This window comes from Vicia villosa, linkage group LG4, assembly GCF_029867415.1.
Source record: "Vicia villosa cultivar HV-30 ecotype Madison, WI linkage group LG4, Vvil1.0, whole genome shotgun sequence".
NCBI lineage: Eukaryota > Viridiplantae > Streptophyta > Magnoliopsida > Fabales > Fabaceae > Vicia > Vicia villosa.
In genome coordinates this window covers 113,585,366-113,713,409 of record NC_081183.1, presented here as the reverse complement: position 1 = coordinate 113,713,409, position 128,044 = coordinate 113,585,366, and the positions used below count along the sequence as shown (strand labels likewise).

The following is a 128,044-nucleotide window of genomic DNA, read 5'->3' as shown; positions in this document are numbered from 1 at the left end:
TTTGGAATCCTTTCTAAACCAGTGAAAGGTAATTGATTTCGAACAGGCAATCCCATTAGTTCAGAGAATTCTTCCAAAGTGGGTACCAACTGGTAATCAGGAAAGGTAAAGCAATGATGTTCAGGGTCAAAGAACTGGAACAGGACCCGTATCATGTCTTCTTCAAATTTTGAGGTAACCAAATGGAGTAGGTGACCATGCTTTTCAGTGAATTGAACATTCCTGGGGAATTCTGACACTAAGTCTTTTAGCTCAGATGGTACCGTTGAAATGTTGATTCGGATGTAATCTTTGGTGGCGGGAGCCATTACCTGCAAAAACAAAGGTAAACTCTTTGATCCTTGAAGTGTCTGGTGCAAAAAATGATATGCTTATGATGCAAACATGTGGCACACAAAAACAAATCAAACAATAGCCTTAGGTTTAAAGGCTTGCATGGAGCTGATAGGTGATACCCTCCCCACTGAAGTTGAGTTGGTTAAAACCTGTCCTAGAATAGTATTCGGGTTCTATGATCCTTGGAAGTAACATCTCAATACGGCGCTCGAGCGGCCGATCAAAATATTCCTCGAGGATAACTAACTTCGATCAATTTCAAAGCTAGCCACTTAATAGGCCACAAGTCAAGTTCAACTAAAAAGGTTCTAAGACAAATTAGTGTTTAATGACATTTCGGAAGCCTAATATACTCCTTGATCGTTTTCAAGGGACATCAGTATAAACCAAAGTGTCGCACTAACGATGACTACCAGCTCAACCGTATCGGTACATGCCGTACAGTTTCCTTGGTCTAATGTCATATACTTAAGGTATCTCGAGATTCAGGTTAGAATCTTTCACACAAGCAAAATACCCAAGCAAGCCTTTGAAAAATAAAGCAATCAAGTCAAACAATTGAAAACATCGACCTATTCTCTTAAGGTAACCCCTTTTGAAAACATTTTGTTTTTGAAAGTATCCCCAGCAGAGTCGCCAGTTCTGTGGACCTCCGATTTTTTTTTAATACCGGGCCATACCTCTGATCTGTAGAGATACGTGAACTGACTCTTTTTTGTCGCTTAATGCTTTCGCATTCATAAAATTCACAGAGTCGCCACCGACCTTTTATTTTATCCAATTAAGGAAAGGTTTATAAAAGAAACAGAAAAAAGACCTTTAAGAAATTCTGGGTAAGGGGGTAGGTTATACAAAGGGAAGGTGTTAGCACCCTTTGTATCCATGGTTATCCATGGGCTCTTAAGTTTGCTTAGCTCACTTGTTTTTCGATCGCTTTTCAATTGCTCTGAAATTGCTCATATGTGGTTTCAAATACCTTTGTAATTTGAATTTTGTAATGATCCGTGTGTGGATGTATACAAAATGCTTGTTTATCTTTCGAAAGATGTTTTAGAAAGAACGTTAACTTTGTAATAATCCGTGTTTGGATGTATACAAAGTATTGTCTTTTTTGAAAGTTTTGAAAAATCAACAGTGTATGAGAATTTTGTTTGTTTTGATTTGAGCAAGCAAACTAGGAGGTCTACCCTGAGTTGTAAGGTCTTTATCCTGTTTCCTTTAAAAATCTATCCTTTCACCGGATATAAAAGCAAGGTTCGATTTTGTACTCAAAATAGTAGAATTTGACTTTGATTTTGAAAGAATGAAAAGGATTACCTGAAGAGGTGCAAGTGTGATTGTGATTGGATTCAGATATTTATCTTTGAAGTTAGTGATCTAACGGTTCAATTTTATCTTTGACATACACGCAGTTTATATGTATGCTGGAAAGTAAAATGCGGAAATGTAAAGTGCGGAAAGTAAATCTACGCTATTACATCGATTGTGCGGGAAATGTAAACTAGCCTATTTACATGAATTTGACATCCTATACATTTATCTAGGAATTTTAAATTGCAAGAAAATAAAAGGCATGTTTTTTGGATTTTTATGATTGGTTTTAATTATAATTAATGCATGATTAATTAAATTAAAATGAAGAAAAAAGATGAAAATAGATTTAAACCTAGAAATTAAGTTTAAAATATGTACAAAATATTTGTTAATTAATTTTAAAACAAAACTAATTTTTTTGGAATTTTTGGAAATTGATTTGAAATTGATTTAAGTTAATTAAAACATAATTATGCAAATAATTATACAAATAATTAAAACTTAAAAAGAAAATTATTCAAAATATGTACAAAATTAGTTTATAATATATAAACAATATTTAACACAAAGAACAATTTTTTTTATGATTTTTTGATTGGTTAGAATAATTAAAAAGCAAATATATAAATATATACTAATTAATTATATAAAATATTGAAATTTTGAAGAAAATAAAATATTTTTATTTCAGAAAATAATATATTATTTTAGAAGTCTAAAAATATTTTTTGTGTATTTTTTTGGATTTTTAAAACTATTTTTAATTAATTTAACAAAGAAATTAAAATAAAATAGAAAATAAAATAGAAAATAAAAGGATACTGATCCTGTGTGGTTGGACTGAGAGGGAGCATGGTGTGGCTGCATGTTTTTATGCGTTGGATGAGTTGCCAGATTAATCTAGTGGTTCAGATTGCAAGACTCATGGTGCACGTGGATAGAGAGATAACATGTGATCATTCAACTTTTCAAAGTTCAACGTGGGCCCTATCTTTGTTGACCAACGAATGAGAGGCGTGGGATGTGCCACGCGTGCTGGTCAAGATTTCCACCTTACTATTCATTATCTTCTTCCTTGGTACCTGCGGATTTTGCTGCAGATTTACCTGCGGATTTTCCTGCGGATTTTCCTTTCAATTCTTTTACCTTTTGAATGACCTACAAAACAAAAATAAAAAAGAACAAGGGCCACCCAGATCACCTAAATGGACCCTTCTGAACATGATAGCGTCGTTAGTTTTTTCATTTGAAGCCTCTATCATGGAAAACGAAAGCTTCACATGTTTGAAGCTCAAAAATGGTGGAGCTTCACATCCACGTTAAAGCTTGCATGTGATCACTCAAACCTACTCTATATCATGCCATGAGTCCATGCAAATAGTTAAATCTCATTTTAGTTAAGCATGCATACGAAAATGAAAGTTATGAGTGTATGTTCATGTAACACTTTATACACATGTTACGACTCTCATGGGACCAAACAAAGAGCTTATTCTTACTCTATATTGCTTTAGGAGATGATTGGAAGTGATTGTTTGTATTGATATTGATTGGAATATGGAAAACGAAAATTACAAAGTTTGTGGAATTTTGAGAGAATTTATGAAGTTTCTTGCTATGCTTTTGCTTATAATTTTCGTGCTCTCTTGGCTCTCTTTGTTGCTGAAATATTCTTGCCTTTATATAAGCCTTGGAGTGCTTAAAAAATAAGCTAAGAAGCATTCATGAGCTTTGTTGGAATCTTGACTTTTCAAGCTTAAAACTTAAGCTACCATTGCTTGATCTCCACACCTTTGCTCTAGGCTTTCCTTGCAGCTTCCTTGCTGCATAATTAAGTCAATTGTGGAGGCTTTAGCTTAAGATTAAAGCTATGTATTATTCTTCCATTTTTCTTTTTAATTTAATCTTAAAATAAGATAAAATTATGCCAAAAATGGGTAAAAAATGGTATGGGCCTTGTCTTGGTCGTGGGAGGCCCATATCATCATGGAAATGATGTTTGAATGCTGAAAACTTGGCCCCATTTGGAAAAAATGCATTTTTGAACAATGTTGATTTCATGTATTTTCCCAAAATTTAGCCAACTTCAACAAGGTGTAAATCCTTCAACTTTTGTCATATGAAGGAGATCTTGCACTTTTTGGAAACCTCAAAGAGTCCTCTAACCAATGCCTTTGGTCTCATGTCAAAATGATTTTTGAAGCTCCTTGTGTGTCCTTTTGAAAAAAGTGTCTTTTTGTTGACTTTGAAAATGACCTGTAATGTCTTTGATCATATTTTTCAAATGGTGAATCCAATGACCATGGGATCAATGGCATTTGAAAGATAATTGAATTTCCTTCAAAACAAGCTTTGGTTTGAATTTTTTGGATGAAGGATGAGAGAGTTATGATCAGTCAAAGTTGAGTTGACTTTTCAGGCAAAAACCCTAATTTTGAATCTTAGGGTTTTGTTGATTTTTGATCTTTCCTTGATGAATTATGATCATACAATGATCAAATGATGAATCCTTTGACAAAATATGGACTTTGACAAAAAATTTCATTTTTGACTGTCTGTTGACTTTTTGGTCAAACGGGTCGTCTGTTGACTGTTTGAGCTGCTGACGGTGCGTCTGAGTGAATTGAAGTTTGAAAATTTGTATGATGGTACTTTGAGATATATGGATGTGTATGAAATCCATTTGAGCTCTCAAAAACTTGTTGCTCCTGTAAAACAAGAAAAACCCTGATTAGGGACTGTTTGCGTAGGAGACAGTTAAGCGTACCTGATTTTTGTGCAGTGTTGAGTCTCTGCTAATCGCTTGATATTCAGAAGACTTCTAGAACAAAAATCTTGGAATTTTGAATTGTGAAAGATTGATTTGATTGATGGTACAAAACACTGAGAATTGTACTGCCAGCAGTTTGGCTGTCAACTGACTGTTCAGGTATTGATGTAGCAGTTAGAGTGAAAAATCAACAGTCAAAGTTAATTTTCTTTTTTGTTGTTTTTTGTTTTTGTTTTATGTAAAAAATGAAAGTTTATTTACATGACTTGTTAGAAAAACACAGACATAATAAATAACTAATATTTACGGTATGCGGGCAAAATTACCGATAATAACCCTGAAAATCATTTAATGCACAGAAATAGGAATATTTGACTGGCAGAAAACACACAAAATATTATCTTAGCAATTAAGCAATATTATGACAAATAGTACAACATTTAATACTGACAGTACAAATATCACATACTATATTGAACAGTACGACGAATAAACGGTACATTTAAGAAATAAGAAATACGGCAAATTTTAAGAATGACGATTAATGACCCATGCTATGAACAATAACATGTAGATGATTGGGAGTATAACCATTGCAGGTCCACACTCCTCAGGACTGTGCAGGCAGAAGAAAGTCATGATCACCGTAGCAATGGTGATGACTGTAAGAGACAGTGTCTCTATCCATTTTGCCATTCTTGTCAGGGAAGAAGAGAAAATAGATATGAGATAGGAATTTGAAAGATGAGTTGGAATTTGATGTGAGATTTTATGGAAGAAAATGAGAGGTATTTATAGAATCGAAAGAAGGAAAGAGACGTTGGGGAATGATGTGATTCCGTACAAAAGGAAAATTTGAGTGGAAGTAAGATTTGAAAGAAAGTGTATGATAGTGTTGGAAAAAAGAGAGATTTGATTTTTGAAAAAGAGATTTGAAAAGATTTTTGCAAATAATGGAATATAGTACAAAAATTAGTGGGAAACAAAAGATAATAATAATCTACTTGTTACCAGTACAGTCTGAGTTTCCTGATTCTGCGCCTGCAAAAAGATTTAACTCTGTACCAATTGTGTCAGTACTATTTATCTGTAAATAAATAAATAGCATGTGTGAAGTAATAAACAGTATTTGGTGTTTGCGTAAGAATAAATTCAACTGCAAGCCAAATTACTGTATAAGAAAAATTCTAAAAACTAAGTATTTCATATGTCAGGATATTTGTTGAAATAAAAATCCATGATTATATGAGACCCTTAATTTTCAGATTGGAGTTTTCTTGAAAAATATGTGGGCAAATTTTGGGGTATAACAGATGGGATGAACAGTACGATGACAATTTCGCTCTTGAAGAAGCTAGAGAAATACCAAATAACGAGGGTTGCTTTCTGTCAGCATACACTCCTCATCAGGATGCACAAGTCTCTATTCAAAACATCATCCCGACTGCATGGGACGGCCTTATCGAGCATCTCGCTCAGCCAACAGAGATATCTCAGCCTGGGCTCTCGTATCCAGCAGAGTATATCCCTTATCCCGAAGGATCACCGGCTCATTTTCCCACTAATGAAATCAATGCTGTGGAAGATGAAAAAGACAACTGCAACTGGAACAGCTGGGTACCCCCTGCTCACAACAGTGGATTGAACAACTGGAAAGCTGAGGATGTGATCTCCTTTGACTAGGAGTAAAATGCCATTTCCTGTTTTCTTTGTGTATATTGTGCAAAGATAAAAATGGTTCCTGAACAATCGAACCATGAGCTTGAAAAGCCGTGTGCCTTAGCACACTGGTCCTTCTATAAGGGCTTATCATATCATGATCATGTGCATTCAATAAAATCATGGGACGCTTGCATATTTAAATTTTGTGATCCTTTTTCTTTCTTTCTTCGCTTTCAAATAGCTATGTTTTTTTCTTCACACATACTCACATAATTAACATGCAGATTCACATACACTCTGGATCCAGTCAACAACGATTCTGCTATTGCCCGTCATGACTTTGAAAATCCGATCTACCAAACTGAGGACGAAAGTGAGGAAGATTGTGAAGTGCCAAGAGAACTTGCAAGGCTGCTAGAACAAGAAGACAAGGCCATACAGCCTCACGAGGAGCCAATTGAGGTCATCAACTTGGGCAGCAACGAAGAAATGAAAGAAGTCAAAATAGGGGCTGATTTAGAACACAGCGTCAAACAAAGACTGATTCAAATGCTGCGAGACTACGTCGAGATATTCGCCTGGTCCTATGAGGATATGCCAGGCCTTGATACAGACATTGTAGTTCATCGCCTGCCAATCAAAGAAGGTAGCACTCCAGTCAAACAGAAACTACGAAGGAGTAGACCTGATATGTCAAAAAAGATCAAAGACGAGGTTGAAAAATAGTTCAATGCCGGATTCCTAAAAGTTGTAAGTTATCCTCCTTGGATAGCTAACATCGTCCCTGTACCTAAAAAAAAGACGGGAAAGTCAGAATGTGCGTGGACTACCGAGATCTGAACCGGGCAAGCCCCAAAGATGATTTCCCTCTATCACACATCGATGTACTGGTTGACAATACCGCACAATGCAAGGTATTCTCCTTTATGGACGGATTCTCAGGGTACAATCAAATCAAGATGGCACCCGAAGACATGGAAAAAACAACCTTCACAACACCCTGGGGAACCTTTTGTTACAAAGTAATGCCCTTTGGTCTGAAAAACGCAGGAGCAACCTATCAACGTGCAATGGTAGCGCTATTTCATGATATGATTCATCAAGAAATAGAGGTGTATGTCGATGACATGATTGCAAAATCCAACACCGAGGAAGAACATTTGGGTCATTTACACAAGTTGTTTGACAGACTCAAGAAATACAAGTTGCGACTGAACCCAAATAAGTGTACCTTTGGAGTAAGATCCGGCAAACTCTTAGGTTTCATCGTCAGCAGCAAAGGTATTGAGGTTGATCCCGCCAAGGTTAAAGCCATTCAAGAAATGCCTATACCTCGTACTGAGAAACAAGTCAGAGGATTCTTGGGACGTCTAAATTACATCGCCCGATTTATTGCCCACATGACTACTACTTGTGTGCCGATCTTCAAACTGTTGAAGAAAGATCAAGTGGAAAGGTGGAATGACAAATGCCAGTTAGCCTTTGACAAAATCAAAGAGTATCTCCAAAAACCTCCAATCTTGTTGCCACCTGTGGAAGGCAGACCTCTGATAATGTACCTAACTGTGTTAGAAGACTCAATGGGGTGTGTACTAGGACAACATGACGAATCCGGCCGAAAGGAGCACGCAATCTACTATCTTAGCAAAAAGTTTACCGATTGTGAAACAAGATACTCACTACTCGAAAAAACTTGTTGTGCCTTAGCTTGGGCAGCTCGCCGGCTAAGACAGTACATGCTAAATCACACCACTTTCCTAATCTCCAAGATGGATCCCATCAAATACGTGTTCGAAAAACCTGCTCTCTCTGGAAGAATAGCAAGATGGCAAATGATCTTAACAGAATATGACATTCAATACACTTCACAAAAAGCAATCAAAGGAAGTGTGGTAGCTGATCATCTGGCTCATCAAGCAGTAGATGATTATCAAGCATTGAACTTTGACTTCCCAGACGAAGACATTATGCTAGTCAATGACTACAAACAACCAGGACCAGAAGAAGGACCCGAGCCAGGATCCCGGTGGACTATGGTTTTTGACGGAGCTTCTAATGCACTTGGCAATGGCATCGGAGCTGTGATCATTTCCCCCGCAGGAAGTTACACACCGTTCACTGCCAGATTATGCTTCAATTGCACTAACAATATAGCCGAATACGAAGCATGTATTCTGGGTCTCAAAGCTGCAATCGATCTAAGAATCAAATTCCTGGAAGTCCACGGAGACTCGGCCTTGGTAATCTACCTAGTCAAAGGGGAATGGGACACGAAGCACCCGAATCTAATTCCTTACAAAGAATATGTGCTGAGTTTGATTCTTTACTTCGAAGAAATCACTTTCGAACACATCCCACGCGAGGAAAATCAACTAGCTGATGCTTTAGCTACCATGTCATCCATGATCAAAGTCAGGTGGGACAACGAGGCGCCTATGATCACCATTTACAGGCAAGATGAACCATCCTATTGCAATGAGATCAATACCGAAGGAACCGAGGAAAAACCATGGTTCCATGAAGTAAAAAGATATCTCGAAGCTCAGGAGTACCCTGAAGGGGCATCCATTAATGACAGAAAGTTTCTAAGGAGATTTGCTGCCAAATTCTTTCTAAGCAATGGAACCTTATACAAACGCAACCATGACTCGACTTTACTTCGCTGTGTAAACAAGAAGGAAGCAGAACAGATCATGGAAGAAATACACAATGGTGCCTTCAGGTACTCATTCCAGTGGACATACAATGGCTAAAAAGATCCTGAGAGCAAGTTATTACTGGTCTACCATGGAAACAGACTGCCATCATCACTCCCGAACATGTCACAAATGCCAGATATACGCTGACAAAGTACATGTACCTCCAGTTCCATTAAGCGTCCTGACGGCTCCTTGGCCTTTTGCAATGTGGGGTATTGATATGATTGGAGAAATCAAACCTACTGCCTCCAACGGACATCGCTTTATCCTGGTCGCTATTGACTACTTCACAAAGTGGGTAGAAGCAGCTTCATTTGCTTCTGTTACCAAGAATGTGGTGGCCCGGTTCATCAAATACAATCTCATTTGTCGGTACGGCATCCCTGAACGGATTATCACGGACAATGGCACAAATCTAAACAACAGAATGATTACTGAACTTTGCACACAGTTCAAGATCAAGCATCATAATTCCTCTCCATATCGACCAAAGATGAACGGCGCGGTGGAAGCTGCCAACAAGAACATCAAGAAAATCATACAAAAAATGACAGTAACCTACAAAGACTGGCATGAGATGTTGCCTTTTGCTCTTCATGGTTATCGCACATCTGCGCGTACTTCAACAGGGTCAACTCCATTCTCCTTAGTCTATGGTATGGAGGCAGTTCTTCCAATTGAAATTCAGATTCCTTCCCTAAGGATTATGAAAGAAGCCAATCTAGACGAAGACGATTGGATTCAAACACGGTTGGACCAGATAAACTTGATTGATGAGAAAAGGCTCGCAGCTATTTGTCATGGTCAGCTATACCAAAAGCGTATGATCAAAGCCTTCAACAAAAAAGTCAAAAGTCAAGCATACCAAACTGGTGGCTTGGTTGTCAAACGCATCATCTTACCACAAGGTGATCCCAGAGTCAAATGGACTCCCACCTACGAGGGACCATTCATAATCAAGAAAATATTCTCCGGCGGCGCCATGTTGCTTACCACCATGGATGGCGAGGATTTCCCACACCCTGTGAATGCTGACATAGTCAAAAAATACTTCTCTTAAAAAGAAAAAAACAGCTCGCTAAGTTGAAAACCTGAAAGGGCAACTTAGGCAAAAAAATGAGCGTCTCGGTGGATTGAAAACCCGAAAGGGCGGTCCAGGCAAAAATTAGAGACTAAACAAATACTATCCCGGTAGGCTGAAAACCTGAAAGGGCGGCCTAGGCAAAAGTTAGGGAATGAAGCATACAACAGTGTTCCGTTCAGCTGCCTACTCACCATCAAGATTCAACACCTCAAAGACACTGATCAGTCCAATCACTTTCTTCCAACAAGTGAGGGATGAGATGCTCGAAGACAGATTGGCAATAGCAGAGTTGAAACTTGACTGGATCGTTTTCACATAGCTATTTATCTCTATAAATATTTTCCAAAACTTTCTGACAGTTTCCTACTTCTAGGATTGTTGTCTCCCTGTGCTAACCAGCCTATCATGGCTCTTTTTCAAAAATCAATGCAACTTAGGCTCAAAAATCACCATTTTCACTGTTTCTGTTTTAAATACGTAAGCGTCCCAATGATAATTTTGAATGAACATGTGCATTTGAATATGATTGATGTTTACCAGGAAAAACAGGAATAGCATTCAGGAAATGTCCCAATTATCTGGACATCATCCCATCAGAAGAAAATCCCCAAGAGGAGCGCATTTCTCAGCAAATTCTTCAAAAAGATTTTCTCTTCAAAAGAAGTCTTATCCCCCAGCAGGGTTGTTCCAGATTATTATCTTCAGAAGGTGTGATCCCCGCACCCGGACTTGGTCAGATAGTGCATCGGAGGATTATGCATATGCCTCATTCCCACTTGAAAGGGCATCAGAACTTCCAGCTACCTTTCATTCCCAAGTGATAGTCAAAGGTCCTTCAACAGAGTACCAGGGTTCTCAAAGAATTTCCCCAGCCGAGGGTACTCAAACAAGACAAAAGATCATCAACGATCACAATATAGTCATATCCAGATGACTGGCGGAAATTTATTTTCCCAAATAGAAGCTTGACATCACACATTCATATTCACATTCATACATCATGCATCATGCGCATATTCATACGCATATTCATACACAACATCACATACATATTTCTCCGGGAATATCTCACATTTACATGCATCATAAACATTGCATATCACTAACTTGATTTTTCAGGTAGACGGATATCTTCAACAAAGATGTTCTCAATCACATGCAGTGTTCACCTGAATTCCATGAACAGTTCTCTCAGATATAATCAAGCCGAAGATTCATTCTGATCACTTACCAACTCAAAAACAGACATTGCAGATCTAAAGCGATACCTCAGACGGTTCCAGAACGATCTAACATTGCAGATCTAAAGCGATACCTCAGACGGTTCCAGAATGATCTAGCATCACAGATCTAAAGCGATACCTCAGACGGTTCCAGAACGATCTAACATTGCAGATCTAAAGCGATACCTCAGACGGTTCCAGAATGATCTAGCATTACAGATCTAAAGCGATACCTCAGGCGGTTCCAAAACGATCTAACATTGCAGATCTAAAGCGATACCTCAGACGGTTCAAGAATGATCTAACATCAAAGATCTAAAGCTGATACCTCAAACGGTTCCACAATGATCAACTTCCAAAATCTAAATCGAAAAAAACTTTGGACAAGTTCCGTAACGATCATCCTCCAAGACTTAAAGTGGTAACCTTGGACGGTTCCGAAACAGTCAACGCAAAGACTTTCAAATCCTTCATCAAGATATAATCAATGGATTCATTCTGATGAACAGACCATCAACACAATTGCCAGGTGGCATCTGAAAGCCCATCTCAGGTAATGTTTCAATCTTCCAACAACATTTCGCAGACGACATTCAAATGCAACTTCCAACATCTCTTCTGATCAAGGTAAGTGCAAATTTTCAGGGCATCTAAATATTCAATCATCTTCTACCTTCAGATTTCAGACAATCTCTTCAGGTTTAAGAAGATTGAATAGGGGCAACTGTTATACCCCAAAATTTGCCCACATCTTTTTTTCAAGAAAACTCCAATCTGAAAATTAAGAGTCTCATATAATTATGGATTATTTCAACAAATATCCTAACATATGAAACACTTAGTTTTTAGAATTTTTCTTATACAGTAATTTGGCCTGCAGTTGAATTTATTCTCACGCAAACGCCAAATACTGTTTATTACTTCACACATGCTATTTATTTATTTACAGACAAATAGTACTGACACAATTGGTACAGAGTTAAATCTTTTTGCAGGCGCAGAATCAGGAAACTCAGACTGTACTGGTAACAAGTAGATTATTATTATCTTTTGTTTCCCACTAATTTTTGTACTATATTCCATTATTTTCAAAAAATATTTTCAAATCTCTTTTTCAAAAATCAAATCTCTCTTTTTCCCAACACTATCATACTCTTTCTTTCAAATCTTACTTCCACTCAAATTTTCCTTTTGTACGGAATCACATCATCCCCCAACGTCTCTATCTTCTTTCCATTCTATAAATACCTCCCATTTTCTTCCATAAAATCTCACATCAAATTCTAACTCATCTTTCAAATTCCTACCTCATATCTATTTTCTCTTCTTCCCTAACAAGAATGGCAAAGTGGATAGAGACACTGTCTCTTACAGTCATCACCATTGTTACGGTGATCATGACTTTCTTCTGCCTGCATAGTCCTGAAGAGTGTGGACCTGCAATGGTTGCACTCCCAATCATCTACATGTTATTGTTCATAGCATGGGTCATTAAGCGTCATTCTTAAAATTTGCCGTATTTCTTATTTCTTAAATGTACCGTTTATTCGTCGTACTGTTCAATATAGTATGTAATATTTGTACTGTCAGTATTAAATGTTGTACTATTTGTCATAATATTGCTTAATTACTAAGATAATATTTTGTGTGTTTTCTGCCAGTCAAATATTCCTATTTCTGTGCATTAAATGATTTTCAGGGTTATTATCGGTAATTTTGCCCGCATACCGTAAATATTAGTTATTTATTATGTCTATGTTTTTTTAACAAGTCATGTAAATAACTTTCATTTTTCACATAAAACAAAAAAACAACAAAAAAGAAAATTAACTTTGACTGTTGATTTTTCACTCTAACTGCTACGTCAATACCTGAACAGTCAGTTGACAACCAAACTGCTGGCAGTACAATTCTCAGTGTTTTGTACCATCAATCAAATCAATCTTTCACAATTCAAAATTCCAAGATTTTTGCTCTAGAAGTCTTCTGAATATCACGCGATTAGCAGAGACTCAACACTGCACAAAAATCAGGTACGCTTAACTGTCTCCTACACAAACAGTCCCTAATCAGGGTTTTTCTTGTTTTTACAGGAGCAACAAGTTTTTGAGAGCTCAAATGGATTTCATACACATCCATATATCTCAAAGTACCATCATACAAATTTTCAAACTTCAATTCACTCAGACGCACCGTCAGCAGCTCAAACAGTCAACAGACGACCCGTTTGACCAAAAAAGTCAACTGACAGTCAAAAATGAAAGATCAAAAATCAACAAAACCCTAAGATTCAAAATTAGGGTTTTTACCTGAAAAGTCAACTCAACTTTGACTGATCATAACTCTCTCATCCTTCATCCAAAAAATTCAAACCAAAGCTTGTTTTGAAGGAAATTCAATTATCTTTCAAATGCCATTGATCCCATGGTCATTGGATTCACCATTTGAAAAATATGATCAAAGACATTACAGGTCATTTTCAAAGTCAACAAAAAGACACTTTTTTCAAAAGGACACACAAGGAGCTTCAAAAATCATTTTGACATGAGACCAAAGGAATTGGTTAGAGGACTCTTTTAGGTTTCCAAGAAGTGCAAGATCTCCTTCATATGACAAAAATTGAAGGATTTACACCTTGTTGAAGTTGGCTAAATTTTGGGAAAATACATGAAATCAACATTGCTCAAAAATGTATTTTTTCCAAATGGGGCCAAGTTTTCAGCATTCAAACATCATTTCCATGATGTTATGGGCCTCCCACGACCAAGACTAAGCCCATACCTTTTTTTATCCATTTTTGCATGATTTTATCTTATTTTAAGATTAAAATTAAAAGGAAAATGCATGGATAATGGTTAGCTTACAAATCAAGCATGACTCACCTCAAAGAATCTTCATCTTTCTGCAGAGAATTGAAGGGCAAGGCAGGTGCATTGAAGGCAAGATGACTTGGTCAAGAATTCAAGGTTTTTTATATTAAAAAACCAAAGTTTCAACAAAGGCAACTAAAGACACTTCTTAGCTTCAATTGTAAGCACTCAATGCTTATAAATAAGCTATCATAGTTCAGTAACAAAGAGAGGCGAGTTCAGAAGCATACATAAGCTCATAACACTTGTAATCACTTGAAAAAAATTCAAAGAAAACTCAAATTCGAATTTGTAATTTCAGTCCATTTCAATACAAACTAAGCATTCATACACCTTCCTTGAACATCACTGAAACTATCTCAATCAATTACAAGCCTTGAAGCTCACTGAATCGAGCTACACAGGTCAAAATTTGTTCAAACTAAAATCAATTCGTATCTGGTTATTCACACATGTTTAACAAGATGTAGACATACTATTGAGTTTGGTTTGAGGTGTAGATCATTTCTGGAAACTTAATTGAAGTTTGGACACGTACAAACGAAACCACCATTTTAGGGCTCATAGCTTCAAAATTAGGGCTTTCTAAATTAGGCAAAATTAGAGGTTCTAATTAGTACCATTGAATTCGCATGGACCAAACGAACTGAACTGATAGGTCGCGCCAAATTTATGTGTACGTTTGACCCTATTCGCTATTTTGCAGGTTTAGTAAGTAACCAATTACAGCGCTTTTGGTAAGAAAGCGCTATTAAAAGTCTTGTCTGAAGGTTGAAGACGAAGACGTGTCACCCCCCTATTGGTTCTGACGCGCGCGTTTTTTTGAATATAACCCTTGGTTTCAGTGTTTTGCAGGCGCGTCATAAGTGATGTTCCCTCACCATCTGGACCATCTGATCTCATTTATGACTCATCCAACGCTCCAGATCACGCGTGCACATCATACTCCCTCATAAATTTCCACACAGGATCAGTATCCTTTTATTTCTATTTTATTTTCTATTTTATTTTAATTTCTTTGTTAAATTAATTAAAAATAGTTTTAAAAATCCAAAAAATACACAAAAAATATTTTTAGACTTCTAAAATAATATATTATTTTCTGAAATAAAAATATTTTATTTTTCTTCAAAATTTTAATATTTTGCATAATTAATTAGTATATATTTATATATTTGCTTTTTAATTATTCTAACCAATCAAAAAAATCATAAAAAATTGTTCTTTATATTAAATATTGTTTATATATTATAAACTAATTTTGTACATATTTTGAATAATTTTCTCTTTAATTTTTAATTATTTGTATAATTATTTGCATAATTATGTATTAATTAACTTAATCAATTTCAAATCAATTTCAAAAAATTCCAAAAAATTAGTTTTGTTTTAAAATTAATTGACAAATATTTTGTACATATTTTAAACTTAATTTCTAGGTTTAAATCTATTTTCATCTTTTTCTTCATTTTAATTTAATTAATCATGCATTAATTATAATTAAAACCAATCATAAAAAATCCAAAAAACATGCCTTTTATTTTTTTTTTTTGCAATTTAAAATTCCTAGATAAATGTATAGGATGTCAAATTCATGTAAATAGGCTAGTTTACATTTCCCGCACAATCGATGTAATAGCGTAGATTTACTTTCCGCACTTTACATTTCCGCACTTTAATTTCCAGCAAATATAAACTGCGTGTATGTCAAAGATAAAATTGAACCGTTAGATCACTAACTTCAAAGATAAATATCTGAATACAATCACAATCACACTTGCACCTCTTAAGGTAAATCCCTTCATATTCTTTTCAAAATCAAAGTCAAAATTCTACTATTTTGAGTACAAAATCGAACCTTGCGTTTATATCCGGTGAAAGGATAGATTTTTAAAGGAAATAGGATAAAGACCTTACAACTCAGGGTAGACCTCCTAGTTTGCTTGCTCAAATCAAAACAAACAAAATTCTCATACACTGTTGTTTTTCAAAACAAAACTTTCAAAAAAGACAATACTTTGTATACATCCAAACACGGATTATTACAAAGTTAACGTTCTTTTCAAAACATCTTTCGAAAGATAAACAAGCATTTTGTATACATCCACACACGGATCATTACAAAATTCAATTTACAAAAGTATTTGAAACCACATATGAGCAATTTCAGAGCAATTGAAAAGTCATCGAAAAACAAGTGAGCTAAGCAAACTTAAGAGCCCATGGATAACCATGGATACAAAGGGTGCTAACACCTTCCCTTTGTATAACCTACCCCCTTACCCAGAATTTCTTAAAGGTCTTTTTTCTGTTTCTTTTATAAACCTTTCCTTAATTGGATAAAATAAAAGGTCGGTGGCGACTCTGTGAATTTTCAAAATGCGAAAGCATTAAGCGATAAAAAAGAGTCAGTTCACGTATCTCTACAGATCAGAGGTATGGCCCGGAATTAAAAATCGGAGGTCCACAGGGGACATTCTGTTACAAAGTGATGCCTTTTGGGTTGAAGAATGCTGGCGCGACATATCAGAGGGCCATGACCACTCTTTTCCATGATATGATGCACAAAGAAATTGAGGTTTATGTGGATGACATGATTGCCAAGTCCCAGTCAGAGGAGGGGCACATGGAAGATCTTTTAAAGTTGTTTCAGCGTTTGAGAAAGTATCGTCTCCGCTTAAATCCAAACAAATGCACTTTTGGTGTCCATTCCGGAAAATTATTGGGTTTCATTGTCAGTCCGAGAGGAATTGAAGTAGATCCTGATAAAGTTAAAGCAATTTAGGAAATGCCAGCACCAAAGACTGAGAAACAAGTGAGAGGTTTCCTCGGACGTTTGAATTATATCTCCAGGTTCATTTCCAATATGACTGCTACCTGTGAGCCAATCTTCAAGTTGTTAAAGAAAAATCAGGGATGTGTGTGGAATGAGGATTGTCAGAAAGCTTTTGACAACATCAAAGAATATCTGCTTGAACCTCCCATTTTGCTCCCTCCAGTCGAGGGAAGGCCTTTGATTATGTACCTCACAGTGCTTGAAAATTCAATGGGATGCGTGTTGGGTCAGCATGACGAGTCTGGTCGAAAAGAGTATGCAATATACTACCTGAGCAAAAAGTTTACCGAGTGCGAAACAAGATACTCGCTGCTTGAGAAAACTTGTTGTGCTTTGGTGTGGGCTGCTCGCCGACTAAGACAGTATATGTTGAACCACACCACCCTATTGATTTCCAAAATGGATCCAATTAAGTATGTATTTGAGAAACCGGCATTAACTGGAAGGATCGCTCGCTGGCAAATGTTGTTATCAGAATATGATATTGAATATCGAGCTCAGAAAGCTGTGAAAGGAAGTGTGTTGGCAGAGTACCTCGCTCACCAACCAATTGATGATCATCAATCTATCAGAATGGACTTCCCAGATGAAGATATAATGTATTTGAGAGCTTAGGATTGGGATGAACCGTTGCCAGAAGAAGGACCAGATCTTGGATCCAAGTGGGGTTTAATTTAACGTTCATGGCCATGGAATTGGCGCCATTATTGTCACTCCGCATGAGAAGAGAGGAAGAAGAAGAGCAAAGGGGAAAAACAAGAGAAAGTGGAGGATTCTCAACCGAATCGATTGCCGATCGTCACAATAGCAAGGTAAGGGGGTGAATCTAATTTATCTTGGATGTATGATTCTTATAGTCTTGTTCTTGTTCTTGTTCTTATTCATTTCTATGCTTGGACAACAATGGTGGATTGTGAGTTTTGTGAGTTTAGAAGTTATAAACATGATTTTGTGGTGTGTATGTGTAGTATGATGATAGATACCTTCATTGATCATGCTTTCTTTTCCATTTCTATGGCTTGATTGAGTTTGGATAAAATGTTAGGTTTTGAGATAGATTGATGAATCATCCATGAAAAGTTTGATGTTAGGTTGTTTCTATGGTTTGTATGTGTTGTATTGGTGTTATAATGATGTTTGGGAGTGGTTTTGGTGGGTATAAGGGGCTTGGAACAGTTCTGGTTTTTTCTGGGTTTACGCAGGTCCGCTGAGCGGAGGTGGGTCCGCTGAGCGGAGGTTCTGTAGCAGAAAATTCTCTGCGAAGGTCCGCTGAGCGGAGCTGAAGCGGACGACAGCATTTTCTGTTTTTCCAAAACTTTGAAACTTCGTAACTCTTGAACTGTAACTCCGATTTTGTCGCCGTTTGAAGCGTTGGAAAGCTAACGCAATGAACTATATTATTATCTAATTAAATGATTAATAGTATGTAGTATCCCATTATTTTTATTAGGATCAAGTGATGAGTTGTGTAGTATGTTCAATTATCCAAACTTTGAAACCTTGTAACTTTTGATCCGTAGCTCCGTTTCGTACGCCGTTCGAAGTGTTAGGAAGCTAGTTGGATGTTCTATATGATAGTATAGACTTGTTTAGCTTGTTATTAATTGGTTATGAGGTGTTGTTGATGAAAACACATAATTGTTTATATGCGCGATATGATTGGTAAATAATCATAGTGCTTGGTTGTAATTGTTAATGATGTAGGATGTAGTAGTGGTTGGTTGATTTTCATAAATGGTTTTGTGAACTAGTGCATGATAAATCATGATGATGTGTTGTGTGAATGTTATCGTATTGGTACGAGGTATGTGATTAGTTGTCGATAACATGAGATCATGTTCATATGTGTTATGTATTAATGAATGTTCATTCTTGATATGTGACAATGTTTGGTTGTTTGTTATTAACATGATGTGTGGCCTTATGGCAAGTCATTGTTGTTATGAGAATGATGTATTATCATTGTTGAATTGTTGTTATTACAACTTGTTGATGATGTATTGATGGAGTTGTGGGCCAATGGCCAATATTAATTTGATGTGATGCAATTATGCGATCATTTATGCCGATATGGCTAGTATGTTTTGACGGTGAATGTGTGTTGTGTGTTTATTAATGCCTGTGTGGTAATTATGGTGTGATATAATTGATAACGATGTTATTAATTGGTGATGTATCCTTTTGGATAGAATATAAACGGTGTAACGTGGGTATGTGACCATGTTATATTGTTGATGATGTTGTTGTCATGTAATAGAGTCATGTATTTGCACAGCATAACATTTCAATACGTTAATGGCGGAATGCTATTAACAGGTGGCCTGAATTGGCAATTATTACCAGTGGGGGCTTAATGCTCGGTAAAAAGGTGTATTTGCCCGAGTGGCAAGAGGTCATCAGTGGGGGCTAAATGCTCGATGACATTTAGTCGTAGCTTACTGCTCGACAAAGGTGTATTTTCCTGAGGGAAAGAAGTCCCAGCATAATGCTCGGCAAAGGTGTATTTGTCATAATGACAAGGAGGAGTTTTACTCCGGATTTGGTACCACATGCATATGCATAGTCGAGTCTCATTCATCATTGTCTGTCTTTATAATTTATGTTATCATTCATGTGTCACATTACTTATGTATTGATTGTGGTTAAATGAGTGGATTACTTTGTTGTATGATTATTGATGATACTTGTTGGCATTACTATAATTGTCATGCTTTCATTATGAATTATATTCTCACCCTTCTGCTGATTTGATGCTTGAGTGGCATCCTGCAGATTAGCCGCTTTGGGAGTCTTTTGAAAGAGGTAGTTCTCCAGTTGGTCTTGTCGGTCGCTCTGATATGTAACACTGGGTAGTCGGGAGTCTGTTGTTATTTATTTGTATATGACTCTTTTGAACATGTATATGTGATAACGTGCCATTGTGTATTGTAAACACTTTATTTTGGAAAACTCCTCTTTGAGAGTGAGAGCTATATGTATATATATATATATATATATATATATATATATATATATGTTCACATCTTCCGTGTGTTATGTATCGTTTTATTGGCAGTGTTGTATGCTTTTGGCATCGCTGATGTCCGTTTGTTTTCTAGGTGTTTGTTTGGTTACTTAGTGTAACATCCTAATTGTGTTGTATGAAATTTTAATACTCTGATATTTTCTTGCCTAAATGCTTTGGGTAGAATTGGGGTGTTACATTAGTGGTATCAGAGCAGGTCGGTCTGTCCGGCCAGTGTTGTCTAATGTTGTTTAATTCCTCAGTATGTGATAAGTGTGTGGAGCACTGTCAGTACTTGTTGTGCCTCTAGTCAGTTGTATGCAGGAGTGGTTTGAAGCTAAGTGGGGGAGAAGATATGCTTCTCGGATATGTTTCAGTTGAAAGATGTTAGTATGCTATTGAGGGCAGCAGTACTAGTGTTGTTGGAATTTGTTGTTTTCTGAAGTGAAGGCGACTTGGACTTAAGACTTTGGTTGTTAATCAAGTTGGAGTGTCACGGAGTATATTTTGGTTATTTCTAAAGAATGGAATTTAGAAAGTTGTGATGCTCTAACGCTACTGATGGACTATAAAGTTGTTGTTTGAGTAGCCTTGTGTGAAGTGTCGTTGTTGGATCAGTGATTTAGGAAAGTATTGTGGTAGACTTTGTTGTAGGAGTTATTGATGTTGTTGGAAACGTTTTGGAACTCGAGTGAAAATTAGGAGTATGAAGAGATGAGTAGGATCTCAGGAATTTTATTCTTAGGATTTGTTAGAAGTGTTTTGGTACGTAGCTACAAGACGTCGGTGTTAGCTGGTTCAGATGATCTTAAGAGATTTGTGAATTATGGAATCATAGTGCTTCTGTGCTATGAGCAAAAGTTGGAAAAGAATATTATTAATGTTAGTACTGATAGTTTATACTCTATTATGATTATCGGCTACCTATTGACAAATTGAGGACTTGATCACCCTTAATCTCTTGTTGATAGTAGACGGGATCGTATTGGACGTGATAGGCTTATCTGGCTAGTTTGATAATATTGGAAGTGAATGAGTTGGTGCAAGGTGGTACGATGTTGTTTATGTTGTCGACGACTTTGGATGTCCTTAAGGAATAGCAATTGTGGGAATTGCGAATAGTTGTGCATATGTATAAGTGTTTCTTGAAGGTTTAATTGATTCATCGTCGAAAAGAGGAATTCTGTCTCGGAGTTCTATTTTGACGGATTTAGTTCCTAGAACTATTGTTGTGTCGAGGGTTCCGTATCGGATGCCAACTTCTGAGTTGAAAGAGTTGAGAAGTCAATTTAAGGATTTTCTTGAGATGAGGTTTGTTCGTTCGAGTGTGTCGCCGTAGGGTGCACGTGTTTTGTTGGTTAAGAAGGAAGGTTCTATGAGGCTTTGTGTCGATTTTAGACAATTGAGAAAAGTGACAATTAAGGAAAAGTATCCACTTTCGAGGATTGATATTTTGATGGATCAAGTTGGTTTGAGCTTGTTTGTTTTGCAAGTTTGATTTGAGGTATAGGTATCATCAGTGTGAAGATGATCATGCTAAGTACTTGAGAATTGTTTTGTCCGTGTTGGGAAGAAGAAGTTGTTTGCTAAGTCTCCTTATGTGAGTTTTTGGTCGAGTGAAGTGAATGTTCAAAGGTTAAGAGGAGGTTGACTATCACTCCTATTTTGATTTTTGCCGGATCTGTTAGAACTGTTTGTGGTGTTTTGAGATGTTTCTTTGTTGGGTTTGCAAGAAGTTCTAATGCATAAAGGGGTAAGTGGTGGTTTATGCTTTTATGCAAGTTAAGATTTTTGAAAGGATTTATCTGTCACAAGATTTAGAGTTGGCAGTTGTTATTTTGTTTGGGAAATTTGAAGGCACTAATTATTCAGATCGAGATTTGTGTGTGTAAGTGACTACAAGAGTTTGAAGTATTCATTTGATCAGGACGAGTTGAATATGAGAAACCATTGCATACGTCTATGTTGATGATTCGAGTATTGTGATTGTTAAAACAGTTGTGAGATTTGAGTTTGGTTCGTAAAGTGACTTCTTCAAGTGTTGAACTTTTATGTGAAAGCTTACTTATCGTATTCTTGATGAGATTAGAGAATGTCAGGAATCGGATTTGAATGGGTTGATAAGATTACATTTATTAGTCAAAGATAAAGATGGTGATCTTCGGATTGATAAGAGCAATGTCATGGGATGTCATGATCAAGTTTGTATTCCTAATGTTCGGATTTGAAAAGAGGATTTGGGATGAAGTGCGTCATAGTGATCTGAGTATTCATCCTGATGCTACTAAGATGTATCAAGATTTGAGAAGGTCATTTTTAGTGGCAAGGTAATGAAGGAGGATATGAAGGGATTTGTTTATTTGTGTTTGACTTGTTAGGAGTCGTCTGGTTTCATGTAACTGTTATCCATTCCTGAGTAGAAGTGGAATAGCATTTCTATGGATTTTGTTTCTGGTTTGCCGAGGACGTCGAGTAATTGTGAGGCGATTTGGGTCATTGTGGATATATTGACGAAATCTGCTCACATTATTTCGATAAGAATGGATTAACCGATGGAATTACCTGCGAGTTGTATATTGGTCAGATTGTTTGTTGGTTTGTTTGTTTGCATGACGTTTCGTAAGGTAATGTTCAGATTGAGATCCGAGGTTTATTTCTGAAATTTTGAGAAGGTTCGCAAAGTACTTTGGGTACGAAGTTGCGTTGAGTTTGGCGTCTCGTCCTCAAACGGATGGTCAGACTGAGAGGACGATTTGGTCACTTAAGGATCTATGAGGGCTTGTGTTGTGAAACGAGGACGTATTAAGATTAGCTTTTTGCCTTTGATTGGATAATACAAAGACTTTTGTCTGGTGTGCAAGCTGACACAGCATATTAAGAGGTTGAGTATGTTAAGAGAGAATAATGAGTTTCTGGTGAATACTAGAAGGAGTTGGAAGTTGGTTATGAAATTGGTGAATCTGTTTGTTGTGGGAAATCAGAGTGCGCATCGGAAGTGTGAAATGACGCGGTTCGTATGTGCGTGTATGAATTGTTAGAGTTCAAATTGTGGACAGTGGATGTGGTAGGAATTATAAGACCACCAGATGTTTTGATTACATGATTGACTGCTATGTCTTGGCATGGTTATTTGGATGTTGTGCGACCGGGTTGTTGTTTGTGTCTTGATTATTTCTTGTGTTTTGGTGTTAGTCGATGAGTGCATTGTATGGGCATTGCATCTCGTTGTCGTTGTTGTGTTTTGGTTGTTTTGCTTTTAGCAAGAGTGATTCGTTGTTTGGCGCTGATTGTGTCGTTGCTTTCGTGGCTTGATAGTTGGTTAGTCGGAGGCGAGAGCGTATCCAAGTTCGTTTGTGTTTGGGATATTTCCGAGGACGGAAATCTTCTAAGTGGGGGAGAGTTGTAACGCTCGGAAAAATAAGTATATGCTTAATTTGGACGTTTGTGACGTTTATTGGAATTTTACTGTTTTTGGAGTCGTTTCAGTCGGTATTAGTTCGGGATGGCGGACTAATATTTAATTGAAGGTTTTCATATTTTTGGTATTAGAAATATTATTGAGGTAATATTCCGCGTTTTGGGGCGTTTGAACGATATTTGAGCGTAGGGGCATTTTGGTCATTTCCGCGGGATAAATATTTTCCTTATAAGAAGGAGATATTTGTGAGAAAGGAAAGAGGATGGAAAGAAAAAGGAAAGAAAGAAGAGAAGAGAGGAAGAAGAAGAGCAAAGGGGAAAAACAAGAGAAAGTGGAGGATTCTCAACCGAATCGATTGCCGATCGTCACAATAGCAAGGTAAGGGGGTGAATCTAATTTATCTTGGATGTATGATTCTTATAGTCTTGTTCTTGTTCTTGTTCTTGTTCATTTCTATGCTTGGACAACAATGGTGGATTGTGAGTTTTGTGAGTTTAGAAGTTATAAACATGATTTTGTGGTGTGTATGTGTAGTATGATGATAGATACCTTCATTGATCATGCTTTCTTTTCCATTTCTATGGCTTGATTGAGTTTGGATAAAATGTTAGGTTTTGAGATAGATTGATGAATCATCCATGAAAAGTTTGATGTTAGGTTGTTTCTATGGTTTGTATGTGTTGTATTGGTGTTATAATGATGTTTGGGAGTGGTTTTGGTAGGTATAAGGGGCTTGGAACAGTTCTGGTTCGTTCTGGTTTTTTCTGGGTTTACGCAGGTCCGCTGAGCGGAGGTGGGTCCGCTGAGCGGAGGTTCTGTAGCAGAAAATTCTCTGTGAAGGTCCGCTGAGCGGAGCTGAAGCGGACGACAGCATTTTCTGTTTTTCCAAAACTTTGAAACTTCGTAACTCTTGAACTGTAACTCCGATTTTGTCGCCGTTCGAAGCGTTGGAAAGCTAACGCAATGAACTATATTATTATCTAATTAAATGATTAATAGTATGTAGTATCCCATTATTTTTATTAGGATCAAGTGATGAGTTGTGTAGTATGTTCAATTATCCAAACTTTGAAACCTTGTAACTTTTGATCCGTAGCTCCGTTTCGTACGCCGTTCGAAGTGTTAGGAAGCTAGTTGGATGTTCTATATGATAGTATAGACTTGTTTAGCTTGTTATTAATTGGTTATGAGGTGTTGTTGATGAAAACACATAATTGTTTATATGCGCGATATGATTGGTAAATAATCATAGTGCTTGGTTGTAATTGTTAATGATGTAGGATGTAGTAGTGGTTGGTTGATTTTCATAAATGGTTTTGTGAACTAGTGCATGATAAATCATGATGATGTGTTGTATAGGTACGAGGTATGTGATTATTTGTCGATAACATGAGATCATGTTCATATGTGTTATGTATTAATGAATGTTCATTCTTGATATGTGACAATGTTTGGTTGTTTGTTATTAACATGATGTGTGGCCTTATGGCAAGTCATTGTTGTTATGAGAATGATGTATTATCATTGTTGAATTGTTGTTATTACAACTTGTTGATGATGTATTGATGGAGTTGTGGGCCAATGGCCAATATTAATTTGATGTGATGCAATTATGCGATCATTTATGCCGATGTGGCTAGTATGTTTTGACGGTGAATGTGTGTTGTGTGCTTATTAATGCCTGTGTGGTAATTATGGTGTGATATAATTGATAACCCTGTTATTAATTGGTGATGTATCCTTTTGGATAGAATATAAACGGTGTAACGTGGGTATGTGACCATGTTATATTGTTGATGATGTTGTTGTCATGTAATAGAGTCATGTATTTGCAAAGCATAACATTTCAATACGTTAATGGCGGAAAGCTATTAACAGGTGGCCTGAATTGGCAATTATTACCAGTGGGGGCTTAATGCTCGGTAAAAAGGTGTATTTGCCCGAGTGGCAAGAGGTCATCAGTGGGGGCTAAATGCTCGATGACATTTAGTCGTAGCTTAATGCTCGACAAAGGTGTATTTTCCTGAGGGAAAGAAGTCCCAGCATAATGCTCGGCAAGGTGTATTTGTCATAATGACAAGGAGGAGTTTTACTCCGGATTTGGTACCACATGCATATGCATAGTCGAGTCTCATTCATCATTGTCTGTCTTTATAATTTATGTTATCATTCATGTGTCACATTACTTATGTATTGATTGTGGTTAAATGAGTGGATTACTTTGTTGTATGATTATTGATGATACTTGTTGGCATTACTATAATTGTCATGCTTTCATTATGAATTATATTCTCACCCTTCTGCTGATTTGATGCTTGAGTGGCATCCTGCAGATTAGCCGCTTTGGGAGTCTTTTGGAAGAGGTAGTTCTCCAGTTGGTCATGTCGGTCGCTCTGATATGTAACACTGGGTAGTCGGGAGTCTGTTGTTATTTATTTGTATATGACTCTTTTGAACATGTATATGTGATAACGTGCCATTGTGTATTGTAAACACTTTATTATGGAAAACTCCTCTTTGTGAGTGAGAGCTATATGTATATATATATATGTTCACATCTTCCGTGTGTTATGTATCGTTTTATTGGCAGGTGTTGTATGCTTTTGGCATCGCTGATGTCCGTTTGTTTTCTAGGTGTTTGTTTGGTTACTTAGTGTAACATCCTAATTGTGTTGCATGAAATTTTAATACTCTGATATTTTCTTGCCTAAATGCTTTGGGTAGAATTGGGGTGTTACAAAAACAGAAATACAAAATGATAGGATTCTTTCTTACTTAGGCAATTGTGTATGTTTCACACTCTGCTAAATTTTTTGAATGTATATGCTGATGCCTGATTTTAATGATTCGCATTATGATATTTGAAATTTACTAATTTCATTGGTTTTTTGGTGTATTGGCAGGAGTGTTTTCAGTAGTGGTGATGTTATATTGTTGTGTAAGTTCTGCCTCATTCCGTTCTATCTTCTTTTTATTCTAAACATTTTCATCAACCATCTTAAATGGCTTTGATTGATAGCTACTGTATGCTCACTTCTACATTTCTACACTTATTGTATATTTTTATTTAACCACCTACATGTTCAACTCTTAAGTGACTTAATCAATGGAATTAGCGGTTCAAACAGTTATTGGTTGTAGACACTTTGTGAAAGAATATGAGTTAAGAGATGAAAACAAACAACAAGGATCTGATAACTTAAAGGTTAGGTGTAACGCATAAGCAGATCATATCTTCTGCTACACTTTTGCATAAAACTCAAAGTAGAGTGAAGAGAAGTATTATACAGTCTGTTACTGTCTAATATACAATATTTTATAGTTGTATCTTAGGCCTATATAATCTAAAATTACTTTATCATATTCATACCCCATCTTTCTAAAGTTGATGTCTACATCACATCATGCCCTATTAGCAGGTTGTGTACTTTCTTCCCTGCTGTAGCTGCTCTATACATACTCTATCTTTCTAATTTTTTTCTTGCTGTCTAATTTCAAAATTGAAAATATATATGTTGATACTTACTATGATACCATATACCTAAGTTTGTTGTTTTAAGTTGAATGTGCATAATTTCATTACACTAACTTGTAATCATGTTTAATGTTACATTGGTCTTCGTGTTAACAATGAAAAGATGGTCTGACTGCAATGTCTCTAACTAACTTGTCATAAGGACCTCAAAACAAAGGTCTGCATATTTCTCATACATCATTTGAAATTGTTGAGAAAACAATTTATAAATTTACCTCAGGTTTAGCAAATACAAATTGATTACATGTTGTCTCTTCATTGCCTTTCATTTGGTAACCATATATATTTTGAATGCTAATAATTCGATTTTAATGTTAGTAATTCATTTTCTTCAAAAACTTTGTTGGTAATTGAATTTAATGCACTTTAATGGAGAAAAATAATCGTTGGCATCTATAGTAGAATGATGAGATTCGAATGTTTTTAATTGTTAAATTTTTACTAATTCTGATTGGTACAAGGTTGCCTTTCATTTTCGTTGCAGCTATTTCCTGCCGGGCTTGGTTCAGTGCTAAATGTTTTCCATTGGAGGGTGGCAGTATGGGAGGCGTTTCCAGAGTTAGATGGCTTCATCAATTTCGTGTAGTGACAGCTCTGCTAAAATTCCTATCTCAGGTTTGTTTTAGGTGATGAATCGTAGATCAAGTTAATAAAGAGACAATTCTCTTTTGATTCATTTGTGCTGGTGGATATTTCTAGCAGTAACCTTTCTGGTATGGCTTAGCAGGTGGTTAAACAGGCTGGTCTTGTCAGTGTGGAGATATCATTTCAGGTCCTCTTGTTTGCTGAAGTATTAAGTGTGTTCAAAGCATATGAGTCTTTTGTATAGGTTCTGGTTGTGCTATCTTTTGGCAGTCCATTTCAGATTTGGTGTAATGGCAGTTGTAGTGAGTAGGTTTGGTGCAGCAAGATCATTTCCAAAGATATTTGCTTGCTTTGTATTTGTTGATCTAAATCTACTTAGTAGTGTTATGGTTTCTGTCTGATTGTTTTTGTTGGTCTATTTGGCATGCTTCTACATCAGACGAGATTGTCGCTTTTCAAGAAGCCTTCTTTCGACGTCGAATATCGTGTTGTTTGATTCCAAATCCATCGGAAACTCCGCAAAACCGCCAAATAGAAGTAGCCATAGGATAGGTTGGTATCAGGTGTGTTTTTTTTAGTTCATGGTCTCTTGCTGATGGTTTAGAATTGTAAAATATTTTGTTTGGTTCTTGGACATTTGTTGTGCCTGATATTAAATATATTTCTTTTGCTGTTTAAAAAAATTGTATTAAAATAGTTCTAATTAAAGAATGAATTGATAATGAATCCACCATTAACATATAGACCTTTTTAAGACAAAAATGTGAATAACTTAACTAATTTAGGGTGATGATTAATTATTAAATATGTGTGATATAATTATTTACTAAATTTAAAGTTGACTATATTTTAAGTGAGTATATGATTAATAAAATATGATGTTTCGTTTTTATTAAAATTATTTTGAATTGTTTTTTTATCTCCATTTTACTATTTATTTTGAAATAAAACAATCTCTTATTTAAAATGGATGTTTTTGTATTTTTTTCTATAATTTTAACTTGAATTAAAATAAATCAATTTTATTCAATTGATTTTTAAATATTTTTTAAATATAGGTTAGTATTACTCATAAATTAAATACTATCAGTATCTTTGCTATTAATTCAGTGTAATCCACTTTAATGGAGAAAAAAACTTTTTACTAATAGAATGGTTTATATAGAAATGATTATTAAAAAGTGAATTACTGTTACATTTGACATTAAAGTTGTTTTTAAATTTATTAATTTGGTGTATCATATTAAATTATTAAATTAAAAGTTAATATATGTTAAGTTTCTGTATAATTAATAAAATATATTTTTTTCATCAAAATTAATTTTAATTATTTCCTTGTACGTTTTAATTTTACTATTTATTTAAAACAACCATGCCCCCTTGTCTAGAATAGATGCTTTTGCATTTTTGTTTAATTTAACTTTATTAAAATAACTATTGCATCTACAGTAGGATGACGAAATTTGAATAAATTTTAACATTTTTAAGATGTAAAAAAAATGTGTATATAAGCTTATTAATTTGGTGTGATATAATTAATTATTAAATTTATTGACATAATTAATTAATAAAATAAATTTAGAATTGACTATATGTTAAGTGAGTGTATGATTAGTAAATTATAATGTTTTTTTGTTAAAATTATTTATACTTATTAGATATATTATATTATCATGTCAGTAAATTATTAATGTTTTTTAATTAAAATTATCACAATAATTTTTTATTTTAATTAACAAAATATTTGTAAATATTTATACATCTATTATTCAATGTTGTTTTTGCTCAAAATATTGTCTTTTTTTCTTTCATATATCTATTACTCAATGTTTAATTTCTCAATAACACTTTCATTCAATATTAGTTATTCTAATTCTTTATTTTCTATTCTTTTCATATTTTTTTGGTACACTTCAATCTAAGATGCACGGATCACTACCACCATAATACATTTCTTCGGACATTATTTCATTTTTATTCGGACATTTACTATTTTTACGGGTTACTACCACTATAATACCTTATGTGAATTTTATTATTGAAACTCACTACTTTCACGAATTACTATCACCATAATACATTTTTTATTTTAAGCAATAATACTTCTAAGTATTAACCATAAAATCATAAAGGTATATTTTCTCATTCTCACTATATTCATATTTGTTTATCCCAATAAATATACATTGTTGCCTACAATTTTAACCCTTTAAATAATCCAAACATTATTTTTTGCTTTGAACTATTTCATATATCTATTACTCCATCTTTAATTTCTCAATAATACTTTCATTTAATTAATTTTCCTAATTCTTTATTTTCTATTCTTTTCAGATTTCTTTGGTACACTTCAATCTAAGATAACACATATACAATCAAAGTTATTTTGAAGACACTTTTTGCCTATTGCATTTCCAACTTTTTTTTTTAATTTTAAAAATAGCTATAATATATAGCTTCATTACATCTATATTATATTTTATGAATCATAATTTAACATTTCTCATTTGAGTTTTTAAACTTCTTTTTATACGTTTGTAATACATTATCCATCTTAAAATTTGAATTACCCGTGCGTCCGCACGGGTCTTCTACTAGTAGTATTATAAAATGTTCTCGAAAGTAAAAGTTCAACAATGGAATCCGTGACGTGACTTATCAGTGGATGTACCTAGTTACCGTTGGTTTACATATCTATCCCATGAATCATGATTCTAACTTATCCGTAAACTGTGGATGTAGCTAGTTACCATTGGATTAAATAAATACTATTACTATTTACTACTCTATCACGTTATTTATTTGTATTATAATGTTTTCAATTCACTTTTATTCATTTAGAATTAGAAATTTCATCTCAACGTTTAAATAAAGTTATCTCCCCTCCCTTCCTTTTCAGTCAACACGCGCCAGAGAAAAAAGAACCCTCCTAAACCCTATCTCACAGCTGCGGACCACCTCTTTCCCTCAACCTCCGGCCACCACGACCTCCGTCATAGAAACAAATGTCATTTCCGTGCTCTCTATTACATCTCCTTTCTAAGGAATCGAAGGAATGTTCTTTGTTTCAGTGTTCAACGGAGGATTCCGCTTTCACGTAACGACTTTCATTTGTTTCCACTTCCATCATTCAACAGAACCGAGTTTACATCTTCTGGATCCGTTTGACCGCTGAGAAACGGCGAGAAAGTCAAGGTTGCTTTTGTGATGGTTTTCAATGGAGACACCCTCAGATCTTAGGTAATATCTAAATGAATTTGCAATTACTTTAATTTATTTGTTTTTTGAAATTATGTTTTCGGGTTTTTGAACTTCATCAATGTAATATAATATCATGTCACTCAGGTTATCTATCCCTGCGGAATGCAAACTTTGGACCGAGTTGTTGTGGAATCTACACGATCTGAAAGAGTTGAAGTGATTTTTACCTTCACGGGACCTTTTTTGGTGACTTTAAGAAGATCTGAGATGGATGTCTCAAGAAATGCGTGGTTATGTTGAAGCTGTTCTTAACAGCCTTGCTGCCAATGTTACCAAGGTGAGTTAACTTTACTAACTTTCAAAATTCTTCTGTTCAGATTTGGTGTTTATTGTGAGATCATTTAGTTTTGGATGAGCAGGTAGCTGTTATTTGCTAAGTGGAGAAAGCTAAAGACAACATGCATTGCTTGATCAGTTATATAGAGTTCGATCAGGTTAGTGCTGTCTGTTTTTGACTTATTGTCTGATATCTCTTTTGCGAGAGCCTTGTTTAATTTAATTTGTGCATTAGTGTAATTGCTTACTTCCTGATTTTATGTCTTTTACTACTAAGGTACATATTGAAGTTATTGCAAGCTAGAAATCTCATAAAACATGCAATTATATTTCCATTTCACTTTGCGTTGCTATGTAGTTATTTAATTATTTTCAATATTTCATTCTTAATGTAGAGATTAGTGTCTGTTTGCATTTAATATGTTAATGTTAGACCTGATTCAGACCCGGTTCAGGTCATGGCTCAACCCGTCAGAGGTTGAAGATGAACCCCCATTCACTACTTTAAACCATCCCATTACTCCATAGTTACCGTTTCGACAACTCTCTCAAAAACAGAAAATTCTTACCAGTTACTCCCTCTGTCTCATAATAAGTGTCTCATTTGTACAAGACAGTCAAAAATTCAGATCTTCTTCTATATAGAAGTGAGACATGATTCATCTCTACAAAAGATATTCCTTCTATTACACCCCATTAAAAAAATACAAACATTATCAATCATTTCTCATTTAGGTTAGGTGGCATGTTCTGTTGATTAAAAAATCCAGACTTGTTGTCCTTCCCTTATGATTACTTCTTTCCTGTACAAAGACGCAACTAGAGTACTTGGGACATTCCAAGTAAGGTTCCTCTCTTATTGTGAAAAGAATACCTCTTTTTTTTCTCAAAAAAATGTTTGTGGTGGTGAGATATCCCCCTGTTAAGATGATGACTTGTCTCTTTTATCTAAAACAGAGATCAATTTTAGCTTCAATCTAGGGCTTTGAACAAGACACAAAATTCAATTAATTTCCCTATTAGTTCCCCGAATATAGAAAGCTCTGACTTTCATTAGGGATATGTAGGCATAAGATTCACAAGGAATCTTTGCGAGCAAACAACAAACCAACAAACAGTAAGTTTCCAAGTCTTCTTTCAATTCTCTCTCTCATATCATAAAGGAGAAACTTTCTCAGTAACCAAACAACAAACAACCCAAAGTATAAACATAAACAATAAAGGGATCCCGTAGAGTACTAGGAATACTTAGGGTGCTATAATACCTTCCTTCTGTGTAACCAACCTCCTGGACCCTCTCCAAGGTGCTCCCCACACTTAAAACAAACAGCGTTTATTTAGATTTTCCCCTTCTTTCATTAGGATAAATTAAAAGTTCTACTATGTCGTGAAAGTGTAGTAATCAAAAAGCGTGCGACACAAAAAACTAGTCTTTTAATGGTTGTTGAACCATAAAAGATGTTAATAATTACTTGTTGGTAGTTGGTCTAGAGGTCATTCTCTCAAAAACCCCAAAATTCCACAAAAGCTTCCACCTTAACCCTTTAAACCACACCAAATTTTCAACCCTTTTCATATAAGCTTCTCCAATTCTCACCCTCTACCACATCCACCAATTCATTTTAACTTTCACCGTCGTTTTGTTTCTTACCAGTTTTGCATGTACAACATAATGCCTCCTCCTCGAAGAGCAGTTACAGGCAAGGATGTGGAGTCGAGGGTTTGCTTGCTAAGTTCTTAATGGGAAAGGCTCGATCATTACTGAAGGATACGAATTACCAAGCTTTTGAAGAAGTTGTGGCTCTTTTGATATATGGGTTGGTGTTATTCCCTAATCCCGACCAATTCATAGGCGTGCACGCTATCAACATTTTCTTAACCCACAATCCGGTACCTACTTTGCTGGGAGACATTCTACATTCTCTATACACTCGTACCATGAAAAAGCGAGGGACTCTTATGTGTTGTGTAGCACTACTGGCTAGATGGTTTACATCACACCTTCCCCGATCGGTGTTGAAAAACGAGCAAAGGATGCAATGGTCTCACAGAATTATGTCCTTATCTCATTCAGATATCCGATGGAACAACTTCTTTCAAGAAGACATCACTCTTATTGACCATTGTGGGGAGTACCCTAATGTGCCGCTCCTTGGCATTAGGGGAGGCATCACCTACAATCCCTCTTTAGCTTTGCGCCAATTTGGATATGCACGAAGAAATGGTCCTCACGACATGATCATCCACGACATTGTGTTCAACTACGAAGATGATTCCCAAGGATATCGACAAAGGTTTATACATGCTTGGGACAGTGTCTACAAAGTAGAAAGCAAGTCTTTAGGACAATGAAATTCTATTCCCATGGAGCCTTACCTCAAATGGGTGCGTGCTCGTGCTCAGAAGTTCATCATGCCATATCCCGCTATCCTACCTGTGAGCATTGAGCCAGAAGTCGAAGGGGAGGAACCTCGAGTTATTCTACATCCCGACATGCCAACTGACCTGGAAGAACTGCAGAAATCTTGGGTTCAACTAAAAGAAGAAAGGGACACCTTCAAAGCACATTGTCAGGACTATAAAAGGAAAGTGTTGGAGCTCACCAAACAACTCCATGGAGAACAACAGATCAACACGTTCCTGGGTGCAAAGAGAAAGCGTCCATGGGAGGCTTGAAGAATCTTTTATTTTCTTTTATTTGCTTTATCTTGTAAGCCCGAAAGAGGCAAGAAAAAAAAGAAAAAGAGAAAAGGAAAAGAGAAAAGAAATAAAATGTTTGGCTAATAAACGTTTGTTTCTCTTTTGTTTAAACGAATCTAAATTCTAAGATCCATGAAAACATTGCATATGCATCTCCTTCATAAACATTTCATAACAGGTTCACATAACAAGTTTCTCATCTTCTCGCTGTTTATTTCAGTTAGAAGGGATGGACTCCGAAGCAAGCATCAAGAATCTCGAGGCACAGAGCGCCCAAGTTCAGTTAGCAATTCTGGAGCTAGCAAAAAGGCAAGAGGAATTGAAAGCCCTGATGGCCAAGAAGAAAAAGAAGCCTAAGGGATCTGTAGGTTTGAGCCACCTAGTGAGGAAAGTCAGAGTCCCAGCCAGGAGGTCCAAAAAGGCGCCAATCCCTAAAGTAGTCGGTGAAGGTGATCAAGAAGACAATCACAACAACCAGGGTTCTGCCAAACCCTCTCTCTCTTCTAACGAAGAAGATTATCATTCCGAAGACGAACAGGGTGATAGCAAATACCAGCAGTTGGAAGAACGCATGAAAGCTATGGAGATACATAAAATACCTGGTTTAGACTTCAACGATCTTGGACTCGTCTCAGGGGTTGTTATCCTTCCAAAGTTCAAAGTTCCTATCTTTGCAAAGTATGATGAGTCTCTTGCCCAAAGCTGCATCTAAGGTCCTATGTGAGAAAGATACAACCTCATACGGCGGATAAAAAATTGTGGATTCATTTCTTCCAGGAAAGTCTGTCGGGTACACAACTCGAGTGGTACTACCAACTGGAAAGTGCAAAAGTTCACACCTGGGAAGATTTGGCCGCTGCTTTCTACAAACAGTATCAATACAACGCTGACCTTGCACAAACCCGTACTCAACTACGGGGCATGACCATGGCACCGAAAGAAAGCTTCAAACGGTATGCACAAAAATGGAGAAATCTAGCTGGAAGGGTTCAACCTCCCTTATCTGATCGTGAGCTGGTCGACATGTTCATGGGAACTTTAACTGGTCCTTTTTACAGTCATTTGCTGGGAAGCTCGTCGTCAGGTTTCACTGACCTGATATTAACTGGAGAGCGTGTCGAAAGCGGCATTCAAAGCGGAAAAATTCAAGTAGGCTCCTCCTCTGGTACTACAAAGAGGCCCATCAGTGGGAGAAATGAAGTCAATACAGTGCACAGTCATAAGGGTTGCAACAAAAGTGATCATCACCAATCTGTAGGGGCTGTTCTGATCTCTACGTCTGCGCCTCAACAAGATCAACCGCCGAAGTATACGCGTCAGCCAGACGCACCAAGAAGGAACTTCGCCAAAATCAACATGCCCATCTCCCAAGCATTGCAGCACTTGTTAAAAGTAAATCTGATTACATTGAGGGATCCTCCGAAGAATGTCAACACTTCCTCTCCTAGTTATCGCCCCGACGCAACATGTGCATACCATTCCAATAGTCCTGGACATGATGCAGATCACTGTTGGGCCTTGAAAAATAAGATCCAAGACATGATAGATGCTGGGGAAATTGAATTCGACCCTCCAGAGATTCCAAATGTCATTACTGCTTCTATGCCCAAGCATGACAAGGCCATCAATGCTGTAGATGATGCTTCTCATGTTGCTGATGTGATGAATTTAACTACTTCCCTCTTAGTTATCAAAGCAAAGCTGCTACAATCCGGTTTATTTCCGGGTTGTAATGAGAATTGTTACCATTGTGCTTCTCAGTCTAACGGCTGTGCGAAATTGAAGGAAGGCATTCAGCGCCTGATGAACAATCATGCAATAATGTTTGAAAGAATTCCCCATGTGAAGAACTATTGCCAGGATTTGTCTGTTATTTCCACAACCCCTGTGAAAATTCCAACAAATAAACCCGTCAAAATTACTGCTGCACCCAGAGTAGCATCTGTAATCATCACCAATCCGGCTCCATTTCCATATTCCTCAGACAAAGCTGTTTCGTGGAGCTATGGCGCGAATGTTTATGTCCATGGAGTTAAACAAGACACCTCGACTGATGAGGCCGTGAATGTTACTAATCCAGTTGTTGATAATATTGTGGGGACTAGTAAGATTACAAGAAGTGGAAGGGTCTTTTCACCGGAAATTTCTCCAAATGTTACTACTACTCCAGTCCAGGTCCTAGTTCCTAATCAAGCTGTCAATGCTCGAGGCAAAGAGTCATTAATTGAACCAGTTCAAGTACCTGTTGAAGTCACTGTTGAAGATCCTTCAAAGCAAGAAATGGAGGAGATTTTGAAAATCATCTGCAAAAGTGATTACAATATTGTTGAACAACTGGGGCACACTGCTTCAAAGATTTCCATGCTATCTCTGTTGAGGTATTCAGAAGCTCATGCCAAGGCCCTGATGAAATTCTTGAAAGTTGCACATGTACCACAAGAGATCTCAGCCGACCAATTTGAAAATTGTGTTGCCAGTCTAACAGTGGATAACGGTCTCGGTTTCTCTGATGCTGATTTAACCCCTGCCGGGAAAAATCACAATAAAGCCTTGCACATCTCTGTTGAATGTAAAGGCACCACTTTGTCTCATGTGTTGGTAGACAATGGTTCCTCGTTAAATGTGTTACCAAAAGTAGTACTGGAGAAACTTGACTTCGAAGGAGTTGTGTTACAACCAAGCGATGTTGTGGTAAGAGCCTTCGACGGGTCAACAAGAACAGTATACGGAGAAGTTAAGCTCCCAATCACAGTGGGCTCTCAGATCTTTGATTCTACCTTTTACGTGATGGACATTCATCCAGCGTACTCCTGTTTACTAGGATGCCCTTGGATACATGGGGCAAGCGCTGTAACTTCTACCCTGCATTAGAAGTTAAAATATCCAATAAAAGGCAAGGTCATCACGGTTTATGGTGAAGAAGAATATGTGGTTAGCCACCTAAGTAACTCCAAGTATGTTGAGAGGGATGGTGAATTCATCGAGACCCCCTGCCAAGCTTTTGAGGTGGTCCCTCCGGCTGTCTCTACTGCCAAACATATCTTTGCTGCTCCTACTACAAGAATAACTCCAACAATGGCTTCTCTCAAAGAAGCTAAGGCTGTGATCGAAAAGGTTGGTTGCACAGTGTGGGGACAACTCCCTGATGTGCCTTACAAGTTCGATAAGCTAGGTATGGGCTATGCTAATGGAACTCAAAAGAATGATCAACATCCTCGTTCTGAAGGATTAATGTCCCATTTCATCAGCCAAGGAGTAAATGCTATCGAAGACGACAAAGTGATCTCAAACCTTATTACTAAGCAACATCCAAAAGAAGTTCCACCCGTTCCCAAAGAGGTTTGGGATACTTTGGGAGAACCGAGCGGCAAGTACGACTTTCTATTGAAGTACACTGTTCCTCAGAGTTCTCTGATTGCCATTAAAGACATTGTCCCAACTGGATGGGATGATCAGTTCGAAGATGACAAAAGTATCACAGGTTCCGTTGCTAAGCAATGCCAAAGTCCACCTAGTCCACCTATTCCAAAAGAAGTCTGGGATACGCTGGGAGAGCCAAGTGGCAAGTATGACTTTATGGTGAAGTATTCCGCTCCCTTGAGCTCAAAAATCGCCATTGAAGACATTGTCCCAACTGGATGGGATGAACATTCCGAAGACGATAAGATAATCACAAGCCCCGTCACTCCTGAAGAAATCTGGGATACACTGGGAGAACCAAGTGGCAAGTATGATTTTCCGGTGAAGTACACTGCTCCCCAGAGTGCGCAAATCTCTATCAAAGACATCATCCCAACTGGATGGGACGATCTTATCGAGTATCTCTCTCAGCCAACAGAGGTACCTCAGCCTGGGCTCTCATCTCCAACAGAGCATCTTGCTCATCCTGAAGGATCAATAGCCCGTCTCGTCACCAAAGAAGTCAATGCTGTGGAAGACGAAGAAGACAACTGCAACTGGGGCAACTGGATATTCCCCACTCACAACAATGGATTGAACAACTGGGAAGTCGAAGATGTTATCTCCTTTGATCAGGAGTAAATGCAATTTCCTGTTTTCGTTGTTTATATGTTCAAAAAATAAAAATGGTTCCTGTACTATCGAACCATGAACTTTAAAGCCAGGTGCCTTGCCAGGGGCACACTGGTCCTTTAGATAAGGGTTTGTCATATCATGATCATATGTTCATTCAATAAACTCATCGGACGTTTGCATATTCAAATTCTGCGAGAGAGATACTCGATAAGATCGTCCCATCTAGTTGGGATGATGTCTTTGATAGAGATTTGCGCACTCTGGGGAGCAGTGTACTTCACCGGAAAATCATACTTGCCACTTGGTTCTCCCAGTGTATCCCAGATTTCTTCAGGAGTGACGGGGCTTGTGATTATCTTATCGTCTTCGGAATGTTCATCCCATCTAGTTGGGACAATGTCTTCAGTGGCGATTTTTGAGCTCAAGGGAGCGGAATACTTCACCATAAAGTCATACTTGCCACTTGGCTCTCCCAGCGTATCCCAGACTTCTTTTGGAATAGGTGGACTAGGTGGACTTTGGCATTGCTTAGCAACGGAACCTGTGATACTTTTGTCATCTTCGAACTGATCATCCCATCCAGTTGGGACAATGTCTTCAATGGCAATCAGAGAACTCTGAGGTGCAGTGTACTTTACTAGAAAGTCGTACTTGCCGTTCGGTTCTCCCAAAGTATCCCAAACCTCTTTGGGAACGGGTGGAACTTCTTTTGGATGTTGCTTAGTAATAAGGTTTGAGATCACTTTGCCGTCTTCGATAGCATTTACTCCTTGGCTGATGAAATGGGAGATTAATCCTTCAGAACGAGGATGTTGATCATTTTTCTGAGTTCCATTAGCATAGCCCAGACCTAGCTTATCGAACATGTAAGGCACATCAGGGAGTTGTCCCCACACTGTGCAACCACCCTCTTCGATCATAGCCTTAGCATCTTTGAGAGAAGCCATTGTTGGAGTTATTCTTGTAGCAGGAGCAGCAAAAAGATGTTTGGCAGTAGAGACAGCCGGAGGGACCACCTCAAAAGCTTTGCAGGGGGTCTCGATGAATTCACCATCCATCTCAACATACTTGGAGTTACTTAGGTGGCTAACCACATATTCTTCTTCACCATAAACCGTGACAACCTTGCCTTTTATCGGATATTTTAACTTCTAATGCAGGGTAGAAGTTACAGCGCTTGCCCCATCTATCCAAGGGCGTCCTAGTAAACAGGAGTACGCTGGATGAATGTCCATCACGTAAAAGGTAGAATCAAAGATCTGAGAGCCCACTCTGATTGGGAGCTTAACTTCTCCGTATACTGTTCTTGTTGACCCGTCGAAGACTCTTACCACAACATCGCTTGGTTGTAACACAACTCCTTCGAAGTCAAGTTTCTCCAATACTACTTTTGGTAACACATTTAACGAGGAACCATTAACTACCAGCACATGAGACAAAGTGGTGCCTTTACATTCAATAGAGATGTGCAGGGCTTTATTGTGATTTTTCCCTGCAGGGGTTAAATCAACATCAGAGAAACCGAGACCGTTATCCACTGTTAGACTGGCAACACAATTTTCAAATTGGTCGACTGAGATCTCTTGTGGTACATGTGCAACTTTCAAGAATTTCATCAGGGCCTTGGCATGAGCTTCTGAATACCTCAACAGAGATAGCATTGAAATCTTTGAAGCAGTGTGCCCCAGTTGTTCAACAATATTGTAATCACTTTTGCAGATGATTTTCAAAATCTCCTCCATTTCTTATCTTCAACAGTGACTTCAACAGGTACTTGAACTGGTTCAATTAATGGCTCTTTGCCTCGAGCATTGACAGCTTGATTAGGAACTGCGACCAGGACTGGAGTAGTAGTAACATTTGGAGAAATTTCCGGCAAAAAGACCCTTCCACTTCTTGTAATCTTACTAGTCCCCACAATATTATCAACAACTGGATTAGTAACATTCACGACCTCATCAGTCGAGGTGTCTTGTTTAACTCCATGGACATAAACATTCGCGCCATAGCTCCACGGAACAACTTTGTTTGAGGAATATGGAAATGGAGACGGATTGGTGATGATTATAGATGCTACTCTGGGTGCAGCAGTAATTTTGACGGGTTTATTTGCTGGAATTTTCACAGGGGTTGTGGAAATAACAGACAAATCCTGACAATAGTTCTTCACATGGGGAATTCTTTCAAACATTATTGCATGATTGTTCATCAGGCGCTGAATGCCTTCCTTCAATTTCGCACAGCCGTTAGACTGAGAAGCACAATGGTAACAATTCTCATTACAACCCGGAAATAAACCGGATTGTAGCAGCTTTGCTTTTCATAACTAAGAGGGAAGTAGTTAAATTCAACACATCAGCAACATGAGAAGCATCATCTACAACATTGATGGCCTTGTCATGCTTGGGCATAGGAGCAGTAATGACATTTGGAATCTCTGGAGGGTCGAATTCAATTTCCCCAGCATCTATCATGTCTTGGATCTTATTTTTCAAGGCCCAACAGTGATCTGCATCATGTCTAGGACTATTGGAATGGTATGCACATGTTGCGTCGGGGCGATAACTAGGAGAGGAAGTGTTGACATTCTTCGGAGGATCCCTCAATGTAATCAGATTTACTTTTAACAAGTGCTGCAATGCTTGGGAGATGGGCATGTTGATTTTGGTGAAGTTCCTTCTTGGTGCGTCTGGCCGACGCGTATACTTCGGCGGTTGATCTTGTTGAGGCGCAGACGTAGAGATGAGAACAGCCCCTACAGATTGATGATGATGACTTTTGTTGCGACCCTTCTGACTGTGCACTGTATTGACTTCATTTCTCCCACTGATGGGCCTCTTTGTAGTACCAGAGGAGCTTCCCAGCAAATGACTGTAAAAAGGGCCAGTTAAAGTGCCCATGAACATGTCGACCAGCTCGCGATCAGATAAGGGAGGTTGAACCCTTCCAGCTAGATCTCTCCATTTTTGTGCATACCCTTTGAAGCTTTCTTTCGGTGCCATGGTCATGCCCCGTAGTTGAGTACGGGTTGGTGCAAGGTCAGCGTTGTATTGATACTGTTTGTAGAAAGCAGCAGCCAAATCTTCCCAGGTGTGAACTTTTGCACTTTCCAGTTGGTAGTACCATTCGAGTTGTGTACCCGACAGACTTTCCTGGAAGAAATGAATCCACAATTTTTTATCCGCCGTATGAGGTTGTATCTTTCTCACATAGGACCTTAGATGCAGCTGTGGGCAAGATACTCCATCATACTTTGCAAAGATAGGAACTTTGAACTTTGGAGGGATAACAACCCCTGAGACGAGTCCAAGATCGTTGAAGTCTAAACCAGGTATTTTCTGTATCTCCATAGCTTTCATGCGTTCTTCCAACTGCTAGTGATTGTTATCACCATGTTCGTCTTCGGAATGATAATCTTCTTCGTTAGAAGAGAGAGAGAGGGTTTGGCAGAACCCTGGTTGCTGTGATTGTCTTCTTGATCACCTTCACCGACTACTTCAGGGATTGGCGCCATTTTGGACCTCCTGGCTGGTGTCATACCCCAATTTTTGACCCTAAGATCATACATCAATTGCATTCAATCATCAATCAAAAGCACCATTGTGAGGCTTTGTCTTTGATACTGTGATTATCTCTGAGGGGAATCATTAAGCACTTTTAGATTTTTATTTGTTTAGTGCTAACCAAAAATCAAAAAAATATGTGTTTTGTCTCTTTTGTTTATATTTTACAGGTGAAAGATCGGGCAAAAGTCAAAACAGTGCAAGAAAACAATTTTTGAAAATTTGAAGGTGGAAATCGATTTACCCCTGTGGGAAATCGATTTCCTGTGCGCAAAATTCAAAAAAATATAAGGAGGGAAGCTTGACATCATTTTGGCACCTTTTTATTTGATCATTTTACCAATTTTCCACCTCATCAAAATTAACTCCTTCATTAAACCCCCTTAAATATCATTTTACCATTTAAATCCCACTTTAATTACCAATTAACCACAAATTAATTACCAAACACAAAAAGACCAATTTGCCAGTACTCTTGCTCCAATTCTATAAATAGAGACCTCTACTCTCTCATTTCTCAAGCTTTGAGAGCCAAAAAACCCCTTGCAATTTCTCTCCTCATCCCTACCAAATTCACCAAAGCTCTTTATTCTTTCATAAAGTTTGTGAGTCACACCTTGAACCTCACAAACTTTGAGCTAAACCACCATCCATTTCACTCTTTTTTCTTCAATTGTTGAGAGATCAAGATTTGTGTTGGTGATTGTTGAAGTGGATCTAAGTTTTGTTCAAGAATTGGTAATTTTCATCCTCCTTTTCCATCTACCATAATGTGATTCTTTGTTGTTTGTGTTCAATGCATCTTTGATGCTATATTGGTCCTATTTGATGGTGATTTGATGGAAAATTCGTGCTCCAATGGATATGTGATCATAAGGTGTTTGTATGTTTGCCTAGATCAAGTTTCAAAGTTCATAATGCTGTTTTTTTGAAAACTGTGCGCAGGAAATCGATTTCCACTCTATTTTTTGCACCAGATCTGAATTCTCGCTTTATCGCTTTATTCTATCATTTTATCATATTTACATTCCGCTATTTTTCCTTTGTCCATTTGGACGTTTATATTCCGCTATTTTCTCTTTGTCCATTTGGACATACGTTTATGTTTCCGCTATTTTCTCTTTGTCCACTTTGGCCATACTTTATTTTTATGCTAAAACACTAATAATCAACCAAAATCTAAAAAACACATAAGGTTCTCTTTCGGACTATTGGTTACTATCCCGAGCATTTTGGAGATTTGGACTTATGGACTTAGCGCCTCTGGACCCTTATTATGTTAATTATTCTGTTGTTATTCTGTCTGTCTGGCATTGGATTGTTGTCTGTTTATGTGTGCAGGTATTTCCTTGAAAGTCCTTGATGGTTAATTCCAAGGCATTGAGATAAGGATTTTACCCGAAAACAGCCGTTACTCTGCCTGATTTTCGACAGAATTTTAATGTGCTTAATGCAAAATGGTGCTAAGATAATAAGTTCATCTGGATCCCCAAGTGATAATGTTGGTTTAGTATTGATATTCCAAATGATGGGAAATCTACCTTGACTCATAATGTCAAGTGTTGGCTTCTTCTTCGGTTAGACCGTTCTTTTCCTTAGCTTTTATTTTACGCAATAGGATAGCCTCTTCATCTCCTCCCATTCTTAAATTTTCAAAATCTTCTCCCTTTTTCAAAAACCTTCTTATGTTTGCAATCTTTTCGAAACCTTTTTCTTAAAAAATATCTTTTGCCTTCAATGGCCTTTTTCTTCAAAAAGTTTAGACACTATTAATTGTCGAAATGAGTGGTTATACCCCACGATTTTGAAATTGATTGATATAATGAGATCTTTTCCGCGTGAGAGAGCTAGTGGCATACTCGTCGATTTTATCCGAGTTGGAGCCCTTCTTTCATTTGCGATGCAAAGAACTCATTTGTTCTCATGCTCAAGATCAATGGCTGTGTATTTCTCTCCAACGACGATAAAGTGTTTATTCGTTTTAAAAAACGTTTTTCCCTTTAAGCGGAACTACATTAGCTCTGACTTCTCCATTGCACCGAGGAGGTATGTAGGCACAAAGCTTAACGCTTTGCCGAGCTTATTTTAAAAATAAAACAAACCCTTTTTTAGCACACACACAACACAGATTTTCAAAAAGGTTCCTGTGGAATACCACAGATATGAGGGGTGCTTTAAACCTTCCCCTTGTATAATCAACACCCGAACCTGAGTTCTCTTCCTTGTTTTAAAAACAAAACTTTGGGTTTTTCGTTCTTTTCCCTTTTCCTTTGAAAAAATAAAGCGCGGTGGCGATTTCAAAAGAAATATTGATTCGAGTCAATCCTATGGCTTCGATATCAGATTTTCCCCGCTACAGCTGGGACTCTGATTTTCCTCACGAGGTGGCTCAAACCTACAGATCCCTTAGGCTTCTTTTTCTTCTTGGCCATCAGGGCTTTCGGTTCCTCTTGCCCTTTTGCTAGCTCTAGAATTGCTAACTGAACTTGGGCGCTCTGTGCCTCGAGATTCTTGATGCTTGCTTCGGAATCCATCCCTTCTAACTGAAATAAACAGCGAGAAGATGAGAAACCCGTTATGTGAACCTGTTATGAAATGTTTAGGAATGAGATGCATATGCAATGTTTTCAACGATCTTAGAATTTAGATTCGTTTAAACAAAAGAGAAACAAACGTTTATTAGCCAAACATTTTATTTCTTTTCTCTTTTCCTGTTCTCTTTTTTCTTTTTTTTCTTGCCTCTTTCGGGCTTACAAGATAAAGCAAATAAAAGAAAATAAAAGATTCTTCAAGCCTCCCATGGACGCTTTCTCTTTGCACCCAGGAACGTGTTGATCTGCTGTTCTCCATGGAGTTGTTTGGTGAGCTCCAACACTTTACTTTTATAGTCCTGACAATGTGCTTTGAAGGTGTCCCTTTCTTCTTTTAGTTTAACCCAAGATTTCTGCAGTTCTTCCAGGTCAGTCGGCATATCCGGATGTAGAATAACTCGAGGTTCCTCCCCTTCGACTTCTGGCTCAATGGTCACAGGTAGGATAGCGGGATATGGCATGATGAACTTCTGAGCACGAGCACACACCCATTTGAGGTAAGGCTCCATGGGAATAGAATTCCATTGTCCTAAAGACTTGCTTTCTACTTTGTAGACACTGTCCCAAACATGTATAAACCTTTGTCGATATCCTTGGGAATCATCTTCGTAATTGAACATAATGCTGTGGATGATCATGTCGTGAGGACCATTTCTTCGTGCATATCCAAATTGGCGCAAACCTTTGTAGGTGATGCCTCCCCTAATGCGAAGGAGCGGCACATTAGGGTACTCCCTACAATGGTCAATAAGAGTGATGTCTTCTTGAAAGAAGTTGTTCCACCGGATATCTGAATGAGATAAGGACATAATTCTGTGAGACCATTGCATCTTTTGCTCGTTTTTCAACACCGATCGGGGAAGGTAAACCATCTAGCCAGTAGTGGTACACAACACATAAGAGTCCCTCGCTTTTTCATGGTACGAGTGTATAGAGAATGTAGAATGTCTCCCAGCAAAGTAGGTACCGGATTGCGGGTTAAGAAAATGTTGATAGCGTGCACGCCTATGAATTGGTCGGGATTAGGGAATAACACCAACCCATATATCAAAAGAGCCACGACTTCTTCAAAAGCTTGGTAATTCGTATCCTTCAGTAATGATCGAGCCTTTCCCATTAAGAATTGATCTTGAATAGGTAACCCATTCAGTTCATAGAATTCCTCCAAGGTGGGTACTAGCTGGTAATCGGGAAATGTAAAACAATGATGTTTGGGATCAAAGAAATGGAACAGGACCCGTATCATGTCTTCTTCAAATTTTGAGGTAACCAAATGGAGTAGGTGACCATGCTTCTCGGTGAATTGAGCATTTCTGGGAAATTCGGATATTAATTCCTTAAGTTCAGATGGTACTGTTGAGATGTTGATCCGGATGTAATTTCTGGTAGCAGGAGCCATTACCTACAACAACAGAACAAAAGTAAACTCTTCGGTCCTTGAAATGATTAGTGAAAAATGATATGCTTATGATGTCTATGATGTTATGAAGGCTTAGGTTTAAAGGCTTGCACGAGGTTCATAGGTGATACCCTCCCCACTGAAGTTTAGTTTGTTTAAACATGTCTTAGAATGGTATTCGGGTTCTATGATCCTTGGAGACAACATCTCAAAACGGCACTCGGACGGCCGATCAAAACATTCCTCAAGGAAACCAACTTCGATCAATTTCAAAGCCAGTCACTTAATAGGTCACAAGTCAAGTTCAACTAAAGGTTCTAAGGCAAATTAGTGCTTGATGACATTTCGGAAGCCTCACTTGTTGGAAGAAAATGACTGGACTGATTGGTGCCTTTCAGACTTTGATGTGTTGAACCTTGAATGTGAATCAGTAGTCAAATGGGACATAGTCGTACGCTTTATTCCCTAACTTTTGCCTAGGCCGCCTTTTCAGGTTTTCAGCCTACCGAGATAATTTGTATATATTTTTTAGTCTCTAATTTTTGCCTGGATCGCCCTTTCAGGTTTTCAATCCACCGAGACGCCTATTTTTTGCCTAAGTCGCCCTCTCGGGTTTTCAACTTAGCGATCTTTTATTTCTTTAAGCGAATTAACTTTTGACTATGTCCGCATTCACAGGGTGTGGGAAATCCTCGCCATCCATAATGGTAAGCAACATGGCTCCGCCGGAGAATACTTTCTTGATTACAAATGGTCCCTCATAAGTGGGAGTCCACTTGCCCCTGGGATCACCCTGTGGTAAGATGATACGTTTGACAACCAAATCACCGGTTTGATATGCCTGACTTTTGACTTTTCTGTTGAAAGCTTTGATCATACATTTCTGGTACAACTGACCATGACAAATAGCCGTAAGCCTCTTCTCATCAATCAAGTTTATCTGGTCCAATTGAGTCTGAATCCAATCGTCTTCGTCTAGATCGGCTTCTTTCATAATCCTTAGGGAAGGAATCTGAATTTCAATTGGAAGAACTGCCTCCATACCATAGACTAAGGAAATGGAGTTGCCCCTGTTGAGGTACGTGTTGAAGTGCGATAACCGTGAAGAGAAAAAGGTAACATCTCATGCCAGTCTTTGTAGGTTATTGTCATCTTCTGTATGATCTTCTTGATGTTCTTGTTGGCAGCTTCCATGGCACCATTCATCTTTGGTCGATATGGAGAGGAATTATGATGTTTAATCTTGAACTGCGTGCAGAGTTCAGTAATCATCCTGTTGTTTAAATTGGTGCCATTGTCGGTGATGATCCTTTCAGGGATGCCATACCGACAAATGAGACTGTTCTTGATAAACCGGGCCACAACATTCTTGGTGACAGAAGCAAACGAGGCTGCCTCTACCCATTTGGTGAAGTAATCAATAGTAACCAGGATAAAACGATGTCCGTTGGAAGCCGTAGGCTTGATTTCTCCAATCATATCGATGCCCCACATTACAAAAGGCCATGGAGCCGTCAGAACGTTTAATGGGACTAGAGGTATATGTACTTTGTTGGCGTATATTTGGCATTTGTGACAAGTTCTAGAGTGATGATGGCAGTCTGTCTCCATGGTAGACCAGTAGTATCCTGCTCTCAAAATCTTTTTAGCCATTATATGTCCACTTGAATGAGTACCAAAGGTACCGTCGTGTATATCTTCCATAATCTGTTCCGCTTCCTTCTTGTTCACACAACGAAGCAAAGTCGAGTCATGATTGCGTTTGTACAGGGTTCCATTACTTAGAAAGAATTTGGCAGCAAATCTTCTTAGAAACTTTCTGTCATTAATGGATGCCCCTTCAAGATACTCCTGAGCTTCGAGATATCTTTTTACTTCATGGAACCATGGTTTTTCTTCCACTCCTTCGGTATTGATCTCGTTGCAATAGGCTGGTTCATCCTGTCTGTAAATGGTGATCATAGGCGCCTCATTGTCCCACCTGACTTTGAACATAGATTACATTGTAGCTAAAGCATCAGCCAGTTGATTTTCTTCGCGCAGGATATGCTCAAAAGTGATTTCTTCGAAGTAAGGAATCAAACTCAGCACATGTTCTTTGTAAGGAATTAAATTCGGGTGCTTTGTGTCCCATTCTCCTTTAACTTGATAAATTACAAGGGCAGAGTCCTCGTATACCTCTAGGAACTTGATTCTCAGATCGATTGCAGCTCTGAGACCCAAAATACATGCTTCGTACTCGGCTATATTGTTAGTGCAGTCGAAGCATAGTCTGGCAGTGAATGGTGTATGTCCTCCTGCGGGAGAAATGATTACAGCTCCGATGCCATTGCCAAGCGCATTAGAGGCTCCATCAAAAACCATAGTCCATCGGGACCCTGGCTCGGGTCCTTCCTCCGGTCCGGGTTGTTCGTAGTCAGTAACTAGCATAATATCTTCATCTGGGAAGTCAAAGTTCAACGCTTGATAATCATCCACTGCTTGATGAGCCAGATGATCATCTACCACACTTCCTTTGATCGCCTTTTGCGAAGTGTACTGGATGTCATATTCTGTCAAGATCATTTGCCATCTTGCTATTCTTCCAGAGAGAGCAGATTTTTCGAACACATATTTGATAGGATCCATTTTGGAGATCAACAAAGTGGTATGGTTTAGCATATACTGTCTTAGTCGGCGAGCCGCCCATGCCAAGGCACAACAAGTTTTCTGGAAGAAATGAATCCACAATTTTTTATCCGCCGTATGAGGTTGTATCTTTCTCACATAGGACCTTAGATGCAGCTGTGGGCAAGATACTCCATCATACTTTGCAAAGATAGGAACTTTGAACTTTGGAGGGATAACAACCCCTGAGACGAGTCCAAGATCGTTGAAGTCTAAACCAGGTATTTTCTGTATCTCCATAGCTTTCATGCGTTCTTCCAACTGCTAGTGATTGTTATCACCATGTTCGTCTTCGGAATGATAATCTTCTTCGTTAGAAGAGAGAGAGAGGGTTTGGCAGAACCCTGGTTGCTGTGATTGTCTTCTTGATCACCTTCACCGACTACTTCAGGGATTGGCGCCATTTTGGACCTCCTGGCTGGTGTCATACCCCAATTTTTGACCCTAAGATCATACATCAATTGCATTCAATCATCAATCAAAAGCACCATTGTGAGGCTTTGTCTTTGATACTGTGATTATCTCTGAGGGGAATCATTAAGCACTTTTAGATTTTTATTTGTTTAGTGCTAACCAAAAATCAAAAAAATATGTGTTTTGTCTCTTTTGTTTATATTTTACAGGTGAAAGATCGGGCAAAAGTCAAAACAGTGCAAGAAAACAATTTTTGAAAATTTGAAGGTGGAAATCGATTTACCCCTGTGGGAAATCGATTTCCTGTGCGCAAAATTCAAAAAAATATAAGGAGGGAAGCTTGACATCATTTTGGCACCTTTTTATTTGATCATTTTACCAATTTTCCACCTCATCAAAATTAACTCCTTCATTAAACCCCCTTAAATATCATTTTACCATTTAAATCCCACTTTAATTACCAATTAACCACAAATTAATTACCAAACACAAAAAGACCAATTTGCCAGTACTCTTGCTCCAATTCTATAAATAGAGACCTCTACTCTCTCATTTCTCAAGCTTTGAGAGCCAAAAAACCCCTTGCAATTTCTCTCCTCATCCCTACCAAATTCACCAAAGCTCTTTATTCTTTCATAAAGTTTGTGAGTCACACCTTGAACCTCACAAACTTTGAGCTAAACCACCATCCATTTCACTCTTTTTTCTTCAATTGTTGAGAGATCAAGATTTGTGTTGGTGATTGTTGAAGTGGATCTAAGTTTTGTTCAAGAATTGGTAATTTTCATCCTCCTTTTCCATCTACCATAATGTGATTCTTTGTTGTTTGTGTTCAATGCATCTTTGATGCTATATTGGTCCTATTTGATGGTGATTTGATGGAAAATTCGTGCTCCAATGGATATGTGATCATAAGGTGTTTGTATGTTTGCCTAGATCAAGTTTCAAAGTTCATAATGCTGTTTTTTTGAAAACTGTGCGCAGGAAATCGATTTCCACTCTATTTTTTGCACCAGATCTGAATTCTGCAGGCAAGAAATCGATTTCCTACAGAGGTAAATCGATTTCCAGTGAGGCAGAATGCTTGTTTTTACTATTTTTGACTTGTTTTTGGTTCTAACTCTTCTTCTACTCCATTCTTTTGATATTTTCTTTGAATCACAAACTAGAGGCCTAATTTCTCTCTAATTTCAATGGACTTAGGGCGTCGATAGGATGAGAATCCAAATCTGCAAAATTATGTGATTGAAATTATGGATGAAAGGAGCTTTTAATGTGGTTCCATCTTTTGTTTCTCTTTATTTTGATCGATGAATGTCTTAATACTTTGAGAATTCTTATGGATTCTTGGTAAAGACTAGGTCACTCACCATTTTTCTTTTCGTGCGGTATTGCTTTCGGAGAATGATCTACATATCATTCCTCTCGCATGCATTAGCACATAAAGTTTTGACCGGCCTCGTTGTAGGGTGATTTCTACATAAATCACTTGGCGATCTGCTTAACATAGCGCAATATTTCGTGTCCCGAATCAAAAAGATCAAACATGGAAGAGAATTGTATGCGGTTGATTTAAGACTTATGAAGGTTTATCGTGTAGTCGCTATGATTTTATCAAGCTTCTGATAAATGTTCATTGAATTTAAATCCGAGTACATCCTTCACTCACCATCGATCTTTATTACTAACTTTGATAACATACTTGACAAGTTTCAAGATGGTTATCTTTAACATTTAACAATTGACTTTAATTTTCGTACTTCTATTATATTGCTCTTTATATTTCTCGCTTTATCGCTTTATTCTATCATTTCATCATATTTACATTCCGCTATTTTTCCTTTGTCCATTTGGACGTTTATATTCCGCTATTTTCTCTTTGTCCATTTGGACATACGTTTATGTTTCCGCTATTTTCTCTTTGTCCACTTTGGCCATACTTTATTTTTATGCTAAAACACTAATAATCAACCAAAATCTAAAAAACACATAAGGTTCTCTTTCGGACTATTGGTTACTATCCCGAGCATTTTGGAGATTTGGACTTATGGACTTAGCGCCTCTGGACCCTTATTATGTTAATTACTCTGTTGTTATTCTGTCTGTCTGGCATTGGATTGTTGTCTGTTTATGTGTGCAGGTATTTCCTTGAAAGTCCTTGATGGTTAATTCCAAGGCATTGAGATAAGGATTTTACCCGAAAACAGCCGTTACTCTGCCTGATTTTCGCTAGAATTTTAATGTGCTTAATGCAAAATGGTGCTAAGATAATAAGTTCATCTGGATCCCCAAGTGATAATGTTGGTTTAGTATTGATATTCCAAATGATGGGAAATCTACCTTGACTCATAATGTCAAGTGTTGGCTTCTTCTTCGGTTAGACCGTTCTTTTCCTTAGCTTTTATTTTACGCAATAGGATAGCCTCTTCATCTCCTCCCATTCTTAAATTTTCAAAATCTTCTCCCTTTTTCAAAAACCTTCTTATGTTTGCAATCTTTTCGAAACCTTTTTCTTAAAAAATATCTTTTGCCTTCAATGGCCTTTTTCTTCAAAAAGTTTAGACACTATTAATTGTCGAAATGAGTGGTTATACCCCACGATTTTGAAATTGATTGATATAATGAGATCTTTTCCGCGTGAGAGAGCTAGTGGCATACTCGTTGATTTTATCCGAGTTGGAGCCCTTCTTTCATTTGCGATGCAAAGAACTCATTTGTTCTCATGCTCAAGATCAATGGCTGTGTATTTCTCTCCGACGACGATAAAGTGTTTATTCGTTTTAAAAAACGTTTTTCCCTTTAAGCGGAACTACATTAGCTCTGACTTCTCCATTGCACCGAGGAGGTATGTAGGCCCAAGGCTTAACGTCTTGACGAGCTTATTTTAAAAATAAAACAAACCCTTTTTTAGCACACACACAACACAGATTTTCAAAAAGGTTTCTGTGGAGTACCACAGATATGAGGGGTGCTTTAAACCTTCCCCTCATATAATCAACACCCGTACCTGAGATCTCTTTCTTGTTTTAAAAACAAAACTTTGGGTTTTTCGTTCTTTTCCCTTTTCCTTTGAAAAAATAAAGCGCGGTGGCGATTTCAAAAGAAATATTGATTCGAGTCAATCCTATGGCTTCGATATCAGATTTTCCCCGCTACAGCTGGGACTCTGACTTTCCTCACGAGGTGGCTCAAACCTACAGATCCCTTAGGCTTCTTTTTCTTCTTGGCCATCAGGGCTTTCGGTTCCTCTTGCCCTTTTGCTAGCTCTAGAATTGCTAACTGAACTTGGGCGCTCTGTGCCTCGAGATTCTTGATGCTTGCTTCGGAATCCATCCCTTCTAACTGAAATAAACAGCGAGAAGATGAGAAACCCGTTATGTGAACCTGTTATGAAATGTTTAGGAATGAGATGCATATGCAATGTTTTCAAGGATCTTAGAATTTAGATTCGTTTAAACAAAAGAGAAACAAACGTTTATTAGCCAAACATTTTATTTCTTTTCTCTTTTCCTGTTCTCTTTTTTCTTTTTTTTTCTTGCCTCTTTCGGGCTTACAAGATAAAGCAAATAAAAGAAAATAAAAGATTCTTCAAGCCTCCCATGGAAGCTTTCTCTTTGCACCCAGGAACGTGTTGATCTGCTGTTCTCCATGGAGTTGTTTGGTGAGCTCCAACACTTTACTTTTATAGTCCTGACAATGTGCTTTGAAGGTGTCCCTTTCTTCTGTTAGTTTAACCCAAGATTTCTGCAGTTCTTCCAGGTCAGTCGGCATATCCGGATGTAGAATAACTCGAGGTTCCTCCCCTTCGACTTCTGGCTCAATGGTCACAGGTAGGATAGCGGGATATGGCATGATGAACTTCTGAGCACGAGCACACACCCATTTGAGGTAAGGCTCCATGGGAATAGAATTCCATTGTCCTAAAGACTTGCTTTCTACTTTGTAGACACTGTCCCAAACATGTATAAACCTTTGTCGATATCCTTGGGAATCATCTTCGTAATTGAACATAATGCTGTGGATGATCATGTCGTGAGGACCATTTCTTCGTGCATATCCAAATTGGCGCAAACCTTTGTAGGTGATGCCTCCCCTAATGCGAAGGAGCGGCACATTAGGGTACTCCCTACAATGGTCAATAAGAGTGATGTCTTCTTGAAAGAAGTTGTTCCACCGGATATCTGAATGAGATAAGGACATAATTCTGTGAGACCATTGCATCTTTTGCTCGTTTTTCAACACCGATCGGGGAAGGTAAACCATCTAGCCAGTAGTGGTACACAACACATAAGAGTCCCTCGCTTTTTCATGGTACGAGTGTATAGAGAATGTAGAATGTCTCCCAGCAAAGTAGGTACCGGATTGCGGGTTAAGAAAATGTTGATAGCGTGCACGCCTATGAATTGGTCGGGATTAGGGAATAACACCAACCCATATATCAAAAGAGCCACGACTTCTTCAAAAGCTTGGTAATTCGTATCCTTCAGTAATGATCGAGCCTTTCCCATTAAGAATTGATCTTGAATAGGTAACCCATTCAGTTCATAGAATTCCTCCAAGGTGGGTACTAACTGGTAATCGGGAAATGTAAAACAATGATGTTTGGGATCAAAGAAATGGAACAGGACCCGTATCATGTCTTCTTCAAATTTTGAGGTAACCAAATGGAGTAGGTGACCATGCTTCTCGGTGAATTGAGCATTTCTGGGAAATTCGGATATTAATTCCTTAAGTTCAGATGGTACTGTTGAGATGTTGATCCGGATGTAATTTCTGGTAGCAGGAGCCATTACCTACAACAACAGAACAAAAGTAAACTCTTCGGTCCTTGAAATGATTAGTGAAAAATGATATGCTTATAATGTCTATGATGTTATGAAGGCTTAGGTTTAAAGGCTTGCACGAGGTTCATAGGTGATACCCTCCCCACTGAAGTTTAGTTTGTTTAAACATGTCTTAGAATGGTATTCGGGTTCTATGATCCTTGGAGACAACATCTCAAAACGGCACTCGGACGGCCGATCAAAACATTCCTCAAGGATAACCAACTTCGATCAATTTCAAAGCCAGTCACTTAATAGGTCACAAGTCAAGTTCAACTAAAGGTTCTAAGGCAAATTAGTGCTTGATGACATTTCGGAAGCCTCACTTGTTGGAAGAAAATGACTGGACTGATTGGTGCCTTTCAGACTTTGATGTGTTGAACCTTGAATGTGAATCAGTAGTCAAATGGGACATAGTCGTACGCTTTATTCCCTAACTTTTGCCTAGGCCGCCTTTTCAGGTTTTCAGCCTACCGAGATAATTTGTATATATTTTTTAGTCTCTAATTTTTGCCTGGATCGCCCTTTCAGGTTTTCAATCCACCGAGACGCCTATTTTTTGCCTAAGTCGCCCTCTCGGGTTTTCAACTTAGCGATCTTTTATTTCTTTAAGCGAATTAACTTTTGACTATGTCCGCATTCACAGGGTGTGGGAAATCCTCGCCATCCATAATGGTAAGCAACATGGCTCCGCCGGAGAATACTTTCTTGATTACAAATGGTCCCTCATAAGTGGGAGTCCACTTGCCCCTGGGATCACCCTGTGGTAAGATGATACGTTTGACAACCAAATCACCGGTTTGATATGCCTGACTTTTGACTTTTCTGTTGAAAGCTTTGATCATACATTTCTGGTACAACTGACCATGACAAATAGCCGTAAGCCTCTTCTCATCAATCAAGTTTATCTGGTCCAATTGAGTCTGAATCCAATCGTCTTCGTCTAGATCGGCTTCTTTCATAATCCTTAGGGAAGGAATCTGAATTTCAATTGGAAGAACTGCCTCCATACCATAGACTAAGGAAATGGAGTTGCCCCTGTTGAGGTACGTGTTGAAGTGCGATAACCGTGAAGAGAAAAAGGTAACATCTCATGCCAGTCTTTGTAGGTTATTGTCATCTTCTGTATGATCTTCTTGATGTTCTTGTTGGCAGCTTCCATGGCACCATTCATCTTTGGTCGATATGGAGAGGAATTATGATGTTTAATCTTGAACTGCGTGCAGAGTTCAGTAATCATCCTGTTGTTTAAATTGGTGCCATTGTCGGTGATGATCCTTTCAGGGATGCCATACCGACAAATGAGACTGTTCTTGATAAACCGGGCCACAACATTCTTGGTGACAGAAGCAAACGAGGCTGCCTCTACCCATTTGGTGAAGTAATCAATAGTAACCAGGATAAAACGATGTCCGTTGGAAGCCGTAGGCTTGATTTCTCCAATCATATCGATGCCCCACATTACAAAAGGCCATGGAGCCGTCAGAACGTTTAATGGGACTAGAGGTATATGTACTTTGTTGGCGTATATTTGGCATTTGTGACAAGTTCTAGAGTGATGATGGCAGTCTGTCTCCATGGTAGACCAGTAGTATCCTGCTCTCAAAATCTTTTTAGCCATTATATGTCCACTTGAATGAGTACCAAAGGTACCGTCGTGTATATCTTCCATAATCTGTTCCGCTTCCTTCTTGTTCACACAACGAAGCAAAGTCGAGTCATGATTGCGTTTGTACAGGGTTCCATTACTTAGAAAGAATTTGGCAGCAAATCTTCTTAGAAACTTTCTGTCATTAATGGATGCCCCTTCAAGATACTCCTGAGCTTCGAGATATCTTTTTACTTCATGGAACCATGGTTTTTCTTCCACTCCTTCGGTATTGATCTCGTTGCAATAGGCTGGTTCATCCTGTCTGTAAATGGTGATCATAGGCGCCTCATTGTCCCACCTGACTTTGAACATAGATTACATTGTAGCTAAAGCATCAGCCAGTTGATTTTCTTCGCGCAGGATATGCTCAAAAGTGATTTCTTCGAAGTAAGGAATCAAACTCAGCACATGTTCTTTGTAAGGAATTAAATTCGGGTGCTTTGTGTCCCATTCTCCTTTAACTTGATAAATTACAAGGGCAGAGTCCTCGTATACCTCTAGGAACTTGATTCTCAGATCGATTGCAGCTCTGAGACCCAAAATACATGCTTCGTACTCGGCTATATTGTTAGTGCAGTCGAAGCATAGTCTGGCAGTGAATGGTGTATGTCCTCCTGCGGGAGAAATGATTACAGCTCCGATGCCATTGCCAAGCGCATTAGAGGCTCCATCAAAAACCATAGTCCATCGGGACCCTGGCTCGGGTCCTTCCTCCGGTCCGGGTTGTTCGTAGTCAGTAACTAGCATAATATCTTCATCTGGGAAGTCAAAGTTCAACGCTTGATAATCATCCACTGCTTGATGAGCCAGATGATCATCTACCACACTTCCTTTGATCGCCTTTTGCGAAGTGTACTGGATGTCATATTCTGTCAAGATCATTTGCCATCTTGCTATTCTTCCAGAGAGAGCAGATTTTTCGAACACATATTTGATAGGATCCATTTTGGAGATCAACAAAGTGGTATGGTTTAGCATATACTGTCTTAGTCGGCGAGCCGCCCATGCCAAGGCACAACAAGTTTTCTGGAAGAAATGAATCCACAATTTTTTATCCGCCGTATGAGGTTGTATCTTTCTCACATAGGACCTTAGATGCAGCTGTGGGCAAGATACTCCATCATACTTTGCAAAGATAGGAACTTTGAACTTTGGAGGGATAACAACCCCTGAGACGAGTCCAAGATCGTTGAAGTCTAAACCAGGTATTTTCTGTATCTCCATAGCTTTCATGCGTTCTTCCAACTGCTAGTGATTGTTATCACCATGTTCGTCTTCGGAATGATAATCTTCTTCGTTAGAAGAGAGAGAGAGGGTTTGGCAGAACCCTGGTTGCTGTGATTGTCTTCTTGATCACCTTCACCGACTACTTCAGGGATTGGCGCCATTTTGGACCTCCTGGCTGGTGTCATACCCCAATTTTTGACCCTAAGATCATACATCAATTGCATTCAATCATCAATCAAAAGCACCATTGTGAGGCTTTGTCTTTGATACTGTGATTATCTCTGAGGGGAATCATTAAGCACTTTTAGATTTTTATTTGTTTAGTGCTAACCAAAAATCAAAAAAATATGTGTTTTGTCTCTTTTGTTTATATTTTACAGGTGAAAGATCGGGCAAAAGTCAAAACAGTGCAAGAAAACAATTTTTGAAAATTTGAAGGTGGAAATCGATTTACCCCTGTGGGAAATCGATTTCCTGTGCGCAAAATTCAAAAAAATATAAGGAGGGAAGCTTGACATCATTTTGGCACCTTTTTATTTGATCATTTTACCAATTTTCCACCTCATCAAAATTAACTCCTTCATTAAACCCCCTTAAATATCATTTTACCATTTAAATCCCACTTTAATTACCAATTAACCACAAATTAATTACCAAACACAAAAAGACCAATTTGCCAGTACTCTTGCTCCAATTCTATAAATAGAGACCTCTACTCTCTCATTTCTCAAGCTTTGAGAGCCAAAAAACCCCTTGCAATTTCTCTCCTCATCCCTACCAAATTCACCAAAGCTCTTTATTCTTTCATAAAGTTTGTGAGTCACACCTTGAACCTCACAAACTTTGAGCTAAACCACCATCCATTTCACTCTTTTTTCTTCAATTGTTGAGAGATCAAGATTTGTGTTGGTGATTGTTGAAGTGGATCTAAGTTTTGTTCAAGAATTGGTAATTTTCATCCTCCTTTTCCATCTACCATAATGTGATTCTTTGTTGTTTGTGTTCAATGCATCTTTGATGCTATATTGGTCCTATTTGATGGTGATTTGATGGAAAATTCGTGCTCCAATGGATATGTGATCATAAGGTGTTTGTATGTTTGCCTAGATCAAGTTTCAAAGTTCATAATGCTGTTTTTTTGAAAACTGTGCGCAGGAAATCGATTTCCACTCTATTTTTTGCACCAGATCTGAATTCTGCAGGCAAGAAATCGATTTCCTACAGAGGTAAATCGATTTCCAGTGAGGCAGAATGCTTGTTTTTACTATTTTTGACTTGTTTTTGGTTCTAACTCTTCTTCTACTCCATTCTTTTGATATTTTCTTTGAATCACAAACTAGAGGCCTAATTTCTCTCTAATTTCAATGGACTTAGGGCGTCGATAGGATGAGAATCCAAATCTGCAAAATTATGTGATTGAAATTATGGATGAAAGGAGCTTTTAATGTGGTTCCATCTTTTGTTTCTCTTTATTTTGATCGATGAATGTCTTAATACTTTGAGAATTCTTATGGATTCTTGGTAAAGACTAGGTCACTCACCATTTTTCTTTTCGTGCGGTATTGCTTTCGGAGAATGATCTACATATCATTCCTCTCGCATGCATTAGCACATAAAGTTTTGACCGGCCTCGTTGTAGGGTGATTTCTACATAAATCACTTGGCGATCTGCTTAACATAGCGCAATATTTCGTGTCCCGAATCAAAAAGATCAAACATGGAAGAGAATTGTATGCGGTTGATTTAAGACTTATGAAGGTTTATCGTGTAGTCGCTATGATTTTATCAAGCTTCTGATAAATGTTCATTGAATTTAAATCCGAGTACATCCTTCACTCACCATCGATCTTTATTACTAACTTTGATAACATACTTGACAAGTTTCAAGATGGTTATCTTTAACATTTAACAATTGACTTTAATTTTCGTACTTCTATTATATTGCTCTTTATATTTCTCGCTTTATCGCTTTATTCTATCATTTCATCATATTTACATTCCGCTATTTTTCCTTTGTCCATTTGGACGTTTATATTCCGCTATTTTCTCTTTGTCCATTTGGACATACGTTTATGTTTCCGCTATTTTCTCTTTGTCCACTTTGGCCATACTTTATTTTTATGCTAAAACACTAATAATCAACCAAAATCTAAAAAACACATAAGGTTCTCTTTCGGACTATTGGTTACTATCCCGAGCATTTTGGAGATTTGGACTTATGGACTTAGCGCCTCTGGACCCTTATTATGTTAATTACTCTGTTGTTATTCTGTCTGTCTGGCATTGGATTGTTGTCTGTTTATGTGTGCAGGTATTTCCTTGAAAGTCCTTGATGGTTAATTCCAAGGCATTGAGATAAGGATTTTACCCGAAAACAGCCGTTACTCTGCCTGATTTTCGCTAGAATTTTAATGTGCTTAATGCAAAATGGTGCTAAGATAATAAGTTCATCTGGATCCCCAAGTGATAATGTTGGTTTAGTATTGATATTCCAAATGATGGGAAATCTACCTTGACTCATAATGTCAAGTGTTGGCTTCTTCTTCGGTTAGACCGTTCTTTTCCTTAGCTTTTATTTTACGCAATAGGATAGCCTCTTCATCTCCTCCCATTCTTAAATTTTCAAAATCTTCTCCCTTTTTCAAAAACCTTCTTATGTTTGCAATCTTTTCGAAACCTTTTTCTTAAAAAATATCTTTTGCCTTCAATGGCCTTTTTCTTCAAAAAGTTTAGACACTATTAATTGTCGAAATGAGTGGTTATACCCCACGATTTTGAAATTGATTGATATAATGAGATCTTTTCCGCGTGAGAGAGCTAGTGGCATACTCGTTGATTTTATCCGAGTTGGAGCCCTTCTTTCATTTGCGATGCAAAGAACTCATTTGTTCTCATGCTCAAGATCAATGGCTGTGTATTTCTCTCCGACGACGATAAAGTGTTTATTCGTTTTAAAAAACGTTTTTCCCTTTAAGCGGAACTACATTAGCTCTGACTTCTCCATTGCACCGAGGAGGTATGTAGGCCCAAGGCTTAACGTCTTGACGAGCTTATTTTAAAAATAAAACAAACCCTTTTTTAGCACACACACAACACAGATTTTCAAAAAGGTTTCTGTGGAGTACCACAGATATGAGGGGTGCTTTAAACCTTCCCCTCATATAATCAACACCCGTACCTGAGATCTCTTTCTTGTTTTAAAAACAAAACTTTGGGTTTTTCGTTCTTTTCCCTTTTCCTTTGAAAAAATAAAGCGCGGTGGCGATTTCAAAAGAAATATTGATTCGAGTCAATCCTATGGCTTCGATATCAGATTTTCCCCGCTACAGCTGGGACTCTGACTTTCCTCACGAGGTGGCTCAAACCTACAGATCCCTTAGGCTTCTTTTTCTTCTTGGCCATCAGGGCTTTCGGTTCCTCTTGCCCTTTTGCTAGCTCTAGAATTGCTAACTGAACTTGGGCGCTCTGTGCCTCGAGATTCTTGATGCTTGCTTCGGAATCCATCCCTTCTAACTGAAATAAACAGCGAGAAGATGAGAAACCCGTTATGTGAACCTGTTATGAAATGTTTAGGAATGAGATGCATATGCAATGTTTTCAAGGATCTTAGAATTTAGATTCGTTTAAACAAAAGAGAAACAAACGTTTATTAGCCAAACATTTTATTTCTTTTCTCTTTTCCTGTTCTCTTTTTTCTTTTTTTTTCTTGCCTCTTTCGGGCTTACAAGATAAAGCAAATAAAAGAAAATAAAAGATTCTTCAAGCCTCCCATGGAAGCTTTCTCTTTGCACCCAGGAACGTGTTGATCTGCTGTTCTCCATGGAGTTGTTTGGTGAGCTCCAACACTTTACTTTTATAGTCCTGACAATGTGCTTTGAAGGTGTCCCTTTCTTCTGTTAGTTTAACCCAAGATTTCTGCAGTTCTTCCAGGTCAGTCGGCATATCCGGATGTAGAATAACTCGAGGTTCCTCCCCTTCGACTTCTGGCTCAATGGTCACAGGTAGGATAGCGGGATATGGCATGATGAACTTCTGAGCACGAGCACACACCCATTTGAGGTAAGGCTCCATGGGAATAGAATTCCATTGTCCTAAAGACTTGCTTTCTACTTTGTAGACACTGTCCCAAACATGTATAAACCTTTGTCGATATCCTTGGGAATCATCTTCGTAATTGAACATAATGCTGTGGATGATCATGTCGTGAGGACCATTTCTTCGTGCATATCCAAATTGGCGCAAACCTTTGTAGGTGATGCCTCCCCTAATGCGAAGGAGCGGCACATTAGGGTACTCCCTACAATGGTCAATAAGAGTGATGTCTTCTTGAAAGAAGTTGTTCCACCGGATATCTGAATGAGATAAGGACATAATTCTGTGAGACCATTGCATCTTTTGCTCGTTTTTCAACACCGATCGGGGAAGGTAAACCATCTAGCCAGTAGTGGTACACAACACATAAGAGTCCCTCGCTTTTTCATGGTACGAGTGTATAGAGAATGTAGAATGTCTCCCAGCAAAGTAGGTACCGGATTGCGGGTTAAGAAAATGTTGATAGCGTGCACGCCTATGAATTGGTCGGGATTAGGGAATAACACCAACCCATATATCAAAAGAGCCACGACTTCTTCAAAAGCTTGGTAATTCGTATCCTTCAGTAATGATCGAGCCTTTCCCATTAAGAATTGATCTTGAATAGGTAACCCATTCAGTTCATAGAATTCCTCCAAGGTGGGTACTAACTGGTAATCGGGAAATGTAAAACAATGATGTTTGGGATCAAAGAAATGGAACAGGACCCGTATCATGTCTTCTTCAAATTTTGAGGTAACCAAATGGAGTAGGTGACCATGCTTCTCGGTGAATTGAGCATTTCTGGGAAATTCGGATATTAATTCCTTAAGTTCAGATGGTACTGTTGAGATGTTGATCCGGATGTAATTTCTGGTAGCAGGAGCCATTACCTACAACAACAGAACAAAAGTAAACTCTTCGGTCCTTGAAATGATTAGTGAAAAATGATATGCTTATAATGTCTATGATGTTATGAAGGCTTAGGTTTAAAGGCTTGCACGAGGTTCATAGGTGATACCCTCCCCACTGAAGTTTAGTTTGTTTAAACATGTCTTAGAATGGTATTCGGGTTCTATGATCCTTGGAGACAACATCTCAAAACGGCACTCGGACGGCCGATCAAAACATTCCTCAAGGATAACCAACTTCGATCAATTTCAAAGCCAGTCACTTAATAGGTCACAAGTCAAGTTCAACTAAAGGTTCTAAGGCAAATTAGTGCTTGATGACATTTCGGAAGCCTCACTTGTTGGAAGAAAATGACTGGACTGATTGGTGCCTTTCAGACTTTGATGTGTTGAACCTTGAATGTGAATCAGTAGTCAAATGGGACATAGTCGTACGCTTTATTCCCTAACTTTTGCCTAGGCCGCCTTTTCAGGTTTTCAGCCTACCGAGATAATTTGTATATATTTTTTAGTCTCTAATTTTTGCCTGGATCGCCCTTTCAGGTTTTCAATCCACCGAGACGCCTATTTTTTGCCTAAGTCGCCCTCTCGGGTTTTCAACTTAGCGATCTTTTATTTCTTTAAGCGAATTAACTTTTGACTATGTCCGCATTCACAGGGTGTGGGAAATCCTCGCCATCCATAATGGTAAGCAACATGGCTCCGCCGGAGAATACTTTCTTGATTACAAATGGTCCCTCATAAGTGGGAGTCCACTTGCCCCTGGGATCACCCTGTGGTAAGATGATACGTTTGACAACCAAATCACCGGTTTGATATGCCTGACTTTTGACTTTTCTGTTGAAAGCTTTGATCATACATTTCTGGTACAACTGACCATGACAAATAGCCGTAAGCCTCTTCTCATCAATCAAGTTTATCTGGTCCAATTGAGTCTGAATCCAATCGTCTTCGTCTAGATCGGCTTCTTTCATAATCCTTAGGGAAGGAATCTGAATTTCAATTGGAAGAACTGCCTCCATACCATAGACTAAGGAAATGGAGTTGCCCCTGTTGAGGTACGTGTTGAAGTGCGATAACCGTGAAGAGAAAAAGGTAACATCTCATGCCAGTCTTTGTAGGTTATTGTCATCTTCTGTATGATCTTCTTGATGTTCTTGTTGGCAGCTTCCATGGCACCATTCATCTTTGGTCGATATGGAGAGGAATTATGATGTTTAATCTTGAACTGCGTGCAGAGTTCAGTAATCATCCTGTTGTTTAAATTGGTGCCATTGTCGGTGATGATCCTTTCAGGGATGCCATACCGACAAATGAGACTGTTCTTGATAAACCGGGCCACAACATTCTTGGTGACAGAAGCAAACGAGGCTGCCTCTACCCATTTGGTGAAGTAATCAATAGTAACCAGGATAAAACGATGTCCGTTGGAAGCCGTAGGCTTGATTTCTCCAATCATATCGATGCCCCACATTACAAAAGGCCATGGAGCCGTCAGAACGTTTAATGGGACTAGAGGTATATGTACTTTGTTGGCGTATATTTGGCATTTGTGACAAGTTCTAGAGTGATGATGGCAGTCTGTCTCCATGGTAGACCAGTAGTATCCTGCTCTCAAAATCTTTTTAGCCATTATATGTCCACTTGAATGAGTACCAAAGGTACCGTCGTGTATATCTTCCATAATCTGTTCCGCTTCCTTCTTGTTCACACAACGAAGCAAAGTCGAGTCATGATTGCGTTTGTACAGGGTTCCATTACTTAGAAAGAATTTGGCAGCAAATCTTCTTAGAAACTTTCTGTCATTAATGGATGCCCCTTCAAGATACTCCTGAGCTTCGAGATATCTTTTTACTTCATGGAACCATGGTTTTTCTTCCACTCCTTCGGTATTGATCTCGTTGCAATAGGCTGGTTCATCCTGTCTGTAAATGGTGATCATAGGCGCCTCATTGTCCCACCTGACTTTGAACATAGATTACATTGTAGCTAAAGCATCAGCCAGTTGATTTTCTTCGCGCAGGATATGCTCAAAAGTGATTTCTTCGAAGTAAGGAATCAAACTCAGCACATGTTCTTTGTAAGGAATTAAATTCGGGTGCTTTGTGTCCCATTCTCCTTTAACTTGATAAATTACAAGGGCAGAGTCCTCGTATACCTCTAGGAACTTGATTCTCAGATCGATTGCAGCTCTGAGACCCAAAATACATGCTTCGTACTCGGCTATATTGTTAGTGCAGTCGAAGCATAGTCTGGCAGTGAATGGTGTATGTCCTCCTGCGGGAGAAATGATTACAGCTCCGATGCCATTGCCAAGCGCATTAGAGGCTCCATCAAAAACCATAGTCCATCGGGACCCTGGCTCGGGTCCTTCCTCCGGTCCGGGTTGTTCGTAGTCAGTAACTAGCATAATATCTTCATCTGGGAAGTCAAAGTTCAACGCTTGATAATCATCCACTGCTTGATGAGCCAGATGATCATCTACCACACTTCCTTTGATCGCCTTTTGCGAAGTGTACTGGATGTCATATTCTGTCAAGATCATTTGCCATCTTGCTATTCTTCCAGAGAGAGCAGATTTTTCGAACACATATTTGATAGGATCCATTTTGGAGATCAACAAAGTGGTATGGTTTAGCATATACTGTCTTAGTCGGCGAGCCGCCCATGCCAAGGCACAACAAGTTTTCTCGAGCAGTGAGTATCTTGTTTCACAATCGGTAAACTTTTTGCTAAGATAATAAATTGCATGCTCTTTTCGGCCAGACTCGTCATGTTGCCCCTGTACACACCCCATTGAATCTTCTAATACTGTTAGGTACATTATCAGAGGTCTTCCTTCCACTGGTGGTAACAAGATTGGTGGTTTTAGAAGATATTCTTTGATCTTGTCAAAGGCTAATTGGCATTTGTCGTTCCATCTTTCCACTTGATCTTTCTTCAACAGTTTGAAGATCGACACACAAGTAGTAGTCATATGGGAAATAAATCTGGCGATGTAGTTCAAACGTCCCAAGAATCCTCTGACTTGTTTCTCGGTACGGGGTATGGGCATTTCTTGAATGGCTTTGACCTTGGCAGGATCAACTTCAATACCCTTGGTGCTGACAATGAAACCTAACAGTTTACCATATCTCACCCCAAAGGTACACTTGTTCGGATTCAGTCGCACTTGTACTTCTTGAGTCTGTCAAACAGCTTGTGCAGATGACCCAGATGTTCTTCTTCATTGTTGGACTTTGCAATCATATCATCCACATAGATTTCTATTTCCTGATGAATCATATCATGGACCAGAGCTACCATTGCACGCTGATATGTTGCTCCTGCATTCTTTAAACCAAAGGGCATCACCTTGTAACAAAAGGTTCCCCAGGGTGTTGTGAAGGTTGTCTTTTCCATGTCTTTTGGAGCCATCTTGATCTAATTGTAACTGGAGAATCCGTCCATAAAGGAAAATACCTTGCATTGTGCAGTATTGTCAACCAGTACATCGATGTGAGGTAAAGGGAAATCATCCTTGGGGCTTGCCCGATTTAGATCTCTGTAGTCTACACACATTCTGACTTTCCCGTCTTTTTTAGGTACAGGCATGATGTTAGCTATCCATGGAGGATAACTCACAACTTTTAGAAAACCGGCATTGAATTGCTTCTCAACCTCATCTTTGATCTTCTTGGACATGTCGGGCCCACTTCTCCGAAGCTTCTGCTTGACTGGAGTGCTACCTTCTTTGATCGGCAGGTGATGGACCACAATATCAGTGTTGAGACCAGGCATATCTTCATAAGACCAAGAAAATATCTCGACGTAGTCTTGTAACATTTGAATCAGTCTTTGCTTGACACTGTCTTCTAAATCAGCCCCTATCTTGACTTTTTTCTTCTCTTCGTCACTGCCTAGGTTGATAACCTCAATTGGCTCTTCATGCGGCTATATAGTCCTTTCTTCTTGTTCTAAGAGCCTTGCAAGTTCCCTAGGTACTTCGCAATCTTCCTCACTTTCGTCCTCAGTTTGGTAGATCGGATTTTCAAAGTCATGACTGGCAATAGCAGAATCGTTATCAACAGGATCCAGAGTGAATGTGAATCTGCATTTATTATGTGGGTGTGTGTAAGAACACATAGCTATTTGAAAACGAATAAAGTAAAAAAAAGAAACAAAAAGGATCGCAAAATATGAATATGCAAACGTCCCATGATTTTATTGAATGAACATATGATCATGATATGACAAACCCTTATCAAAAGGACCAGTGTGCCCCGGGCAAGGCACCTGGCTTTAAAGTTCATGGTTCGATAGTACAGGAACCATTTTTATTTTTTGAACATATAAACAACGAAAATAGGAAATTGCATTTACTCCTGATCAAAGGAGATAACATCTTCGACTTCCCAGTTGTTCAATCCATTGTTGTGAGTGGGGAATATCCAGTTGCCCCAGTTGCAGTTGTCTTCTTCGTCTTCCACAGTATTGACTTCTTTGGTGACGAGACGGGCTATTGATCCTTCAGGATGAGCAAGATGCTCTATTGGAGATGAGAGCCCAGGCTGAGGTACCTCTGTTGGCTGAGAGAGATACTCGATAAGATCTTCCCATCCAGTTGGGATGATGTCTTTGATAGAGATTTGCGCACTCTGGGGAGCAGTGTACTTCACTAGAAAATCATACTTGCCACTTGGTTCTCCCAGTGTATCCCAGATTTCTTCAGGAGTGACGGGGCTTGTGATTATCTTATCGTCTTCGGAATGTTTATCCCATCCATTTGGGACAATGTCTTCAATGGCGATTTTTGAGCTCAAGGGAGCGGAATACTTCACCATAAAGTTATACTTGCCACTTGGCTCTCCCAGCATATCCCAGACTTCTTTTGGAATAGGTGGAATAGGTGGACTTTGGCATTGCTTAGCAACGGAACCTGTGATACTTTTGCCATCTTCGAACTGATCATCCCATCCAGTTGGGACAATGTCATCAATGGCAATCAGAGAACTCTGAGGAGCAGTGTACTTTACTAGAAAGTCGTACTTGCCGCTCGGTTCTCCCAAAGTATCCCAAACCTCTTTGGGAACGGGTGGAACTTCTTTTGGATGTTGCTTAGTAATAAGGTTTGAGATCACTTTGTCGTCTTCGATAGCATTTACTCCTTGGCTGATGAAATGGGACATTAATCCTTCAGAACGAGGATGTTGATCATTTTTCTGAGTTCCATTAGCATAGCCCAGACCTAGCTTATCGAACTTGTAAGGCACATCAAGGAGTTGTCCTAATACTGTACAACCACCCTCTTCGATCACAGCCTTAGCATCTTTGAGAGAAGCCATTGTTTGAGTTATTCTTGTAGCAGGAGCAGCAAAGATTGGTTTGGCAGTAGAGACAGCCGGAGGGACCACCTCAAAAGCTTGGCAGGGGGTCTCGATGAGTTCACCATCCATCTCAACATACTTGGAGTTACTTAGGTGGCTAACCACATATTCTTCTTCACCATAAACCGTGACGACCTTGCCTTTTATCGGATATTTTAACTTCTGATGCAGGGTAGAAGTTACAGCGCTTGCCCCATGTATCCAAGGGCGTCCTAGTAAACAGGAGTACGCTGGATGAATGTCCATCACGTAAAAGGTAGAATCAAAGATCTGAGTGCCCACTCTGATTGGAAGCTTAACTTCTCCGTATACTGTTCTTGTTGACCCGTCGAAGGCTCTTACCACAACATCGCTTGGTTGTAACACAACTCCTTCGAAGTCAAGTTTCTCCAGTACTACTTTTGGTAACACATTTAACGAGGAACCATTGTCTACCAGCACATGAGACAAAGTGGTGCCTTTACATTCAACAGAGATGTGCAGGGCTTTATTGTGATTTTTCCCGGCAAGGGTTAAATCAGCATCAGAGAAACCGAGACCGTTATCCACTGTTAGACTGGCAACACAATTTTCAAATTGGTCGACTGAGATCTCTTGTGGTACATGTGCAACTTTCAAGAATTTCATCAGGGCCTTGGCATGAGCTTTTGAATACCTCAACAGAGATAGCATGGAAATCTTTGAAGCAGTGTGCCCCAGTTGTTCAACAATATTGTAATCACTTTTGCAGATGATTTTCAAAATCTCCTCCATTTCTTGCTTTGAAGGATCTTCAACAGTGACTTCAACAGGTACTTGAACTGGTTCAATTAATGGCTCTTTGCCACGAGCATTGACAGCTTGATTAGGAACTGGGACCTGGACTGGAGTAGTAGTAACATTTGGAGAAATTTCCGGCGAAAAGACCCTTCCACTTCTTGTAATCTTACTAGTCCCCACAATATTATCAACAACTGGATTAGTAACATTCACGGCCTCATCAGTCGAGGTGTCTTGTTTAACTCCATGGACATAAACATTCGTGCCATAGCTCCACGGAACAACTTTGTCTGAGGAATATGGAAATGGAGCCGGATTGGTGATGATTACAGATGCTACTCTGGGTGCAGCAGTAATTTTGACGGGTTTATTTGCTGGAATTTTCACAGGGATTGTGGAAATAACAGACAAATCCTGGCAATAGTTCTTCACATGGGGAATTCTTTCAAACATTATTGCATGATTGTTCATCAGGCGCTGAATGCCTTCCTTCAATTTCGCACAACCGTTGGACTGCGAAGCACAATGGTAACAATTCTCATTACAACCCGTTAATAAACCGGATTGTAGCAGCTTTGTTTTGATAACTAAGAGGGAAGTAGTTAAATTCATCACATCAGCAACATGAGAAGCATCATCTACAGCATTGATGGCCTTGTTATGCTTGGGCATAGGAGCAGTAATGACATTTGGAATCTCTGGAGGGTCGAATTCAATTTTCCCAGCATCTATCATGTCTTGGATCTTATTTTTCAAGGCCCAACAGTGATCTGCATCATGTCCAGGACTAATGGAATGGTATGCACATGTTGCGTCGGGGCGATAACTAGGAGAGGAAGTGTTGACATTCTTCGGAGGATCCCTCAATGTAATCAGATTTACTTTTAACAAGTGCTGCAATGCTTGGGAGAGGATGTCGCGGGGAAAAATCATTGTTTTGTGGGATGAGACACCTGATGCCTTCTTTGGGCTCGAGTGCTCAAGAAAAAGATTTTTCTTTGTTTTTGTCACGACCAAACTTTTTATTGTTTCCAAAGTAGGAAAAGGAAAAAAGCTGCAATAACCTTAAAAGTGGGGGAGAGATTCCGGGTAAGAGGGTTGGTTATACGAAGGGAAGGTATTAGCACCCAACGTATCTATAGTACTCTATAGGCTTCTTTGTTATGTTTTTCATTCTATGTTATGGTGGAGGTTCTGTTATGAAATAGGTGGGAAACTAAGGTGTTTGTTTGATTATGCTCGCAAAGATCATCGCGATCCTCTGCATACATATCCCTTAGAGGGAATCAGAGCATCTGTAGCTCGAGGTCTACGGGTGCTAAGGTTTGAGTGGTTTGAGGGAGAAGTTTTGCTCGCCAAGGATACGACCTTGTGCTTACGTATTCTCAAAGGGATGTTGAGAAAGTCAGAGCAATCGTAGTTCCCACTTATGCTAGTGGAAGCAAAGGAAAAGAGACAAATGTCATCTAAATGTTCGATGTATCTAATCTATATCATCACATACATCTGTTTGTTTTTGTTTGAAATCTTTTCATTATAAGCCCTGGGTTGTGCCACTTATGGCGCTTAGAATGATAAAAATGTTTTTTGTTTAGCCAGCCTTGTGGCAAAAACAAGTTTGATTAGCCAGCCTTGTGGCAAAAACTTTCAATGAAGTCAGCCTTGTGACAAAAAGTTTTGATTAATCAGCCAGCCTTGTGGCAAAAGTTTCGACGAAGCCAGCCTTGTGGCAAAAACTTTGATTAATCAGCCAGCCTGGTGGCAAAAGGTTTGATTGATTAGCCAGCCTTGTGGCAAAAAAAAGTTTGATTGATTGATTGTTTGTGATGATATAGATGAGATACTCCTATCATAGAGATGATAAATGTCTAATCTCCTAGGGGTATTTGTTTTGGATATTGGGGATGCTTATAAGAAGCCCGTGGGTCCTTGTACGAAGCCCAAGAGGAGGCTATCCGAGGGTCCTTGCATTGTAAGCCCAAGAGGAGGCTACGGGAGGGACAAGTCGTTTGTACGAAGCCCAAGAGGAGGCGTGGTATAGTTGGTTTGAGCTCTTAGAGCGATTTCACCGGGAAACCATACTCTATGTCCTAACCTAAACTAAGGGAGATTCTTTGCACGAAGCCCAATAGGAGGCTATGGGGAACCTAGTGTTGTACTAAGTTGAACAAGTATATATAACACGATCACAAATATGAACAAGTACGAACAAATATGAACAAGTACATGAACAAATATGAACAAGTATGAACAGTTATATATAACAAGGTGTGTGTATACAATGGAGTTTATGAAGGAAATATACCTGTAAGGATGATCCGTTTGTATACACGGGGCTCGGGACTTATACTCGGGGAGAGGCCCATTGAGTTTATTCATGGCTATGTAACAAGTATTTACAAAAGGGCTTGGGACTTATACCTACATGGAGGCCCATAGTATTTTTGGAAAGATTTAAAGAAAACCTTCATTTTTGATTTGTTATTCGAGGTTAAAAATCAAATTGATCGAGGTATGTACAAAAAGGTGTATGTACAATGAAATACCTAATTTCATGTAAGGGAATGGGACTTATACCTATGTGGAGGCCCATGTTTTATTTTATAAAACATGGTTGATTGTTTTGTTAAAAAACGCGAGGTTTCGTCGTTTGAAAAGCTGTTTGAAAGTTTTGTTTTGAAAGAAGTTTTCTTTTCAAAGAAAAACTGTACAAAGAAAAAGGAATGGGACTTATACTCTCTAATATTCGAGAGGCCCATGTTTTATTTTATAAAACATGGTTGATTGTTTTATTAACAGACGCAAGGTTTCGTCGTTTTGAAAACAGTTTGAAAGTTTTATTTTGAAAGAAGTTTTCTGTTTAAAGAAAAACTGTACAAAGAAAAAGGAATGGGACTTATACTCTCTAATATTCGAGAGGCCCAGTTGTTTTGAAAATCAATTGATCAATCCAAAAAGATTTGATCAAGAGTTTTTTTGAAAAGAAAACCAAAAAGAAATGGTTTATTGTTTTGAAAAACTTTGATCGTTTGCTTTAAAACAGTTTGAATTTTGACAAAAGTCAACTTAATTAAGATAAAAAACAAATTCCATGCTTAATTAAGACCTAAAAGATTAGGGTTTGATCACAAAAATAATTACAAGTGATTAAGTTTAAAAATCAAATGAAAAACAATATTTAAAAAACACTTAAAAACATGTCATTTTAAACTTAATAAAAATATACCAAATAATATATATTTTTGTGATTTTTTTTTGAATATTCATAAAATATATGTGTTAAATAAGAAGTGTACAAAAAATGAAATAAAAATGATTAATTTTGATTGGTTAAATAATTAATTGAAGTTTTAAAGAAAAATGAAGAAAATATGTGTTAAAAAAAAGGTTTTGTCTCCACAAGGGTTTGAACCCACGCCTTCACTCTCACTAACCAAAACACTTACCAACTGAGCTGCGCGCGCAGCTTGTTATATGTATGCTTTCAATTGATTATATTTAAAAACAAGCTTTTGAATTTTCTGAATCAAAAATGGCGCCAAGAACACACCTTCAACTGAAATTTGAAAATCTTCAAAACTGTGTTGTTTTGATCAAGTAAAGGGTCTATCTCACTCGGTTTTGCACGAGGAACATGATGGTGATCTCACAATTCATTTATTTTTGCTCTAAGGTGGTTAATTTTTGCATGAACATGAAGAACCCTAGAAGTGAAATTCAATGTGAAATCGTGTGTATGCAAGTTATGATGCAATTGATTGAGGGTTAATGATCCTCATAGGTGCAGAAACAAGATGGTATATCAATCTTTGGTTTATGATGCATGTATGTATGAGTTTGAAGTTCATGAGGCTTACCTTCAAAAACGGCAAAACTGGAGATTGAATTCTTCAATAGAGGTGTTACAGATGCTTTGTAATGATCTGGATAGCTTCAATGATGATTATGGAACATGTCTGGATGCTTGGAGTGAACTGAATTCATCTGAACAAAGCCATGGGACCCGATCTGCAGTTGCTTGGAGTGAGGATCGAATTTGATGAGGGAGGTGTTTCAGATCATGAATGATGGTTGGGATAGCTCACATATGGTATATGGAATGTGTTTGGATGATTAGCTTGGACAGAATTGGCCTGGAATTGATTTTGGCATGATAAGGCTAATGTTATGCATATTTGGAGGTTGAAGAGTGATTCTGAGATTTGAGGTGTTTTGGGGTGTGTGAATGGATCAAGCACATCCCATATGATGTTTATGAGTTGTGGGAAGCATTACTTTGGCCAGAACTTCAAGGGTTTGGAGGTTGAAGTTTCTACCCCTTTGAAACTCATGAAACTTGCAACTTAAGAAAGAAGAGAGAAAACCTATGATTATGAGGTTTTGGTGTGATTTTGAATGAAGTTTGGACCTCTATTTATAGGCCAAGGATTCTGAATGCAGAGCTTTGCAAGTTGATCAAAGAATGGTGATTTGGCATTTGGAGATAAAATGGAATCTTTACATTAAATGCAAATGGTTAAAAGTGACTTAACCATGGTTAATCTTCCAAGCTTCTTATCCTCTTCCATTCTGATCTTCAAATCAGAAAATATCTCTCAATTATTGCATTGATGCATCATTACTTGCATTATAGGTCATGTAGTGTTGAAACTTAGTGAAAATGGTTTGAAATTTCAAGTGAAAATGATCACTAAATGCATAATTCAAAGCCATAGCTATGCTCCATATTTTTTCATGCTCTTGGACATTTTGGAAAGCTCATGTTATGTACTTCAAAACCCTAGTTGAAAGTTTCTTCAAGACCTTTAAGGAAATGGGTGAAAAAGATCCATGAACTTTGAAGAAAGTGAGATTTTAAGTGAAATTTTCAAAAGATACCAACTTTGAAGCTCCATATCTCTTAAATGGTTGATCTTTTGAAAAATCATTTTATGTGACAAAGTTGTTCATTGGATCAAAATCTACAACTTTCATATTGGATGTTTTTTTTAGTTTGTAGGTGAAATTTTGAGTTATTCCCTTCCAATGGTGCTCTTGTACAGTTGACTTTTTCAGACGAATCGCGTTTCTGGAGATTTCAAATGAACCAAGCTATCCTCACCAAATGAATGGTATGAATGGATCATGTTGAGTTATTGGAGGACCTTGATCCATAGTTTAAGTTGTGGCACCATGTTCTGATTAAAAAGTCAGTTGTTCAGGTGAATTATGTCAAAAACCCTAATTGTCGACCTGATGAGATTGATGACTGTGGATCTTGAATTGAGATACAATTTCCATTGGATATTGTCATAGGGATTATTTGAAGATGATTGAAACCTTTGAATGATTCCCTGGAGCTTTTTAGGGTTTCCCAAATGTGATCCCTGATTTCAGTCCCTGATAGTTCAAAACCCTAATGTGATGATTTGAAATTTCACTGTTGATCAATCCTTGTGTAGGAGATGTCTTGAGCCAATAGATTAGGCCAAAATTATGTACTTGGGGTCTTGAGGTCATGTCCCAAGTCATTAGGTCAAATCCTGAGCAAAAGTCAGGGGTATGCTATCTTTAGTCAAAACCCTAATCTGGTTGATTCAAAGTCTCTGAGCTTGTTGAAATGAATCTTTGAGGACCAAATGTTGATTGTTGATGAAGATGGTTCATTTGAGATGAAGGGAGAACAAAACCCTAATTGGTTGTTGCTTGTACTGATGAGTGACTTCTTGTTTAAATCCTGCTGAGTCACAAGTAACAAACACAAGCTATGCAATTTGTTAGAGATGCAAATGATGCATATGCAGATGATATGAGGTGGTATCTTAGGTCAAAAATTGGGGTATGACAGATGCCCCTATTTAAGTTTCTTCAACCTGAGACATGAAGATTGAAAATCTTCGTTTCGATAGGGTGGAAGAGACTTAAATATCAGAAGACGCGAATTTTGGACCTAAGATACCAAAATTGCGAATGATGCAAGGATATCTTTACCGAGGGGATATCAAGAACTGACTCCACTGGGGACAAGAGATCGGGAAGGATGTCTCAATCCGTTTTAGGAAGAGAATCCGTTTTTTTCTTTTCGGGAAAGCAAGTGTATGCTTCACCGGGGAATGATAGCTTTGTAAGAAAAGCTTACCTATCGACATTACCGACTATCAGCACAGGGATAAACTTGTTAATAATGCGAAGGTGAAAGGTATGAAACTGTATTACCGACTATCAGCATGGTGATAGACTTGACATGGTAAAAAGAGTTTCAAAAGTTCGGTTAATATTACCGACTATCAGCATGGTGATAGACATGTTTAATAATATAACCAGAACAAAAAGGTTACCAACTACCAGCCTCGTGATAGCGATTCTGAAGACAAGATCAATTATCAGCCGAGTGATAAAATGATTCTAGAGACTTTGCTAGGGAAATTACTGGTTATTCAGCCTTGTGAACAGTAATAAGGCCTTGATTGTCAAATGGTCTTCATGATTGATTTCCTTGAGAGGAAAAAGTCTTTTGGAAGAGACATAAGCTGCTCAGATGACGAGGCTATTTGCTTATTGTCTATTTTTTTCACGACTCTGTTTTGGGAATCGGAATTTGAAACTCTTGGTAAAGACAGGGTTCTATCCAAGAATGATTTGGAAAGAAACGGTCAAATAAGACTTTGTACCCAATGAGGAATGAACTCGAATGAATATTTTCTCCTTTGTTTTGAGAGGAGAAACTGAAGCAACCTTCTTCCACGAGGAATGATCTCAGTGGGGAACTGGAGAAAGAAGATGTTCTTTTTGCTTATGGGTGACAACCTTTTGGAGAGATGACACGCCCATACTTGTTTCTTTTCCTTTTTTTTTTCTTTTTCTTTTGAGGATAGATATATCCTAAACAAGTGATTTTAAAGCAGACATTGAAAAATGCAAGAATGCATAAATGACGCAAATATGTATGAATGATGAATGTTATGAATGTTGCGTGCATGTTGACGATACTGACAAACAAAGAAGTATGCACTGGAGAAGGACCGACGTCGCAATACAACCAGATACTTGGCAAATATTCTTCAACACGGTGTAGATAACACGGGTGATGAATGGTGTTGCATGCTTTCAACTTCTTTGGGGAAGACAAGCATCTTTCTTATTGGGATGGAAGAACTTCTTCATTGGAGATGAAAGATCTTCTTCACTGGGGATAAAAGAGCTTCCCTGCCGCAAGGGGCGATTGGCTTAAGAATTCTTTCCTGGGATAAGAATACCATTGTCTCATCATCTCTTTTGAGGAAAAGAACAGTTCTGAAGGATAATCTTTGGTTCATCCTATGGAGATAGTTGTTGATGTTCCTTCTGTTGTTCTCAACTCAAAGGAAAGTTTCGCTTTTATTTTGAAAAAGAAAAGTAAATTCATTTAAAACTTATTTTTTCTTTTTCTTTCAAAAGTGAATAACACAATTAAAGCGTCATTTTGCAAGCTAGAAGAAATCAAGAATTGCAAACAAATCGGCACAAGGCTCAAATTTATTTAATAGGATGGTAACCAGCTAAAGGCGTGATTCCATAGAGTATTTACAAAAGTTGGAAATGGTAAATATGCGGAAAAGGCTACATTGAAAGCAATAACCACTATTCTCCCTAACAACTTTGAGTTCCAACTGTGCTTGTTGCTTCAGATTGGCGATGATTTGATTGTAGATCCTTTGATGAAAAAGACTCCTCAGGTGACGAAGTACGGAATGATGCAGTTACTTTGTCATGAATCCCTAATTTTTGCCTAGATTGCCCTTTCAGGTTTTCACTCTACCAGGATTAATTTTTCTGTTTATTGTCTCTAATTTTTGCCTGGACCGCCCTTTCGGGTTTTCAGTCCACCGAGACGCTCATTTTTGCCTAAGTCGCCCTTTGCGGGTTTTTGACTTACCGAGCTGTTCTTTTGTCCTTTTTTAGACAAAGTATTTCTTGACTGCATCAGCGTTCACATGATGTGGGAGTTCATCACCATCCATGGTTGCAAGAGTCATGGCGCCGCCAGAAAATGTTCTTTTGACAACATACGGGCCTTCGTAATTAGGAGACCATTTGCCCCTAGAATCTGGTTGAAAAGACAAGATCTTTTTAAGCACGAGGTCGCCTTCTTGAAATTCACGAGGTCGAACCTTTTTGTTGAAGGCTTGTTTCATCCTTGCTTGGTATAACTGTCCATGGCATAGAGCAGTCATACGTTTTTCTTCGATTAAGTTCAACTGATCGTATCTGCTTTGACACCATTCAGCCTCTGATAACTTAGTCTCCATGAGGACTCTCATTGATGGGATTTCAACTTCTACGGGGAGCACAGCTTCCATGCCGTATACTAGAGAGAAAGGGGTTGCCCCTGTTGAAGTACACACTGAAGTACGGTACCCATGTAAAGCAAATGGCAACATTTCGTGCCAGTCTTTGTAAGTGACGACCATTTTCTGGACGATCTTCTTAATGTTCTTGTTAGCAGCTTCAACAGCGCCGTTCATTTTTGGTCTGTAAGGAGAAGAGTTATGATGCTCAATCTTGAATTCCTCACATAATTCTTTCATCATCTTGTTGTTCAAGTTTGAACCATTGTCAGTAATGATCTTGCTGGGAACACCATATCGGCAAATGAGGTTGTTCTTGATAAACCTCACAACCACTTGTCTTGTAACATTGGAGTAAGATGCTGCTTCGACCCATTTGGTGAAGTAATCAATTGCCACTAAGATGAAACGATGACCGTTTGAAGCTTTCGGTTCGATCATTCCAATCATGTCGATACCCCACATGGAAAAAGGCCATGGAGATGAGAGAACATTGAGTAGAGTCGGTGGCACATGGATCTTATCTGCGTAGATCTGGCACTTGTGACATCTCTTCACGTGTTTATAACAGTCAGATTCCATTGTCAACCAATAGTATCCTGCTCTTAAGATCTTCTTGGACATTGCATGCCCATTTGAATGAGTTCCAAAGGACCCTTCATGCACTTCATGCATTAACATGTCTGCTTCGTGTCTGTCCACGCATCTGAGCAAAACCATGTCGAAGTTTCTTTTGTATAGCACATCTCCGTTCAGGAAGAAACTACCAGAAAGCCTCCTTAGAGTTTTCTTATCTTTGTTTGATGCCCCAAGCGGGTACTCTTGAGTTTGAAGGAAGCGCTTGATGTCGTGGAACCACGGTTTATCATCGATGACTGCTTCAGTTGCAAACACATAGGCAGGCCTTTCAAGGCGCATGATTCTGACTTTGGGCATATCGTTCCAATGACTGACTTTGAACATGGAAGATAGAGTAGCCAAGGCGTCTCCCATTCGATTCTGATCTCGAGGTATATGATGCAATTCAACCTTGTTGAAGAAAGTCAACAGACGTCTTGCATAATCTCTGTAAGGAATCAAGCCAGGGTGGTAAGTTTCCCATTTGTCTTTGATTTGGTTGATCACGAGGGCTGAATCTCCATATATGTCTAGGATCTTGATCCTTAAGTCAATGGCTTCTTCGAGACCCATGATACAAGCTTCATATTCTGCGATGTTGTTGGTGCAATCAAATAGTAATCTGGCAGAGAATGGGATATGAGTACCCTTGGGAGTAATGATGATTGCCCCAATTCCATTGCCAAAAGCGTTTACTGCTCCATCAAAAATTAGGCCCCATCTTGATCCAGGATCAGGACCTTCTTCAGGTAACGGTTCGTCACAATCTTTCATCTTCAAGTACATAACATCTTTGTCAGGAAAGTCAAACTTGAGAGATTGATATTCATTAATTGGTTGATGCGCCAAGTGATCGGCGAGAATGCTTCCTTTGACCGCTTTTTGAGCACGGTACTCAATGTCATACTCAGATAACAGCATTTGCCATCGGGCAATCCTTCCTGTTAAGGCAGGCTTTTCAAAGATATACTTGATTGGATCCATTTTGGAGATTAACCAAGTAGTATTGTTGATCATGTATTGGCGGAGACGTTTTGAAGCCCAAGCCAAAGCACAACATGTTTTTTCGAGCATGGAGTAACGAGACTCACAATCTGTGAATTTCTTACTCAGGTAATAGATGGCATGCTCCTTCTTACCGGTTTCATCTTGCTGTCCAAGCATACAACCCATGGATTCTTCCAACACGGTAAGGTACATGATTAATGGTCTTCCTTCAACTGGAGGAATTAATATTGGTGGTTCTAAGAGGTACTCTTTGATACTGTCGAACGCTTTCTGGCAATCTTCAGTCCATACAACCCCTTGATCTTTGCGGAGAAGCTTGAAAATTGGCCCACAAGTAGCAGCCATTTGAGAGATAAATTTGGAGATATAGTTTAATCGTCCGAGAAATCCTCTTACTTGCTTTTCAGTTTTTGGTGCAGGCATCTCTTGAATAGCTCTGACTTTGTCGGGATCTACTTCAATACCTCTTTGGCTGACAATGAAACCCAAGAGTTTTCCAGATCTAACCCCAAAAGTACATTTGTTAGGATTCAAGCGAAGCTGATATTTCCTTAGTCGTTGAAACAACTTCAAAAGGTATTCAAGATGTTCTTGCTCTGTGCTGGACTTGGCTATCATATCGTCCACATAAACTTCAATTTCTTTATGCATCATGTCAGGAAAGAGAGTAGTCATTTCCCTTTGGTAAGTTGTGCCTGCATTCTTTAATCCAAACGGCATCACTTTGTAGCAAAAGGTACCCCATGGGGTGATGAAAGATGTCTTCTCCATGTCTTCGGGAGCCATCTTGATCTGATTATAACCAGAGAACCCGTCCATGAAGGAAAAGACGTTGAACTTAGCGATGTTATCAACCAGCATGTCAATATGTGGTAATGGAAAGTCATCTTTTGGACTGGCCTTGTTCAAGTCACGGTAGTCAACACACATTCTGACTTTGCCATCTTTCTTCGGAACTGGCACTATGTTGGCCAACCATTGAGGATACTCGGAGGTGACAAGAAAACCTGCGTCGAGTTGCTTTTGAACTTCTCTTTTGATCTTGTTATCCATATCAGGGTGAGTCCTTCGCAATTTCTGCTTAACTGGCGGACATTCCGGCTTCAATGGCAAGTAATGCTGAACAATATTGGTATCCAACCCAGGCATGTCTTGGTAGGACCAGGCAAACACGTCAACATATTCTTTGAGAAGGTCTGTCAACTTACTCTTGATATCAGCATCAAGCAGCGATCCAATGGTCACTTCTTTTTTGTCTTCTTCAGAACCCAAATTGATCTTTTCTAGAGGCTCTTTGTGAGGCAAAATGGTTCTTTCCTCGTGCTTAAGTAATCGGGAGATCTCGTCTGGGATCTCTTCTTCTTCCTCTTCTTCGGCTTCGAACACAGGAAACTCAAAGTTGGGAGAGGGCATAGGGTTATTGCATTCAATGGGTTTATCAATAGTTAATCTGCACATATGATTTATATTTATTTCAGAAAATTTATGAATGCAAGAGTGTATGCAGATTATTGAAAAAGTTTTTTTTTTGGTTTTTTAGGATTACCATTTCAAGAAAAAAGCAAAAAAATAAAACACATAGTGTAGGGATTTCAAAATGACACTTTATTTATGATTCATTTTTTAAACAAAGCCCTAAACACAAACTCATTTGTCTTGGGCAGGACAAAGAGGGAAACTTTTAAAAACAAAGCCCTATACACAAACTTATTTGGGCAAAACACTTAAAAGCAAAGCCCTATAAAACATCTCTCTGCTTTGGGCCAGGCAGGAGGTCAAAATAACAGCGAGGTGATTACTTCGAGCGGCGAACAACATTCGGAACGTCGACAGCTTTCCAGTAGCAACGAACTCCTCTGTGTATTATGTATTCAGGAAAATTTTCCTCATAATTATCTTCAGTATTGACATTGACCGCTGGTCGAGCAGGATTTGAAGGTCCTGGTTTGTCAACCTTGTTCTTTGTAGAGTTGAAACGGTCTTCTTCTACTTCTTCAAGAGCATAAGATGAGTCACAATCTTCAGAATTTTCAGGATGTAATTCCCAGTCCTCAAGATGAAGAGACTCATTGTCAGAGACACTTTCCGAGTCAACTGCGGGGCCATCTTCCCCTTCATCTTCAAAAATGGCATTTATGTGATAATAACCATCTTCAGGATTATAAATCTTGGTAGATGCGTTGAAGCCGAAATCTTCAGTAATTTCAGGCTGCTGAGAAAATTGAGAGGGCTGATAAGCCTCTTCTGGTTGACTATTATATTCAAAGGGATCTCCCTATCCAGTTGGTTGGATGTCCTCAATTGAAATCTTTGAACTTTCAGGTGCAGTATATTTCACCATATAATCATATTTGCCACTTGGTTGTCCCAAGGTGTCCCAGACCTCTGCAGGGATAAGCGGAGTTTCATTAGCACTTATTTTGACTTTGCCTCTGGGTTTCTCTGAAGGAGAATAGAACGGTGCATATGGTTCTTCCTGAGATATGTATCCTGAGTCATTGAGATAACATTTCCATTCTTCTTCAGGATCGGGCAGACCTTCTTCGATACATTCTTCAATAAGGACATTAACCTCTTGAGGAACCGGGTTAAGGAACCCTCCACTAATGAATGTTTCTTTGATCGGACGAAGGGTTTCATCCTTCTTGGTGCAGTTTGAGAACGTTGGCAAACATCCGAGTCTTGCTCTGGTTTCATTCTTGGTAGGGATCCACCACTTGCCCCCAGCCAGTGGTAGTTCCATCTTTCACTACTTTTACTGCCTCTTTGTAAGAAGAGATTGATGCTTTCTTTTTGGAAGATTCGTCTTCTAAAGAGAGACCTTGGAACTGCGTTCCTTCCACATTATCAGCACTTATGAAAGAGAAATTGGATAAATGGCTCACCATCAAGGCTTGTTCCCCACTTATTGTTACCAATTTTCCATTTGTTACAAATTTTAACTTTTGATGGAGCGTAGAAGTTACTGCCCCTGCTTCATGGATCCATGGTCATCCTAACAAACAGCTATAAGCAACTTGAATGTCCATGACCTGGAAGGTGATTTGAAATGTATGTGGACCAATTGTCATGGGAAGGTTGACTTCGCCGATAACAGATTTTCGCGATCCATCAAATGCTTTGACTACCACACCACTGAACTTCATAGGCATTCCTTGGTAGGACAAGCGAGCAAGAGTCATCTTCGGCATCACATTCAAGAAAGATCCGGTGTCTACCAGTACATTAGACAAAGAGTCTGACTGACAGTTCATAGAAATGTGCAGAGCAAGATTGTGAGTTCTGCCTTCCTCGAGAAGTTCTTCATCACAGAAGCTTAAATTGTTGCTGTTAGAACAAGAATTGTTCTGATCAATAATCTTAGTTTTGATGATAACAATATATATGAATTTTGCTCAAGATAATGTGGTACTCTAATCCTATGCAATTTCCTTTTCAGGAAATATATAAAGAGTATGCACAAATCAGCGCTAAGAAGCTTTGACTCAGAAGGTTCAGTATGCAACTTCAGCACATGGTCTGGCAAGACATCAGAAGATGGTCAAGCAGAATCAGAACATGGTCTATAGAAGCATCAAAAGAACTTGAGTTCAGAAGCGGAAGCACTGAAGTCATGGAATCACGCTCAGAAGCATATCAAGATCAAAGGATCAGAAGATGCTCTGCACCAAGCTGTTTGTACTCTGATGATTTTCAACGAAGTATTTACAAAGAACAAATCAGAATCAAGTACTAGATGGCAGGCTACGCTGACTGACAAAAGGAACGTTAGAAGCTATATTAGGCACACATCACATGCTCAAAGCTTTCACATAACACACACCAAGAAGCATGTGACAAAACCTAAGAAATATCATGGAACTCAGAACATAAACTATCATTCTGTTCCTCCTATTTCATATAATGCTAAATCCAAGTTAAATCAGAACTTGAGGAAAACTAACAAGAAAGGACCCAAGAAGATGTGGGTACCTAAGGAAAAGATTATTCCTATTGCAGAGATCCTTGGCTGCAAAGAAGGAAAAGCACAACATGTCATGGTACCTGGACTCTGGATGCTCGCGACACATGACAGGAAGAAGGTATATGTTCCAAGACCTGGTGCTTAAATCTGCTGGAGAAGTGAAGTTTGGAGGAGATCAGAAGGGCAAAATTATTGGCTCAGGAACTATAAAGTCTGGTAACTCTCCTTCTATTTCTAATGTTCTTCTAGTAGATGGATTAGCTCATAACTTACTGTCCATAAGTCAATTAAGTGACAATGGTTATGACATGATCTTTAATCAAAAGCCTTGCAAGGCTGTAAGTCAGAAGGATGGCTCAATCCTATTTACAGGCAAGAGAAAGAACAACATTTATAAGACAGATCTTCAGGATCTTAAGAATCAGAAGGTGACTTGTCTTATATCTGTTTCTGAAGAGCAATGGGTCTGGCACAGAAGATTATGACATGCTAGTTTGAGAAAGATTTCTCAAATTAACAAACTAAATCTTGTCAGAGGACTCCCTAATCTGAAATACAAATCAGATGCTCTTTGTGAAGCATGTCAGAAGGGCAAGTTCTCCAAACCTGCATTCAAGTCTAAGAATGTTGTCTCTTCCTCAAGGCCGTTAGAACTTTTGCACATTGATCTGTTTGGCCCAGTCAAAACAGCATCTGTCAAAGGGAAGAAATATGGATTAGTCATCGTTGATGATTATAGCCGCTGGACATGGGTAAAGTTCTTGAAACACAAGGATGAGTCTCATTCAGTGTTCTTTGAATTCTGCACTCAGACCCAAACTGAGAAGGAGTGTAAAATCATAAAGGTCAGAAGTGATCATGGTGGTGAATTTGAGAACAAATTCTTTGAGGAGTTCTTCAAAGAAAATGGTATTGCCCATGATTTCTCTTGTCCTAGAACTCCACAACAAAATGGAGTTGTAGAACGAAAGAATAGGACTCTACAAGAAATGGCCAGAACCATGATCAACGAAACCAATATGGCTAAGCACTTCTGGGCAGAAGCAATAAACACTGCATGTTATATTCAGAATAGAATCTCTATAAGACCTATTCTAAATAAGACTCCTTATGAATTGTGGAAGAACAGAAAGCCCAACATTTCATATTTTCATCCTTTTGGATGTGTTTGTTTTATTCTGAACACTAAAGATCATCTTGGTAAGTTTGATTCTAAGGCACAAAAATGTTTCCTTCTTGGATATTCTGAACGCTCTAAAGGCTACAGAGTATACAATACTGAAACATTGATTGTAGAAGAATCAATCAATATCAGGTTTGATGATAAGCTTGGTCTTGAAAAGCCAAAGCAGTTTGAAAATTTTGCAGATATTGATATTGATATCTCAGAAGTTGAAGAACCAAGAAGAAAAGTTTCAGAAGCTGAAAACCAAAGCAGCAAAGAATCAGAAGATCAAATTGCTGCATCCTTGGAAAATCTGAGAAGTTCTGAAGAACCAACTATCAGAAGATCATCTAGACTCACATCTGCTCACTCAGAAGATGTCATTATTGGAAAGAAAGATGATCCAATAAGAACCAGAGCGTTCTTAAAAAGTGAGAATCAGAATCTGCTCTCAGAAGCTAAAAACTAAAAGTCTTGTTGTCATCAGCATCTGAAAGCAAGACGACAGCTGTAATCTGGTATCTTCTAGCTGTAAACTCGTGTTGGCTACAGGTAAAAGCGTGCATCTGAAGGGACGTCTTCCTAGGTAACTGTGTAAATCGTTTCAGAAGTCACTCTCTCACCTAGCGTCATTCCTCATTAAATGCAATTGATTTTATTTGATTTTGTAACTGTTCACTGTCATAAAATGCATTACATTGTCTTTTCAAATCCGTGTCTATAAGTTCATTTCAAATTCTTTTTGGGTTTCTTTTCGCTCTCTTTTCATTTTCCTTTGTGTATGCATTTCTGCAATCTGTTCTCTCTTTTCTCTAACCCTAAGCGAAAACCAAGTTCTTGTTCTTCTCTCAAAGTTGCTCAAATGGCTGCCTCATCATCTCTCAATGCTGGTCCCTCTGCACCCATTCATCCTCGCGAAGGAGAACAACCGTTGGTTCCGGTCATCACTTGCTCAATCCCTAAAGACAAGTTGGAAGTTATCTGTGAACTCATGGTTGATTTTGACAGTCTTGAAGAACATGAGTTTCGTCTTAAGGAGGACATGATTTTTCAGGGATGGACATCACTTTTTGCTGAGTTCTGTGGTCCTACTTACCCAGATTTAGTGAAGGAATTCTGGATTCATGCCGTCGTCACTCCTACCTCCATCCTATCTTTTGTTCATAAAAAATTTGTGGTGGTAACAGAAGCAATTCTGAGAATGATGTTTGATCTCAGAACCGCTGAAGGAGCTTTTGAACTTAATAAAAGAGAAGACTAGGATGACGTTCTATCCACTCTCTATGATGGAGGAAAATACAACAAGCCTGTTAAAGATTTGAAGCTCATTTATCAAATCTAGACAAAGATTCTCTTGGGGTGTTTCTATCACAGGAAATCAACCCACTCTGCTGATTATGTGAACAAGGAGCAACAATACATTCTGTATTGTATTGCTACCCAGAAGAAAGTTGATGTTATTCACATCATTTTCAAACACATGTGTAAGACTGTAAAAGAATCTAGGGATACCTTCAAATCGAAAAAGAGCTACATCATTCCGTTTGGAAGAATCTTTACAAATCTTCTGGTCCACTCCAAAATTGTGGAAAGTCTGGAATCAGAAGGAACCATTAAAGATCTTGCAGTTTGCTCAGGAAGCTGCTTGAATGCTCTTACCTTGAGAAAGATGAATGTAATCAGTTCTATAAAGAACGTTCCTAAGCCTCTTTCTGGAGTTGAAGACAAAAGGGATCCTATTCTTGCTGAATTTGAATCCCTCTTCAGAAATGAGATTCCACAAGTTAGGACAAGGTATCTCAACTCTCTCAATGAAGAAGATGTCCAAACTGTCCCTGAAAAAGGCAAAAGGAAAAGAGCTCCTTCTTCAAAAGCTGCTGACTTAGAAGAAGTCCCTGAACCTGCTCAGAAAGCTGTTGTCAACAAAGAAAGAAGGACTAAAAGGAAGCTTGACCGTTCCTCTGGTAGTCAGGATAAAGAAGTTCTTACAGAAGTTGTTCCTGTAGCTACTGACAGTTCTGCTACACTTGAAGCTATAGTTGAATCAGAAGCAGCGTCTGAGAAAACAGCAGAAAAGGAAGAAGATGTTGCTGTTGAGAAAAAGAAAAAGAAAAAGGCATCTAAAGTTGTTGTTGTTCAAAAAGTTGCTGAGAAGAAGAAGAGAAGAAGAATGATTGTGACTGATAGTGAGGAGGAAGAAGGTGCCTCAGAAGCTGTAGAAAAGGAAGAAGACAGTCGAATGGTTGCCAGAAGAAAAGAAATTGCTTCTGGAAAAGCAAAGGTAGTGGAAGAGAAGAAATCCAAGAAGCAGAAGCGCCGTGAAGCTGAACTTGCTGCTCTTCAGAATGTTTCTAAAGGTATTGTCTTCTCTGAACTTGTTTCTGCACCTGCTTATCAATCAGAAGTTGCACCAATATCTGTTGCCCCTCCTTCTGAAGTTCTAAACCAACCAGAAACAGTCCCAACAGAATCACCCATTCTTGTCCATGCTCTCATTCCTCCCTCTCCTTCTCAAATAAACACTGTATCTGACCAAGTCATTGAACCCACTGTTCTTGACATACAACCCCTCCAAACTGTCATTCCTCTCACAACATCTTCACCCTCGTCTCTATCTCCTCCTTCTGAAAATAATGAACCCATTCCCTCCACCTCACTAAATAATTTTTCAGAAACCGTAGAAAATTTCCTTTTTCCACTTAACCGTGATCCGCAGCCCTACTCCATACTAAAACCAGATTTTGGTCTACACAAAATCAAACCTCGTCGTCCCTACAGTATTGATGTACGCTTTACAATTGTAAAGCAGCTTGTAGACAGAGGTGTGGAAGTCCTTCGTGCAGCTCATCACGGTGGAATAGATGATGAAGCAATGCGAAAGATCTGGCGGTCCTTTAGATTCATGTCTGATGTTGCCTTTAAAGCCCTTCAGGAGTCTTGTGAATATCTTGCTCCAAGACCTAAAAGGTTTCTAAGGGATGCTGAAGATTTTTGGTTTACTAGTTGTAGTGGCCGATTCTGCTTTGAAGAGAAAAAATTCATTGATGAGCTTGAATTAGCAAGGCTCCTTGCAGAACTGGAAGCGAATCCCTACAGAACTCTTGTGGTCTGGCGACCAAAGTTCATGGTTCTGACTGGTGACTTTCAGGGGCTGTTCAACTGGTTCAGAATGAACCCTTCTGAAAGTGCTCCTGATATGGACTTTCTAGTAGTGGTCTATCCTGCAGCTGTTGCTGGTCCTCCTTCTCCAACAAATCTTGCAACCATTCTTCAAGCCCTGGAAGATGGAAATTCTGAGTTCCCAGAACCAGAATATGCTGAAGCTATTTCTGAGTCTGACTCAGATGTAGAGATGGAAGATGCTGAAGAGATTGTCTGTTCTCATTCAGAAGATCATCCTGCTGAGAATGTGGTGGTACATTCTGATGATCTCCCTGAAGAGACTACCATGGAAGCAGCAGTGGAGAATGCTATGCCAGTCAACAGAAGTCTGGAAGTTTCTTCTTCTGGTGAACCCTCCTATCTGGTGCGGACTTTGGAGGCCATGCAGAAGAATCAAAATGACCTGGCTTCTCGTCTGGATAGGCAAGATGAGACCAATGCAGAGTTCAGAGCCTTCATGGCAAGGCAGACTGAGAGCAACAATGGGATCCATGAGACACTAGCCAAGATTTTGTCAAAGCTAGGGTCTTAGTCTTTGTGTCTTAGTTGTCTTCTGTTTGTTTGTTGCATCTGCTTCCTGCATAACTCTTGTACTTCCGCTTATTTTATCAATGACTATTTGGTTCTCTTTCCATTTGTCCTGTGGTTACATCTGAATCTTTTACATTCTTTTTGATGTTATGACAAAAAGGGGGAGAAATAGTGATAAATGATTTGATTTATATTAGCAGTTGCCGGGAAGAAAGCCCCCACATTACTAACAGAAGCTGAGAGCTTCATATGTTTCTAAGTTGTGTTGTTGCAGGAATTGAAGATTCAAGATCAATAAGCAACAAGATGAATCAAGTTCTTGGATTCTTGAAGCAAGCTGAGTGCTATGAAGCTTCAGAATCAGAAGCAAGAAGGAAGAATGTTCAGATATTCTAATGATAGAATATGTTCTGATACATTCTATATGGCTTATATGGCTCTGATACATATTATGTGTTCTGAAACATATTTTATGTTCTGATTCATTCATGCTGACTTTTGTCGTTTAGTTTTGTTCTGTAACATTTCAGGATGTAGAGATGCTCTGATGATGCTCTGGTACATTCAACAATGTTCTGATACAATCTAGCATGAAGTGATGTAAGAAGAAATTCAAGCTCTGAAGCTGTCCGCTGAAAGCAAGAATCAGAAGCTATGAATGTTCCGAGGATCAAAGAAATTCAAGTTCTGAAGCTGTCCGATGGAAGCAGGAATCAGAAGCTGTGAATGTTCTGAGGATCTAAAGAAATTCAATGTTCTGAAGCTGTCCTATGGAAGCAGAAATCAGAAGCAGTGAATGTTCTGAAGTTCAAGCATATGTGAACGTCTCTACTGAAATACTCAGGGAAGTCTTTTATTTATAAAATTCTTCTAGTATTAATTTCAGGGGGAGATTGTTAATCTCAGGGGGAGACACATTCACATTATGTTTATATGCTTATGCTGTAACTGTGTAATTGTCTTTTGCCGTCTGTTATTCTGATTGCAAATTCATATCATTTATATATGTTTTTGTCATCATCAAAAAGGGGGAGATTGTTAGAACAAGAATTGTTCTGATCAATAATCTTAGTTTTGATGATAACAATATATATGAATTTTGCTCAAGATAATGTGGTACTCTAATCCTATGCAATTTCCTTTTCAGGAAATATATAAAGAGTATGCACAAATCAGCGCTAAGAAGCTTTGACTCAGAAGGTTCAGTATGCAACTTCAGCACATGGTCTGGCAAGACATCAGAAGATGGTCAAGCAGAATCAGAACATGGTCTATAGAAGCATCAGAAGAACTTGAGTTCAGAAGCAGAAGCACCGAAGTCATGGAATCACGCTCAGAAGCATATCAAGATCAAAGGATCAGAAGATGCTCTGCACCAAGATGTTTGTACTTTGATGATTTTCAACGTAGTATTTACAAAGAACAAATCAGAATCAAGTACTAGATGGCAGGCTACGCTGACTGACAAAAGGAACGTTAGAAGCTATTAAAGGCAATGTCAGTAGTCACAGCAAAAGCAAGGCTCGAGGTAGTTGACAAAACAGTGAAACATTAAATGCAATGCTGTACGGAATACGCAAAGCATTAAATGCTCCCAACGGTCATCTTCTCAAACGCCTATATAAATGAAGTTCTGATGAGAAGCAAGGTTACCAATTTCTTGACAATTTCTGTGAATATTAACTTGCTGAAACGCTGTTCAACTCAAAGCTCAGAAACTTCATCTTCATCAAAGCTCACTACATTGCTGTTGTAATACTTTAGTGAGTCTAAGCTTAAATCTGTAAGAGAAATATCACAGTTTGTGATTATCGCTTTTAAGAAGCAATTGTAATACTCTTAGAATTTGTTTACATTAATTTGTAAAGGACTAGAGTGATCGGGTTGTGATCAGTATACTCTAGAGAAGTCTTAGAAGGTCTCTAAGCAGTTGTTACTAGAGTGATCGAGTTGTGATCAGTATACTCTAGAGAAGTCTTAGAAGGTCTCTAAGCAGTTGTTCCTAGAGTGATCAAGTTGTGATCAGAAGACTCTAGAAGACTTAGAAGTTGTCTAAGTGGAAAACCATTGTAATCTCGTGTGATTAGTGGATTAAATCCTCAGTTGAGGTAAATCAACTTGTATAGGGTGGACTGGAGTAGTTTAGTTAACAACGAACCAAGATAAAAATACTTGTGCAAATTATTTTTATCTTACGAGTTTTTGAAACTACACTTATTCAAACCCCCATTTCTAAGTGTTTTTCTATCCTTCAGTTGCAAGCTGTTATGTTGGCTATTATCCCATCAAAATGGTCAACAGTCACATCATGATCCGCAAAAGCTTGATCTAAGACTCTCATCAGGGCTTCCCTGTGGGCTTCAGAGTTTAAAAGCAATGAAAGTATTGAGATCTTTGAAGGAGTCTGCATAAGCTGATCCACAATCTTGTATTCGCTTCTTTTGATAAGCTTCAAAATTTCATCAAAGTCAGGATTGACATTGGTTCCACTGGATTGGCCAACATCAGTACTTGTATTACTGACAGGAGTTTCCTCAGGATTCCTTATTGGTGTATCGACAGGATTTTGCCTGGTTGCAGGAGCAATAGGCTGCTTTGGAGGTGGTAGAGTGTACACACGTCCACTTCTTGTTACTCGACTTACATCAGCGATGTTTACGACAGATGAAAGGATAGGTAAAGGAACTTCTTGTCCATCCTTTATCATTGTTGCATTGTAGTTGTAGGGAACTGCCTTATCAGAGTCATAGGGAACAGGTCCACGTAGACAAATGATCAGAGGAGCAACAGGAACCTTTGGCTTGTTGTAAGTAACTTCTATGCGCTCGGGCATGTTGAAATGAGGAACGATGACGTTAACTTTAGACATTTCCGAGTTGATATCTGAGACTAAAAGCTCATGCGGATAACATCCTATCATGTTAACTTCATCTTCATTCCTATTTCTGTAGATCTGAATAGTACCATTATCTAGCAAAACTTGAAGATCTCTTCTCACAGTCGAACATCCATGAGGATCTACACAACATATGCTACAGGAACCGTAGTGATGCTGGCGAAAATTCTCCCTTTGACAGAGAGTGGCGTGCATTTGTACCAAATCTGCTCTTGAGAAATTGATGTCATAGATTCGGTATGGACCAGGACATCCATACACCATGTTTACAACCTGCCCTCCATGATTGGGCAGCGGATTTGCTTGCACATTTGGATTCAAATTTCTGAAAGAGAGGAGATTGGATCTAACCAACCTCTGAACTTCATATTTCAAAGCTATGCAATGCTCAAGATCATGGCCAGGTGCTCCTTGATGATAAGGGCATGAGACCTCAGCTTTGTACCACCATGGGAGTTTCTCAAGTATTGGTGGTGGTGCTTTAGTTTGAACAAGAACTCTTTCAACCAAGGCAGGGTACAACTCTGTGTAGGTCATTGGAATTGGATCAAACTGTGGAGCTCTTTGCACACGATTCTGATTATTGTTGAACTGCTGAGCCTGTTGTCGAGGCTGTTGTTGTTGAAACTGCGGGGTAAATCCCGGATTCGGTGCTGTATTAACAACTGGCGCAATAGCAGCAATCTGTCGTTGACGATTGACATTTCCTCTTGGCTTTCCTTGGGATACCATGTCAACACTTTGTTCTTTCTTCTTTGGGAAACCACTTCCAAACTTTTTGGTTCCGCTTGAAGATCCACCTTCTTTAGTTAGACGTCCATTTCGGACTCCTTCTTCTAGACGCATCCCCATGTTTACCATTTCGGTGAAATCACTTGGAGCACTAGCAATCATGCGTTCATAATAAAACGAACTGAGAGTATTCAAAAAGATCTTTGTCATCTCTTTCTCTTTTAACGGTGGATTAATCTGAGCAGCAGTTTCTCTCCATCGTTGGGCATATTCTTTGAAAGCTTCATGATCTTTCTGAGCCATGGATCGAAGCTGATCTCTGTCTGGAGCCATATCCGAGTTGTATTTGTATTGTCGGACAAAGGCCTCACCTAGGTCGTTGAAAGTCCGAATGTTAGTGCTATCCAAACCTGTGTACCACTTCAGTGCGGCACCAGTCAAACTGTCTTGAAAGTAATGGATGAGCAACTGATGATTATCTGCATAAGTAGACATCTTCCTAGCATACATCACAAGATGGCTTTGTGGATAAGAACTACCTTTGTACTTCTCAAAGTCTGGGACCTTGAATTTAGCAGGTATTTGTACACTGGGAACTAAGCATAGCTCCTGGGCATTCTTCCCGAAAAAGTCTTTCCCATGAATAGCTTTAACTTCTAGCTGTATCTTGTTAAACTGCTCTTGGAGATCTTCCACAAGGTTTCGCTGATTTGTGCTATCACCTTGGTCATGATAAATCTCATTGCCTTCATAAGGAATAGTGTGAACCATAGGAGTCGCAACTGTCATAGTGGGTTGAGAGAGTGCCATAGTGATCTGAGAAAACACTACCCCCTGATTTGGAGTGAACAGTGAACTTTGTGCAGCGGGCGCTTCAGTTGTGGATGTTGGAATCCCAGAGAAATTATGGCGAAAACCCGTACCAAAGCTGAAAGGCGTGCCCCAACCTTCTGGCATGGAGAAAGATGGAATGCTGAATGCAACTGTAGAGACTGGAGTAGTGACTTCAGATGTCACTGTTGCTTGACTGTTGGGTGGCAGCGGCTGATTCTGTGCGGCCATTAAGGAGTCAACCAGAGTAGTGAGACTTTCCAACTTTTCTTGAAGGGTGGCAACTGTACCACGGAGCTCAATATTCTCTTGTTCAGAGTGTTCCATTACTCTTCTTCTGCTTGAACGAGTATTGTATTTGTGATCTGATTGCGAGCGCGGTCGAGAAACTTTGAGACGCGATAGCTTGACGATCTAATGGAAGAAAATCCAAAAGATAAGACTCTAGACAACAGACTCGATATGCAGAATGATGTATGCAAAAAAGAAGTTTATGATTTTTTCCAAATATTTTAAAGATTATTTTCTTGCAAACATTGGAACACAAACTGTAATTTTATTGAAATTATGGGAAAATGTTACAACATTGGAGCATAGCTCCTACAGAAGCAAATGATAAGTAAAAAGCTAAACAATCCTAAGCATCTTCATCAGACGAAGAACCAAATGCGTTGTGCAGCTTGAGCTTCAGGATTTCTTTCCCATAGTAAGCTTTCAACTCGGCCTTTTCGGTCCTCAGCTTGTCAACAACATTCTTCCAGTCGTCAGGCGTTGGAGCGTTGCTTGTTGAGCCTTCAAGCTTTTTCTTGCTTTCTTTGATGTACCTCTTGATTGCAGCGTCTTTCTGACGGATCTTCTCATCTTTACTCATGAGCCATCCATCTTGACAGTAGAGGGTTTCCTCGTGATCTTTCACTCGTTTCTTCAACCTTCTGTTTTCCACATCGGTCTTACGAAACTTATCTTCCCAAGCATCTTTATCTAACCTCATCTTGGCTAAAGTGTCTTGGTATTCCTCCATAGTGTAAATGGGAATGTTGGGCAGTTGAGATACCACAGGAAACACGGGTTTTTCATAAGCATAAGGCATTTGAAACTCCTTTGCTCTTTTCTTTACCCAGCAGGTGTAGGCGTCCATGGCAATGCAATTTCTTGCCCCACCTTTTTCTTTCCATCAGACGTCGTACCAAGCTCTCACCGTTCTTGTTTTCAACCTCTGAGGATCGTCCCCTTCTTGATAGAAGTAGCCTTCCACTGTGGGACCAATGGGTTTAGTTGAATTTGCATACCCGAGTTGTCGTCGGGCTAAGACCGGATTGTAGTTAATTCCTCCTTGTGTACCAATGAGGGGTACGTTGGCGAACTCTCCACAACTATCAATGGTTTCTGTACCACAGCGAGCCAAGGTATACCAATGAATATCATTATTAGTAAGAGACATAAGTCTTCGAGGCCAACGCAAACCTTCTCGGTTTTCCGTGAAGATAGGAGACTCAGGTAAGTGTGAAACAATCCATTTGAACAACAGAGGTGCACAACATACAATGATTCCACCGCCTTGGCGATTCCTATGATGGACAGAGAAATACATGTCACCAAGCAAAGTCGGAACAGGATTTCCATTCAAAAAGATTTTTATGGCGTTGATATCAACAAAGTCGTTGACGTTGGGAAACAGAACCAACCCATAGATGAGCAAGGCTAGTATAGCTTCGAAAGCTATCATGCTACCAGTTTCGACGAAATCAAAGGGTTTCTTCATTAGGAAGTGTGAAGTTAAACCCGGGAGGTTTCCTTTGGTAGTCCAATTACTCTCTACTTCAGATTTCTTCAAGTGGATACCTGCTGCAATGACTGGTGACTTAGGAATGGCTTCCAAACCATTGAAAGGTATTTTGTCAGACACGGGAATACCCAAAAGATTGGCATATTCTTCCAAGGTTGGTACCAACTGGTAGTCTGGAAAGGTGAAACATCGGTAGACGGGATCATAGAACTGAACCAGAGTTTTGAGAAGTCCTTCATCAACATGAGTGTTCAAGATAGGCAAAAGCTTTCCATAACTTTTCCTAAAACCGGAAGGATCTTGTACAGAAGATGCTAACTCTCTCAGTTTTTCCACATCAGGCGCTTTGAAACCGTACTTTTTGGTATGCCTTTTTACCCCTTCCATAACTTAATCCTTAAAAGTTTGCAAAGAAAATTCTCTAAATTTTTGGAAAAATCATGTTTTTATGGAAAAAGATGGGTTTTTTAATGAATGTATGAATGCATGGATGCATGGATGCCACATATTCAAACATGGTAAAGCAAACATGGTAATGCAAACATGGTAACGCAAACATGGTATTGCAAACATGGTATTGCAAACATGGTAATACAAACATGGTACACATAGGTTCAAAGGTCCAGCGTCACGAGCATGAGGTCAGAGAACCCAACATGGGATGGTACTAGGGGTTAATCACCTGCACAACATGTTCTACTGATACGTCAGAGTCTACATTTTTCTTTCGGATATTACCGGCTTGCACAACTGAACTTGTGAGCTAGCAGTATTCTCAAGAAAAACTCGTCATGAGTGTGGCTCTCCGCATGACAACTAATCCAAGTCTTCACCTGAATAGTTTCTGCGCCACAACCTAATAAGGCCAGGATGGGTTGGGGTTCTACGGCCAACTCAGCTTCTACAGTTCAATGAAAGCAATAATGTCTTCGCTACGAAACATGCTAAACATATATTACCAACAAGGAACCTCCACTGAGCGAAAGGATTCTCATGCCAGCTTTTTAAGGACTAAACTCCTTGTATGCCATACATGACTATACCCTCCACCTAATTCTTATGTGTACTTAATCCGGGTTAGGATTTGTCCATAATGTATCCCTTGTAACAGAACCACACAAGTAACAGAACCAGAACCACACATGTAACAAAAAAGAAATGAAAAATATAGTAAATAGAATTAACCCTTCCTTTGGAAACAATAAAAAGATGGTCTCTTTGTCCCCAGTGAAGTCGCCATTTTTCTGTCGCGGGGAAAAATCATTGTTTTGTGGGATGAGACACCTGATGCCTTCTTTGGGCTCGAGTGCTCAAGAAAAGATTTTTCTTTGTTTTTGTCACGACCAAACTTTTTATTGTTTCCAAAGTAGGAAAAGGAAAAAAGCTGCAATAACCTTAAAAGTGGGGGAGAGATTTCGGGTAAGAGGGTTGGTTATACGAGGGGAAGGTATTAGCACCCAACGTATCTATAGTACTCTATAGGCTTCTGTCATACCCTAATTTTTGACCCCCCTGAGATGACATATCTTCAGGATTTTTCATCAGGTCAAGACAAGTTCCCAGAGCAGTCATTTCTCCATCTGGTACCTAATCGAGGATGCTCAAAGACAAGAAAGCTCAGGCAAAGGATCAATCAATACAAGGATTAGTCCCTAATACAATCATGAGGCTCAAAGACTTCACTTTTCTCACCTATGATTGATTAGACATCCAGTCATATGAGTACAGGTTTACTCAGGTCACCAGACTAGGGTTTTGAGCCTATCAAGGACTGAAATCAGGGATCACATTTGGGAAACCCTAAAAAACCTCAGGGAACCATTCAAAGACATCAATCATCTTCAAATAACTCATATTACAAGGTCTACTGGACATCACACTGCAATTCAAAGTCTACAGTCATTATTTTCACATGGTCGACAAATTAGGGTTTTGACCTAATTCACCAAGATAGTTGACTTCTGATCAGGGCATGAATCCAAAACTCAAGACATGATTCAAGGATCTCTACTACCTCCATATAATCCATTTATATCATCCATTTGTGGAGAAGATCTTATTTCTACACAAAGGCCCAAAAATTCACTTTGTCAGGAAAAAGTCAACTGTGAAGGATCATCATTGACTTTTAAGGTTTTTGGTCAAAAAATGACTTTCAAAGATCAATATCATCAATATATGGATGTCAAAGTCATTTGGCCAAAGAAATTCAAAGAAATTCATCAAGGAGCGAAAAGTCGGGAATTAGGGTTTTTGAAGGCATGGTGAGATCTCAAAATTTCACCTACACAACTCAAAAAACTTCCAACATGAAAGTTGTAGATCTTGCAAAATAAAACAACATCTTACAAAGGAACTTTTTTCAAAAGATCAACCATTTATGAAGTTTTGGAAATTTTGAAGTTTAGGTCATAAACACTTAGAAATTTTTCTAAGTGTTTTAACCTAGTTTTCATCCAACTTTGGGCTCATTTTTCACAAATTTCCTAAATGATTCTGAAGAAGACATAAACTAATGATTTGAAGTAGATGTTTAGGGCTTTCCAAATTGTGTTCAACCTTCTCCAAATTCAATTTGAGCTAGGAGTTATGCTTGTTCAAAGTTGGCCTCATGAAGTAAAATTATAGGTCATGGACACTTTTGGACTTTGCAAATTTTGTGCAAATAACCTCTCTTATGGATGCTACACGACCCATAACACATCTGAAACCATGCCATGCATTCATTTTCACCATGCCATAAGGATTGAAGAAGATTCTAAAAACAAGAACATGTGATTATGTAATGATTACATTTGTGAATTTATGGCAAATTGATGAATCACCCAAGGAATCTTCTCACCAACCAATTAGAGCTCATTTCTGGCTCAGAATTGTCCCCTAAGATCAAGCAAAATCGAGGGCTAGGGGATTGATCAAATGGAATCAAAATTCTCATCATTGCATAAGAGATATTTGCAAAATTCCTTCATGGCTAAGAAAGCAAATCAACTTCACTAAGGAAGCTCACTCCTCTGCAGCTATACTGATCCATTTGCCTATAAATACAGATGCATTCCTCATTCAAAAACACACCAAAGCAACCATATTACTTGCTTTCTCTTTCTCTCCTCTTGTTCATTGTTTTTCAAAGTTCTTTGGCAAGAAGAATCGATTTCTTCAAACCAAAGCTTATCTTTGGGAAGTGAGCATTCTAACATCTCAAGGGAGGTCATTTGAGGTGATCCAAGCACCTGGATCACTTCTGTAGGTGGAGGAACACTATTGTTGCTCTCACTTTGGAGCACTTGCAGTTGGAGGTCCATGGAGTGATTCAGAAGGTTTCAAGGCAAGCCAATCATCCAGACACACTCCTCAGGTCATAGTGAAGCTAACCAGATGGCTGCAGCTCATCTGTAACTCAGGATTCAACAACCTCCATGTCCACTTGAAGCTCAAATCGAGGGAGGTCCATAGAACAATTCAGAAGGATTCAGGCTACAATAAGCATCCAGTTAGCATCATTGAGTCTCAGGGAAGCTATTGAGATCATTCATTCAAACCCAGGTGCTCTCAATCATCCTCACGATCTCCATTTTCAGAGGTAAGTTTCTGAACTTCACCTCTCTAATTTAAGTACCTTTTGTGAAATAGCTCGATTCTATCTTGTTCAGCATCATCAGAGGATTGAAAACCCTCTATCATCATCCATTTATCTTTCAGTATAGTCATTTAATTTGATTTTGAAATTTTAGGGTTCTTCACGATTTCTGATAAATTAGCTAGATGTAGTTAATAATAGTTCATGTTAGTTACATATTTAGAATCGTGAGTGAAATTAGAGCAAGTTTCGTGTTTACATCATGACAAATGGTTGAGAAACGAGTGAGTTCAGAAATCCAAAAATGGAGAGCTTGAGGTTGAAGACGAAGATGGTGGTGGCGCGCAAATTTGAATTCTCAGGACAGGGTTTATTTTATTTTGAATGGTATGCGTTTTATTAACGACTAAACAACTTGCCCTAGTGGCCACACATGCGCCCTTAGTATCATCATGCCACAAGTCTGGGGTTCGAATCCCCCTCGCCCCAGACTTTTTCATCCCTTTTATTTTTTTTCAGATTTTTCTAACTTGTTTTAAAACAAAACCAAATGCGCGCGTGTTATAGTCACCAACTGGCGTTTGGCTCAGTGGTGTTGTTTTGAGTGTGTGGCTATAAGGGCGTGAGTTCAAGCCTTGCTAGGACCAAAACCTATTTTTTTATCACTTTTCTAACTTAATTCCTTCACAACTTAAACCAATTATTTAACTTATCAAATTAATTCATTTTGACTTCATTTTTTAAACACTTGTTGATTAATATATATATTTTATAAATAATCAAAAAAATCATAAAAATATTATTTATTTCATGTATTTTAATTAGGTTTAAAATAGTATGTTTTAAATGTTTTCTTAAATACTTTAAAATATATATATTCATTTTGTTTTAACCTAATTACTTTGTGAATAATGTTATGATAAAAACCCTATTTATTTAGGTCTTAATTAGGTATAGATTTCATCTTTGCCCTAATTAAGTTGACTTTTGTCAATATACAAAATTGTTTTCAATCTCCGATTAAACAGACGATTAAGGTTTTCAAACAACAAAACCTTATATCATTTCAATCTTTTCTTCAACTGTTTTCATCAACAGTAAATCATTTTTAACCGGGCCTCTAATAGAGTGTAAGTCCCAAAAAAACCTTCTCTTCTTAGCTTGTTTTCAAAACTGTATTCTCAAAATATTCTTTCTGTTTTCAAAACATTCTTCTGGTATTTGAAGGGCATTATTCCCGGTGAAACTCTTCAGATACCTATGTGACCTTTGTCCATCTTCACTTCTTCTGTTTTCAAAAACCATTAACTGTTTATCATATATACATTCAACTGCTATCAACAAAAACAACAAAAATTACTGATTGAGGCTCTGTACATACTTCTTCAATGGCCTCCACTCCATCCAGGTTAGGCTTTACAAGCTTTCAATTTACAGTCTTTATTTAAATTACTGTCAAATATAAACTGTGCATATATTAGTTTAGAACTACGTTTGAGTATAAACCTTAGGACAGCTAAACTATATATATATATATATTAGGAATATGACCTAGGATTGAGAATGTCTTCCCGGTGAAGGCTCTTTCCTAATTAGAGATCTGTAGTTCAAACCCCCAAGATGAATTATTCCCGGTGAAACATCTTGGCAAAAACCTTAGAATCCAAAAATAATAGGACACATCCACCCAAAGAGGAATTATTCCCGGTGAAACCTCTTACCCATTTGCTTAAAGCCAAAATAAGTTCAAAACTACATAGCTTTCTCTTGTGCTATAACAAGGACCCTCGATTAGCCTCCTCTTGGGCTTTGTACAAGGACCCACAGGCTTCTTAAAAGCATTTCCAGCTTCCTCTTGAGCTTGTATACAAGGACCCATCAGGTTTCTTATAAACATAGGAACAGGTCTTTAGTCACCTTTTAGCCTACCCTGGTGAGTTTCTTCCAATTTAAACCAGACTTTAAACAAGCTAAGTTTGTCTCAATTTTGCATTGAGTACATTTTTGGAATGAGAGACATGGACAGTCTCTGTCACCCTTATCTTCATCAATCTTCCTTAGCAGAGTCTAGGATCCATGTTTGGTCATCCTCAGCATTGAGTCAGCCTTCATCTTGGGCTTTAAACAAGAAGTCCCACTAGATAATCTTTCTGCCAATCCTTTCATCCCTTAATAATTAATGGAGTGCTACCCAAATCAATCACTTTATCAAAATCCTTGGAAAGGGTTAGCTTCCAAAGAAAAAACAGTCTTTTAATAAATGAAACCTCCTCAGTAGAGTCAAAACCAACAAAAACAGTTAGCCTCAACCTTGGGCTTCATACAAGGCACCCAAACAATAAAACTCCCCTGTCAAGAGTCAGCCTCAACCTTGGGCATCGTACAAGGCAGATAATAGAGTCTCCCCAGTAAGTCCTTCATCACTCAGTAGCCACAACCTTGGGCTTTGAACAAGGCAGATAAACCATACTTTCATGTGTCAAAGATTCCTAACACTTAGGATCTTTCCCCATATAGTCATCCATACTTAATTCATTTAAGAGTCCGCCACAACCTTGGGCTTTGTACAAGGCAGAAAATAATGTTTTCCCTAGCTAGAGTCAGCCACAACCTTGGGCTTTGTACAAGGCACATAAAATAGAGTCATTCATTCAATTATCCTCAACAGTTAGCCACAACCTTGGGCTTTGTACAAGGCACACAAATAGAGTCTCCCTAAGTAGAGTCAGCCTCAATTCTGGGCTTTGTACAGAACACAAAAAATACCCTGTAATTAATCCCCAGTGGAGTCATCTCCCAGAGTCAATAATATTAATTAATCAATCAAAAAGCCTCAAGCTTGGGCCTCATACAAGCCAGCTAAAGTCAAATCTTTCATACAGTAGATAGACATAGCTTATCTCTATAAAGAGATATTTTTACTACTCTACCACATTCAAACAAACAAACATTTCAATTTCAATTTCAATCAAAGTCTCCCATTTAGGACTCTGAAAGACATGCTCTGGCACATCCCCAGACTTGTACACTTTCCCTAATTTGGACGAGCATCTTTCTTTCATTTAAGAGGCATCTGACTGGCATACTTGCACACACACAAGTAAGGTCCCCCTCTTGAATGAAATGAATCCAGTTATTCTGTCACTCTTTCAAAATGTTTGTGGTAGAATAGTACAAATACCTCTCTGTAGAGATAATTTCATGTCTCCTTACTGTAAACAGAGATTTAATTCCAAGCTTCAACCTTGAGTTTCAAGCAAGGCACAAAAACAATTAATTTCCCTAGTTAGTTCCCCGAACTACATTAAGCTCTGACTTCCACTAGGGATATGTAGGCATGAGGTTCACAAGGAATCTCAGCGAGCTAATAAAATACCAAAAATAGTCAGTCTGTCTATCTGTCTGTCTTTTCAAAATCAATTAATTCCTTCTCCTAACACAAAGGAGAAACTTTCCCAATCATTAGCAGCAAACACAATCACAATGACACAAAGAAGGTTCCTGTAGAGTACTACAGATATGTAGGGTGTTTAAACACTTCCCTATGTATAACCGACCCCCCGGACTCCAGAATTTCTAGTCTAGGTGTAAATCCCCACACTTAGCAAACTCCTAAGGTTTAGTTGAGATTTTTTTTTCCCTTTCCTACTCGTAGGACAAATAAGAAAGTTCGTGTGATATCGTAGGAAGAACTGAAATAAAATTCATCCCGCCACGGGCGCATTCTCCTTCCAAATTTCGCGTGAAGGGTTTAGCGTGCCGTCCTCCCAAGTGAAACGGGGAGGTAAAAGAAAACTACACCACAGCTTCTTTGTTATGTTTTTCATTCTATGTTATGATGAAGGTTCTGCTATGAAATAGGTGGGAAACTAAGGTGTTTGTTTGATTATGCTCGCAAAGATCATCGCGATCCTCTGCATACATATCCCTTAGAGGGAATCAGAGCATCTGTAGCTCGAGGTCTACGGGTGCTAAGGTTTGAGTGGTTTGAGGGAGAAGTTTTGCTCGCCAAGGATACGACCTTGTGCCTACGTATTCTCAAAGGGATGTTGAGAAAGTCAGAGCAATCGTAGTTCCCACTTATTCTAGTGGAAGCAAAGGAAAAGAGACAAATGTCATCTAAATGTTCGATGTATCTAATCTATATCATCACATACATCTGTTTGTTTTTGTTTGAAATATTTTCATTATAAGCCCTGGGCTGTGCCACTTATGGCGCTTAGAATGATAAAGATGTTTTTTGTTTAGCCAGCCTTGTGGCAAAAACAAGTTTGATTAGCCAGCCTTGTGGCAAAAACTTTCAATGAAGTCAGCCTTGTGACAAAAAGTTTTGATTAATCAGCCAGCCTTGTGGCAAAAGTTTCGACGAATCCAGCCTTGTGGCAAAAACTTTGATTAATCAGCCAGCCTGGTGGCAAAAGGTTTGATTGATTAGCCAGCCTTTTGGCAAAAAAAAGTTTGATTGATTGATTGTTTGTGATGATATAGATGAGATACTCCTATCATAGAGATGATAAATGTCTAATCTCTTAGGGGTATTTGTTTTGGATATTGGGGATGCTTATAAGAAGCCCGTGGGTCCTTGTACGAAGCCCAAGAGGAGGCTATCCGAGGGTCCTTGCATTGTAAGCCCAAGAGGAGGCTATGGGAGGGACAATCGAGGGCCTTGCATTGTAAGCCCAAGAGGAGGCTATGGGAGGGACAAGTCGTTTGTACGAAGCCCAAGAGGAGGCGTGGTATAGTTGGTTTGAGCTCTTAGAGCGATTTCACCGGGAAACCATACTCTATGTCCTAACCTAAACTAAGGGAGATTCTTTGCACGAAGCCCAATAGGAGGCTATGGGGAACCTAGTGTTGTACTAAATTGAACAAGTATATATAACACGATCACAAATATGAACAAGTACGAACAAATATGAACAAGTACATGAACAAATATGAACAAGTATGAACAGTTATATATAACAAGGTGTGTGTATACAATGGAGTTTATGAAGGAAATATACCTGTAAGGATGATCCGTTTGTATACACGGGGCTCGGGACTTATACTCGGGGAGAGACCCATTGAGTTTATTCATGGCTATGTAACAAGTATTTACAAAAGGGCTTGGGACTTATACCTACATGGAGGCCCATGGTATTTTTTGGAAGATTTAAAGAAAACCTTCATTTTTGATTTGTTATTCGAGGTTAAAAATCAAATTGATCGAGGTATGTACAAAAAGGTGTATGTACAATGAAATACCTAATTTCATGTAAGGGAATGAGACTTATACCTATGTGGAGGCCCATGTTTTATTTTATAAAACATGGTTGATTGTTTTGTTAAAAAACGCGAGGTTTCGTCGTTTGAAAAGCTGTTTGAAAGTTTTGTTTTGAAAGAAGTTTTCTATTTAAAGAAAAATTGTACAAAGAAAAAGGAATGGGACTTATACTCTCTAATATTCGAGAGGCCCATGTTTTATTTTATAAAACATGGTTGATTGTTTTATTAACAGACGCAAGGTTTCGTCGTTTTGAAAACAGTTTGAAAGTTTTGTTTTGAAAGAAGTTTTCTGTTGAAAGAAAAACTGTACAAAGAAAAAGGAATGGGACTTATACTCTCTAATATTCGAGAGGCCCAGTTGTTTTGAAAATCAATTGATCAATCCAAAAAGATTTGATCAAGAGTTTTTTTTGAAAAGAAAACCAAAAAGAAATGGTTTATTGTTTTGAAAAACTTTGATCGTTTGCTTTAAAACAGTTTGAATTTTGACAAAAGTCAACTTAATTAAGATAAAAAACAAATTCCATGCTTAATTAAGACCTAAAAGATTAGGGTTTGATCACAAAAATAATTACAAGTGATTAAGTTTAAAAATCAAATGAAAAACAATATTTAAAAAACACTTAAAAACATGTCATTTTAAACTTAATAAAAATATACCAAATAATATATATTTTTGTGATTTTTTTTTTAATATTCATAAAATATATGTGTTAAATAAGCAGTGTACAAAAAATGAAATAAAAATGATTAATTTTGATTGGTTAAATAATTAATTGAAGTTTTAAAGAAAAATGAAGAAAATATGTGTTAAAAAAAAGGTTTTGTCTCCACAAGGGTTTGAACCCACGCTTTCACTCTCACTAACCAAAACACTTACCAATTGAGCTGCGCGCGCAGCTTGTTATATGTATGCTTTCAATTGATTATATTTAAAAACAAGCTTTTGAATTTTCTGAATCAAAAATGGCGCCAAGAACACACCTTCAACTGAAATTTGAAAATCTTCAAAACTGTGTTGTTTTGATCAAGTAAAGGGTCTATCTCACTCGGTTTTGCACGAGGAACATGATGGTGATCTCACAATTCATTTATTTTTGCTCTAAGGTGGTTAATTTTTGCATGAACATGAAGAACCCTAGAACTGAAATTCAATGTGAAATCGTGTGTATGCAAGTTATGATGCAATTGATTGAGGGTTAATGATCCTCATAGGTGCAGAAACAAGATGGTATATCAATCTTTGGTTTATGATGCATGTATGTATGAGTTTGAAGTTCATGAGGCTTACCTTCAAAAACGGCAAAACTGGAGATTGAATTCTTCAATAGAGGTGTTACAGATGCTTTGTAATGATCTGGATAGCTTCAATGATGATTATGGAACATGTCTGGATGCTTGGAGTGAACTGAATTCATCTGAACAAAGCCATGGGACCCGATCTGCAGTTGCTTGGAGTGAGGATCGAATTTGATGAGGGAGGTGTTTCAGATCATGAATGATGGTTGGGATAGCTCACATATGGTATATGGAATGTGTTTGGATGATTAGCTTGGACAGAATTGGCCTGGAATTGATTTTGGCATGATAAGGCTAATGTTATGCATATTTGGAGGTTGAAGAGTGATTCTGAGATTTGAGGTGTTTTGGGGTGTGTGAATGGATCAAGCACATCCCATATGATGTTTATGAGTTGTGGGAAGCATTACTTTGGCCAGAACTTCAAGGGTTTGGAGGTTGAAGTTTCTACCCCTTTGAAACTCATGAAACTTGCAACTTAAGAAAGAAGAGAGAAAACCTATGATTATGAGGTTTTGGTGTGATTTTGAATGAAGTTTGGACCTCTATTGATAGGCCAAGGATTCTGAATGCAGAGCTTTGCAAGTTGATCAAAGAATGGTGATTTGGCATTTGGAGATAAAATGGATCTTTACATTAAATGCAAATGGTTTAAAGTGACTTAACCATGGTTAATCTTCCAAGCTTCTTATCCTCTTCCATTCTGATCTTCAAATCAGAAAATATCTCTCAATTATTGCATTGATGCATCATTACTTGCATTATAGGTCATGTAGTGTTGAAACTTAGTGAAAATGGTTTGAAATTTCAAGTGAAAATGATCACTAAATGCATAATTCAAAGCCATAGCTATGCTCCATATTTTTTCATGCTCTTGGACATTTTGTAAAGCTCATGTTATGTATTTCAAAACCCTAGTTGAAAGTTTCTTCAAGACCTTTAAGGAAATGGGTGAAAAAGATCCATGAACTTTGAAGAAAGTAAGATTTTAAGTGAAATTTTCAAAAGATACCAACTTTGAAGCTCCATATCTCTTAAATGGTTGATCTTTTGAAAAATCATTTTATTTGAAAAAGTTGTTCATTGGATCAAAATCTACAACTTTCATGTTGGAAGTTTTTTTTAGTTTGTAGGTGAAATTTTGAGTTATTCCCTTCCAAAGTTTGGAAAAAACCATTGAAAAACACTTAGAATTTTTCTAAGTATGGAAAGTCAAACTTTTTACTTTTTGATTCTTGATTGATTTTATTGATTTTCCTTGATCAAATGACTTCATATATCATATATTGATGATTTGAAACTTCAAAAGTCATGGTTGACCAAAATTTCCAAAAAGTCAATGGTGATCTTGTACAATTGACTTTTTCAGACGAATCGCGTTTCTGGAGATTTCGAATGAACCAAGCTATCCTCACCAAATGAATGGTATGAATGGATCATGTTGAGTTATTGGAGGACCTTGATCCATAGTTTAAGTTGTGGCACCATGTTCTGATTAAAAAGTCAGTTGTTCAGGTGAATTAGGTCAAAAACCCTAATTGTCGACCTGATGAGATTGATGACTGTGGATCTTGAATTGAGATACAATTTCCATTGGATATTGTCATAGGGATTATTTAAAGATGATTGAAACCTTTGAATGATTCCCTGGAGCTTTTTAGGGTTTCCCAAATGTGATCCCTGATTTCAGTCCCTGATAGTTCAAAACCCTAATCTGATGATTTGAAATTTCACTGTTGATCAATCCTTGTGTAGGAGATGTCTTGAGCCAATAGATTAGGCCAAAATGATGTACTTGGGGTCTTGAGGTCATGTCCCAAGTCATTAGGTCAAATCCTGAGCAAAAGTCAGGGGTATGCTATCTTCAGTCAAAACCCTAATCTGGTTGATTCAAAGTCAGAAGGGAGAACAAAACCCTAATTGGTTGTTGCTTGTACTGATGAGTGACTTCTTGTTTAAATCCTGCTGAGTCACAAGTAACAAACACAAGCTATGCAATTTGTTAGAGATGCAAATGATGCATATGCAGATGATATGAGGTGGTATCTTAGGTCAAAAATTGGGGTATGACAGATGGGCATGTTGATTTTGGTGAAGTTCCTTCTTGGTGCGTCTGGCCGACGCGTATACTTCGGCGGTTGATCTTGTTGAGGCGCAGACGTAGAGATCAGAACAGCCCCTACAGATTGGTGATGATCACTTTTGTTGCGACCCTTCTGACTGTGCACTGTATTGACTTCATTTCTCCCACTGATGGACCTCTTTGTAGTACCAGAGGAGGAGCCTACTTGAATTTTTCCGCTTTGAATGCCGCTTTCGACATGCTCTCTAGTTAATATCAGGTCAGTGAAACCTGACAATGAGCTTCCCAGCAAATGATTGTAAAAAGGGCCAGTTAAAGTGCCCATGAACATGTCGACCAGCTCGCGATCAGATAAGGAAGGTTGAACCCTTCCAGCTAGATTTCTCCATTTTTGTGCATAACCTTTGAAGCTTTCTTTCGGTGCCATGGTCATGCCCCGTAGTTGAGTACGGGTTGGTGCAAGGTCAACGTTGTATTGATACTGTTTGTAGAAAGCAGCGGCCAAATCTTCCCAGGTGTGAACTTTTGCACTTTCCAGTTGGTAGTACCACTCGAGTTGTGTACCCGATAGACTTTCCTGGAAGAAATGAATCCACAATTTTTTATCCGCCGTATGAGGTTGTATCTTTCTCACATAGGACCTTAGATGCAGCTTTGGGCAAGAGACTCCATCATACTTTGCAAAGATAGGAACTTTGAACTTTGGAGGGATAACAACCCCTGAGACGAGTCCAAGATCGTTGAAGTCTAAACCAGGTATTTTCTGTATCTCCATAGCTTTCATGCGTTCTTCCAACTGCTGGTATTTGCTATCACCATGTTCGTCTTCGGAATGATAATCTTCTTCGTTAGAAGAGAGAGAGAGGGTTTGGCAGAACCCTGGTTGCTGTGATTGTCTTCTTGATCACCTTCACCGACTACTTCAGGGATTGGCGCCTTTTTGGACCTCCTGGCTGGGACTCTGACTTTCCTCACGAGGTGGCTCAAACCTACAGACCCCTTAGGCTTCTTTTTCTTCTTGCCCATCAGGGCTTTCAATTCCTCTTTCCCTTTTGCTAGCTCCAGAATTGCTAACTGAACTTGGGCGCTCCGTGCCTCGAGATTCTTGATGCTTGCTTCGGAATCCATCCCTTCTAACTGAAATAAATAGCGAGAAGATGAGAAACCTGTTATGTGAACCTGTTATGCAATGTTTATGAATGAGATGCATATGCAATTTTTTCAAGGATCTTAGAATTTAGATTCGTTTAAACAAAAGAGAAACAGACGTTTATTAGCCAAACATTTTATTTCTTTTCTCTTTTCCTTTTCTCTTTTTCTTTTTTTTTCTTGCCTCTTTCTGGCTTACAAGATAAAGCAAATAAAAGAAAATAAAAGATTCTTCAAGCCTCCCATGGACGCTTTCTCTTTGCACCCAGGAACGTGTTGATCTGCTGTTCTTCATGGAGTTGTTTGGTGAGCTCCAACACTTTCCTCTTATAGTCCTGACAATGTGCTTTGAAGGTGTCCCTTTCTTCTTTTAGTTGAACCCAAGATTTCTGCAGTCTTTCCAGGTCAGTCGGCATGTTCGGATGTAGAATAACTCGAGGTTCCTCCCCTTCGACTTCTGGCTCAATGGTCACAGGTAGGATAGCGGGATATGGCATGATGAACTTCTGAGCACGAGCATGCACCCATTTGAGGTAAGGCTCCATGGGAATAGAATTCCATTATCCTAAAGACTTGCTTTCTACTTTGTAGACACTGTCCCAAGCATGTATAAACCTTTGTCGATATCCTTGGGAATCATCTTCGTAGTTAAACATAATGTCGTGGATGATCATGTCGTGAGGACCATTTCTTCGTGCATATCCAAATTGGCGCAAAGCTAAAGAGGGATTGTAGGTGATGCCTCCCCTAATGCCAAGGAGCGGCACATTAGGGTACTCCCCACAATGGTCAATAAGAGTGATGTCTTCTTGAAAGAAGTTGTTCCACCGGATATCTGAATGAGATAAGGACATAATTCTGTGAGACCATTACTTCCTTTGCTCGTTTTTCAACACCGATCGGGGAAGGTGTGATGTAAACCATCTAGCCAGTAGTGGTACACAACACATAAGAGTCCCTCACTTTTTCATGGTACGAGTGTATAGAGAATGTAGAATGTCTCCCAGCAAAGTAGGTACCGGATTGCGCGTTAAGAAAATGTTGATAGCGTGCACGCCTATGAATTGGTCGGGATTAGGGAATAACACCAACCCATATATTAAAAGAGCCACAACTTCTTCAAAAGCTTGGTAATTTGTATCCTTCAGTAATGATCGAGCCTTTCCCATTAAGAACTTAGCAAGCAAACCCTCGACTCCACTCTTTGTTTCCCAATTAGACTCGATTTCTGACTTCCGTAAATGTAAGGCAGCAACAATGATTTCAGGCTTCGGAATCTTTTCTAAACCAATGAAATGTAATTGATCTTGAATAGGTAACCCAATCAGTTCAGAGAATTCCTCCAAGGTGGGTACTAGCTGGTAATCGGGAAATGTAAAACAATGATGTTTGGGATCAAAGAATTGGAACAGGACTCGTATCATGTCTTCTTCAAATTTTGAGGTAACCAAATGGAGTAGGTGACCATGCTTCTCGGTGAATTGAGCATTTCTGGGGAATTCTGATATTAATTCCTTAAGTTCAGATGGTACTGTTGAGATGTTGATCCGGATGTAATTTCTGGTAGCAGGAGCCATTACCTACAACAACAGAACAAAAGTAAACTCTTCGGTCCTTGAAATGATTAGTGAAAAATGATATGTTTATGATGTTTATGATGTTATGATGTCAAACATGTGGAAAACACAAACAAATCACACAATAGCCTTAGGTTTAAAGGCTTGCACGAGGTTCATAGGTGATACCCTCCCCACTAAAGTTTAGTTGGTTTAAACCTGTCTTAGAATGGTATTCGGGTTCTATGATCCTTGGAGACAACATCTCAATACGGCACTCGGATGGCAAATCAAAGCATTCCTCGAGGATAACCAGCTTCGATCAATTTCAAAGCTAGCCACTTAATAAGTCACAAGTCAAGTTCAACTAAAGGTTCTAAGGCAAATTAGTGCTTGATGACATTTCGGAAGCCTAACATACTCCTTGATCGTATTCAAGGGATATTAGTACAGACCAAAGTGTCGCACTAACGGTGACTACCAGATCAACCATATCGGTACATGCCGTACAGTTTCCTTGGTCTATTGCCACATACTTAAGGTATCTCGAGATTCGAGCTAGAATCTTTCACACAAGTAAATACAATTCCCAAACAAACCTTTGAAAAATAGAGCAAACAAAACAAACAATTGAAAACATCGAAGTGATCTAAACTCTAAGGTAACCCCTCTTAAAAACATTTTGTTTTGAAATCCCCAGCAGAGTCGCCAGTTCTGTCACCTCGGTTTTTTTTGAGAACTTACTCTTCTTTTAATTTTTTGAATTGCGAAAAGCATAGAGTTGCCACCGACTTTTATTTTATCCAATTAAGGAAAGGTTTAGAAAAGAAACAGGAAAAGACCTTTGAGAGATTTTGGGTTCGAGGGGTAGGTTATACAAAGGGAAGGTGTTAGCACCCTTTGTATCCATGGTTATCCATGGGCTCTTAATTGCTTAGCTCACTTGTTTGAATCGTTTGATTTACTTGAAATGCTTGTATGTGGTTTTAAACATTTTGTAAAGAATTAACTTTGTAATGATCCTTGTGCGGATGTATACAAAGTGTTTATCTTTTGAAATATGTTTTGATGGTTTGAAAAAGATCTTTAACCTTGTAATTATTGTTAGAACAAGATTTGTTCTGATCAATATTCTTAGTTTTGATGATAACAAGGATATGAATTTTGTGTGAGATAATGTGGTACTCTAATACATTGCAATTTCCATTTCAGGAAATATATAAAGAGTATGCACAAATCAGCGCTCAGAAGCTTTGTCTCAGAAGGTTCAGCATGCAACATCAGAACATGGTCTGGCAAGACATCAGAAGATGGTCAAGGCAGAATCAGAACATGGGTCTATGGAAGCATCAGAAGAACTTGAGATCAGAAGCAGAAGCACTGAAGTTCTCATGGTATCACGCTCAGAAGCACTTCAAGGTCAGAAGACAAGAAGATGCTATGCACCAAGCTGTTTGACTCTGATGATATTCAAATATTTTATTCAAACATCATATCAGAAGAAAGTACAGGTGGCAGGCTACGCTGACTGACAAAAGGAACGTTGGAAGCTATTAAAGGCAACGTCAGTAGACACAGCGTGAACAAGGCTCGAGGTAGTTGACAAAAGCGTGAAACATTAAATGCAAAGCTGTACGGAACACGCAAAGCATTAAATGCGCTCAACGGTCATCTTCTCAAGTGCCTATAAATATGAAGTTCTGATGAGAAGCAAGGTTGACGATTTGCTAACAATTAACTTGCTGAAACGCTGATCAAATTCAAAGCTCGGAAACTTCATCTTCATCAAAGCTCACTACATTGCTGCTGTAATATATTAGTGAGATTAAGCTTAAACGTTAAGAGAAATATCACTGTTGTGATTATAGCTTTTAAGAAGCATTGTAAAACTTTTATTTGATTACATTAATTTGTAAGTAACTAGAGTGATCAAGTGTTGATCAGGATACTCTAGGAAGTCTTAGCTTGTGTCTAAGCAGTTGTAATTAGAGTGATCACGTGGTGGTCAGGATACTCTAAGAAAGTCTTAGCTTGTGTCTAAGCATTTGTTCCTGGAGTGATCAGGTTGTGATCAGGATACTCTGGAAGACTTAGTCGCGGACTAAGTGGAAAACCATTGTAATCTGTTGCGATTAGTGGATTAAATCCTCAAGTGAGGTAAATCACTCCGTGGGGGTGGACTGGAGTAGTTTATTTAACAACGAACCAGGATAAAAATAACTGTGCAATTTATTTTTATCGTTCAAGTTTTTAAGACCACACTTATTCAAACCCCCCCCTTTCTAAGTGTTTTTTTATCCTTCAATTGGCATCAGAGCGGCGGTTCTAAGGTGCAAGCACTTAACCGTGTTTAGAAAAGATTCAGGAAGAGAAAAACGCTTCAGTAAAAGATGGCTGGTGAAATTCCAACAAATCCAGCTGCATCTACATCTGGCTCTGCTGAGCAATACAATGGTAACAATGGTTATACTAGACCACCAGTATTTGATGGTGAAAACTTTGAATACTGGAAAGATAAACTGGAAAGTTACTTTCTTGGTCTAGATGCTGATCTATGGGATCTTCTACTGGATGGTTACAAACATCTTATTAAAGCTACTGGTGTAAGGCTCACGAGAAGCGAAATGAATGATGATCAAAAGAAAGATTTCAAGAATCATCACAAATGCAGGACTGTTTTGCTGAATGCTATCTCTCAAGCTGAGTATGAGAAGATATCTAACAGGGAAACGGCCCATGACATATATGAGTCCTTGAAGATGACTCATGAAGGAAATGCTCAAGTCAAGGAGACCAAAGCTCTCGCACTAATCCAGAAGTATGAAGCCTTCAAGATGGAGGATGATGAAGACATTGAAAAGATGTTTTCAAGATTTCAAACTCTGACTGCTGGATTGAGAGTTCTCGACAAAGGCTACACCAAGGCTGATCATGTAAAGAAGATCATCAGAAGCTTGCCCAGAAGATGGGGCCCAATGGTGACTGCATTCAAGATTTCCAAGAATCTGAATGAAGTTTCTTTGGAAGAGCTTATCAGTGCCTTGAGAAGCCATGAAATTGAGCTGGACGCAAACGAGCCTCAGAAGAAAGGTAAGTCTGTTGCATTAAAATCTAATATTAAAAAATGCACTAACGCTTTTCAGGCTAGAGAAGAAGATCCTGAAGAATCAGAATCTGAAGAAGAAGATGAACTATCCATGATCTCCAGAAGAGTAAACCAACTCTGGAAGAGCAAGCAAAGGAAGTTCAGAGGCTTCAGAAGTTCAAAGAAATTTGAACGTGGAGAATCTTCTGGTGATAGAAGATCTGACAAGAAGAAGGCTGTCTGCTATGAGTGCAATGAGCCTGGACATTACAAGAATGAGTGTCCAAAACTTCAGAAGGAGAATCCCAAGAAGAAGTTTCATAAGAAGAAAGGTCTTATGGCAACATGGGATGATTCTGAATCAGAATCAGGATCAGACTCTGAAGGAGAGCAGGCAAACTTTGCGCTGATGGCGACAGAAGATGATGGATCAGAATCTACATCAGAATCAGATTCTGAAGAGGTATTTTCTGAACTATCTAGAGAAGAGTTAGTTTCCAGTCTAACAGAGCTTCTTGAATTAAAAGCTCATCTTAGTATCAAATACAAAAAACTGAAAAAGCAATTTGAATTTGAAACTAAGAAGCTTGAGTTGGAAAATTCTGAATTAAAAGAAAAAGTTTTAAAATTATCCAATAATGTTGGATCTCCTTCTGATTCAGAAAAATCCACTCCCAGTCTGAATCATATTCTGAAAGAATATGATTTAAGTTTCAGGAAGTTCTTATCTAGAAGTATTGGCAGAAGTCAGCTAGCTTCTATGATATATGCTGTGTCTGGGAACAAGAGAGTTGGCATTGGTTATGAGGGTGAAATCCCATACAAGCTTGAATTTGTGGATGATATGAAAATATCATACAAGCCTATGTATAACCAATTTAAATTTGGCCACTCCCATGATATTAAGCACACATCACATGCACAAAGTTTTCACATAACACACACCAAGAAGCTTGTGACACAACCTAAGAAATATCATGGAACTCAGAATAAGAAATATCATGCTGTTCCTCCTGTTAAATATTTTGCTAAACCCAAGTTCAATCAGAACTTGAGGAGAACTAACAAGAAAGGACCCAAGAAATTGTGGGTACCTAAGGAAAAGATTATTCCTATTGCAGATATCCTTGGCGGCAAAAAGGACAGAAAGCAAAATGTCATGGTACCTGGACTCTGGGTGCTCGCGACACATGACGGGAAGAAGGTCTACATTCCAAGACCTGGTGCTTAAACCAGGTGGAGAAGTCAAGTTTGGAGGAGATCAGAAGGGCAAAATCATTGGCTCTGGAACCATAAGTCTTGGTAACTCTCCTTCCATAACTAATGTACTTCTTGTAGAAGGATTAACGCATAACTTATTGTCCATAAGTCAATTAAGTGACAATCGTTATGATATAATCTTAAATCAAAAGTCTTGCAAGGCTGTAAGTCAGAAGGATGGCTCAATCCTATTTACAGGCAAGAGGAAGAACAACATTTATAAGATTGATCTTTCTGATCTTGAGAAGCAGAAGGTGACTTGTCTTATGTCTGTTTCTGAAGAGCAATGGGTCTGGCACAGAAGATTAGGACATGCTAGTTTGAGAAAGATTTCTCAGATTAACAAACTAAATCTGGTCAGAGGATTCCCAAATCTGAAATACAAATCAGATGCTCTTTGTGAAGCATGTCAGAAGGGCAAGTTCTCCAGACCTGCATTCAAGTCTAAGAATGTTGTTTCTACCTCAAGGCCGTTAGAACTCTTGCACATTGATCTGTTTGGCCCAGTCAAAACAGCATCTGTCAGAGGGAAGAAATATGGATTAGTCATCGTTGATGATTATAGCCGCTGGACATGGGTAAAGTTCTTGAAACACAAGGATGAGTCTCATTCAGTGTTCTTTGATTTCTGCACTCAGATTCAATCTGAGAAAGAGTGTAAAATCATAAAGGTCAGAAGTGATCATGGTGGCGAATTTGAGAACAGATTCTTTGAGGAGTTCTTCAAAGAAAATGGCATTGCCCATGATTTCTCTTGTCCTAGAACTCCACAGCAAAATGGAGTTGTAGAGCGAAAGAATAGGACTCTACAAGAAATGGCCAGAACCATGATCAATGAAACCAATATGGCTAAGCATTTCTGGGCAGAAGCAATAAACACTGCGTGTTATATTCAGAATAGAATCTCTATCAGACCTATTCTAAATAAGACTCCTTATGAATTGTGGAAGAACAGAAAGTCCAACATTTCATATTTCCATCCTTTTGGATGTGTATGTTTTATTCTGAATACTAAAGATCATCTTGGTAAGTTTGATTCCAAAGCACAAAAATGTTTCCTTCTTGGATATTCTGAATGCTCTAAAGGCTACAGAGTATACAATACTGAAACATTGATTGTAGAAGAATCAATCAATATCAGGTTTGATGATAAGCTTGGTCTTGAAAAACCAAAGCAGTTTGAGAATTTTGCAGAGTTTGATATTGATATCTCAGAAGTTGAAGAACCAAGTAGCAAAGCTGCAGAAGCTGGCAGTCTCAGAAGCAATGGATCAGAAGATCAAGTTGCTGCATCTTTAGAGAATCTTAGGATTTCTGAAGAACCAACTATCAGAAGATCACCTAGACTTGCCTCAGCTCATTCAGAAGATGTGATCCTTGGAAAGAAAGATGATCCCATCAGAACAAGGGCATTCCTTAAGAACAATGCAGAATGTCAACTAGGTCTTGTTTCTTTGATCGAGCCAACTTCTGTTGATCAAGCTCTAGAAGATCCAGACTGGATAATTGCCATGCAAGAAGAACTAAATCAGTTTACAAGGAATGATGTATGGGACTTGGTTCCTAGACCAAAAGGATTTAACATCATCGGTACTAAGTGGGTTTTCAGAAACAAGCTGAGTGAGAAAGGTGAAGTGGTAAGAAACAAAGCCAGACTGGTTGCTCAGGGTTATAGTCAGCAAGAAGGGATTGACTACACAGAAACCTTTGCACCAGTGGCCAGGTTAGAATCTATTCGTCTATTAATTTCTTTTGCCACTCAACACAACATCACTCTTTATCAGATGGATGTCAAGAGTGCCTTCTTAAATGGTTATATAAATGAAGAAGTTTATGTTCACCAACCTCCTGGTTTTGAAGACTCCATGTCTCCAAATCATGTTTTCAAATTAAAGAAATCATTATACGGATTGAAACAAGCTCCCAGAGCTTGGTATGAACGTTTGAGTTCTTTCCTTCTGGAAAATGATTTCACTAGAGGAAAAGTGGACACTACTCTCTTTTGTAAAACATTTAAAAAGGATATTTTAATTTGTCAAATATATGTTGATGATATTATCTTTGGAACATCTAATGCTACACTTGGAAGAGAGTTTGCTGAGTCTATGCAGGCTGAATTTGAAATGAGCATGATGGGAGAACTCAAGTATTTCCTTGGGATTCAAATCAACCAAACTTCCGATGGAACCTATGTTCATCAAACGAAGTATGTGAAAGAACTTCTGAAGAAGTTTAATCTTTCTGAAAGCAAAGAAGCCAAAACTCCTATGCATCCAACATGTGTACTGGGTAAGGATGAGGTAAGTAAGAAGGTAGATCAGAAGTTGTACAGAGGTATGATTGGATCTCTTCTATATCTAACTGCTTCTAGACCTGACATTCTCTTTAGTGTTTGTTTGTGTGCTCGATTCCAATCAGATCCAAGAGAATCTCATTTAACTGCGGTTAAGAGAATTCTAAGGTATCTGAAAGGTACTACTAATGTTGGTTTAGTTTACAGAAGATCTAAAGATTACAACTTAGTAGGATTCTGTGATGCTGACTATGCTGGAGATAGAATAGAAAGAAAGAGCACTTCTGGAAGTTGTCAATTTCTTGGAAGTCATCTGATCTCATGGTACAGCAAGAAGCAAGCTACTATTGCCCTCTCAACAACAGAAGCAGAATATGTTGCTGCTGCTGGTTGTAGCACACAAATGCTCTGGATGAGAAGTCAGCTGGAAGATTATCAGATATATGAGAGTAACATTCCTATTTTCTGTGATAATACTTCTGCTATATGTTTATCTAAGAATCCTATTTTACATTCAAAAGCTAAACATATTGAGATTAAACATCATTTCATAAGGGACTATGTTCAGAAGGGTGTTATATCTTTAAACTTTGTGGATACAGACCATCAATGGGCTGATATCTTTACAAAACCCCTTGCTGAAGATAGGTTTAAGTTCATTCTGAAGAATATTAGTATGGATTTATGCCCAGAATGAGAAGATGAGAAGATCTTGTATGAATATCTTCTGAAATGAAATTGGATTTTTTTTTATAAGAAGTTCTGATTGAAATCAATTAGAAATTGTGATTCAGTTATTACTAACGTTTCATTGTCTAAGTTGATTCAGAATCTCTTTAAAAGCAAAACAGCTGTAACTGGCTATCCAGATGGTAAACACGTGTTCACTATTCCTGGACAAGCGTGCGTGCAGTTGAGGGGACGTCTACTTAGGTAACTGTGCAAATCTCGTCTTTTGTCATTATTATCTCTCCTCACGTCAAATAACATTAAATGCCATTCATCATTTCTTTTATTGTTCTTTTCGTTTTTATATCAGTCAAACGTTTCCCTTCCCTAGAACGTTTTCCTTCCCCACATTCCCTCTATTTATTTCTCCATTTCTTTGCATTCTTCAATCAATCTTTGCGCTCCCTCTCTCTCTTTCTCTCACTTTTCTATGAATATCGTTTGCGAAAACCCTAAGTTCATTCTTCATCGATCTAGCATTCATCATGAATCTTTCGCCCAGTTCCCTTCATCAAAACTTTAAACCAGTTGAAGAAACTAAGTCTCAACAGTGGCTGATCTATTTGAATAGAACGGATGGAAGGGTTAATTGGTTACAGGATGAGAAACATATCTCGGGATGGCATTCCAAGTTTTTCTCAAGTCAGATCTCTTCTTTGATGATGTTATCAACATTTGTCCAAAGGAAGAAGACTTTCTTGAGATATTGGATGAAGTTGGGTTCCATAAGGACTTAACTTCTATGTTAAGGGAAAGCTCATATGAGAATACGCTCTCTCCTGGTGAACTGTTCTCAGTTCCTCCTTTGTATTCATTTACTTCTTTCTCTGGGAGCTGCTCAGGCATGCAGAGTTTCAAGATTTGATGACCAAGCAAGAGCAAGAACAACGCTGGTGTCATACCCCAATTTTTGACCCTAAGATCCCGCATCTTAGGCTCTGCTTAAATCACATCAAAATCATTTACGAGGTTCTCTGGTGCCTATTTCTTTTCTAACTCACCTTCATGGGAATCATCAGTCACCTCTTTTCTTGTATTTCTATTTATTTATAGTCTTTATATTTTCACTAACCATTAATCAAAATTCAAAAAAAATATATATGTCTTTTTATTTTGGGTTCTTTATCAGATAGGGTTTGGAATCAAAAAGTTCAGGTGATGTTTCTGATCAAGGTTCGGAGGTCTGAATCAAGTTTCTTTATTGTGGTAATGCTTGTCAAGAAGTTAAGAATTGATTCAAGGTTGTTAATGATCAATCTAAAGGGGGTTACATTCTTGAGCATTTATTTTGTTCGAGAATTTGGTTCAAGTTGAGGGAAGCATGAAAGGGTTATATTCGAATTCAAGTTCACATGAATTTCATTCATAGTTACTTAAAACTTAAGACTTTCATCCAATTCATCCACTTTAAGTCACTTCATTCAAGACATGCTCATGGAGGGAAGTTTATTTTGTCTCATTATTTGGAAAAAAGTCACAAGGGGATTCAAAGTGTTGTTCAAGATTTTCTTTCATATATCCAAATTCCATTCAATCTTCAAGGATTTCAAGTGATGCAAACAAGTTTAAGACTTTTCAAATATTTTTCAAATAAAGTTCTCAAGAACTCACAAATTCCTTCAACTCAAGTCTTGATATAAAGTTCCATTCCAAAAGATTCAAAATTTGTTTAAAAGATCCATACAAGTGCAAAGAATTTGAAGGAGAAATATATTTGAAGTTACATGAAAAAACTAAGCCTATGTCTACAAACTTCATGGAAATCTTCAAGCTCTAATCTCCAATTTCACCATGCTGCGCCAAGTTCTCCAAGCCAATCTCGTTTTCCCTTGTCCTCCAACATTTTGGTTGTTCCTAGCACAAAAATGATATCAAAAGACAATTGGACACAAAATGGAAATGAAGAGTGAAACATGAGGAAATTTATAAGTTACTACTGCAGTAACTTTCTTTCACAAATTCAACAACATGCCCAATTGCATACAAATCAGGCCCAAGGTTCTTTTCAATCAACTGCAAAAACATTGCAAACAAAAAGAATGTGAATTGTTGGACTGAATGGATAGCATTTTCGGATTTGGGCTGCCACAAGGAGAAATTGACATTTTGTTTGAACCTGACCTCAACACAAACTCAGATTTTTCTCAGCCCACGTTATTCATTGCAAACCCTAATTTCTACACTATATAAGCATTGACTCACACTGACACAAAGGACTTTTGGGCTCAGAACTTTTCAGACTTACTCATAACAAAAAAATCAGAAAACTCACCTGAACCGAGCTTGACCGGAAACCACCGCCGGAATTCCAAAACCGCCGTGCCGGAGCTCTCAACCGCCACCGTTTTTTTGATTTCTTTGCCTCAAAAGGTTGAGAACCTTCTTCTGATACCGAATTCCTCTTTACTTTCGTGACTCTTGCACTGATTGTGCTACATTTTTTAGTTTAGAACTTTCAAACTTCTTTTGTAGATCTGCAAGTTTTCGTTAATAATCCTGCAAAACTAGTTTTATATTTGAAATCAGAAGATGAAACCGAACAGAACGATGTAAATTTTTTACGTTTCTGGAATTTTTTACCTCCGGCCACCGCGTCGGAGAACCTCCGGCCGCCGTGATCTTATGTGAGCCGCCGCGAAATTCTTGAGTCACCACCACGTTGTTCTTCTTTTTCTACTTTATTCACTTCTTTTTCTTTTTTGGAAATGCTAACAAGTGCCCCTGGGACACTCTTTAATAGCTTTAAAAAGTAAGTTTTTCTTGGAAATATGCGTAATTAATGCATCGAAAATTGAAATGGTGAACTTTTGAAAGAATATTTTCTTTATTTAGAATGCTTAAAGAGTGCCCCTGGGGCACTCGTTAGCATGACCCTTTCTTTTTTATAAAAATGAGAGAGAAAATCTATGAAAGAGAATGTGGAGTTTATTTGAAGTTTGAAAATTATGATTAATAATATTGAATTAATGGTGATGAATGATGATGTTTGTTTGTTCCCCGTGCTTACCACTGTCTCCCACGTGATTTCTCTATGGAGGAAGAGTGTTTTCAGATTTTCTTTCCTTCTTTGCCTTGTGATCCGTGCGCAGTAGTATGGTGTTGACAAGTGGCCATCGGAGCCACTTGTCCTCATCTGAGAAGATGACCGAAAATGGGATTCTCTACACACTTGTTTTTATTTTTATTATGCACTTTAGTTCTGGATCTTAGATCCTACATAAAATTAGTCAATTGACTAAATCAGATGGCTGGAATTTATTCTGCTTTATTTTATATTACTATTTTCATTTTAATTAGTTTCTAACTTTAGAAATTTATATTAATTCTGTTTTTAGTCCAAAAATTATGAAAAAATCACAAAAAATATGTCTTATTATTTTATACCTTGTGTTTTTTTTATTAGTTTATTATGTTGTTTTTTTTCTCTTTTTCTTCATCTATCCTTCTTTTTCTTTCTTTGTCCCGAATCGATAAAAGATTAAAAAATGAGCGGAAGTCGTATGTGGTTGATTTGAATCCGAATTCATCCTTCCTCCATTATTAATTTTTATTTACTAACTTTGATAACATACTTGACAAGTTTCAAGATGGTTATCTTTAACAACTAACGACTAATTTTAATTTCCGCATTTAATTATATTGTCCTTTATATTTACCGCTCTTATATTTATCATATCATCATATCTACTTTCTGCTATTTTTATTTTGTCCATTTGGACGTCATATTTATTCTCCGCTATTTTTCTTTTGTCCACTTGGACCATACTTTACTTTTATGCTAAAACATTAATAAACAAGAAGAAACCTAAAAAAAAACTTAAGGACCAATGGACTGTGGATTATTATTTGACTGTTATCTTGCTTGTTATTTTGTCTGGTTGGATTGTTGTTGTGATGTGTGTAGGTATCTCCTCGAAAAGTCTTTGAAGGTTAATTCCAAAGCACTAAGATAAGGATTTCGCCCATTTGCAACCGTTACTCTGTTCGATTTCTGTCAGGAACTTATGTGATTCTTCGAAGATTTGCAAGTTCATTTTGGTCCCTAAGTGGTAATTTTGGTTTTGTGTGGGTAATCCAAAGGATGGGAATTCTTCCTTGACTCAATGTGTCAAGTGTCGACTTCTTATTTTGGTCAGATCGTTTTCCCTAAACTTTTATTTTCCCACACTAGGATAGCCTCTTCATCTCCTCCCACTTCTTAAATTTTCAAAGTCTCCTCTCTTTTTCTAAAAAACTTCTTATGTTTGAAATCCCTTTTAAAATCTTCTTTAAAAACTATATTTAGCCCATGTTGGCATTTTCTTTCAAAAGTAAGCACGATTAATCATTGTCATTGGTTGCGATACCCCACGATTTTAATATTGATTGACACGACGAAATCTTTTCCACGTGAGAGAGCTAGTGGCGTACTTGTCGATTTTATCCGAGTTGGCGCCCTTCTCTCATTAGTGACGCAAAGAATTCGTTCGTTCTCATGTTTAAAATCAATGGCTGAGTATTCGCCCCGACGATGGTAAACGTGCTTATTCCTTTTAAAATGTTTTTTCCTTTTAAGCGGAACTACATTAGCTCTGACTTCTCCATTGCACCGAGGAGGTATGTAGGCACAAGGCTTAATGCTTTGCCGAGCTTATTTTAAAAAATAAAACAAACCGTTTTTAGCACACACGACACAGATTTTCAAAAAGGTTCCTGTGGAGTACCACAGATATGAGGGATGCCTAAAACCTTCCCCTTGTATAAACAACATCCGTACCTAAGATCTCTTCTTTTTGTTTTAAAAAAACAAACTTTGGGTTTTATTCGTTCTTTTCCCTTTTCCTTTGGAAACAATAAAGCGCGGTGGCGACTTTCACTGAAATATTGAGTCGAGTCAATCCTATGGCTTCGATCTCAGATTTTCCCCTCTACAGAAAAATGGCGACTTCACTGGGGAACCAATTTTAAGTGTGTTAAGCCTATTTTTGTTTATCTGTGTGTTTTTGTCTGTATGTATTATTGATGTGTGCTTTGTTTGTTATTTTTCTTTTTGGTGCTCGGTGGTTCCTCTGTGATGAGACAAAGTCCTAACCCGGACTTTGGTGAGTAACTTGAGATAGGAGGTGGTATGACCAATAGTTGCATGTCAGGAGCGATCCTTAACATGAGCATCATATGGTGGAACCCCAATCAGTGGAGGCCTCATGGAAGGTAGTAGATGTTGTTACGAGCTATCGTAGGAACGCTATTACTTTCAATAGTGAGTGTCCGTAGAAGCTGAATGGCCTAGAACCTTTTTAACCCATCTAAGCCTTTTTAGGATGTAGCGCAGAAACAAGGTCAAGTACCAATTTGAGCTTGTTGTCATGCGATGCTACGCTCAGACGAGGTCTTTTTAGGAATATTATTGGCGCCCATGAGCAATTGTGCGAACCGGTAGTATCCGATAGAAGATTGAAAACTCTGGGAACCTTTGTAGAACCCGTTCGGCAGGTACAAAATTCCCTAGTACATACCTTTGTGGGGGGGTCTTAACTTTGACTCCAAGCTCGTGACGTCGAACCTTTGAACCTTGCTTGTGTGATCTTATGTGCCGATGTGTGAACTTGATTATGGTTGATTCATAAACCATGCATTCATGCATCCATGAAAACTCTTTTTCTTTTGATTTTCAAGGAACTTAGAGGTCTTTCCTTGTAAACATCATAAGTTTCATCAAACTCAATGGATCTTGGGTGTTGATGGGTGAAAATTCTAATCCACCAAAATGGATGATTGATATTGATGATAACTTAATCGAAGCTTTATTTCAATGTTTTAGTGTTTACAAGTTAATATCTTAAATTCCTTGAAACTCAAAAATTAAAATAAAAAACAAATCATTTGCATTGCATTTCATGCATCATTCTGCATTGGGTCTTACTTTCTGAGATTTTTCCAGAGTCTTATTTCCTTTCTCATGGTCGGACAGTACAACACCCGTGCTAAGAAGAAATGGAAAGCATCAAGCAAGAGATTCGTGAACTCCGTGAAGAGGTGATTACTCTGAAGGCTGATATGGAGCATCTGACTGCTCTGGTTGAGGCTCTAGTTGCTTCCCAAGTCAATCCTCATATGATGGAAGAAAGGATGGCAAAGGTCTTTCTTGAAACTTTGAACTCATCCTTTCCTAAGGGGATAGTAGTTCGTACACCTACTGACTCCCATGGAGATATGAAAGCGCTTCTAGAAAAGGATGTCCGAAAGGAATGTTTGCTTGAAGAAGGTAACTCAGCTGGTAGTGTGAAGAAGTTTGGTAATGACTTTTCAAAGAAGATAATCAGGGGAGGAAACAATCATCATCAACATCATCATGTTTCCTATGTCATTCCTGTATCCAATTCAGTTCATGCAATTCTAGATTATCAGCAGAGTACTCGTCAACGAGCTCCTCCACTGAACGAGCAAAATCAATCTCGAAAGCCTAATTTTGATCCTATCCCTATGACCTACACAAAATTGTTCACTGCTCTAATTCATAAGAATTTGGTTCAGACAAGGTCTCCACCTCCAATTCCAGAGAAGATTCCATGGTGGTACAATGCTGATGTTACTTGCGCTTTTCATCAGGATGCTCCTGGACACAGTTTAGAAGATTGTTGGGCTCTAAAGGTTGAAGTTCAAAGATTGACTCGTGTTGGTATTTTGTCTTTCCGAGACATTGGCCCTAATGTTCAAAACAATCCCTTGCCAAAGCATGAATGAAGATTTATTAGTGGCAGCCCTGAAGTTTGAAAGATGTTTCCTTCAGCACAAACCCAGATGGAGAGAGTCTTCTCAGTTTTTAGAATTCTTACTGATTTTCATTTGTAATATTTCTTGTTTTTCAATGCACTGTTGCATGTAGAAACTTGTTTATTTTTGAATGTTAATGATAATACAATGATAATGTTTGTCTTGAAGTAATCCATTCGTTTCACTCATGTTTATTTGTTTTTATGCATTATGATACCAATTGCTTTTGCCAAACTCTTGCTTATGCAAAGATTGGAGGGAGGATGATGATCTGAAAACGCAAAATTTCTGGTTGTATGCTTTTGAATAAGACCCTGTTGATGATGTACAGACATTGTTTCAAATTCCCAAACACCAGAGATATAAGGAAGATAATCCCTTGTTAACCCCTTTGAGCCTTGAAGTAGGAGTTTCTTTTCTAAACAAAAAACCCTAATTTTTAATCTGGGGCAGGGTAGTGTTTAGTTGATTTGGCCGAGTGTTCATGTTTCAAAAAGGATTATGCATCCAAGTGTCAATCACGTCATATCCACATCAATGGTTGGATCATGGAAAACCACAATGGTTATTCCCCACGCATCGAAAGGCTAGAAAATGTGAAACCACAATGGTTATCCTCCATCCACCAAGGAATGAGGCAGTCATAACCCTCTCAACAAGTCAAGACAAAGTCAATATCACACGATTTGTTTAAATCAAAAGAATGAGAAAAAAAAGTGAAAAAAGCTCGCTAAGTCAGAAAATTGAAAATAAATGACTTAGGCAAAAGTTAGAGCACCCCGCTGGACGACCAATTCAAAAGAATCATTCCAGGCAAAAGTTAGGGAAAATAAAAGAAAAGTGGAAAGAAAGGACTACAAAGCAAAAGTCCTCAACAATGAAAAATCTGTGTGAATATAAAAACGAAGACAAAAAGGGTGACTGCTACTCTAAGAAAGCTTCATTGGATCTTTAATAGCACAAAATCCTTTTGAGAGATGAATACTCATGTTGAGTTAACTGAACATAGGACTGGAGAACATCACGAAGTTGGGGTGGGCTAAATAAACTTTGAGCCTAAAAATCTTTTTTTCTGAAAACCGTGCACCAGGCCACGTTACAATCCTCAAAAGTCCTAATTGAAGCAGGGTTTATTTCGAAAGCATGCTTAAAACAAGAAAGCGTTCCTGACTCCTATTGGTTATGCTGAAAACTTGTGTTGGTATCATATGCATACAAAAATCAATGTCTTTCCTTAACCAGTGATTTATTCACAAGGTTTTGTGACATCTTTTTAATAAAACTTCAAGACTTACATGATTGTTGCATTTTAATTATCATTCTTAGAATAAACATTTTTCTGCTTGTAAACATTTATTTGACATCCAGGAAGTTTACATCTGATCATCAGTAGAAAACTAAAACATTGCCAGGGGCATGTTGTTTTCCCAGTATAATGCTTTTGCAAGTTTGATTACCATTATGGGGAAAATCTTGAAGACTGTGTCGAGTAAAAGAATGTGCCAAGTTTAGTCAATCTGGGGAAGTTACGTCGAGATTTGACAAATCTCTCCAAGAATCTGTTAATCTGGGGCAGATTATTCCAAGTCTTTATGACTCCAAGGATCTCTATGAACCTTTTTGAGGCAGATGCCTCTCATAGACCATGTAGTCAGGGGCAAGTTGTGAATTAGAAGTTACCTTAATCACCTCATTAGCTTGAAGTACAAAGGTCGTTGCCATGATCAATCCAGAGTATGTCATTCTCTACCAAGAAGTTTTGAGACAACAGTTGACTGTTGGGTTTTCTTTCTCACCTTGTGTTGAGTTTTGAACTAAAATCCCCCGCATCTTAACTCTTTTGCTATGATGATAACTTCTTATTTCCTCTGCAAGTTCAGAATGGTGATTTTCTCCAAGGAAATTTTCTCTGATTCCCCATAATAGAGATTGCAAAGATATGTTGTCCAAACATTTTGTTAAAGAAGATGATCTATAAATTCCTCTCAGAGGTTGATAGTTCTTAAAGAGTTTGCTTGGTGTGTAACTCCAACAAGTTTTCCCTCAGTAAGGAGTTCATGTTGTTATCCCTTCATTGGATTTATGGATATTTGAAGTTTGACTCTGGATCTTCTCCTTAGTCAATAGCTTTCTCTTGAGCCTTGTGGCGAGACTTTGATTCCTTCAAATGCCTCTGCAAATGGTAAGTCGCTTCACTATAAGTGACAGTTTGCATCCAATTAATGGAAGAAGCTTGGAAAATGGTAAGTCCCTTCATCAGAAGTGATAGTTTGCATCCAGTTCCTTTTCTCAAGCCACGTCCTTGAAGAAGTTGATCCCTATTCTTAGCGGCAACTTATTACTCTCAGCAGCTTATCGTCAACTATTGAGGCGGTAATTCAATTTTCTTCTACCTTCAACTATTGAGTTGGTAGTTTATCGTCAACCATTGAGGCGGTAATTCAATCTTTTCTACCTCCAGTGGAACGTTGGTAGCTCCCCTTCAGTGGAGCGTTGGTGTATTTTGTTGTATTTTCATCGTCAGTGGTACGTCGATGTATTTCTAATTCATATCATCAGTGGAACGATGGTGTTTTCTCCTTATATCTTCAAAATGAAGGATTGGTATTTTGATTCTCCAGTGAAAGGTGATATATTTTCTCATCCCCTGTGAAAGAGAATGCATTCCTGTTTGGTGTGTCTCTGGCATGGTTTGAATGTGTTATATGACCCAGCTACCATCTGGCTTTGACCCCAGTGTTGGGTAGAACTCTTTCCAAGCCATCAAGAGATTTTGTAGTTACTCTTTGCTCATATTCATGGATGATATCCCAGGTGTTCCGCTTGAGACATGCTTGACTATACTACTATTGAATTTTGTCAAATGCTGAGTCGACTCTTGTGTTAGTTTTGGCAGCATTTACATCATTAGCATGCATCAAAAACAGTCATACATTCATTTTGCTATCATGAAAAGTTTACTTTCGTCCGAGTCCTCTTTCATTTAGAGTGTCTCTAGGCAGAAAAGTGTGCACTTCCTTTTAATTCCCCACTGAATTTGTTTCTATGTGGATGATATCTGTTTCTGTTATTCTGTTCAACAAGCTTATGGACAGAAAAATCCAGTGGGTTATACCCTCACTTGATCGAGTCTTGTTTGACAGTTTCTTTCCATTTGGTCATGGATTGAATTTTGGTCGCTGGATATCTTTTGTTGAGATCGTGCACTTGTGTTTGCACCCTTGATTTTTTGAAAAAAAAGCAAAGTTTTATTGATATACCTTTGTTTTTCTACCTTCAGTAAACGATGGTAGTCCACCTTCAATAAAATTTGGTGCGTTATTTTGTATTCACATCTTCAGTAAAAGTCGATGTTGAGATTCTTTTCTAGCTTTAGTAAAAGCTGGTAGTTCACCTTCAGTAAAAGTCGGTGTATCCTTTTTCTACCGTGAGTAGAAGTCGGTAGTTCACCTTCAGTAAAAGTTGGTGTCTTTTGTTCCTGCGTCTTCAGTAAACGTTGATGTTCAGAAGAAAGTTTCCTGCATCTTCCAGTAAAAAGTTGATGTTCAGATGAAAATTCTTGTACCTTCAGTAAAAGTCGGTATTCAGATGATGCTATTCCTGCACCTTCAGTAAAAGCTGGTGTTTAGAGAAGCCTTTTGTATCTACATCTTCAGTAAAAGTCGATGTTTAGATCTTTTCTACCTTCAGTAAAAGTTGGTAGTCCACCTTCAGTAAAAGTTGGTGTCTTCTTTCCCTACCTTCAGTAAAAGCTGGTAGTCCATCTTCAGTAAAAGTCGGTGTTTTCTTTTCCTACCTTCAGTAAAAGCTGGTAGTCCACCTTCAGTAAAAGTCGGTGTGTTCTTTTGTATCCACATCTTCAATAAAAGTCGATGTTGAGATTTTTTTTTCTACCTTCAGTAAAAGCTGGTAGCCCACCTTCAGTAAAAGTCGGTGTTTTCTTTTGTATCCACATCTTCCTGTAAAAGTCGATGTTGGGATTCTTTCCTACCTTCAGTAAAGGTCTGTAGTTCTCCTTCATTAAAAGTTGGTGTATTCTTTCATCTCCAGTGAAAGATGATGTTTTAACCTTTCTGGTGCAAAATATTTTCCCCAGCGAAGTTTCTTTTCCCAGCAAAGTCTCGTTCCCCAAGCGGAATATGTTTTCTTTCCCCAGTGGTGCCTTGTTTCCCTCTCATGAAAATCATATGCATTCATAATCATAAGCATTGCATGACATCTTAGGGTCAAAATTGTGTATTTTGTATTTAAGTCTCTTCAATCACGTCGAGACGAAGATTTCAATCTTCTTATCTCCGGATAGAAGAAACTTAAATAGGGGCATCTGTCATACCCCAATTTTTGACCCTAAGATCCCGCATCTTAGGCTCTGCTTAAATCACATCAAAATCATTTACGAGGTTCTCTGGTGCCTATTTCTTTTCTAACTCACCTTCATGGGAATCATCAGTCACCTCTTTTCTCGTATTTCTATTTATTTATAGTCTTTATATTTTCACTAACCATTAATCAAAATTCAAAAAAAAATATATGTCTTTTTATTTTGGGTTCTTTATCAGATAGGGTTTGGAATCAAAAAGTTCAGGTGATGTTTCTGATCAAGGTTCGGAGGTCTGAATCAAGTTTCTTTATTGTGGTAATGCTTGTCAAGAAGTTAAGAATTGATTCAAGGTTGTTAATGATCAATCTAAAGGGGGTTACATTCTTGAGCATTTATTTTGTTCGAGAATTTGGTTCAAGTTGAGGGAAGCATGAAAGGGTTATATTCGAATTCAAGTTCACATGAATTTCATTCATAGTTACTTAAAACTTAAGACTTTCATCCAATTCATCCACTTTAAGTCACTTCATTCAAGACATGCTCATGGAGGGAAGTTTATTTTGTCTCATTATTTGGAAAAAAGTCACAAGGGGATTCAAAGTGTTGTTCAAGATTTTCTTTCATATATCCAAATTCCATTCAATCTTCAAGGATTTCAAGTGATGCAAACAAGTTTAAGACTTTGCAAATATTTTTCAAATAAAGTTCTCAAGAACTCACAAATTCCTTCAACTCAAGTCTTGATATAAAGTTCCATTCCAAAAGATTCAAAATTTGTTTAAAAGATCCATACAAGTGCAAAGAATTTGAAGAAGAAATATATTTGAAGTTACATGAAAAAACTAAGCCTATGTCTACAAACTTCATGGAAATCTTCAAGCTCTAATCTCCAATTTCACCATGCTGCGCCAAGTTCTCCAAGCCAATCTCGTTTTCCCTTGTCCTCCAACATTTTGGTTGTTCCTAGCACAAAAATGATATCAAAAGACAATTGGACACAAAATGGAAATGAAGAGTGAAACATGAGGAAATTTATAAGTTACTACTGCAGTAACTTTCTTTCACAAATTCAACAACATGCCCAATTGCATACAAATCAGGCCCAAGGTTCTTTTCAATCAACTGCAAAAACATTGCAAACAAAAAGAATGTGAATTGTTGGACTGAATGGATAGCATTTTCGGATTTGGGCTGCCACAAGGAGAAATTGACATTTTGTTTGAACCTGACCTCAACACAAACTCAGATTTTTCTCAGCCCACGTTATTCATTGCAAACCCTAATTTCTACACTATATAAGCATTGACTCACACTGACACAAAGGACTTTTGGGCTCAGAACTTTTCAGACTTACTCATAACAAAAAAATCAGAAAACTCACCTGAACCGAGCTTGACCGAAAACCACCGCCGGAATTCCAAAACCGCCGTGCCGAAGCTCTCAACCGCCACCGTTTTTTTGATTTCTTTGCCTCAAAAGGTTGAGAACCTTCTTCTGATACCGAATTCCTCTTTACTTTCGTGACTCTTGCACTGATTGTGCTACATTTTTTAGTTTAGAACTTTCAAACTTCTTTTGTAGATCTGCAAGTTTTCGTTAATAATCCTGCAAAACTAGTTTTATATTTGAAATCAGAAGATGAAACCGAACAGAACGATGTAAATTTTTTACGTTTCTGGAATTTTTTACCTCCGGCCACCGCGTCGGAGAACCTCCGGCCGCCGTGATCTTATGTGAGCCGCCGCGAAATTCTTGAGTCACCACCACGTTGTTCTTCTTTTTCTACTTTGTTCACTTCTTTTTCTTTTTTATAAAAATGAGAGAGAAAATCTATGAAAGAGAATGTGGAGTTTATTTGAAGTTTGAAAATTATGATTAATAATATTGAATTAATGGTGATGAATGATGATGTTTGTTTGTTCCCCGTGCTTACCACTGTCTCCCACGTGATTTCTCTATGGAGGAAGAGTGTTTTCAGATTTTCTTTCCTTCTTTGCCTTGTGATCCGTGCGCAGTAGTATGGTGTTGACAAGTGGCCATCGGAGCCACTTGTCCTCATCTGAGAAGATGACCGAAAATGGGATTCTCTACACACTTGTTTTTATTTTTATTATGCACTTTAGTTCTGGATCTTAGATCCTACATAAAATTAGTCAATTGACTAAATCAGATGGCTGGGATTTATTCTGCTTTATTTTATATTACTATTTTCATTTTAATTAGTTTCTAACTTTAGAAATTTATATTAATTCTGTTTTTAGTCCAAAAATTATGAAAAAATCACAAAAAATATGTCTTATTATTTTATACCTTGTGTTTTTTTTATTAGTTTATTATGTTGTTTTTTTTCTCTTTTTCTTCATCTATCCTTCTTTTTCTTTCTTTGTCCCGAATCGATAAAAGATTAAAAAATGAGCGGAAGTCGTATGTGGTTGATTTGAATCCGAATTCATCCTTCCTCCATTATTAATTTTTATTTACTAACTTTGATAACATACTTGACAAGTTTCAAGATGGTTATCTTTAACAACTAACGACTAATTTTAATTTCCGCATTTAATTATATTGTCCTTTATATTTACCGCTCTTATATTTATCATATCATCATATTTACTTTCT

General features: G+C 38.2%; 1 protein-coding gene across 7 annotated transcripts; it reads left to right on the top strand.

The window, feature by feature from the left end:
* Nucleotides 1-30,159: 30,159 nt before the first annotated feature.
* Nucleotides 30,160-94,638, top strand: LOC131595066 (uncharacterized). Of its 7 annotated transcripts, none has more exons than XM_058867300.1 (5): nt 30,163-30,576; nt 30,682-30,874; nt 30,957-31,031; nt 42,513-44,032; nt 44,122-94,638. In XM_058867300.1, the coding sequence occupies exon 5, from the start codon at nt 83,592-83,594 to the stop codon at nt 85,803-85,805; it is 2,214 nt and encodes a 737-aa protein (XP_058723283.1). In that variant the 5' UTR covers nt 30,163-30,576; nt 30,682-30,874; nt 30,957-31,031; nt 42,513-44,032; nt 44,122-83,591; the 3' UTR covers nt 85,806-94,638. The 7 variants fall into 7 exon arrangements, with proteins under 7 accessions (XP_058723287.1, XP_058723288.1, XP_058723283.1 ...); XM_058867303.1 differs by having other exon boundaries at nt 42,513-51,903; nt 51,993-94,638; XM_058867302.1 differs by having other exon boundaries at nt 42,513-59,775; nt 59,865-94,638.
* Nucleotides 94,639-128,044: the final 33,406 nt, after the last annotated feature.

Excerpts from the sequence above, each read along its gene's own strand:
- LOC131595066 (XM_058867300.1), top strand. The coding sequence starts at position 83,592 with ATGTGTAAGACTGTAAAAGAATCTAGGGATACCTTCAAATCGAAAAAG.